The sequence below is a fragment of the Agelaius phoeniceus genome, chromosome W (assembly GCF_051311805.1).
Source record: "Agelaius phoeniceus isolate bAgePho1 chromosome W, bAgePho1.hap1, whole genome shotgun sequence".
Taxonomy (NCBI): Eukaryota; Metazoa; Chordata; class Aves; order Passeriformes; family Icteridae; genus Agelaius; species Agelaius phoeniceus.
In genome coordinates this window covers 2,873,568-3,017,746 of record NC_135301.1, presented here as the reverse complement: position 1 = coordinate 3,017,746, position 144,179 = coordinate 2,873,568, and the positions used below count along the sequence as shown (strand labels likewise).

General features: G+C 41.8%; 1 protein-coding gene across 1 annotated transcript; it reads right to left on the bottom strand.

The window, feature by feature from the left end:
• Positions 1 to 34,330: 34,330 nt before the first annotated feature.
• LOC129133658 (chromodomain-helicase-DNA-binding protein 1-like) lies at positions 34,331 to 89,652 on the bottom strand. The gene is made up of 37 exons (XM_054653285.1): positions 89,613 to 89,652; positions 86,163 to 86,213; positions 81,727 to 81,914; positions 79,024 to 79,125; positions 77,656 to 77,723; positions 75,242 to 75,391; positions 74,688 to 74,941; positions 70,159 to 70,384; positions 69,168 to 69,268; positions 68,762 to 68,940; positions 68,094 to 68,221; positions 67,789 to 68,005; positions 67,079 to 67,168; positions 65,607 to 65,797; positions 64,261 to 64,449; positions 63,925 to 64,087; positions 62,161 to 62,313; positions 61,803 to 61,874; positions 58,141 to 58,290; positions 57,346 to 57,494; positions 56,979 to 57,075; positions 56,802 to 56,897; positions 52,802 to 52,978; positions 52,436 to 52,596; positions 50,792 to 50,833; positions 50,066 to 50,196; positions 49,491 to 49,629; positions 48,630 to 48,780; positions 45,639 to 45,761; positions 45,148 to 45,276; positions 42,528 to 42,776; positions 41,977 to 42,117; positions 39,689 to 39,867; positions 37,474 to 37,570; positions 37,208 to 37,265; positions 36,002 to 36,209; positions 34,331 to 35,827 (listed from the first exon to the last, which is right to left on the bottom strand). Exons 1-37 carry the CDS (start codon positions 89,650 to 89,652, stop codon positions 35,464 to 35,466), a joined length of 5,403 nt encoding a protein of 1,800 aa, XP_054509260.1. The 3' UTR covers positions 34,331 to 35,463.
• Positions 89,653 to 144,179: the final 54,527 nt, after the last annotated feature.

Below are 144,179 nucleotides of genomic sequence, written 5' to 3'. Positions count from 1 at the left end.
CTCTTGGCCTTTACCTTATTTCCTAGTTCTGTAAATATAGTTACTGACTCTGTTTATGTTGCTAATTTAGTGAAGCAGTTGGATCAAGCTGTGTTGTATCATGTAAAGGAGAAACCATTATTTGTTATGTTGTTGAAATTGTGGACCATTATTCGTAATCAAAAGCATTCTTATTTTATTGTGCATATTCGTAGCCATACATCGCTACCTGGATTCTTTGTTGAAGGTAACACCTATGTGGATTCCCTTGTGGCTGCCTCAGCAGTGAAAACAGTGCCTAATGTGTTACAGCAAGCTGTTCTATCTCACCAATTTTTTCATCAGGGTGCTCAAGCACTACGGCAGCAATTTAAATTATCACATAGTGAAGCAAAGTCAATTATTTCTTCTTGCCCTGATTGTCATATGTCTCATGTTTCACAATATTATGGTACTAATCCTAGAGGCTTACTCCCTTTGCAAGAATGGCAAACAGATGCTACAGAAATGCCTGAATTTGGTCATCTAAAGTATGTTCACGTCACAATTGACACCTTTTCTTGTGCCATGGTTGCCTCAGCATTGGCAGGTGAAACAGCTCAGGATGTTATTCGTCATTTTTGGCACGCCTTCTCCATCTTAGGCGTTCCATCACATGTAAAGATAGATAACGGCCCGGCATATGTTTCAAAGAAATTGCAAATGTTTCTTCGTGCCTGGGGTGTTGATCATTCTACTGGTATCCCTCATGCTTCGACAGGCCAAGCAATTATTGAATGTGCTCATGGTGTGTTGAAGCACCAGGTACAAAAACAAAAAGGGGGAATGCAGGGGGAGTCACCTCAAGTGAGATTAGACAAAGCCGTCTATGTCTTAAACTTTTTGTGTCCTTTACCTGACTTACAGTGTCTCCTATATTCTACCATTTTTCATCTTTGAATTCAAAACAGCCAAACTTTAAGAAAGGTATTAAGGTATGGGTAAAAGATTTAATCACAGGAAAGTGGACTGGCTCATTGGAATTAGTAACATGGGGAAGAGGATATGCATGTGTTTTAACAGAAAATGGCCCTTGATGGGTCTCTGCCCATTGTGTTAAACCTTATTTGGGGCACACAGGAAAGGACAAGATGGGTGGTTCTACAGTGGGAGCAAAATGAGTAGGCAATTGCATTGGTTATTAGGTGGATGGAAGCATGGATCCTCAAGGAATGTGTGGTAAAGATGGTAATTCAAGACAGAGTAAAGGGAGTTATAAGCTTACACTGAAAATCCAAAAGTTAAGTTAGTGGATGTTACTTTTGCTTCATTTCTTTGAATTCTCTTATAGAGAGGTTGGTAGTACTGAGAAATGTGTCTTGTACCATTTCCTTTTGCAAGGCACCGATGGTCCCAAAATAAGGGAATTTGATGCACCTAAGGGAGAAGTGTTGCCTTTGCATAGGGGTCGAATTAGTAGCTGAAGTCCACACTTTGAGCAACTAGGTTGATTGCCCATTATGATAGCAGCAACCAGTTCCAAGGTTAAGTGGATGCTACTTAGTTCTGAGTGGTGACTAGGCAGATGACTTGGTCTCTGACTCTGCATGGGAGAAAGTTATTTGATTAGAAGTGAAGGTGTCATTCTGCTACGAACGTGTCATCTGGAAATTGAGAGGTCTGTAACCGTATTTGAAGATCTGTTTTTATGTGCTTTGTTTGTATATGAACCTTAAGACTGTGAGGGTGTGTGTTGCGGAGTTGGTAGAAGTTGGTTATCTGTAAGTGAATGAAGAATGGATCCTCCATCTGCTTGGATTTTTGCAAGGGCCCTGCAGAAGTCCTTAGCAGTTGTATTTGCGGGTAAAATACAAAAAGGGGGAATTATAGGAAAGACATTCTGTGCTGTTCTTGTGAACCAGAAAAGGCTTCCTGATGATAAGGAAAGCCCCATATTCCTCCCAAGGAAGACACCAAGGTTATCACCATGGAGACATGATGAAGGAGAGAAAGTAAAGAGATACGGACTCTAGCTGGCTCACAGAATGATGTGGCTCCTTGGTCACCCACTGAGAACTTTTTTTTCTTTCTTGTAACCACTGGGCAGTGAATGTGTATGTTAAGTGAATGTAAATATCTTGAAAGAGTATAAAAGCAACATGTTGCTATAATAAATCTCTCTTGCACCCTTTTGATGGAGCCATGGTACTTTTTGCTGTGTTGTGCTCTATAACAACAGTTCAGAGGGGTCATAACCAAGACAGCTGACCCAAACTGACCAAAGGGATATTCCATGCTGTATGATATTGAGCTCAGGAACAAAAGCTTTGTGAATTATTTCCTTTTTGTTTTGCTTGCATGAACACCTTTTGCTTTTCCTATTATACTGTAATTATCTTGATCTCTGAGTCATCTTGCCTTCCTTACTTCTGATTTCTCCCCATCTCATGTGTGAGGGAAATAAGCAGCTGACTGGATGGGTGTTTGGCTGTTGTCTGGAGTCAACTCACCACAGTTCTTTTTTGGCACTCAGCATGAAGTTTCAGATAATAGTTTTGATCTGACCGTGACATAACTGTTGTAGTTGTTAATTGTCAAGCTTCTGTGCTGATCATGGACTATGCTTTCTCTCCTGTTTATTAGACTTCAGGACATCTTAGTGACTGCTTTTGGCTCTTGTTTTTTGCTGTGCTACTTATTTCTTTATTTTGCTGTGCCTAGGAACTTTTTAGCTCAGACATAAAAGCTAAGGGAGAGAGGAGGAAGGGGGCCATTCGCTATTCTAAGTTTGCTTTCTGGAGAAACCACAGTGCATGCTGAAGCCCTGCTTCCTGGGAAATATCTGAATATCGCTCACTGATGGGAAGTTGTCCTAGGTTACAATATAAAGATATATTCTATTCCTATCCTCAAGAGCTATTGAAACCAGGAGGGGCATTGTTTTTTTCCTTATCTCCTGTTAATGGGCCCATCAATGCCATGCCACATGACTCAGAAATAACTACCTCCAGGAGCCATTTCTGTTTAATGGACCCACCACATGATTTATAGAATGATAAAAGCCCATTGTGAGATGCTCCGCCCAGGGGGGAGGAGCTAAGCATCCCCACCTGGATATAATCTGGGGTTTTGGGACACAACAAGCAGTCTTTCTGCTGGATTCCCAGAGGAATGGTCATCTTTTCTTTTCCACTGGATTTTTAGAGGGAGACTATATCCTTCTACAGGATCACTGCTCCAACAGAACCACATCTGCCACTCCAGGAGGACTGCAGCCACCAATCCAACTGGACTGCTACCAACACCCAGACCAACAGGGTGTCAGGTTGTATTCTGATTTTGTCAGTGGTTTTTCTTTTGTATTATTGCATGTATTTTGGTTTTCTTTTTCCCTTTTCCTAATAAATAGTATTTCTGACTTGGAGTCTCTCACTGGTTTTACTTTCAAACCAGAACAGAAGTAGAGATTAATTTTTTCTTTTGCATGTGCAAACTTTTGCTTGTCTTTTTTTTTTCTTTGCTTTAGTAAACTGCCTTATCTCAACCTATGAGTTGTTTTCCATCTTTTTCTCTTCCCTGTCCCACTAGGAAGGAGAGTGATAGAGCAGCTTAGTGGACACCTGGCACCCAGCCAAGCTCAAACATCTATAATTTATCTGGTGGTGGGGAAGTCCCAAAGAAGTAGTGGGGGGAAATCCCTGGGAAAGTCCACAGAAAACAAAATCTCTTGGGCTTATATTCACTCAGGTTCAGGTGGGAATGCCCAGGTACCTCCCCTGGGACTGTTGCCAGATGAAAAATCATTTGCATCTGGTGAGTTAATGCAATGCTTATTCTTCAAAAGCCACTGGCCTATGGAACCACAGGATTATTCTGTAGGAAGAACTGGAAAGAAGCCAGCCGAGCTGTGCTTTTACCAGTTCACCAGGCAGTCAGGTATGACTTTCGGGTCACTGACTACCAGGGACCAGCAAAGAGACCTCCAGGACAGAACACATGCATAAAGGGGAGGGAACATATGTTAATGATTTTGGGGAAATGATTATCACATGTATGCCTAGTCCAGGAAAATCAGTGAAAATGTATGTAAAACATAGTATATAATCGGGAACTTTTTGGGTACTCAGCATGCACAGTATTTTGGAGGAGATATCCCCTTGTGCATCTGGCTGAATAAAGAATGCCTGCTTCTTAATGCTACATTAGTGTTAAGGAGTTTTTATTTTTACCAATTTTTAGTAACAATTTTGGCGACCCAGATGGGACTGATAGGAAAGATGGGTGCTAATGTCTTTACAAACAACTGGATGCGTGAGGGTCTTTAGGAGAGATGGGTGTTTATGCCTTTGAAATGGGTCTTAATGTCTCTACCAACCTCAAGATGCAAGTTTGTTACAGAACCTGGACAGTTTGATTGCAGTTTGAACTCCTGAATTTTAGGGTAATAGACAAATGTGTCTGTACAAAGTCTAGTGCAAAACCCAGATAGTTTGAACTTCTGAACTTTGGGGGAATGTCAGTGTTGAGTCAGAGATGACACAGAGTTGTATTAGAAGGCAAATGGTAAAAGCCTCATTTATTTGACCCTCTCCCTTTTTTAATACCTTAGTTGCTACAGGTGGACCTGATTGGTCATTTAATCAATACATTTCACATGATTGGTTAATTAAGAAGACACCCTCTTTATGAGCAAAACAGTTTGTTACAAAACACCACCTGTGGATTGTTTGCATTTGATTATCATTATTTCTCTCCAGCTCCCTAAAGCCTCCCAGACCAACTCTTTGGAATGTTTATCTATCTTTCTCTTTCTCTGACCAGTCTGTTATATCTACAGGGGAAAATTATAGGTTCAAGGGGGGAATGTGAGGTAGGCAGTTTGGGAAAGCTGTACCTTCCTAGTACCTCAGCCAAGAGGGAAAGAAGAGGGCAACATGCAGCCAGGAGTTAAGGATAAAAGGAGGCTATATCCTCTGAAACCTCAAGAGAGAAACCCCACGGGCATATGCCCCAGAGGACTCTCTTCCTTTATTCGAATGAAGTTGCAGGACTCGTGTTTCCTTTATGAACCCTGGCTTTTCATAGTGTGATTTTCCCCACAGGACCCACTCCTGAATTTCAATGGATCTGAGGGATGTGGGACCTCCAGCTGACACTGAGGGATTCTTGGGGAGAACCTGCAAATCCCAGACTGAAGGAAATTGGAGCGAGACCACTGGTAAGATAAAGGCATTCTTTATTTTAAAGGTGTTAACCTGCCCATAAGATGCCGCAAAAGCTTCACTGGGTTGGGTTTAAAGATACTTAAGGTGGGAACGGGGAAAGGTTAGATTCCCTTCTAGGAGCTCCTAAATGGTAATTGGTTTGGAATACCACATGGTTTAAATGGGGAGTGGCTCATCTAGGGAAAGGGGGGATTCTGAATAAATCCCCCCTAGGATGCATATTAAAGCATTGGGGAAAATTGTGGGACAACCCCCTCACTCAGAAACAATTGGTTGAATATTGTAATAATTGGTGGCTGAAGTATACATTGGCAATTTGTAAATAAAGGGGATACTGGAAAAGGAAGTATCCCCAGGCTGGGGAAAAGCAGATGGGAAACCTAAACCCAGCTCTTCAAACTATCAAACTTTAAGTGAAGATGAAGAATTCCCCTGAAGAGGACCAGGAGAATCATCCTCAGCTGAGCCCCTGGTTACATTATTGCTGGGGAATTAAAAGGTAAACTTTTTTATTTGATACAGGAGCAACTTATTCTGTATTGAATATGTGCAGAAGAAAGTTTAGCTTGGAACCTGTAAGCGTTGTGGGTGTGACAGGGAGGAAAAACAGGACTGTTTTTACAACCATTACCATTTAAATTAGGAAAACATTTGGGGACACATCAATTTTTATATATGCCTGAATGCCCAATCCCCTTGTTGGGGAAAATTGGATCCTTAAATAATTTTCCTGGATGGGGAAATACAAATTCAAAGACTTGAATCAAAAGCCATAGAGGCAAAGATTTTTATGTTACAGGAATCAAACGAGGTAGAAGAAATCACAGAGGAGGCAGAGAATGCTGTAACCTTGTTGGTACAGGCAACTGAGATGCCTGGATGATCAAAGATGGTCAAACTGGTGAGGATTACTCTCAAACCTGAAGCCAGACCTGTAAAGCAAATACAGTATTCTATTAAGTGGGAGGCAAGGAAAAAGTTGGAGAAGCTTATAAATATTTTTTTAATGTGGGTTATGGAAAGAGTGTGAGTCAGAATGTAACACACCAATAGTACCAGTTAAAAGAAAAATGGGGAATAGAGATTAGTACAAGATTTAAGGGCCATTAATAAAATAGTACCTGATATTCATCTAGTAGTAGCTAATTGTTACGTGGGGTCACTGTTCAGAGACAGGGATGACACAAACTCTCAGAAATCCACGCAACAACAGCAATGGTTTATTATGGAAGCTTGCTTATATAGGGGGTTTGAAACTCCTGGGTTTAAACCACTGATTGGTCTGGTTTTAACACTGCCCAGCTCTTTGACCAGTGAGATGTCTGCAGCTTAGGACGGAACATGATTGGGTGAAGTCCCTGTTTGGGTTTGAATGTATCCTATCATTGTTCACCCAGAGACCGGTTTATGGAACCGGGCTGGATTTCTTATTTATAGCCGAATTAATTGCCCAGCCACAGACCAGCTGTAACAATTCCCCTTTTCCTTTTTATTAAAAAATGCAAAATGTTCTCTGTTACCTTAACTGCAAGGGCTCTTTGCAGGTAGGATGACACAAATAGCATGAGTCTAATTTGAATGAGGCCTTCTATTTAATTTGACAAACCTAGCTTCCCTAGCTAGCGATGTGTTCCATGTACCACTGGAGTTGCAGCACTCACTTCCAAGAGCTGTTAGGCAAGATCACAATCCTTCAGGCTAACATGCCACAGGTTAACTACTTATAGTTTCAAGTTACAACTTAACTCTAAAAACAAGAAACCATTTAACCCTTAGAACTGTTAGAAAAAACCCAACTACCAGTGTCACGATCCGCTAGTACAAGCGGGAGTCACAATGGTTCGTTTTACCGATCTCAGAGTGCAAAAAGCAACACAGAGGGGATTTCAGTATTAATCAAAACAAATGCACCTTTTATTGAGTGCCCACAGCAAATGCGATAGAAGGATTTAGAAAGGAGATATAGGATAGTGAGAGAGAGAGAGAAAGAGGGGAAAGGGTATAGCTACCAACAGAGAGACAAAATCCTCATGGTCCGGCCGATAGATCCATCTTGTCACGTTGGGGAGAATCTCAAAGTCTTGGTTAACTCAGGGGTCTATTATAGTCCTCCACCGAGGGGGGAACAGGTAAATAACAATGGAGAATAAGTCTGTAGAGAACAAGTACAGACAGTCCAGCTTGGGACCCATTGTTTCAGGACTGGTTTCTATGGGAAACCAGTCTTGGTCCAGCAAACACATCTGCAGGCAACACTTGGCAGACATCCTGCTTCAGTCAGGCCAGCGCCCCTGTGTTAGAATTGTAAGAGTCTCAGTCCTTGGTAGGGGGCTTCAATTCTCCATCCTTGACAGTGGTCGTGAGGCAGATGAGGAATCTTCCGTGGGGGGATCAACAGAGTTACCTCAGAAAGTTCATTTGGCCAAGAGGTGGGGAAATTCATGGGCTATTGTGATGAGTAGGGATCATGAAGCAGATCTAAGCATACAGAGCAAGCCACTAATTGCCAGTCCCTGCCCAAAGCAGTGTACTGTGGTGGCACAGCAAGCACACCTGCAAACAATCACTTGGCGAGCATCCACCCTCAACCAGGCCAGAAGTCCAGTCAGAGTCTTCAGGGTCTTAGTCTCTGTCCTTGCAATGATCGTGAAGGAAATGAGGGAAACTTCAGACTGTCTCTTACAACCAGACAATTTGTAAACAGAAAAAACAGTTTGTAAACAAATAAAGTCCTTATATGAACTTCAAGAGTGTCAGATTTCCATGAGGTAGGTAAACAAGTTGTTTCAATCACTGTTCCACACACGGCTCCACCACGTCTGTTGAGGAGCTATCAGAGGGATGCTGCTTGTGGTTCTGGGCAGGACATAGGGCAGGACAGACACATCTGGCAGGTACCCAATGCCTTCCGGTGTCCGTTGAAACACACGCATATCCCCATCCACCAGTAATGAGATTCCATGGGCCTCTCCACTCCCCACCTATTGGTGATAAGGTCTCGCATCATTACCTTGGGTCTGGGCAACTGATCATCGACAAATGATTGTAGTGATAGAAAGTGATTTAAAATGACTGGGTTCTGGGACTTTTCTAATACTCTCAAATGATTTCATGTATAGATAGCTTTAGCTATCCTGCTCTGTGGGAATTCACCACACATCCCTCCCTTTTGTTTTTCAAGTTTGCATTTTAAAGTGCCATGTGCTCTTTCCACGATGGCTTGTCCTGCTGCTAATTTGGGAATACCAGTGTGGTATGACACACCCCAGAGCTGTAGGAAATGTCTTGTTTTCTGTGAAATGTAAGCAGGACCATTGTCTGTTTTGATGGTACAGGGGATACCTAAAGCAGCAAAGGTGGAGTGCCAATGTGCAATGGCATCCTGACCTTTTTCTCCTGTGTGTACTGTAATCCTTATTGCTGATGAAAAAGTATCAATGGATAAATGTACATATTTTAGACATCTGAATTCAGGGATGTGACATCAGTTTGCCAGACTTGCAAAGCACACAGTCCACGAGGGTTTACCCCCATCTGCAGTGGTGCAGTGTGGCCTTGGCAGTCAGCACAGGTGCTAACAATATTACGAGCCTTTGTGTTTGACAGCTGGAACTGCTGTTGTAAGGCCTGAACACCTTGGTGGAAGAAATCATGTGATGCCCTTTGCTTGTGCCAGCATATCTGGCTGCGGTGCTGTCCAGGCAGGGCCAGCTAGCTTATCTGCTCGAGCATTGCCCTCTGTAATGAAACCTGGTAAATTTGTGTGACTTCTGATGTGTAATATATAATAGGGGCAAGTTCTGGCTTGGATGGTATGGCACAGAGTTTTTAGTAAGTCAAATAGTTTTATATTGTCAATTTCCTTTAGTGATGCATGATCTAATGTCTGTGTGATATCAGCAACATAGGCAGAATCAGTCACATCATTTAGAGGAATGTGGGGAAAACGTTGGAATGCCATAGCTACAGCCCATAGCTCTACTAATTGATCCACTCTGATATCCCTCCAACATTTGCCACTCACCTTCCTCGTTCCATGTTACAATGGCCTTTCCTCTTTTCCCAGAGCTGTCAGTAAACACTGTAATACCTTCTAAGGTTGTTTGGCTATTTAGAGGTTTTAGAGATAGTGCAGTTTCCCCACTTCAGCAATCTATGGTTTGGTAAATGGCAAGCGATTTCTCCAGAAAACTTTTGCAAAGCACTTTGCAAGGTGGTACAATTAGCAAAACACCATTCAAACTACTCTTGTGTCACAGGAATAATAATTTGTGAAGGATCACTAGCATTCAATTGTAAACACCTGTGACGACATTTGATAATTAATTGTGCAATTAGCTCAAACACTGTGGGTGCTGTCTTTCTTGGTTGGTGAGGTAAAAACATGCGCTCTAGAATGGGCAAAGGGTCAGGCCAGTGTGTATTCCACTGTATACTAGTACCAGTAGGATAAAAATTAACAATGAGAATAAATACAGTGATACACACCTCTGGGCATATCTGGTGGACTTGTCTGTTTGTGATAGCTTGCTCTACTATTTCCAGAGCAGCTTTTGCCTCTGGGGTTAATTTTCTGGGGGAAGTTAACTCAGGATCACCTTTTAAGAGGTCAAATAAAGGTGTTAATTGTGAGTTGGTCAATCCTAGGTAAGGTCTGATGTCGGGTTTGGCTGTCTGTCTCTGCCCCGACACGGGTAGGGTGGTTCTTGGGTGGCACGCGTTTCAAAGGACGAGTCTGGACTCTTCAGCTTTTCGATCTTCAGATTGTTTATTGTTTATCTACAAAATTTTCTGTCTGCCCAACAGAGGTCTGATCTGCAAGGCAGCCAAGGGCACTCGTGACCACCCACGAGGCGGTCATGTCTTTTTATACTAAAATCTACGTACATGATATTTACCTTTATTTTCCAATACTTTTCACCCATGTTGGCAAGTGCACCTTCACCATAAACCAATCCCCAAGTGCCAACATCACCACAGGAGATGGAAGACAAGAAGAAGAAAGAAGAAGGACGAGATACGCCCTGATCCCTCCATCTTGTCTCCATAACCCCCCTGTACCAAAAACCTTAAAGTTTACATTTCACTCTCTAAATGTGTCCCTTTTACACCTTTCACTCTAAAGTGATTCTCATGTCCTCAAATTGCTGTCACTTCTGTGGATGGATCAAAATCAAGCCACCAAGCACTCTTGGCAACATTCCAGGATTTCCGAGACCCCCAAGGGTTCTCCTGGCATCTCTGGACATCGGGAACGATGTGCTGAGTTCCCACAGTCTGACCCAGTTGATGGTACCCAAAAGTTTTGTGCATCCTTTAGTGTTTGGATTTTGGTTGAGAGTTGGATTGCTTGTGGCTTTATAGTCTGACCCATAATTTTGAGTCCAAGTGATAGTATAGGGATAAAATGTTTCTAAAATCATGGAATATTCAGGGGAGTTAGTAAAGGAAGGATAGGCCTGGTAGGCCCTGGGAAAATGTTAGGCTGCACCTGTATAATCATTTAATGACTATGATAAATGATATGATTGTTAGGTGTGATGATTGTTTGGTAATTGGATATAATTATTGTTTAATCATAACAAGAATCATGAGAAACGATGTTGGGGGGGTTTGATGGAAATTACAAAAATCCATGCTTGGATTAAATCAATGTATACATTAGAACAATACAAGTTTAATAATTATTATGTAGTTATATAACAATAGGGGTATAAAAACATGTTCATCCTGAACCCATGTCGTAGTCAGATTTGGGTCTGTACCCCTGACACCCAGAGCTCTTCAATAAAAGTGCCTACATATAATCATTCTGTGATTATGTGTTCCTGAACGCTAACACAAGGTACTTCCAAGGTTGCTGCTGTACCTTTTCTGGTGCTACTTGCAGCCTAAATGTTTTTAATGCTTGCAACAGGCTTGGCCGAATCTGTGAGAGTTCCTTTTTTGTTTGGGTTGCTGTCAAAATGTTGTCCATGTAATGATAACAGTACGCCCCTGGAAATTGTTCAGTCACTGATGAGAGTGCCTGTGCAACGTACTATTGACAGATTGTCAGACTGTTTTCCATGCCTTGGGGAAGGACTCTCAATTGATAACACTCAACTGGTGCCACGTTATTAATGGAAGGTACTGTAAAAGCAAATTTTGGGGTATTGTCTGGGTGCAATGGAATAGTGAAAAAACAATCTTTCAGGTCCACAATAAGGATGTCCCAGGAGGGAGGTATCATTGTAGGAGAAGGCATACCAGGCTGCAATGTGCCCATGCTGTCCATCACAGAGTTAATTTTTCTCAGGTCATGGAGTAACCTCCACTTACCAGATTTCTTTTTTATAACAAATACTGGGGTGTTCCAAGGGCTCGTAGATGGCTCTATGTGTCCTTGAACCAGTTCTTCCTGTACCAAAGACTTAAGGACGTGTAACTTCTCTTTCTCGAGGGGCCACTGTGGTACCCACACTGAGCCATTTTAGAGCTAATGTGGGATAGTGTATGCCCTCTAATACAGTGGCCCCTGTTAAAAATCTGTCCCCACCCAGACTTCCCATGCAGACAAAACCTCCCTCCCCCACAGGTTCAGTGGTGCAGCAGTGATGTAAGGCCAGATTGTAACTGTTTGGCCCTCAGGATTTTTGATCAACACAGGATTGCTGCTCAAGCAGCTCTGTGTGGTCCCTCCGAAGCCAGCAACAGCAGATCCCGCAGGTGTAGTACGCCACAATGAAGGCCACATGTTGGTAGAGATGATAGTGGCATCTGCCCCTGCGTGAATCATCCCACTTACCTCTATCTGCAAAGGCTTTGCTTTAGGCATCATAACAATACAAACTATGTTAGGTCTTTGATCTCCTACTACCTCAGTCCAGTTCACCTGGGGCTGTCCTGTTGCTCTGAAGCCTTGATCTCCTCGCTCCCTAGAATCTGTTTTGGGGACAGAAGACTTAAAAGGGATAAGTTGAGTAATTCTGTTTTTTTCAAGGATAGTCATGGGTGGAGTAGGGGTGGAAACCATTGCATGTATTTGTCCAGTAAAATCTGCATCAACAACACCAGGGTGCACAATGATACCTTGAATTGTGGCACTGGACCTTCCAATTAACAGTGCACTCAATCCTTTCCCAATAGGCCCCTGAGCCTTGAGAGGGACCTTATGTACTACTGAGGAGTTTATGGTTCCTGGGATTGAGGTGGAAACATCCATGCCAGCTGAGTCTCTTGTTCTTGCTGTGAGTTGGTCACACAGGTTTGTACTGGGGGGTGGGAAATTACTTGTGTCATCATGCATTTCCCTTTTGTGCTCGGTTTCCTGTTTCCCTGGTTCTTGAGACATTAACCATTAACATGAAATTTGGACCTGCATACCTTGGTTGCATGTCTGATCCTGCCACATCGGTTGCAACTTTCATTTGCTCCCTTCTGTCCTTGAAACATCCCCTGTGGAAAGGACTTTTAGGGACAGTTTACATTCAGGTGGCCTTGTTGTCCACATTTGTAGCAATGAGGTGTTACCTTTATAGCAGCTCCTATAGACTCTGCTAACATGGTCATGTTATGAGAATTAGATCCAACCTTAGCACAGGCATTTATCAATTCATTTAGTGATGGATTTTCATTAGGGAGCAGTTCTATAACCTTTCAGCAGTCCTCATTGGCATTGTCCTTTGCTAACTGTAAAATTAGATGACTTCTGACCTCAACATTAACAATTTGTTTTTCCATAGCATCTTATTATCTCTCTATAAACTCTACATACGGTTCTTCAACTCCTTGTCCAATTTCAGAATATGTTTGGGTTGGTTTTGCCATATTAGTTACTTTAAACAGTACCTGCAGTCCCAATTCCTTCACCTGTGCTAGTATTAATGGATGTAGCCTGGCCTGGAGTCTTCGATCTCCTGCTGGCTGTAGACCTAGAAGTTGAGGGACCCCTGCCTCATAACATGGGTCCTCTCACGGAACCTTTAGATTTTTTAACTCCTGTTTTTTAGCACTGCTTTTCCATGCAGATTTGAACACCATATATTGAACTGTTGTAAACATTAATTTTGCTAGTTGCTTTATATCAAAGGGAGTTACTTCCTCAGTGGTTAGGAATCGTAGCATGTTAGCAACGGCAGTGGAACCTAAACTGTGTTTGGCCACAAGCTGACGCAGTTTGGAGAGAACTGGCCATTGAAAAGGAGTATACTTGTCAGAAGTCGTTCCGTTGCCTCTTATTACTGGACAAACTCCCAGTGTCCAATCCTCAGGCTCCCAGCCCCCCCGACATGGGTACATCAATGAGTTCTGCCCCCTCATAGTCCCCAGTCACAATAGCTGCAAGCCTTACCTTTTGCCAGACACTCACAGAATCAGGCAGGGCTGTTGGCAACAAAGCGACAGCGGTGTTATCGCGGTGTTCTGCAGGGGGACAATGGCTCTGGCTTTCTCTGCTGGTATCCCTTGTGTCCCTTGTCAGTATATAGTCCAAGGAAAATTCCAACTCTGGCAGGGGCGGAGTGCTTGGGACAGGGAAGCCACTTCCGGGTATTACATCTCCAGGAGCTCCTGGTGATGCATTTCCTGGACCCGCGCATGGAGACTGGGTCAGAGGTGCAGCCACGCCCCCTGGGGGCTGGGTCACGTGGCTGAGTTGCGCAATCTAGCATGCTGCCTGCGTGGCCACCAGCAGCCACTGCAGCATGTGGAATGTGTGGGTTCCCTCCGTTTGCTGGATTTTTACCCCTTTCTGGGGCTGTGCCACTGGCCAGGGCACTGCCTGTGCACACCGAGATAACGGCACTGCGTGGGCTCTCACCACCCACCGGGATTTGGCTGTCCCTCCCGGCTCCACCATGCGTCTAGGCTGTTGCATAATTTTGCACGTGGTGCCCATTCAGCACCGCACAGCACAGCGTGTCCGCTTCTCCTGGCACCCAGTCCTCACCACGTATCTCAGTTTTTATGTGCATTATTAAGTTCAGTATAAGCTTCCAAGGTCTTAGGATTTTAACTGCGCTTTTGTCGCCTTTGCAAGCTGCATCCATTATATATTTACCAGTTTGCATCCAAGTATGTATATCTAATGCAGTCTCTTTGGTAGGTTCTAACCCCCAATTTTTAATCCATATTATCAGATCTTGTAAAGTCTCTTCTTCATAATCTATATCTCATTCCCTTAGAAAATTGGTCCATACCTGCATTGCTGAGTGTTCCTCCAAGCAGATGGATCATCCCATGTTTTCAGTGGAGTTTTTCTTCTATTTTAAAGGGGTATATACAAAGGAATCCGGATTTGAACAGCTTTTTTACTGTAGGACAGCTCTGCACATTGTGTGTTCTGGACAGCTCTGCCTGCATGTCTTTTGATTATTTCTTCAGCTTTTTTGCTGTTTTTTTTCCTATGGCTCTGCCAGCTCACTGGCCTGTCTTCCCCTATTCTGCCCACAGGAAATGGCTGAGTGGGGTCACTTTGCGGGTCACCACGTGTTACATGGGGTTGGTGGTCAGAGATAGGGATGACACAAACTCTCAGAAATCCATGCAACAACAACAATGATTTATTATGGAAGCTTGCTTATATAGGGGGTTTGAAACTCCTGGGTTTAAACCACTGATTGGTCTGGTTTTAACACTGCCCAGCTCTTTGACCAGTGAGATGTCTGCAGCTTAGGACGGAACATGATTGGGTGAAGTCCCTGTTTGGGTTTGAATCTATCCTATCATTGTTCACCCAGGGACCGGTTTATGGAACTGGGCTGGATTTCTTATTTATAGCCAAATTAATTTCCCAGACACAGACCAGCTGTGACAGCTAATCCATATACACTCTTAACAGCACTGAAAGGGAAATACAATTGGTTCACAGTGCTCAATCTTAAGGATGCCTTTTCCTTGTCTTGGTTTAAAAGACAAATGTCTGCCAAGGAAGGTAGGAACCTTCTTGGAATGGAAAGATTACCCTCTCCCTCCAAATTATTATAACATCAAAATTATGGGGCTTCCAGGCAAAAATATGGAAAAAGGGATAACAGTTCTTTACTAGCAAATATATATATATATATAAAACAGGACAAACAATAAACAACTAAAAACCCCAATAAGAAGTTTCCCCACCTGTTAAACACCACTTTCCCCTTTGGTGTAGTTATGACCACAACCAGCAGCGGAGTGATGGCTGGGGTGACCTGCTTGAAGCCAGCAGAGGGCGCTAGCAGACACCAGTGAGGCAGGGTAGGTGATGATGTTGGAGAAAGGGTTCTGGTGGGGGATAGTCCTGGTCTTAGGCAGAAGTCCACCCATTGGCTCTGAGCTCCTGAGCAGCAGGGAAGCAGGGAAGAGCAAGCAGGCTTGCAGTGCCGAGACTGTGGCATATTGAAATCCTGGCGCCTAACACACAAAAGCAGCTGTGGACACCACACCACAGGAAGGCGTCTGGTGGGGGATGGTCCTGGTCTCAGGCAGCACCCCACATGTTGGCTCTAGGCTCCCGAGGGGCAGGGAAGCAATCAGGCAGGTTTTGGTTGCAGTGCCAAAAACCACAGGGCAACAGTATCCCAGGCCAGATACACTCACTGTCACCCACGTGGCAGCCCTCCTCGATCACCGAACTGGAAGAGAGGGGCAGTCCTGGCCCCACCCCCTGCAGGATCCCAGGCTGAACTTAAACTTACACCTCCCACCATATCACCATATCCCCCAAGCCGCAGGGATCTGGAACCGGGGGGGGGGGAGTGGAACAGTGACAATTCCTGACACAAATGGCCATGGGATATCCCCAGCACCATGAGCCACCCCTGAAGACTCTCGTCTTGACCCAGATAGAAATTGTTTGCTTTTGAGTGGAAGAATCTGAACACTGGGGCAGAAGGCACGGCTGACATGGACTGTGCTACCCCAGGGCTTCAAAGTAGCCCCACTATATTTGGCAATCAGTTGACAAAAGAAATTGAAAAGTTGGGGAAAAAAAAAAAATCTGGACAGAACTTTGCTATAATGTGTAGATGATATTCTGCCAGCAACCAAGACTGAAAGGAATTGCCTTGATGCTACTGTAAATCTGTTAAATTTCTTGGGATAATCTGGATACAGGGTGTCAAAGAAAATGGCAAAAAATAGGCAAAAAACCAGTAATAGATATTGGGTTTGAGATCTTGCAGGGAAAATGAAACTTGGGAAGCAACAAAAAACAAGCCATTTGCCAGGTTCCAGAGCCAAGGACTACAAGCCTTCTTAGGTATAGCTGGATGGTGGCAGTTCTGGATTACCAGTTATGGGGTACTGGCAGAACACTTGTATGGTCCTCCACCAAAAAATATGTGGTATGGACTCCTGAGAGTCAGAGGCCCTTTAAGCCCTTGAAAGAGTCTTAATGCCAACCCCTGCACTGGGACTTCCACACTTAACAAAAGTATTTGAGTTATTTGTGCATGGAAGAATGCACATGGCGCTAGGGGTATTGGCACAGCATTTGGGGTCATGGAAGCAGCCTGTGAGGTACAAGTAAAGAATGACCCGGATGCTTGAGAGTGGTATGTTATGAATGGAGTGAGAACTTAGAAAAGTTCTGCCTTTGACACAGATTTCTGGCAGTAGCTCTGTTTCAGGCAGCCTGCACCCCAAATGTCTCTCGTTCACAAGTTCTTAATAATGGCTGATTAAGTCTATTATAAAATGAATTATTTATTGACTAGACACAAGATTAACCGACAGAAGACTAAATAGACTTACTTAGTATACAGGATAACACAAAAAGAACTAGTAGATAAAAATACAGTGCACGATAAAAGGTACTGATACCTTGAGAGGCTACCTAGAACAGAGGCTAGAGAGTGTTAAAGGAATAGAGTAGGTATTTATTAAAAAGGCCTTCAAAGGATACACTTTGGGCAGTACAAGAGCCTGGCCGAGGCTACACCCAAGATGGGTGACGGATCACATGTTTTCACACTTCTGTAAGTTTTGGTCCATTTACATATTAGGGTTAATTGTCCGGTTACAGCTTTAGGTTATGAAGTCCCATCCTCCTAGATTGCTCTCCTCAATTTGCTGTTTATACTTTTTGGGCCTGAAGCTGCAATGGTGTCCTTGGTTCTCAGGCTGGAAAAGGATTTTTTTCTCTAACTAAACTGTGAGGAGAACTTGCTAACACTTTATATGAAATTCAGTTACACATTAAGGCAGTACAGAATCTGGATAATATGAAAGCTAAAACTTAAGGCATCACTACCTATATTATAGCTTGTGAAGAAATGGTATAGGTTAGGAGTCAATGTAGCTTACCACCAAATTGATGATGGAGTACACATAGAGTCCTTTCACTCACTTCCCAGGAAAGTAACCACAAGTTTGCACCCAAACTTGGGGGAGAAGCCCTACACTTTTTCAGGGTGTGTGTAGGAGACTTCTGACTTTGTGAAAGTTTGTGTGGCTTTTATAGTTTGTAAAGTGAAGTGTCTGTCAGTCAGAAATTCCAGCAGCTTATATCCCTACATGTTGCTCTAGAGGCAAGATCTTTGTCAGCTGGGAATTCCACCTCTGTGACAGAGATATCTCACTAGCTAGAGATAACTCCCTACTATGGCCCTGGGTTATCTCACCAATTCATGTGAGGGGGAGAATGCCTGGAGCTATTGCACGAGCTGATGAGCTGATAGACAGAATAGATAAGATCTTCTGTGATAGGGGGGAAAGTCCTTCCACATTCCACCCCTTTGACTGCAGTCACTTTACCTCATGGAGTGGTAGCACAGGTATCACTTGCTTCCATGCTATAAAAGCATCCACTTTCATATGTGTATGCCATTGCTGAGTGTTTTGATACACATTGTTCTACACACTGTTGTCCTAAGCATCACTATTTCTTTAAAAGGTGTTAAACATGTTATTGATATTGGTGAGAAGCACCTGCTGTTGTTTCAGTTTATGTATTTTATGTATTAGATCATGTGACACAGATATATTAAAAATTATTAGTGATAAACCAAGTGATTACAAGACAGCATTAAATTATGTGTGTTCATGATAGTTGGGGACAATCCAATGAGTCACTTTACTTGTGTGGTTACAAGTCTGTTTAGGTCAGGATGTTCCCCACCCCCTGAGTCTTAAAATCATAGGAGGATGAGATGCAAATCAGGAACAAAGAAGAGTTCATGGAAGTATCTTCTTGGTTGTAGTAGTTGGATGGGTTCAGTAGATGGTCAGCAACTCCTTTCACGTCCATTCATGGTTCTTAGTTCAGTGTTCTCCTTCAGTGAAATTCAGTATTTTGCATATTCTTGCTTAACATATCAAGTGTTAGACAACTTTACAATAACCCAAACAAATACTCATGTATTATATAATAGTCTGATTGTCACGGGGAATCAAAGATGTAATGAAACTCAATTGTTTCTACCTATTTAGCATATTACTCCAGTGGGGAATTTTATGCCTTACCCTGAAAAGACAGGAAGGAGATAAACAAAACTGATTCTATAATAATATGAAAATTCAAGTTACATTCAGGGACAAGTCTTTTCTACCCACTGTCAGACAGAGTGAAGACACAAGCATTCCAAAGCAATATTTACAGAAAGGTACAAAACATATACAAATATTAACAAAACAATTAAAACTATCAATCATTTTAGTACTTCAATAGTATTAATTAAGATTTTTAATACTATGTAAACAAAGTTAAATCTGTTCTTCTGGGACCTCTTTAAAGCAAATGGTTGTTGTCAGATTTACACATCTTGGTAAATCCAATTTTGCAAATTTGGAATAGAATCCATGTACCAAACATTAATGTCAGAACTATGGTTATTACACCAAGCAGTCTTGCCACATGGCGGTAGCTGCAGAGCTTTTAACCCAGGAAGAACGAAAGGTGATATGGACCCCACATCGTAATAGCTGGATTGGAACAAAAAAGAATACATTCGACATGGCCAGCAGGATGCTGAAATACCAGGTTGCCCTGTTGGAGCAGGACTCTTGAACTTAATCTAACCACTGCTTTGAACCCAGCCATGTTTCTCCAGGCTTCAGAAGAAGTCCAGAGACCTTTTTACCATGAGTGACTGGTAACCACTGAACAAGTGTGTTCTAGCAGACCGGATCTCAAGAGCAATCCCATCTGGGACCCAGAATTAGACCTACACACAGGTAGGAGCAGCATGGTACTAAATGGAAGATGGGCAGCTGTGGTAACCTTGACCCAGGTAATAGAAGTCCAGGCTTTACCTATTAACACATCAGCACAAAAAGCAAAATTAACAACTTTACACTGAGTACTAGAAATCACTAAGGGTAAAAGGGTAAACATATGCACTGATTGAAAATATGTCTTTGGAATAATACATGCACATGGAGCCATATGGAAGGAAAGGGGATTCTTATCAGCACAGAATTGTCCTATTAAGTACAAAGAAGAAACTAGTCAACCTCTACAGTGTGCAAAAGCTGAAAAAAGTGGCTGTGATGCACTTAAAAAGCCCATCAGTTTGAAGACTCCCCAGTTAATACAGGGAATCAGCTAACAAAACAGCTAAAGAGGTTGCTGAAAAAGGTATTCTTGCACTAATAACTAGCAAAAACTTGAATGTCCTGGAACAAAACCCAAATTACAGTAATCAGGACAGGCAATTAGCCCCAGCATTAGAAGCTATGGAAAACCCCAGCAGGTGATTGGTAACTTCATGTGGGCAGGTAATTTTACCTCCTGTCTTGGTTTGAAAGACAGGTGCCTGCTAAGAAAGGCGGGAGCCTCCCTTGGAATGGAAAATGTAACCCTCTTCCTTGTGAATTAGTATAATTTTGAAATTAAAGGGGCACTTTCCCCTTTGGTGTAGTGATGGACACAGCCGACAGGGGCGCTGGTGACTCTCGGTGGGCAGGGCAGGTGCGATGATTCTCCCAAGGCTGCAGGGGACGCTCCGGTGCGAGCTTGGGAAGCATGTGGTAATGGCAGTTTGACCGAGACAGGAAGGGATGGAAGAAAAGCTTGCTTCACAAACCCCCTGGGGCAGTCAATCCAGGTGCCTCAGCAGGACTCTTGTAAGCAGCAAGCTGGAAAGGCAGAAATGAGCAAAAATCCCGGAGTGGTGGACAAGATGTATCAGAAGCTCTGCAGCTGTAGCTGAAACTGAAGGACGTCTCAGCAGGCAGGGGGTGCAGAGCTACAGTGTAGCAAAAGCTCAGAGCAGTGCCGAAGAAGCGGCGGGGGCAGGGCAGCGTCGCCCCGGCTCCGAGCAGAGCAGGGAAAGGCGAGCTCGGGATCCCAGGATTTTCTCCCTGAGGTACCCGAGCAGATGGTGAAAAAGTCCCAGTGCTACGGCTGCTCTTGCGAGCAGAGCTCGCGGCGGAAGAAAGGCAGCAGGAGATGGAACCCCGCAGTGGTGATGAATTCTCCCCACATCAACGGCAGCCTCTCTCCCCTCTGAATGCCGAGAGCACAAGCGGGCTAGCGGCTGCACCCAACCCCTTTTCCCCCATCCATATCTCGCGGTATCTCTACCCTCCACGGGAAAACTCAGGTAAAGAGGGAGTAGCCAGCTGCACCCTTCCCCTGAGCTGACTTCTTCTGTCTCTCTTAAGCATCCAGTCGTTATTGTCTCCTAGTGAGAGGAATAGCGGGTTTGTCTTTACAAACAAGCTGTGGGTCTGCTGGTAGATAAAACTAACACTGGGAGATAAAAGAAACAATAGGAAGGCTTTCACTGATTGATGAATGGAAAAAAGATATTTGCTTTTACAAATAAACTTTAGGTTTGCTGATAAAGGAAATTAGACATTGAAAGATTAAAGAAACAATGGGGAAGAAAAACCCCTAAATTCCGTAAGAATTAAAAATTAAAAGGGAGGCTTATACATTAGAGGGAAATCTTCAGGAAATCTTCGGTATCAGGCGTATTGAGGAGTCTGTACTTCTCAAGTACCTCAGCCAATGGGGAAAGAGAGAAGGGAAATGCGGCCGGGAAATTAGGATAAAAAGGAGGCTGCATCCTCCAAACATTCGAGAGATCCCAGGGGAATGCCCCATGGCCTCTCCCTTTATTCGAATAAAGCCAGAAAGGACTCCTCTGTTTCCTTTTTGGACATAAACCTCTGGTGTTTGTGGATTAATTTTCCTGATGCTAGCAACACTTAGAAAATCCAGTTCCACGGGGAGTTGTCATGGGTAACCCAAAATCTTATTGTATTCTGTATCTGTGCCCAAAATTGTTATTGTCTCTTTAAGACCCTGCAGCCAGGAAACAGACAGGGTGGTACCGTGGATGGTTTTAAAGTCCACTCTAGCAAGCATCTCACACTCTTTAGGCAAGTGATTTTTGCCTTGCTGACATTTTGGTCTTTGCTTAGGCAGAGGCTTTTTATCCCCTTTTTGGGTTTTGGGGTTTTTTTCATCTTGGAGAGACTGCCTTGGGGCGAATTCCACAGATGCCCGTCTGTTGCTGCCACACTGAGTGGAGTGGCCCCTGCTCCAGCAAAGCTCCAATTCGCTAACAGTGTCCAGCTGAGAAGAGAATGACTATGGAGTCACACCAGCCCAGCTTTCTTGCCTTGGCTGTCCTGTAGTCTCCTGCTGCGAGGAAGGCAAAATCCTTCCATGGGTTTCTAGCCCTTGATCTGGAGAATACCATTCAGAGCTCCAGCTGTTGGGGAGATAAGCAGAGCAGAGCGGGACGGTGGGGGAAGGTTGACACCACATCTTTCCTTTGTCCTTTGAACTACACGCTGGGCTGCGGAGCGCCATCTTGGGGGGTCCCCAGCATTTTGTGTCTCTCTTTGTTCTGGATGAAAGGAATGAGAGGGATGTATCTTTACAAACAAACTGTGGGCCTGCTGGTAGATAAAGCCAGATACTGACAGGTGAAAGAAGCATTGAGTGGAACCATAAATTCCATAGGAATTCCACTAATTGACACAGACTATTGCTTAATGAGAAAAAAAAGTTCACTCTTTAGAATTTTTTTAAGTTTATTAAGGGATAAAAGGGATAAAAGGGATAAAATCCAGTGCTAGGATGTTTGGCTATTTGGCAAAAACATACATTAACGTAAAACCATATTCTCTATATACTGTTACATTACAGAGGTGTGAAAAATGCATATTATATGATTGGCTCTTCGCAAATATTAAATTGAATACTATATGTGTTATGTTGGAAAGTTATGCTGTATTAATTATTTTAGTAGTGCTGTATTAATCTTTTTAAGTATAGTGGTAAATATAGTTTTTAGGCTATAGCATAATATTAAAATAGAAACGATGTGATGTAAGATACTTTTTGTAACTAGCTCAAGGAATGGATAAGATAACCAAGAAATTCTTTGCTTAAAGATAACAGCAACAAGACCCCATGATTCTAAAAGAAGAATTATTACCTCCTTATCAGGACAATTCAGACTTCTTCCAGACTTCTAGGAGCCAAGAAATTGATTTACAAGATGAGGGGGGGAGAAGAAATTAAGCAGAAGACACCCTTAATTTGAAAAGAATGTTTGATTCATGTATGAGATATATGAAAATGCAACAGGCTATTGCTTTTAAGGGTTAATCCTTTGTTTGCGAAGCGTGCTTTTGTGGCAGAGTGCAAAAGCATACGGATGTTCGTAATTCTTTGCTTTTATTGTCTTTTATTGTCCTAACTTTGATTGACCAAATTCTTATTGTCCTAATCTTTATTACTATTTTATTACTATTAAACTTCTAAAATTTTAACACAAGTGATTGGCGTTTTTCACAGGGGGTATATGCATACTTATGAGTTCCATGCATTATTCAAACATTCCTGTGATTTTAGATGTTTTAGGGATTTTCCTGTTTGGTTTTAACCTTTGGCTTGTCTACATGCCATCTTGTTGATTAGATCAATGTATTTTATTTCTTTTTGTGGTTCCATCTTGTTGTATTTTTACTCCCTGATAACAAGGGTCAATAAATTTTTCTTTTCTCGGTGCTCTGGTTTCTGTGTCTGTTATCTTGTCTTTCAGATAAGATAGTCCCCGAATGTGGGAAATCACCTAATTATTTTACACCATTTTCTGAGTTAGTTACATGAAAAAGCATTTTAACATCCCACAGTCTCTATTATGCTACAGTCTAAGATATTATATATTGCACTACTATTTATAAAAGCTATATGGTGCATACGTTAACTGACAGACTATGCTATATCAAAAGCAGTTAAAAGTAATTACAAATTGTACTATATCAGGATCTTTGTGATCAATAATAACTTGCAAAACAAAAGTTAATACATAAATGCGAAAGCCAATAACTATATTTGTTGTTTATAACACTCACCCAAGGCTGTGCTAAATTTATGGATTTAGAGAAAAAGACCAGAAACACAAAGAAAAAGGGAGGGGGAGATGCACATTAGAAGAGGTCTTAGGTATTAAGCGTTTCGGGAAGTCTGTACCTCTCAAGTACCTCAGCCAATGGGGAAAGAGAGAAGGGAAATGCGGCTGGGAAATTAGGATAAAAAGGAGGCTGCATCCCCTAAAAATCTGAGAGACCCCAGAAGAAATGCCCCATGGCCTCTCCCTTTATTCGAATAAAGTAAAAGGACTCTTCTGTTTCCTTTTTGGACATGAACCTCTGGTGTTTGTGGATTAATTTTCCTGACAATTTGGGGGCTCTTGTGCAGGATATTTCCACTGTCCGGGGACAGCAGGCAGCAAGCAGAGCTGAAGGCGCGCCTCACCCAGTTTGGGTAATCAGCTCCCCTTGGTGGTGGCCGGCACCAGGCAATACATTGGGGTCCCAAGACTGTCCAGAAGACAGATGTGTGGCGGACCAGGGGGATCCGTGAAGAGTCCACAGGGAATGACCACTGAAAATCTCACCAGTGAGTACAATGGGATCTTCAGGGAGTTAACCTGAGAGGGCACCCATGGAGGGTAGCACAGGTAAAACAGGGCACCCATGGAGGGTTACAAAGGTAAAGCCAGGAAGGGGCCCTGGCAAAAGGGATGATGACCCCAAAATATCTCCAAAGAATCCCTTGGAAGAATGTGGAGTTGGTTTATGCATTCTCCCAGGGGTAATTAAGGACATAGATGCCCAAAGGGGGCAATAAGGGAAAGTTGAGAAGGAGTGTCAACAATCCATGCCCGAGGGGGGCAATAAGGAGAGTTGAGAAGGAGTCTTGACAACAGGAAATAGACAAATAGTGTTGATATGTTGAGAAAAGATTAGCTGAAGGGGAATGTAGAGAGATATGGTTAAGGCAAGGAGTGGCAGGACTGGGCAGAGAAGTGTGGGAGCGGGAGCATGGGCTGGGGGCCTGTGGGGGCTGTGGGGCAGCTGGGGCTCAGTACTGGGCAGTGCCTGACCCCACCACCCCTGGGGCAGGGGCGGCAGTGGCCGCTGGTCCCCATGAGGCTGCAGGACATCCCGGCTACCTGAAATGCTGCCAGCTGTGCCTGTCAGGAGAGCTGGGGGAGGAGGTGTGTTTGGACCCTGTGGCAGGACTGAGACTGGCTCTGGTATATGTTGTGTGATAGAGAGTGAGCACAAGGAGGAGGTGAAGACCTATCTGGGAAATGCAGATTGTACATGGAAGGATTAAGATTTTCTTTTAAGGATTTTGTTTGGTTCACTGGAAAAATGAATGGTTTTGAGCTATGAGAAAATGCGTATCCACAGGCAGCAGCAAGGGATACTAGAGAAATAACAGAATAAGTCCCTGGATGAACTGGTTAGAAAGATACAGCTAGTGTATGTAAGAAGGGATGAGGAAAAGGTGAAAGCAAAGGCAAAGAGTTTTTACAGTCCCAGAGGGATAAACCTCAGGACCCAAGGGGTCCCCCAGGATAGAAGGGACAGGGTCAGCCACAAGGAAGTGCCAAAAGCATTCCCTCCTCACCAGGGGAGAGCCAATCCAAACAGTGGTTGGGGAGGAATCAGTGTGCTATCTTCAGGGCAAAGGGACACTGGAAGCTGGAATGTCCACAGAGACAACTGGACCCTCAGGAGGAGGAAGTTCAGAGGATAATGGAGACAGATTGTTAGGGGTGTCAGGGGCTCCCATTATATCAAGTACCCACCACACTGGAGCCCTTGCTAACTTTTAAGGTGGGTCCAGATTGAGAAGAGGTGTGTTTCCTGATAGACACAGAGGCCTCTTGATCCACTTTGAATTTTATGTCTAAAGGGGGAAAATTGTCAAAAAGATCATTGATTATTCAAGGGGTGAGTGGAAAGGATGAGTGAGTGTGTTTTATTCAACCGCTGTTAGTAGATATGGGGGATAGGGTTAGGGTTTGTAATTTTCTGGGAAGGGATTTGATAGCTAAAGTGGGAATGCAAATTAGTATTGTAAAAAATGATACAGAGGCTAACACTGTGGTAACTCTGTAAAATATCTGAGAAGGCTTATGCTGAAATAAACCCAGAAGTGTGGACAGCTCCAGGGAAGATGGTAGGACAACAATTGACAAGGACAGTGCTCCCACAGGGATATACAGAGTCACCGGTTTTGTTTGGACAAGCCTTGCAGAAAATATTGAGAGTTTACTCCACCCTCAGGAGTTAGGTTGTTGCAGTATGTGGATGACTCGGTTCTATCAGGGGAACAAGAAAAGGTGGTTGAAGAGGCTACTGTGAAGCTGCCTAATTTTCTTGCTAAAAAGGGACTTAGTATGTCTAAAAAGAAGGCGCAGTTGGTAGATGTTATAAATGACTCAGACCCCAAGTGGAAATGAGTTATAAAAGTTTTATTGAGAAATAATAAAAAATTCACAAAGCAAAAGGGACAGCACTGGGAGTGTGGCCAACCACCAGAGGCATGTCCACAAAATGGCGGCTCTGCCTTTTATACCCTTGGTGTTGCATCAGCCAAATACATATTCATAAGCGGTCATACATATTCAAACATCTTCCTTATATATCCCTGGCCTGTCCCAAAGTCTCCCAGTTAACTCTTCTTTGCCGTCCATTGGTGGAGACCTTCTTGCAACTCGATTGGTGTTGCATGCCAAGTCCCCCCAGTGACAAGCTTCCCCCACTCCTGGCAGCCTCATGCAAGGGGCACGTGTATACGCCCTCCCCCCACATGTCTCTGACAACCCCGCCAACCAGGGTTGTCTGGTGGCAACAATACAGAGGGAAGAAGAGAAGATTAAAGGGAGGACAAAAAGGGGTCCAAAAACAACTTACAACAATGGTCACACGTCAAAAGAACTTTATACCTTAACAAAGCTTTTTTTAATAGACATAATATCCATTCCTCATCTGCGAGAGCCAATCACCACACCACCCATCTATAACAGTAGAGAAAAAGGTTAAATATTTGGGACACATTTTGACTGGAGGGTTATGGTGTATCAATCCAGAAGGAATACAAGGGATTTTACAAGTATCATTACCCCAGACAAAAAAGGAGTTATGGCAGTTTTTAGAGTTGGTGGGGTACTGCAGAGCATGGATTGAGGATTTTTCTGTTTTGGCCAGACCTTTATATAACTTTTTAACCCAAGACAGTCCTAATGTTGTGATATGGACACCAGAAAGACAGCAAAAGCTTTAGAAAATTAAAAGACAAATTGGTTAAGGCCCCAGTCTTAGCTCTTCCAGACTCAAAATGAATTTGAGTTATACGTAGATGTTAAACAGAGCCATGATAAAGGAGTTTTAGTACAAGAACACGGGGGAACACAGCGACCTGTTGCTTATTTTTCTAAGCTGTTAGACCCGGTGTCCAGAGGCTGGCCTCATTATCTGCAGAACTGTGCAACCATGGCTTTAATGGTAACTGAGGCCTGAAAACTGACAGCAGGAGGATATCTGATTGTTAAAGTTTCACAACAAGTTAAAGCTTTGTTAACTGTAAGAGTCTCTAAGTAGATGACCAGCACTTGGTTATTACAGTATGAATCTTATTTAATGAAACAGGAAGATTTAGAATTGAAAAGCGGGGAAGGACTTAACCCAGCCTCTGTGAACAGCCCTGAAGAGGGGGGCCAAGAAGAAACCCATGACTGCATTCAGGTGATAGATCTCCAGACCTGGGCTAGGGAAGATTTATGAGACACTTCCTGGCCTGAGGGAGAAAATGTGTTTATTGATGGGTCTTCAAGGGTGATAGAAGGGAAGTGATTTACAGGATACACTATCATTAATGGAAGGGAGTTAAAGGAAGGGGAAACATTTCTGCCCACATGGTCAGCTCAAAAGGCAGAACTGTGTTTGTGAGAGACTGTGAATTATATCAGGACAAGATAGTGAATGCTTTTACTGATTCTAAATATGCATATGGGGTGATACATGTGTTTGGGAAATTATGGGAAGAAAGAGGTTTATCAACCTGCAGGGGAAAAACATTAGCTTATGAGAGTTTAATCTCTCACCTATTGGAGGCGAATTTACCAAAAGGGGTGACAGTAATACACATTAAGGGGACACCAGGCAGGGTGCTCAGAGGAGGCAACAGGTAACCAACTGGCTGATGAAGAAGCTCGGAAAGCTGCATTGTTGCCAAAAATCTCTAAGATCCTCCCTTTGCACCCAGTAACCCTACCACTGCCAGAGAAACTGTCTTTTCCACCAGAGGAGCTTGAGATAATTAAAAAGAGTGGGGCAGAGGAAAGAGGGGATAATTGGTTTACAAGAAAGAGTAAGCAGTGGATACCAAAAGCTCTGGCCTTAAATATATTAAAACAACTTCATGAAAGGAGTCATTGGGGCTCTCAAGGACTGGCATAAGTGTTCCTCAAAATGTATCTTACTGCAGGTCTTTTTACTCTGGCAAAGAGAGCTATTGAGGGTTGCTTGATTTATGCTAAAACCAATAACAGGGTTACAAAGAAAACTGCCAGGGGAGGGAGGCCTTGGGCTGTACGCCCCTTCCAAAGATGCCAGGTGGATTTTACTGAAATGCCCCGAGTGGCAAGGTTCAAATATCTTCTGGTAATAGTATGTCAGTTAACAAGGTGGCCAGAAGCATTTCCAGCCATTTCAGCAACTACAGGATCAGTTATTAAAGTATTTTTGGAATAAATAATTCCAAGGTATGGGATTGTAGAAGCAATAGACTCAGATAGGAGAACAAATTTAGCAGAAAAAATCCTTCAAGGGGTTATGACTGCTTTAGGGATACAATGGAACCTCCATACCCCCTGGCAGCCCCAGAGCTTGGGTCGGGTTGAAAGAATGAATGGAGAAATAAAGAAACACCTTCTGGAACTGGTGATAGAAACTAAGATGCTGTGAATATGGCTTTTGCCAGTGACTTTGGCAAGAATAAGGGCCAGACCCAGAGGAGATATTCAATTATCTCCCTTTGAATTGATGTTTGGAATTCCTTACCCTTGTAATTCTCAACTTAGTGGGGGGGTAGAGATAAGTGATGTATATTTAAAACAATATGTGGCCAGGATGCTGTCTCTTGTGAAATCTCTTCGACAGGAAGCTCAGCTGGCACAGACCCTGCCTTTGGACTTTGCTGTTCATAACATCTAATCAGGAGATTGGGTCCTAGTTAAAGAGTGGAAAGAAGCACCACTGGTGATGAAGTGGCATGAACCTTTCCAAGTGTTACTGACCACAGAAACAGCCATCAAGAGAGCTGAATGCAGGTGAACCCATCACACTTGGGGCAAGGTCTCTGAAGCCTCAAAGGTTTGGACATCTCAGCTGGAGAAGGACGGGAGGCAGCAACTGACACTGCAGGAGTGGACCAGAGCAGCAACCAGGCCACTGGCATTGGGGGAAGCCTCGTGTGCTTACCCACAGACTGCTAAAATAATCTGTATGGGCATCCCTCCTTTAGAATCTCCAGTCACTGGGGCTAATCCTCACTGTCATTGTTTTCTTTATGTTAAGTGGTTTCTGTGCCTTCACTCATCACAGGTGGTGCGGAAGACAGCGTGAAAATTAGTTTAGGAAATTAGATTATACTTTTAGAATGTTTTTCTTAATAATCTTACCTTTATATTGTCAGTTAGATTTGGGCCAAAGGTAGGCAAATAATTTTTTTAGTCCTAGGAGAAGAAGTAGCAAACACTTCTAACCTTAGAAATTTGTTGGGTCTGCGGAGGTCCAGGAAGATCTGACAGCTGGCCATGGGTGGCCAACATGCCTATCTCAAGTTACCTCCAAACTGGTCAGGGATATGTTATGTAGGGTATATTAGACCCTTGTTCTTTCTTCTACCACAACTTCAGGGAAATCAGTTAGGAATCAAGGTATATGATGATCTAATTAGAGATACAGCAGCCCTGGCTGGAGGGAGCACCCAAAATGTGGAAAAGATGAATGGCCACCTGAGCGAATCATACAACACTATGGACCAGCCACTTGGAATCCTGATGAATTAATATCAGGTGCCAGAGAACCCATTTATAATTTAAACTGGATAATTAGGTTACAAGCTGTCTTTGAAGTAATAATCAACCAGACAGCTACAGCTCTTGACCTTCTTGCTGTCCAATCCACTCAGATGAAGAATGCAATATTTCAACATCAGATGGTATTAGATTATCTATTACCAGAAGAAAGGGGGAGTGTGTGGAAAATTAAATTACTCTAACTGCTGTTTGCAAATAGATGACAATGGAAAAGTGGTGAAACAAATAACAAAAAGAATAAGAAATTTAGCTCATGTACTGGTCCAAACATGGAAAGGATGGGAATGGGACATGTTTTCATGGTTACCTCGTGTAATATGGGTTAAACAAATGCTTTTCTTCCTCTTATGTACTGTAGCAACTCTTATCTTTTTACCATATGTGATCCCTTGCTTAGTGCAACTTATTCAACATGTGATCAAGGAGACACAGGTAGCAGCCAGGACTACTAATCCAGAAATTAATACAAAAAGACAGAAAATTATATCACTGCAAATAATTGCAAAACCAAAAAAACCGCAAGAACAGAAAGTTAAGTCAATGATAACTAAGGTTTTTAAATACAATTATTGAGAAAATAAGATGAGGAGGGATTGAAAGGAATGAGAAGGAGGTGTCCTTACAAACTGTGGGCCTGATGGTAGATAAGGCCAGATACGAAGAGGTGAAAGAAGCAATGGGGGGGGGGGGGAACCATTAATTCCATAGGAATTCCACTAATTGACACAGATTGTTGCTCACCCAAGGCTGTGCTAAATCTCTGGACTTAGAGAAAAAGAACAGAGACACAAGGAAAAAGAAAAATGGCGGGGGGGGGATACATTAGAAGGGATCTTAGGTATTAGGCGATTCGGGAAGTCTGTACCTCTCAAGTACCTCGGCCAATGGGGAAAGAGAGAGGGAAATGCGTCCGAAAAATTAGGATAAAAAGGAGGCTGTGTCCCCTAAAAATTCGAGAGACCCCAGGGAAAATACCCCAAGGCCTCTCCCTTTATTTGAATAGTTACAGGACTCCTCTGCCTCCTTTTTGGACATAAACCTCTGGTGTTCGTGGATTAATTTTCCTGACAGAGAGAAAAAATGACGATTTTGTCCGGAAAATTTTATATTTGGTACAGAACTCACTAGTCACCATGCTGCCCAGTTTAATCATGGGGCTCTGGCACCTAGGCTTGTATACGTCTCCGTATAAATGGTACAATTTGTCCAGGATATGGCTCTTTTTTAGATCATGGTCTTTGCTTTTGACAGTCTATTAGATCTGTACAATGTGTGCTTGACACTTTTAAATCAAAATCAGTATAGCTATAGCTTTCTTAAGCTGTTTTTTCAAACATGAAGCAAAATGCTGTACATGAAAACTGAGAGAAGCAAAATAATTTTTCCCATGAAAGTTATTTCACTATAGTTGTAAACAAATCCGAAATCATTATCGAAGCATGTTTCTTCACCTGCTTAACCATTTTCAGGATTGTGGACCAATAATGTAATTATCAGGCACTTTCAAAAAAAAAAAAGGAAAAATAACTTCTAAAGGAACAGTTGTTCTCTTTAGCCTCATTGTGCTCCCTGCTCTGTCTTTCAGCAGTACATTGTAGTCAGCAAAGTGATTGAACTGGACTGTTTGACAGCTGTCAGGAGGTCCAGGAAGAAAAGTGTTTTCAGGTGTTGGAAAATAACCATTTAGCTTTTGCCCTTATTGCTAACTGATCTTTTGTTCCCAGTGAAGGCTGACAAATTCTTTCAAAAGGTGGTAAGAAATTACTCCTGCCTTCCTTGGCAGACACCTGTCTTTTAAACAGGACAGTTGCCCTTCTACAAGATATCAAATGCTTGCTACCATTAGGCTTCTTTCCTTTGTCTGAAGAAGACCTCATCTACTATTACTTCCTAATTGGGCAGTCTGTAGCCAATACTCATCCCAATGTTACACATGTTGGTCTGTCCACTAATCCTGATCCAAAAGCTCTTATCATCTATCCCTAGGCAGAGCTCCAGGCAACCTTGCTCGTTCCTCACAGCTCTTTGCCTTTTCAGCCTGTCCTTCCTGAAGAGCTAGTATCCAGCCATTGCAGCACTACAGTCCTGTGAGCCATCACACCAGCTCGCTGCAATCCCAATGAGATTATACACCCCCAAGTGCATACAGGCCTCAAATTCTTTCTGCTTGTTTCCTATGTTGTGTACATTAGCATACAGACACTTAAGAGAGACCCACCACCATGCTGATTTTTGCAGAAAGGGTGTGAGCTTCCCCCATCATGCTGTCCTCTCAGCATGTCCTTATTTGTCCATGTATACTTAAAGTCAGCCCCCTTCTGCCCTGTTTTATTGGTGTCAAGGTGTGTTTTGTCCACATCACCCTGAACCTTTTGCTTACCAACCTAGGCCACCATGCCCATCCTGGAGCAAGTTTGCTGGCAGTTGTGACCCCATGACAGACCCATGCTGGAGCAGTTTGTGCCTGAAGGACTGCACCCCATGGAAGGGATCCATGCTGGAGCAGTTAATGAAGAACTGTAGCCTGTGGGAAGGACTCACATTGGAGAAGTCCATGGAGGACTGTCTCCCATGGGAGGGACGCCATGCCAGAGCAAAGGAAGAATGTGAGGAGTCTGTCCTCTGTGGAGGAAGAAGCAACAGAGGCAACATGTGATGAACTGACCACAACACCCATTTCCCAGCCCTTAGGGGAAGGAGGTAGAGAATCAGGACTACAGCTAAGCCCAGGAAAAATGGAGGGGTGGGGGGGGACAGTGTTTTAAAGGTTTGGTAATAAATCCAATAATTTCCCCAAGTCAAGTCTGTTTTGCCCATAACAGTACTATCGGTGAGTGATCTCACCCTGTCTTAATCTCAGCCCATGAGCCTTTTGTTATATTTTCTCTCCCCTGTCCACTTGAGGAGGGGAGTGATAGAGCAACTTTGGTGGGCACCTGGTATCCAGCCAAGGTCTGGCCACCACATTTGCATGCATGGAAAATGAATGATAAATGGTTTATTTGCAGAGGATATGGTGCATATATTACTAATTAGGAGGATCCCATAACAGTCAGTTTCATAAGCCATGGAGAACACCTCTGCCATCAAACTTCATTCCCCTCTGCATTCAGATAAGTCTTAAACAGCTATAACATAATCAAAGTTAACACAACCTAAATATCCTAATTTGCAAAGATTCTAACCAAAGACAACAACTATGTTCTGTCTAGCTATACTGATAGTGAAGTAGACTTAGTGGGACTGTTCTATTGATGCGTTAGAATGGATCCAAGATTCCAGCTCACTACCCAAACTGGAAGAACTAGACAGTGGATGTGGATGCTCCAACTTCTAGATTTTCACCACTAGAAGATGCATAGCACACATGCACAACTTTACTAGCCACCACTAGCTTAACCCTGCTTCAGTAATTAAGCTCAAAAGCAGAGTTCAAAACCCTCCAAACCCTTGGAAAATGACAGCTAATAAATGAAGAAGCATTATCTGAGTTGCAGCCTACATTAAATTAGCTTAAATGTACTTGGCTAGATGATATTAACTTAGAATGTGCAGCAGCTGTGCCTATAGTGAGATTATAACAAACAGGTACTCTGAACAGGTTTTGGTTCAATTTTAATACTTTTGTGTAACCCTGGTTAATTGGAAAAAAATGCTCAACTGTCCTGGGTAACCCAAAATGTTATTGTATTCCATATCTATCTGTGCGATGTCATATGCCAATATTGTTACTCTCTCTTCAAGACCTGGTGGCTAGAAACAGAACCATGGAGGTTGGCAGATGCTGGGGTCCTTTTAAGGTCAGGTCAGGGTCACTCAGGCAGAGGCTCTCTTGCCCTTTCTCTTTCGTTCTCACCAGGAAAGCTGAGGCAGGTCTTTGGACCATTTTTTTTCCTTTCTTTTTTGCTGCCACCACCCAGGACAACCAGTTGTGGTGCCATGCCAAGAAAAACAGAACAGCCCCTGCTCCGTATGGTTGCCCCAGACCACCAGCAGTGCCTGGTTGAATCAGGAGGATATGGAGTCCGAGTTATCCTAGCTGGCTGCCTGCTGCTTTTGCTGAGGAGAAGGCATAGTCCCTCCATGAGTTCCAGCTGCAAATCCAGTTCCAGCTGCCAGTTTTTGGCTGCCTTAATCAACAGAGCTGCCACCGTCAGAGAGATAAGAGGAGCATTTGTCTGTTTTTTGGAGTTTAGGGTTTTTTAAAATTTTGCCCTTGTTCCCTGTTAGTTGTTGTTTGGGGGAAGAGGGAGTTTTTGCTATCGCGGAGGTTCAGTTGCTGTGCTGTTTTTCTTTATTTGTTCTCTCTCTTCACACGTGGTTGGGAGAGGTTGTTGTCCACCATTTCTGTCTTTAACTCTCAGACCACGACATTGTCTACAGAAGTCACCATCTTGGGGGAGTGGTTTCTCCACCATTTTGTTTTCTTTGTTCCTAGGGAGTCCACGAGATTCAGCACCTTTGTATCTAGTGATTATTATTGTTATTTTTGCCTTCTGCTGTTTTGTTTTTTAGTAAACTGCCATTTTTTCACTTATATCTTGCATTTGTCTCACCTTATTGGTGAAAGGGGAGTGGTTAAAACTAAAAGGAGAGGTAACTAATTTTGGAGTATCCACCCCTTAAATTGTCTTAAACCAGAACATCAACACATTGCAAGATGAAAAAAAATTGGAACAACATATTAGCACCAACCACATGATGCCAGGGTAGACATTTATCTTCCCTAATTATGTTGTGTATTTAGTACTTAAGAGTTGAATATTTTTATGGTTACACGAGAAAGATGTATGCTGTAGAAAAACACCAGCAGGAAACAAGAGCTCACATTTCATTTCAAATTTAATTTGTCAAACAGACGTTATCTATATACAGTGTGTATTGTAATAATTATTGTAATAGAAAGTAATTCAAATCTAAAATATTAACTGGCTGCATAGCACATTTGACATTATTGCCCATTTCAAGAGGGAAAACAATAAATTTCCAATAAATTTTGTCTGATTTGGATTCAAAAGTGTTCAGATATTGAACATGCCTTCTTTAAAACCTGTGTACACAAAAACTTTTCAGACCACAGTTTAGCTGAATATTTCCCATTTCATTACAACAAATCACAATATTGTCAGTTTAATAGAAAAACAAAACCAAAACATGTATCTGAAGCATCCAATAAAAAAGGGGCACTAAATGGAATAAAAAGGTTCCCATCCCCATTTTTGCATTCTAAACAGTAATTTCATAAAAATATTTTTATTAAAAAGTGTTAGTATATTGACTCTGTGACAAGAAAGACTGAGTAGGTAGGGAAAGGAACAAGCAAAAAAAAATCTCATTTAATTAGTTTGCAATATTTTTCAGCGATTTATTTTGAAAAAAAGCATTATTACAGCTGACTACAAACAAGAGAAATCTTGGCTATTTTACAGTTATGGGTACAGAAATATTCAAGCTTGTGATGCAAAGTGGCAAGGTGACTGCAGTATACAATGTAAATTAATAGCTTTGAAATGTGAACAAATGTCCTTGAGAATTCTTTACTAAGAAAACAAAAAAACTCCTCCTCATTTCTCCCTGAAACATGATCACAGGTCTGTGTTTAAAATCTCATTTGCAAACATAATTTAAACTATGTTCACCCTGAAACCAGTTTTATGAGATTCAGTCTGAATGGGGCAGTGTTGAGGTCCCTGTAAAAGTAAACATTTTTCATTTCTTAAAGAGGGGAAAAAAAACCCAGAAAACACCTGCCACCAACATTTGCAGCACAGTGCAGCCGAAATTTTAAATACAAAAATATTTTTCTATTGTTGGGATAATAGACCTTGCATCCTGGAAAGAAGTAACAATACTGTGACTAACAATATCCAGTCCATATCTTTCAAGTCACATAAGGCAATTACTGTGTTAGTTTACTGTATATGGCTAAAAGATGGTCCAGAAAATGTCAGTCTTTGTTATGTTTTCCGGCTACTCCATGTATGTTCAGGTGTACTTTTGTGATCTGATGAGTGTTCAAATGGAGATCTGTGTCCTATAGGAGATCTTGACCCATAAGGAGACCTCTGATCTAATGGTGACCTTGGGCCACTACCAGAAGCTCTGTGGTCTATTTGCCAGTCTGAGTGGTACCTATAATCTCTGGAAGATTTATGATGGATATACTCTGAAGTGGAACGGTGATCTGAATGTATCCTGTGGTCTGAATGGGAACGGTGATTTGAATGAGGTCGACTGTCTTTTAAACTTCCTTCCTGGTTTGACCTGTGATCTCTGCTCCTGTGGTCATCCAGCTTTCTACGTTTACCATCACTATAGTATCTGAAAAAATTTACTTATTACTGAACACATAGTAAGGACTACAATTATGTCAATTCAACAGAGCTGCATAAGAGAAATGTCTTTGCAATTTTGCATTACTTAGAAAAGATTCACTGCTGTTTACTACAAGCATACTGAAAAACCAGGAAAGGAATTTTTAACAGAACAATTTACCTGCTGTCTTGTTTATAGTGATCCCAGTCTCTGTGGTCTTTTCCATTGCTGAAGGCTGAATAGGACCTTTTCCTTGAGTCATTTTTATTATAAGCATCTTCCTGATGCTTGTCCTTATGATGATCATAGTACTGTGACAAATGTCTATCAGAAGAACTATCCCTGCTACTGTCATCATGGTTTGTATTCTCCTTCAGTCTTTCAACACCTGTTTAATAAAGTAGAGGTTATAAGGAAGCCTCATACAGTAAAAATTATTTTCTTTATCCATTCAAATAGCTCTTCTATCTGTCAGATTTAAAGCAATGTGAAAATGGCATTATAGTTTGACAGAAACAATATCTAAATGATTGAAAGATAAATGCAGTAATGTGAGCAAACTGAGAGAGACCTCAGAAGGAAATAGAAGGCAAGCAAGCTAGAAATATAGATATGTAGGACTAAGAAACTAAATTTTTCAACCTTACAGACTGAATGGAGAAGATCAGTGTGGTCTAATTGAGCAGGGAGTAGAAACCAGGTGCCTTTAGTAGAGCAATTTGAAACAGAATGGTAGGAAGTTCCTCTCTAAGGAGACAGCCCTAGTGAGAACACTAGTTTTAGAGGTACACCTTCTTAATGAAAGGTTTTTAGTGGTATTCCTAAAATACATTATACTCATTATTACCATACTATTATTATTATATATAAATTTTAAACCCATGATAACATACTCTAGGTTTTATATAACATGATATAAAAAAAAAGTATTACAAGAAGGCAACTGTGGGAGCATAGAAAAACAGTATTATTGTCAATAGTAAATGACATCCCATATAACTGATTGCTAACCATAACTTCAGGGAATATCTTTATTATGATATGGTGACATTACAAGTGCTACAAACGGGTATAGAGCCTCCAAGAAGTTTACAAGTGTTGAGTTGGTCTCTCTCCCTTCTCAAAATTAAATACAAAAAAGTGTGGGTTTTTAAAAATTAACTTACTTTAAGAAAATGGCCAAATAACTTGCTACTAAAACCTCTAAGTGCCAAATTCAGTCCATGCTCAGTTGAATTTCATCACCAAACTAGTGAAGTTATGCTGTCAGCCTATCCCTATGATATCCATCAGTATGGGAGTTCTAGGAGACAGTTTTAAGTTTATTTCATTTTATATACCATCATTTAAGATATCCAGCACAATAATATGTTCCACATTTCTTACCTGGATTTCTAATTACATGTGTATTCATGTTGTTGCTAATATTCTGTTCGCTGTGCTGCTAAAAGAGACAAGTACAAAAACTGTCATTGATAAATCCCAAAGTTGCATCTGAATTCTTCAGAAAATATTCTAAGAAAACAAACTAGTTTACTATGAACAGTAAAATACATTTAAAGTGTATTGAGTGAAAGCAATTGATACTTTATAATAACAATTATAAAACTTAGAATATATTTTTGTATATTTAGAGAGTCTGAAAGTATTACCTGAGATTCTTGGCGTTTTTTGATTGCATGTTTATACAGCTTGTGCAGCTTTCTGGCATCAAATTCTGTAAACTTAGAGACAAAAATCCACAAGTTTCTGAGGAAAAAGAAAGAAAGGTTATAATTCTTCCATATATTAATTTTTATTGTGTCATACAACAGAACATGGACTTAAATGAAATTATTTCAACAGTATTTCAGTAAACTGAATTAATTGTAAAGTCTGTTACACAGAATATTGTCTAGCTGCACAGCAAACATTACTTAGCTGTATTTTAAACTTTTCAGAAATTAATTACTTTAATAATTTGCCATTTTGTAATATTTATCACAATGACTGAAGAATGCAAACTGCATGAAAAATAGTATTAATGGCAGTTTTGTCAATAGAATGATTTGGCAATTGCATAAAAATATAGTTTTCAATTTGTTGTGCAATTCTTCTAAAAGATTATTTGAAATATGTCAGAAAACTGGAGTATTTATTACTCAGTAAAGATTCTTCTGAACTTTAAATCTCTTGCAGTATAAAAAATTTGATCTACATGACTAATTTCCTACAGATATCAGGGATGGGATTTTCCCATGAAATTCCAAAGCCTGGTCAAAGCTTTTGAAACCAAATGAGAAATCTGAAAGAGGATGGAAGCAGCATGCCAAAATCTTTGATCCTAATCTATGCTATGGAAGAAGAAAGCAAAACAAAACAACACTTTTGGTTTCAAGAAGCCAAAACCTTAAAGATGAGATTTGCTTCTATGATTGCAGACACCAGATCTAAAGTCTAGAATTCTTTTAGCAAAGTTTACAGGTGGAATGCTTAAAAGACTACAGAATAGTACTGTTCTAACTAGTTTTTAGTTGAGAAACATCTCAAGTGTGTAGGCTCAAGAAGCATCTATCTGCTCTTTTACTGTGATGATTTAAATACTATAGTTTTTGCCTAGAGGTTTGCAAAACTAGACAAAACCAGAAAATGGTGTGCCCAATGACATCTGTATAAGAAATATAGCATGAATACCTTTACTAAATTCTATGTCTTATAAAAGATAGATAAAACACATACTTTAATAATCTATGCATGGTACTGTAGCATTACTATAATATTAATTATATTATAGTAGCTCTACCATACTCATTCTTCACTGAAAGGGTAGTCAGGCATTGAAACAGGCTGCTCAGGAAAGTGGTGGAATCACCATCCCTGGAACCGTTCAAAAAATGTATGGATGTGTCACTTGGAGACATGGTTTAGTGGTGAACACAGTGATAGTGCTGGGTTAACAGTTGGACTCAATGATCTTAGAGGTCTTTTCCAACCTTAACAATTCTATGAGTCTATGATCTTACTATGAATTTCCATTTAAAGAAACATAACATTTACCAAAGTGTCTTTAAGACATGGATATTGCTTTTGTATTTCAGTTCACCCCAATATTTTAAAATAAAGCAAGTACAAACAGCTGAAATATTCTGTTAACAGTCTGCAAGAAAATGAAATGACTGAGCTTTGTATATGGAAGTGCAACTATATTTGCAACCATAAAGGATTAAAGTGCACATTATGATAAAAATAAATCTAACTGCATTAATAACTTAACAACAATATATAGTAAGTTTATAAACCAACATTTTCCTCAATTTTTCCAAAGTTATCACCTCACAGATGCATAAGAACACTTAAAACTCTTATTTCATTTTGAAATACATTTCGGAGTATGTTAGGATAAATGTTTTTTATCAAGTCAGTTAATATGATTTAATTTTAGAGTATATTTTAAAAAAGAATAAAGGATTCTGCAACTCAAAATCATTCAAAGTTGAACACACACATTTATAATGGCCTGTTTTAAGCATGAATAAAAACCAAAACCAAACATCAATGTTGAAAAAAGCAGATTCTTTAATGATAAGAACTCTTTTCCACTAAACATGAAATATACTCTAAATACAGTTATTTTCTCTTTGCATTTGGTTTTAAAAAGTAAGAGGACTCCACCTACTAGACAAAATGCATTGCTATGCAAGTATAAAAAAGTGAAACCAATAAAAGCTGCTACCACTTTTAATCTTCTTTTCATAAGCCCTTATTTAATACAGCAGAAAAATTAAATAAATGGAGAATAATAAATGAGAAATAAGTTAAAATTATTCTACTTAATATAAGCTATTATGGATTTCCCTTTTTCAAGAAAAATCATGCAGAATAACTTACTTTCTCCACTGTTTAATTTGTTCAGGATTTGCGTACTCTTTTAGACATTCGGTAATGTGGTCCCCAATTTTGATTAGGCACTGTCTAGTATGCTCCAGCTGTTCCCTTTCAGAAAGGCCTTTCTCTGGTCTATCCAATTGTTTCAATGCTGCTTTAACAGGCCTCATTCTTTCTTTGCACTGTAAAATTTTTAAAAAAGGAATACATTAATTCAAAAATAAAAATATAAAAATCATAAAACATGACTCACCCTTACACAGGCAAAGACAGTACTGTTGTAAGCCAAATGAAAAACAAGTCTTTGCTTGCAGCTCTTTTAGTTTTACTATAAAATTTCATTTGGAAAAGTAGCTTTTTAAATCCAGTAGAAAATTTACTTATGTATGAAAGTATTAAATTGTATGTAACCCATATTAAAGATTTAAGAAAGCACTAAGTTAATATAAAAGATTTTCTGAGGGAAAGGAATTACTAGGTTTTACAATCATGGGTTTAACTTTCAGCACAAGTATATAGGACAAGAGTTATTTTACTTTTTAGAGCCTTGAAAGCTATACAAACTCAGTGCCAAGATTAGGTATGAGAATGTTTAATATATTTTAAGTAGATACTTTCTGCAACAATTAAACTTGGCATTCAACAGAGGATCAGCATTCCTTCTCTGTGCAGCTTTTAAGCCTGAGTTCTATGCAGATACTAGGATAAAGCTAGTTTAGGTGTGCCTAAATTAGTAACAGTGATGACAACACATGTACTCATAGGTATATTTCATATGTGTATGCTTGAATTTTCACACTGATTTAAACATGTTAATAGTAAATACAGATAAATCAGTTAGCATGTTTTAAATTATAGACCTTTGCTTGGAAATACCATTCAATCACAATGGCAAGGTAGATGAAATGCATATTTTACCTGTCACAAGATAGACAAGAAGTCAAATGAGTTAGCCTCAACAACCCACAGCAGTAATTTCCATTTGAAAAGATAAACATGCTAATTAGATTGCATCTGATCATGGCATAATGATAAATATACCTTCCTGAACAGAGGGCCTGGACAAAAAAAATGTTCTATATGTAAACCCAACCTATAATTACTCCCACTAAGGAAGGAAGACAAGTCTATATATCCAGAATCAAAAATATGAGGGATTTTGGAAAACATCACAATCACTGTGGCAACATCTAGGGACAACTCAAAAATCAGTGAAGCTGTTTCATTACCAGATCATGCCATTAAGTAATTAAGCAGCTACATTACCTATTGCACTAACCACAGCTTAAGCAACTTTTTAAAAGACAGTTTACAAAATACACTGCTTAAGTGTAGAGGTGAACAGAGAAGCGCAATTGTACATGGGAATTGTGTGATTTTCAGTCACCTAGCCACTCACAAGATATCCTGGAAATTATAGATGAATCACTTATAACATCATTTAGAATAAAAAAAAACCCCAAAAAAAAAAAAAACAAAAAAAAACAAAAAAAACCCACGCAAAACAACAACCCCCACATAGGTAAGCTAGTCAGTACCATACTGATGAGAAAACAAGATCATTTGCTTCTTACAGCCAGCACCACAGTAGACCCAGTAAACCTGTCTAGCAGTAACGAACAACTGTTGAAAGCAGAATGATAGAACTTTTACAGCAGCAAAGTAGCTGCTCAAAGTAAATTCTTAGCATCCTTCCAAAGTCCCCAATCAAACTATAAAATGTTACATATCTCCCTTTTGTTCTTCCAATATTGTTTCTGTTGTGGACAAAAGTAGTGATATAACTGAAATTCTTTTGGTATCAGATATTACTCCAGCAAGATATTTCTAAGGACTTTAGGATTTGTTCCTTCCTCTGTCTAATGCAGGAAGTCTGTAATACTTTAAGAGCAACTTTCTCTTGTTAGCTTACAAAGAACAAAGGGGTATTTGATAAGGCCAAGTCAGAGACTACAGCAGCTGCATTAAAATTCATTAATTTCTGTCCTTTAAGAAGCAGTATCCATGAATTATTCTTGAGGATGGATCTTCACAGTCTGTATTTTAAAACTATACAGCACACACAACTAGACAAATACTCTTCACTATACTGCATAAATGCAATAAAATAAAACTGCTAACCTGAAAACAAAACTGAATTTAGTATAGCATCAATAAGCCTTCAGTGATCTAAGATTTTACTGGCAATAGATATGTGCATTATAATACCTAATAGCAGAATCAAAAACATCAGAAATTGTGCTCATTTAGTATATCAAGTGTAAACACTAAGTTATTAACAAGGGACTTACCACACCAAATGTCCTCTGATCCAGTTCTTCAGATTCTTCTGATATTGGAACTGTTTCACTAGTTGCAGTAATATGAACTGGAATATCCAACAATGAAACTTTTTTATTTTTTTCTTTATTTTCAGATTTGAGTTCATTTGCCTAAGAACAAAACATGAAAATATATCTGATAAGCAAACCTTACTTTTGGGCTGAAATTATATTGTAATTAGGCAATCACTGCATTCTCTTCAATAATAACAAAAAGAAAGAAAAAAAAATCTGTCATGCAGTGATAGTACCTTTTATTTTCTCTTGGAGGGATGGAGAAGGAGAATGGACAAGTTTCTTCCACTTGCACTCTCAGTCCCACTAAGCTATAGATCTTTAAAAAGGTAATTTCCCATTTCATTTGCCTGTCCTTGTACTTACAAGTGGCAAAAATAAAACTTCACATTATGCAAAAAATTTCAATGAAATGACTGATCCAAAATATCTTTTCAACTCAAAATCATTCACAAAAACCTGGTGGCCTTTTCTAGTGCTATATAAGAAAAAATAAACCTAGTTACCTTTTCTTCCTTTACTTCTTTTTCTTTCTGTGTGGATTCTTTTAGTTTGCTTTCTCTCTTTTCTTTAATATTTTTAAACTCTTTCTTATCCTCTTTTTTCTCTCTTTTTAAATGCCTCTTATTTTCTTTTTCTCTTGTCTCTCTTTTTTCCACAGCTTCCATCTTTATACCAATATCTGGCTCAGGCTTTTCTTCATTTTCTTCTGCTTTTATTTTTTTATGTGGACATTTCACTGAAACAATCTCATCCTGAAATACACAAGCATATATGTCACATCAAATAGAGTTTCTAACTATACAAGTTTTGCAACTATCAGATTAAAATATACTTTTTTCTGTGTGTGATTTCTTTAGACTTAGGTTTAACACCTATCAAATGGAGCTGGATGCAGTTTCAAAACAAGATGAGGACTACTCACTCATTTCCTTAATGTGACACAAAACAAGTATTGATTGGGCAGGGATAATGGGCGTGTGAGAGATTAAATCCATTTAATTTTGTATTACCAAAGAAATCTGCTCCTGTAAAAAGTAGTTAAGCTGCAAAGAGCTAAAAGGAATAAGGAAGTAGACCTCACAAGACTGAGCTGATTTTTCAGGGCATGGTGATGATAAAAGACTTCTGTTCTAGTAATTTTGTTCCAGTAACTTTTGTGTGACCCTGAATTAAACAGTCACAGTGATAGGAGAAGGGAACAGAGTTCCAACTTTTGCTTTTTCAGACATGTTTTGAAGAATCTAGTGTTTTTTTCAGCTACCTTCAAAGTCACAAAATTAGGTGCAACGTGGCCCCTAAACCTAATCTGTTGGGGTTTTTTTTCTTCTCTGTAGTGGTTTCTGCTGTGTGATAAATAAATGAACCAACAAAAAGAGAGTCCTAAAGGAACACATCAGAAGTAATAAAAACATAACAAAGTTGAGTAGCTCATTAGAACAATATCTATTGAATAGTAGTCAAACTTAACATCAACAATCCATGGGCCCTGATGGGATGCATCCACACGTGCTAAAGGAACTGGCAAACATCACTGCTAGGTCACTCACAATAACCTTTGAAGGAGGACCCAGGGAACTACAGGTCACTCAGCTTCACCTGAATCCCTGGAAAAGTGATGGAGCACCTCACTCTGGAGACCGTGTCTATCCCCATGGATGACAAGAAGGTGATCAGGAGTAATCAGCATGGATTCACTAAAGGGAAATTATGCTTAACCAACCTGATTGCCTTCTACAATGGGACAACTGGCTGGATAGATGAGAGGAGTGGATATTGCCCATCTGGACTACAGCAATGCTTTCAACAGTCTCCTGTGACATCCTCATATCATAGTGGACAGTGAGGCAGATTGAGAACATGGCTGAAAGGCAGGTCTCAGAGTGTTGTGATCAGTTGCAGTCTAGTTGGAGGCCTGTCACTATTGGTGTCCCCTAAGATTCAATGCTGGGCTCAGTATTGTTTAACTTGTTCATCAATAACTTAGATGAAGGGGTAGATGCCTCCTCAGCAAGTTCACTGATGATACAAAGTTCGGAGGAGTGGCTGATACCTCAGAGGGCTGTGCAGCCCTTCAGAAGGATCTCGACAGGTTGGAGAGATGGGCAGGGGGGAACCTTCTGAAATTCAACAAGGCAAATGCAGGGTCCTGCATCTGGGTAAGAATAACTTCAGGCACTGGTACAGGCTGAGGGTGACCTGCTGGAAAGCAGCTCTACAGAGAAGGACCTCAGGGACCTGGTGGACAACAAGCTGTCCATGAGCCAGCAGTGCCCTTGTGGCCAAGAAGGCAAATGGTATCCTGGGGTGCATTAGGAAGAGTATTGCCAGCAGGTCAAGGGAGGTGATCCTGCCCCTCTATTGAGCCCTAGTGAGGTGCATCTGGAGTGCTGTGTCCAGTTTTGGGCTCCTCAGTATGAGAGAAACATGGAACTCCTGAAGGGAATCCAGCAGAAGGCTACAAAGATTATTAGGGGACTGGAGCATCGCACTTATGAAAAAAAACTGAAGGAGCTGGGTCTCTTCAGCCTAGAGGGGAGAGATCTGAGAGGGGACCTTATCAGTATCCCCTTATCTGAAGGGACGGTGTCAGAGGATGGAGCCAGGCTCTTCTCAGTGGTGCCAAGCAATAGGACAAGAGGCAATGGGCAGAAACTGGAACACAGGAAGTTCCACCTGAACATGAGGAAGAACTTTACTGTGCAGGTGACTGAGCAATGGAACAGATTATCCAGAGAGGGAGTGGAGTCTCCTTCTCTGGAGATATTCAAGAACTTTCTGGACACAATCCCAAGTAACATACTCTAGGGGAACTGGCTTGATCATGGAGGTTGGACTAGATGACCTCCAGTGGTCCCTTCCAACCTAACCCATTCTGTGATAATGAAAGCCCTGACATACACAGAAGCATTCACTTGCATGTCTCAAAACACCGTTTATTTATGCTGTACTTTCTAAACAATCTTGATTTTTTTTCCTGAGCCTGAACAAAAGTTGCTACCCGAAGAATCATAATCAGTAGTAAAAATGGATTAGTCAGAAACATTAGTTTTATATTTTGATTTTTAAATAAAATTGAATTTTGAGAAGATAAAATGCTCAAGTCTTTGTATGAATGATATTTACCTCATTATACTCATCATCATCAGATTTTTCTGAGGGTGGTGATGAGTCACTTTTTATTTCTTCTTTAATTTTTGCAGTCTTTGTTGCTCTATTCTTCTTACTTCTTGCTTTCTTCCTCTTTGAATTGCCCTGAATGTAAATTAGCACCTTTATTATGTCAACTGACAAGTTTCTGCATCACAGTTGCAGAAAAAGATTTTGGTTTTCATGTTAAAGAAAGCATTCAACTTATTTATTGCCGCTAATGACCACCACTTTTCTCAGGATTGGAGACCAAGCCTAATGCAACAGTAAAGAATATTTACAAATAAGGGAGGAAAAAACAATATTAAATTTGCAATACATTCCTTGAGTTAGTTTCATCTAATACAATTACCAATACAGAGAAAAATGACACAAAGAAGAGTGGAACTAAGAATAAGACAAGTATCTGCTGACATTCCCATAGGTATATTATGTTATCTTGCTACTGAATATTAAGCTTAACTTACTGCACCAGTAAGTCTTTGCACTTCTTTTCTTGCAAGGTCTTTATTCAGTAATTTAATGAGGTAATCTGCACGGGTCTGCAACTGCTTTGCCTGTGGTTTCTTATCTGGGTCATCAGGTAAAATCTGAGGAGAACAATGGTAGCATCAACTACAAGTACACATTATCAGATTAGGAAGCTGCTAGTGTGAAGCACTGGGAACAGAAAAAGCTGAATTAAAAAATAAGCAAAAAACCAATCAACTCCAACTATACCTGACCAATATGCAGGCAGCCTCAAGGAATGGACAACTTAAACATATTATTGTTGCTCAAACACACAACCAATGTAGTCTTGAAAATATTCTCACAAAATTTACAGTCAGCTCAAGAAACTAGCTTCAGATTTCTGTTTCCACTCTCATAGTTCATCTAAAAAATTCAGAGCTCCTGTACCACTGTCATCCACAGATCTCCTAGTTCTGCCATGTGCTTCTAAATGCATTAACTCATTACCACAGGATATGCAGAAGCCAAAAAAAAAAAGAAAGAGTGGTTTCATAAAACAAGCAATTAATGGAAGGCAGGGGCAGAATATCATTAAACAGATTTCTATACAACCCTGGCTCCTCAAATACCAAAGCTACAGGTTGGCAGTACCACTGTGTTTGCTTCACTCCAGTATTTCCCTGTGTTTCTCACTACTTCTCAGCAGCCATTGCACTACTTCTAATCTGACAAATACAGCAATTCTCATGTTGCAAATGAAAGTCACTTTCAAGCAAAGAAAACAGTGATAGGGAAACCAAACCAAAATCCCCAAACCAACTTCCCTCCAAAAAATCAAGAATAAAATTACAGAATTCATAAATTACTTAGGTTGGAAAAGACCTCTGAGATCATAGAGTCTAACCTTTGACCAATCATCACCTCGTCAACTAGACCATGGCAATAAGTGTCACATCCAGTCGTTTCTTGAACACCTCCGGGTATGGTGATTCCAACACCTCCCTGGGCAGTCCATTCAAATGTTTAACAACCCTTTCCATGAAGAAATTTCTCCTGATGTCCAACTATAATCTCCCCTGGCACAGCTTGAGGCCACATCCTCTTGTCCTGTCACAAGTTGCCTGGGAAAAGAGGCCAACCCTCACCGAGTTACAACCTCCTTTCAGGTAGTTGTAGAGAGTGATAAGGTCTGCCCTGAGCCTCCTTTTCTCCAGGTTAAACAACCCCAGTTCCCTCAGCCAATCCTCATATGACTTACTCTCTAGACCCTTCAGCAGCTCCATTGCCCTTCTCTGGACTCACTCCAGCACTTCAATGTCTGTCTTGAAGGGAGTGGCTTAAACTGAACACAGGATTTGAGGTATGGCCTCAACAGTGTAGAGTACAGGGGGACAATTACTGCCCTGGTCCTGCTTCCCACACTATTTCTGATACAAGCCAGGATGCCATTGGCCTTCTTGGCCACCTGGGCACACACTGGCTCACGTTCAGCTGGCTGTCAACCAGCAGCCCCAGGGCCTTTTCTGCCAAACAGCTTTCCAGCCACTCTTCCCCAAGCCTGTAGCGCTGCAGGGGGTTGTTGTGATCAAAGTGCAGGACCCAGCACTTGGCCTTGTTGAACTGAATACCATTGGTCTTGGCCCATCAATCCAGCCTGTTCAAATTCTTCTGCAGAGCCTTCCTACCCTCCAGCAGATTAACACTTCCACCCAACTTAGTGTCATCTGCAAACTTACTGAGGGTGCACTCAATCCAGATCATCAATAAAGATATTAAACAGGACTGGGCCCAATACTGATCCTTGGGCCTGGCCATCCAGCAAGTTCTTAACCCATCAAGGACTGAACCTGTCCAAGCTGTGGGTTGACAGCTTTTCCAGGAGAATGCTGTGGGAGACAGTATCAAAGGCTTTGCTGAAGTCTAAGCAGACACATCCACAGCCTTTTCCTCACCCACTAGGCAGTTCGCCTTGTCATAAAAGTAGATCAGGCAGGTTAGGCAGGACCTACATTCCCTAAACCCATGGTGGCTGGGCCTGATTCCTTGGTTGTCTAGTATGTGCCATGTGATCACACTCAAGATGATCTGCTCCATAACTTTGCTGGATACTGAGGTCAGGCTGACAGGCCTGTACTTCCTCGGATACTCCTTCCAGCCTTTCTTGTAGATGGGCATCACATTGGTTAACCTCCAGTCGTCTGGAACCTCCCTAGTCAGCCAGAACTGATGACAAATAATGAAGAGCATCTTACTGAGCTCTTCTGCCAGCTCCCTCAGTACCCTTGGATAAATCACATCTGGCCCCATAGACTTGTAAGTGTCTAAGTGGCTCAGCAGCTCACTAACTACCTCCTCCTGGATTACAGGGGGGCTATTCTGCTCCTCATCCTTGTCTATCAGCTCAGGGGGTCAATTGTTCTGAGGATAACTGGTCTTACTGTAAGACTGAGGCAAAGAAGGCACCTTTGCCTTTTCCTCATCCTTGGTGACAATGTTTTCCCCTGCATCCAATAAGGAATGGAGATTCTCCCTGGCCCTCCTTTTGTTGTTAATGTATTTGTAAAAGCATTTTTTATTATCTTTCACGGCAGTGGCCAGGTTGAATTCTAGTTGAGCTTTTGCCTTTCTAATTTTGTCTCTACATGATCAAACAACATCCTTGTACTCTTCCTGATTTGCCTGCTCCTTCTTCCAAAAGTCTGGAATTAATTCAAATTAACACAACTAGAGTATTTAAACTAGGGAAGCAAAAGATGGAAGAGAGAATTCAAGTGATAGAGACACAAAGAAATACAGAAACATAGCAGACTCTAAGAAAGTATACTTCAACTGAATACACAAAATCTTAAAATCTAATAATTTACCAAAAGGATACAAAGAAGTACAACTGACCTAACTTCTGGGCAATTTCAGTTATCATAAAATAAACTCTTTCAGTAACTGTTCTTATTAACATTATTACCTAAACAAAAAAACTCCTTGATGAAATTTTGCAGATGACATACCTTTTGTGTCAAACTGAGATCAGGATCCATTTTTATCATTTCCCAGCTGCCATAGCCATATTCGTAGATACCTATTAACAGATTGGAATCATCTTCCTTACCCCAATCTATATCAAAATGAGCGGCCTTGGTGTGGCATGGGATGACATATCTAGTAGAAATAAATTAGAAATATACATAAGCAAACATTTCAAACTTAGTAAGGGATAGAAGAACATGCCACATATCACTGAGATCCTGATATATTTAGTAAGTAATCCACATAACTATCAGGCTTTCTTACAATTTCTATAAACTATTTATTCAAATCAGTACCAAAATATGTTTTAAAGGAGGTCAAGATTAAGATATGAAAACAGTCATCTATCTGTGGCCATGGACTGAGTTAGAACTGGCTAGCCATGAAGATAAGCTTAGAATATTACTCAAGTGAAACTGCTAACTGAATAAGCAGATAGTCTAGGGACTATGATACACAAGGTAGTAAGCTAAAAAGTTCATAGGTCTAAACAACTACTAACAATTACCATCTGCTCCATTTTGACAAATATTGCATTCTCTCAGGCAGAGGTGACACAAAGCAGTTCCTCAACAAGTCTGATTTCAAGCCTGGAATAATTAAGAATAACTGAACCCAGTCCCCAATGAATACAGTTCGGAAGTCAAAGCAAATACTGGCTTCTAAGGAGAGGGAAGAAAGAATAAAGAAAGAATGTGGAGCAGATTTCTGCTGCCAGTTCTTAGAGGTAATGGAGTGGCATGAGTGTCCCAGTGTACTCAGTCTGGAATGCTTAAATATATTCATAAAAGCCTTGAATAACTTTCTACATTATGGGTTCCTTTAGGAAGAAAAAAGAATACCTTTTCCTTTCTTCTGGATCTGCAGGAATGGATTTGTGCAATGGTGCCAACTCTTCTTCATGAGAAATAACTAACTTTGCATTCACCTGCACTCCTGATATTCGGAATGTTGGGCCTTTAACTTTCCCAAATCTACCTCCTTAAAATAAAGGAACAAATTATTAAAATATTTAGCTTTTATGTATATCTTATAGACAAACATAGAGAAAAAAAAAGTTTGATGCTATAGCAGCAGACATTCAATTATAGGAAATGATTTTTTCTTAACCAAATGCTTTAATTAAACTCCAGAACCTCAAGGTCTTCCAGTTAATACTAGCAGATTAATTTTAAATTTCATGGTAAAGCAAAACCATATTGCATTCTACTATGACAACTCACTCAGGGAAAGGGGGAAGAAAAACAAAACCAAAAAGTCTTCTTACTAAAATCCTTTTTTCTAAATCACCTAGCATGCTAACATTTTGTTAATGTTTTCCCCTAACACAATTGTTTTGTTATGATCAGAGTGCAACAATCGTTCATATCTCTTTGACACTTTTTATTCCTCTCCCCCACCCCCAAACACACTTTACCTGCTCTTTCTTGGCCAAAGGAATTGTCCTTTAAAGCCTTAATGCATCCATTATGTACAAGTTCTCCCAGACGTCTAAGGTCTATCTCAGATTTATCAACTAGCTCAGCATCTCTAGCTATAGCATCTAACCTGGAAGAAAACAAATATGTTTTTACAGCTCTAAAACTTTAGTATTATGAATGACTCCTTCAGATTTTGAAACTAGAAAAGTGATCCTGTAAGTTATCATTCATCCACACTTGCTGTGTAAAATTTTAATGCATGCAGTTAAAAGCAGCTAAAGAAAATACAGAAACTATAAAAAAGGGTATTTCACATAAAGGACTATACAACAGGAAATATAAAGGATCCTATCAATGCAGTTTTGAGTTACATTTCAACATATTCTTTTAAATAGAAAAGGAACTATTATTAAGTCTATGGTTTTATTCACTTATCAAACAAAAAAACCTGAATGACTGTCACTAATGCAGAATTAACAGAATAGTAGGTTAAGTATAAAGAAAAAGCAAGCAGTCTTGCAAAATGTATAGATTTGTCAAACTGGCTGTCTACATACATATCATATATGATGAAAGGAAAAAAAAATTAAATTCATGTCATAGTACAGGCAAAAGATTAGGCACACTATTTCCTCTTTAACCTAAGGTTTCTTGGTGTAGTGTTTAATTTTAATGGAAACAAGGTACCAAGTTGCTATACAAATATAAGCAAATTAGTTTACCTTTCAAGTGGGCCACCAAATTTCTTGTAACTCTTTATAAACCTAATAACAGAAAATAATTTTGCAGTTAAAAAAATGTATGCTTAACTACATTGGTTTTAAAAATGTACGTGCAAAGTCTTAGTACAAGGCTATGTGGACAATACAAAGAAAATAAGAACTAGAGAGACTAGGATGGCTTACTATATGAAGACAACCCACATTTAAAACCAGAGTTCTATTTGTTTTAATAAATTATATAAATAAAACAACAGAAGATACAATTTCTTTCAAAAGTTACTTTACTAATTAGTTTCACATGACAAAGAATTCAGCAATGTGATGTGTCTAATCATAAAAATCAAATGTGGACTTATAGTAAATTGAGAATTCAGATATTATGTTAGGTCTCTCATAATAAAGAGAAGCTAGCGGCAATTTTAAGACTTAGGAAAACATAACATGAAAGATAAAGAAATGCAAGCATAAGAATATCCCTGACAAAAGCAGCAAACCATTATATATTAGATAAAATTAAAAGGAAACAAGGCTCTTCAAGGTTATTTATATAATCAAAAATACTTTATAAGCTGTACAGTATTTTAGAGAAAAATGAATACTTAAATTACAGAAGCAAAGTAGCATTTCACAAACCAAAGTAAAGCAAAACAATTTCTACTCCTTCTCCCAAAGAAGTATTTTTAGCATCAAATATTGTGGGACCAGCTGCACAGATTCACTTATGTACTGGGTTTTGCTGAGATAAAGTTAATTTTGTTCAGAGCACCATATCTACTAGTATGTTTTAGATTTGTGACCAAAGCATTGTTGATAACATACTAATGTTTCAGCTCTTGCTTAACAGTGTTTTCACAGCATCAAGGCCTTTGCTGTTTCTCATACCACCCCACCAGTGAGTAGGCTGGGGGTGCACAAGAAGTTGAGAGGGGACACAGCTGGGACAGCTGACCCCAACTGACAAAAGGGTTATTCCAGACCATATGGTGTCATGCTTGGCAATAAAAACTGTGTAGAAGGAGGGAGAGGAAATGTTTGGTGTTATGGTATCTGTCTTCCCAAGTAACTGTTACACATGGTGAAGCCCTGTTTTCCAGGAATTGGGTAAATGCTTGCTACTGGGAAGTGGTAAATGAATTCCTTGTTTTGCTTTTCTTGTGCATGTGGCTTTTGCTTTCCCCATTAAACTGTCTTTATCTCAACCTACAAGTTTTCTCATTTTTACCTTTCTGATTCTCTCCCCAGTCCCTCTGGAGGAGACTGAGCAAGCAGCTGTGTGGTGCTTAGCTGCCTACCAAGGTTAAACCACAACAACGTATCAAAATATTTTTTTTTTAGTTTTAAAATGCATCATATAACATTAACACAAATACAATGACAAGGAATTTAAAAAAACAAAACTCGCTGAACCTTTTTGTAGAACATTTTTTAACTCAAGTTATTCCTCACCAAAATAGGTTCAAATTCTGCACATAACAGTTTCTTACATCAGCACCCCAAACTACTCAAGAGTAAAGACTTTAATGCCTAAAATAAAAAATTTAAACTAAATAAATGCAAAATAGACTCATTTCCACATTTTCAAACTCTAAAATGACAAAAAAAAAGTTTTGTTCCTTTAAACATGCATGTCCCCCCACATCTTACCGCCTAATCTCTGCATCACTAAATCCTTTAATATTTTCTCGAGGAATAGTTCGTGGTCTTCCACGTTTTTTTGGTCGTTTTCTTTCTGAGACTGAGTCACTATCAGATCCAGAATATCTTCTCCTCCTACTGCGTTTCCCTTCACTTCCATTAAAGCTGATCTGGAATTTCAGATTAAGTAGTTCAAAGCTACATGACTTAACATTTTATTAATATGTTATCTAGCCTGTCAAAAATGAGGGGGATGTGTGTGTGGGTGCCACAAATGAAAACCACCCAACCCAAAAGTACAAGCCAAAAAAACTGCAATAGAAAACCCAAATAATAACAACAACAAAATCAGTTAGTCAGTAGAAACCCAGATACCTGTTTTGCACAGTTTCTCATCCTTGGCAGCATATATATTTCTTCAAGTTCTTTTTGTCTTTCTTCCTCTTCTATTCGTCGCCGCTGGACTTCTGGAATGATTTCTTCCCAGTTTCTTAAATTTTGTTCTGGTTTCAACTCAATGTCATCTTCATCCATATTAGAAAAGTTAGCCACCTTAGATATTGGAAGATAAGTATTTTCACCAAATCAATACATCCTTTACTTATACAAAGAGCCAGTAATTAATATATTAGAAAAACTTAGTTCAGAATGACACATTTTATTTATTTGTATATACACAAAATGTATAAATATAAAATGCTTCATGAAGGACTGTCTCTAATGAAAATATTTTCAGAAATGAAACACACACACTGCATACAACATGGCTGAATATAAAGATAAGAATATTTTTCTTCTTTTACAAATTGAGAACTATAAAACCACTATAAAATGCATACACGATAGCTGTGATTGTTGTTTAAATTCCTTCAAAACAGAGAGCAAGTCTAACTATATGTCAGAGTTAATATGAACGTTTAATAATGTAGAACTAACTAAACATTAATAAACTGTAGAAATCACAGTATATTGCAAATGAACAATGAGCATAAAATTTATTTACTACTCAACTGATCTAAAGAAGTCCAGCCTTGATTTAAAAAAAAAAAACAAACAAAACCACACCAAAATTAAACAACAAAAAGACCCACAAAAACATAGGAAAAATGCCCCAACCAACAAAAATACATCACCATCCACAATTGGACTCACTCAATATTATAAGTATCATCCAGTTAGGCATATCTGGCATTTATGTTTACATGGGGGCTGAAAGAAGTTTCTAAAAGTCATTAGCTAAGAAATCCAAATTTCATTCTTTGTTTTCAGAAGTACTACAGGTGCTTAACAGCATAAAGCATTAAATTAAAAACAGCTCTCCCCAGTATGCTAACAATTAAATCAAGGACTAATGTATTTGTAAATATCTTTCTTATTTTGTGTCCTAGGGTGACGTTATGATGCTTGTATCCCCATTCATGTGTTCTGTTAATGTTGGATATTATGTTCTGTACCTTTAAGACCGGCTCTGAAGAGGGAAAGTTTTGTTTTGGTTTTCTTATCAGCCTGGCGGGACACAGAGACTACAGCTTTTGCTTTTGCTGCTTTTGCTTTGCTCTCTCGCTCTTGCTTGCTTTGCTTCTGCTTGCTTTTGCTCATTAGCTAGTTTAGCTAAACTGTCCAATTTCTTCCTGGACTGTTTCTCCTTTCCTTTTTCTGATCATTTCGAACCTGCTCCGGACTGGGACCTGGGAAACACCAAGATCCTGCACCTTGTGGCCTGCAGCAGCTGCCCCAGTGCTGGAGGGACTGAGAACAGAGTGACCACCCCCCAAGAGAGACTTTCTGAATTTGTCATCTTTTTTCAGAGTGGTGTCATCCAGTATTGTTCATTTTGTGTGCTGGGGGGTGCTGTGCTTGTTAAATAAACAGGTTCTTTCCACTCCTCTCCGAGGAATCCTTCCCGAACCGGTTGGGGGGAGGGGCTGTGTGGGTTTGCTTACTGAAGGAGCCCTAATTTTGAAATTCTCCTCCAAATTTGCCCTAAACCATGACATTTGTTAGCAAAATATGTATTTTACATGCTTGCACTGGAAGTAATTACCCTGTTGTATTGGTTTTGCACAGCCTGGAGTTTTTTTTGGGGGGGAGGAGGGGGCCTCAGAGGTGGCTTCTGTGAGAAGCTGCTGGAAGCTTCCACCATGTCTGGCAGAGTCAATCCCTGATGGCTCTGAAGATGGACATGCTGCTGGCCAAAGCTGGGCCAATTAGAAAGGTTGGTAACACCTCTGTGATAACATATTTAAGACGAAAATCAAAACAAAGGGCACACGGTTTTTCCATCTAGTCAGAGAAGAGGAGGAGGTGAGAACATGTGAGGAAAAACAACATGGTGACACCAAAGTCAGTGGAGAAGGAGGGGGAGGAGGTGCTCCAGGTGCCAAAGCAGAGATCCCTCTGCAGGCTGCGGTGATGACCATGGTGAAGCAGGCTGTCCCCCCGCAGCCCATGGGGATCCACGGGGGATGCAGAGATCCACCCGCAGCCTGTGGGGGAGGTGCTCACGCTGGAATGGGTAGATGTCTGGAGGAGACTGTGATCCAGTGGAAGACCCAGTGGAGAGAGAGGGCCCCTGCTTCCAGGCTGGAGCAGCCTGTCCTTGGAGGACTGCACGCTGTGGAAGATTGACTCACATTGTGGCAGTTTTGGGAGGACTGTGTGCCCGTGGGGGGAATTCACATTGCAGCAAGTGTGGTGGGACTGCTGCTCGTGAGAGTGGACCCATGCCAGAGAAGTTCACAGAGAACTGTCTCCCGTGGGAGGGACCCCATAGTCTCACAGGGAAGGACTCCTCTCCCAGAGTAGTGGAAGAAAATTTCAGGTGATGAATTGACCAAACCCCCCATGCCCTGTCTCTCTGCACTGTCAGTGGGAAGGAGGAAGGGGCTGAGGGGAAAAAGGTGTTTTAAGGGCTTATTTTACTTCTCATTATCTTCCTCTGATTCCGTTAGTAATAAATTCACTTTGCAACCTTAAGTTGAGCCTGTTTTGCCCTTGAAGTGTTTTCTCCTGGTCCTTATCTCAACTCATGAACCCTTCATTTTTTTTTTTCTCTCCTCTACCCAGCTGTGGCAGGGAAGGGTGAGTGAGCAACCCTTGTGGGTGCCTGGCATTGAGCCAGTGTCAAACCACGACACCTGTATAGGTGAATAGACATTGCATGCCAAAGAGCTAACTTAGTGTTTCACATATTTCACAGAATCACAGAATATGCTGAGTTAAAAGGGACCCACAGGGACCAAAGTCCAACTCCTGGCTCTGCACAGGACACCCCCAAGAGTCACACCATGTGCCTGAGAGCATTGTCCAAACATTTGAACTCAGACAGGCATGGTGCTGTGACCACTTCCCTGGGGAGCCTGTTCCAAAGCCCAACCACCCTTTGGGCGAAGAACCTTTTTCTTATACCCAACCTAAACCTCCTCTGACTTAGCTCCATGCTGTTTCCTCAAGTCCTGTCACTGGTCACTGGTCACCAGGGAGAAGAGATCAGTGCCTGCCCCTCCATGTCCCTTCGTGAGGATGTTGAACACTTCAATGGGGTCTCCCCTCAGTGTCCTCTTTTCCAGGCTGAACAAGCCAAGTGACATCAGTTGCTCCTCATAAGGTTTCCCCTCAAGGCCCTTCACCATCCTTGTGGCCCTCCTTTGGATGCTCTCTAATAGCTTAATGTCTTTTTTATATTGTGGCACCCAAAATTGCACACAATACTCAAGGTGAGGCCGCAGCAGTGCAGAGCAGAGCGGGACAATCACCTCCCTTGCCAGGCTGGCAATGCTGGGCCTGATTCCCCCCAGGACACAGTTGGCCCTCCTGGCTGCCAGGGCACTGCTGACTCATATTCACCTTCCTGTCAACCAGGACACCTAAGTCCCTTTCCATGGCACTGCTTTCCAGCCTCTCATTCCTCAGTCTGTCCATACATCCAGGGTTGCTCCATCCCAAGTGCAGAATCTGGCACTTGCCCTTGTTAAACTTCATATGGTTGGTGATTGCCCATTTCTCTAATTTCTTGAGGTCTCTCTGCAGAGCCTCTCTGCCTTTGAGGGGGTCAACATCTCCTCCCAATTTTGTATCATCTGAAAATTTACTTTGTATCCCTTCAAGTCCTGTATTCAAGTCATTTATGAAGATGTTGAAGAGCACAGGGCCTAAGATGGAGCCCTGTAGAACCCCACTAGTGACAGGTTGCCAGTCTGATGTCACCCCATTCACTATAACCCTTTTTGCCCAACCCATGAGCCAGTTGCTCACCCATCACATGATGTGTGAATGATGTAAGAATGAAGGAACAATAAATACGTAAAGAAGAACAAAAAATAGCATTAATAAAGGAAAGTATAATTAAGGAAAGAGGGAGGGAACAGAGCAATACCTTGAACTGTGAAAGCAACTCATCTCCTACAGTCAGTGGACCTGGTTCATTTTCTCGAGTTTCAGCCCTCTTCAGGATTTCATCTATGTCCATTTCCTGAAACAGAAGTTTCTCTTTACAACAAAACAATTCATAGGTTTCTCTGTCCACCAAGTGTACATGCACTGTTCCATTTACCTGAGGCTCCTCTTCTTCCCCTTCAGGTTCTTTAAAAAGTTCCTCAGCACCGAACTTCAAAATTGCTGATAACTCTTCCTTATTAAAAGGTGTTGAGCTGAAATACAGAAAGTTTCACATAAACACTTTATCTTAGTGAACAGTTTCAATTTACTATAACCATGAGTCAAATTTCTTTTTGTCTTAAATAAAAACTAGTTTTATTATGTAAAAAAAAATGACATGGACAATATACTTTGCAGTCTTTACTTACATAACTCCTTACCACATAATTTTTGCCTTTTATTAACCAAGTGAAATGACTTGAATTTTTACTCAGTCAAGTATACTTAAGCATAAGGTAATATGAAAGAATAAACAAATATACCTGGAGGGAGTAGAGCCTGTATGTAGTACAGTTTTCCCTGTAGTGTCCATTCTCTGAATTACTAAGTGATCTAACACCATCTTTTTCTTGGCTCTTTCAAGAATGTCTTCTTCTACTGATGCTTTTGTGACTAGCCGATAAATATTAACCTATGTATATTACAAAAAAGGTTTTATTTGCCCGCTCACAAATTACCCATGAAAAAATACACAGATGAAGTTAACAAAAAACCCTTGAGCAACAACAGGGAGAAATATTAGGCACTATTACAAATCTAAATCTTATTGAACTAGTATTGCATATATGAAACCAGTCAATCATGTTATCACAGTCTCTATAGAAATTATATTTGAAAAAATTTCTTAGACCTCTCCTCTAAGTTTCTATGATTAAGCACAAGCATGGCCACAAGGAAATGTGTTATGTTTGATTACTACTTGAAGTATTCTGCGAGAAACCCAAAGAGAAGTACAAAGTATTAAACAAAGCAAAATGGATGTGCTTTAAGTACAGCAGTTACTTTCTAGAATGATACAATGCCAATGAACATGGGACAAGTCCGCAACTTCTCCTACCCATCCATATACTACAGCTGCTGTGCTATCTCTCTGTATAGGGAGATTTAAAAAAAATGTTTAAAAGGCAAATCATTAATATTAACATTTTTAGATATTTTTAGCAAGTCTTAGTTATTCTCAAAATACATGAGGACTGTGATGGGCCAGACAGACAGCTTATGGCTAACATAATTCATTCTTCCTTCAGGTTTGGTACCTAAAAGAGAAGCGCATGTACCTGTTTCTTCTGTCCAATCCTATGAGCTCTAGCCTGTGCCTGCAGATCATTCTGTGGATTCCAATCAGAATCAAATATAACTACAGTGTCAGCAGATGCTAAGTTTATACCTAATCCTCCAGCTCTGGTAGACAGCAAAAAGCAGAAGTCCTGAAATTATAAAAGAAGAAATAGCTTTATATATATTAGCTATAATATTCCTTTAAAGAACCAATATGACACTTCTTTATATGTTCTGTGGAGCAGACTATGAACTCATATATTTCTTTAAGTATATCATAAACATTTGTTAGACTTCTAATACAAGAAGTTGTTTGTCATGTCTAGAGCCAGTGGATTGCTATTTGAATAGAATAGACTAGACTATTTTGGTTGGAAGAGACTGACAACCACAATCTAGTCCAACTGCCTGACCACTTCAGGGCTGACCAAAAGTTAAAGCATGTTATTAAGGGCATTGTCCAAACGCCTCTTGAACACTGAAAGGCTTGGGGCATCGACCACCTCTCTAGGAAGCCTGTTCCAGTGTCTGACCACCCTCTCAGTAAAGAAATGCTTCCTACTGTCAACTCTGAACCTCCTCTGCCCCAGCTTTGAACCACTCCCATGCGTCCTGTCACTGGATCTTAGGGAGAAGAGCTCAGCACCTCCCTCTCCACTTTCCCTCCCCAGGAAGCTGTAGAGAGCCATGAGGTCACCCCTTAGCTTCTTTTTCTCCAAACTAGACAAACTCAGTGTCCTCAGCTGCTCCACACAGGATATTCCTTCTAGCCCTTTCACCAGCTTGGTTGCCCTTCTCAGAATACATTCAAGGACTTTCACATCCTTCTTAAGTTGTGGGGCCCACAACTGCACACAGTACTCAAGGTGAGGCCACATCAGCAGTGAATACAGCAGGATCATTGCCTCTTTTGACCAACTGGTTCTACTGTGTTTGATGCCCCCCAGGATGGAGTTTGCTCTCTTGGCTGCCAGGGTTCACTGCTGACTTATACTGAGCCTGCTGCTGACCAGCACCCCCAGATCCCTTCCTGCAGGGCTGCTTTTCACACATTCCTCTCCCAATCTATACTTGTGCCCAGCATGACTCTATCCCAGGTACAGGATCTGGCACTTGGACTTGTTAAATTTCATGCCACTGATGGTCGCCCGATGCTCCAACCTATCTAGATCCCTCTGCAAGGCCTATTGTCCCTCAAGAGAGCCAACAGCCCCTCTCAGTTTGGTATCATCAGCAAACTTGCTAATGGTGCATTCAACTCCTGCATCCAGATCATTGATAAAAATATTGAACAGGACTGACTGGCTTTAAAATTGAACCGTGAGGGATACCACTAGTGAATAGTGACCAGGCAGATGTAGCTCCATTCACTACAAACCTTTGAGCACGGCCTTTCCATCGGTTCTTCACCCAGCACACCATGAACCTGCTCATCCCACAGTTGGACAACTTGTCCAGAAGGACACTGTGAGGGACAGTATCAATGGCCTTCAAAAAGTATCAGTTCACTGTTTTCTTTAGACCAGCTAATATTTTTTATAGGCAGTTAAGCACCACGCAGCCACACAATCACTTCTTGCCCACACCCCCAGTGGGACGGGGAAGAAGAAAGGAAGACTGAAAGCAGGGAAACTTGGGTGTCAAGATAAAAATTGTTTAATAAGCAAAGGAGAAGTGGAAAAAGAGAGAAAGAAAACAAAACAGAACAAGTGATGCAAATGTAATCTCTTGCCACCTTCCCATAGGCAGGACTGATGCCCAGCCAATTCCCAAGCAAAAGATGGCTAATCTCCTTAAACCCCTTCCTCTAACTTTTTTTATTGCTGAGCATGATGTTATAAGGCATGGAATCTCTCTAGTTAGTTCAGGCCATATGCCTGGTTATGTCCCCTCCCAACCTCTTGTGCACCACCCAATCGATTCACTGGAAGAGCAGAGTGAGAAACAGAGAAGGCCTTGATACTATGTAAGCAATGCTCAGCAACAGCTAACACACTGGTGTGTTACTAGCATTGTTTACATCACAAATCTAAAACACAGCACCATGTGAGCTGCTATGAAGACAATTAACTCTAGTCCAGCCAGAACTTGTATAAGTATAAAGCAAACTGATATCAACTTCTCTTGCAAACAGGTATTGGCTTCTCCATGGTTTAAAGGAAGCAGCACTCTAGAAGATGAACAAAAGCCACTTGGGGAGAAAAAAACCAAGCAAAACACTGCCAAAAAATACACCACCACCCCTTATTGTTAAAGCCTCATGTGTGCCCAAGTACATCTGGTTTTTTGTAAAGAAAACTAAAGTGTTCTGCTGGGGTCAACGCTCTTCAACATATTCATAAAGAATATGAAAATAAAATGAGTAATGAGGTGACAAAGTTTGCAGATGATATGGAGTTATTCAAGGTCAACTACAAGGGACTACAGAAGGATCTTATGAGAAAGGCAATAAAAACCATATGAAACTAAAGATAAATAGGAAATAAATTTAAGTGCAGTCAAAGCTAATAGAAGCCATTACTGCTAAGGAATGAGTCCTTGGAGTTGTAAATATTTCCATGAATACTTTAACTCAGTATTAGCAAAAAAAAAAAAAAGAAAAAAAGAAAAAAAGAAAAAAAAGCATGAAATTTATTATTAGGAAAAAAATAAAGAATAAAACAGGTAACAATTTTATTGCTGCACAACTCCATAGTTTGTCTTCATTCTTGAATACCATGTGAAATTTGGATCCCCTTTCATCTTAAAAACTGTACAGTACAACTACAAGGATTCCAGAAAAAGGCAAGTATGTCTGTACTAGAAATTTAAAACAGAACTAACTTCTGTATTAAAAAAATATCTGAAGTTTATGTTATGAAGTCCTTCCTCCTCAACCATAACAGAAACAGAAGTTCAGCAGCAACTGACAAATGCTATGCTTCTATTACTGAAAAACCCTGTCAGTATAGGACAAAAGACCTAAGATTATCAAAGGTATGGAATGGCTTCCATAATAGGAAACCTAAAACTAAACCAGGAATTTCAAGTGGTACACAAACAATGGTTAGAAATCAGTTCTTCAGTTTCTTCCACGGCAAGAATATAAGAGGCAACAAATTAAGATAACAGAAGCCATATTTAAAGCTATCCAAGATATATTTTCTTTATGCAAGGATATACACAACTTAATTCTGCCCATTGCTTAAGTAGGTATTTGATGTCAAAAACTTGTGGTAAAGTTCAGTGCTCCGATACAAATTGAAGGATTAAGTCCTACATAACAAATTTAATTCTTCAGTTTCTAAACAGCACTTAAAATTACTTTGCTAAAGAGCACTGACAAAAATCTAAAAGTAAAACTATGTAGTTATATTAGTTATAAACACCATTTTCATAAATTCTGTGTTTCCTATTGAACCTCCTCTTAACTTTTTAAAGTTTTTTTTGGGTTTTTTGGTCGGTTGAATTTGGGGATTTTATTTTTTTTTTGTTGCATGGGTTGTAAACCTTATAGTCTCTGCAACAGCAATGGAATTTCAACCTAATACATCCCTCACTTTATACTATCTTCAGTTTTTGTGCGACATGTGTTATACTTCCGAGAAGAAAAAAAAAATAAAGCTGGGTAGATTAAAAAAACAACAACCACCCAAAAAACAACCACCCACTTATACCATACCTCTGAGCCTTCTGCATTAAAATGATCCAAGGCTTGTTTCCTCAATTCCCCTTTTATTGATCCATCAAGTCTCTAAAAAGATTGAATGATACAGTTAAAAAGGAACTCCTACTATAGTCTATCCGGAGCAACTTGAATTCTCAATTGCCAAACCAATTGGGTGGGGGGATATAAGAATAATGTAACACTTCCAATTAATCAGTTTAATTTCAAAATACTATTAGGCATATAGGAATTACTAGTCTTTTACTGTACAGAAAAATTAAACTTTCATAAATCTTTCTACAGAAAGGACACTTTAAAAAAGATAAAATGGTAAAAATCAAGGCTTCTTGACTACTACCAGCAAAATTCTTACCTGAAAGGGAAACTGACGATACTTCAAATACTCTGCTAGGATGTCGAGCATCCTCACCATCTGAGAGAAAATCAGTACTCTGTTGCCACGTTCTCGTAGGCGAATCAGTAGCTTGTCAAGAAGGATTAGTTTGCCACTGCTACGTATTAAATGCTACAAGACAAGAAAGCATGTATCCCAAAGTAAGTTCACCTCAACACTAACATTCACTGCAGATGGTTAGACATTCATTAACTGAACATGAAAGTTGTATAAGCATTTAGTCAGTCCTGATCTTGTAAAAACTCATTATAAAAGCTTTAAGTGCTCTAACTGAAATCAACAGGGGTACCCACTAGCATGTTTTTCAAATAAAAGCATTTCTCAGCTCTGGCTCATAAAACAGCATCTTAACATTTCATTAAAACGTTAGGCAAATATACTGTGCTATGAGTTAGAGCAGTTACAGTGCAGACTCAAATTCTCTTCCCCCAAATAAACAATGAGATTACCTGACTACCTTAGCACTACTTGCTCCTCACCTTCTGTCTTTTGAACAGACCTAAGCATTGCTACTTGATCCTCTAAGTATTTTTAAACAATGCCTAATGAGTCAAGCTTTTCTGACAAGATAAAAGTGAGAGGAATCCTGTTAATAGAAGTCAACATGCTTTAGCTGGGTTATGATGTTCAACCTTCTCAGCTCCAGTTGAAACAATTAGAACAGAAACTCAGGTGGCATGCTGAATTTAATGATGAAATCATTAGGCCTCTAGCTGAAGAGGCTCAGGATAGAATTTTGGGAAATAAAAAATTGGGAGTTAGGTGCTTTTATTCTTTATGCCAGAAATGAGAAGGATGTATCATTCATAATTAGAGCTAACAAAGTTTAATCAGATGAGCCAAGGAAATCATTGTTACAAGCAGGCAATTACTAGCAATAATGGCTGAACATTTCTGATGAGATTAATTATAAATTTGAGTAGTTAGAGTATGCCAAGTTGCAAACATCCTTTAGCTTTGAAAAGCATTTTATAATATAAAATAGCTTGTGCAGTGACAACTTGTGATTTCAATCAAGTAGTTTTGGGAAAGATTTTACATTATAAACTTCAAAGTTTACAGAAAAAAAACCCTGATCTTTCAAAACATTTATGGTGTTATAAACTGCATCAATTATAACAGTCCTTTTATTTGTTGCTGTGGTTCTCAACAGTTTTAGTACAAAGATTAGTTAACCTTTACAAAAAACCCAAACTATAAACCCACAACATAATCACAGACCATCTTTGGTAGTGATGCTATAACTGCTTTCATTTATAACAACAAAACAAGTAGACTAAGCTTAAAGAGATTCAGCAGATTATTTTCTGCTATCACATGGATTGTTGGTGTACCACTGCCAGTCACATACATTTGCATTTATCTTCAATTTATCTGTTTATTTAACTGTTTTATTTTATTCTGGGTTTAAAATAGGTCTTCAGTTTATTTAGTCTGAAAATGCAGACTATTTCAAACCATTTCTTTTTTATTTTGATCATAATTCAAGCCAAGGATATTCTATTTAGTATTGATCTCTCAATTATTCAGTTCCAGTTAAGAAACAAACAGAAAGGTAATCAATTCACTTACCTGTAAAACTCAGGATGCACATTTGATAGAGAACTCGGTCTTTCTTAACATAATTTAATAAGAACAAATAAATTGACAGAACACTATACAATCATTGCATGCATATTAGAGATATAAAATCACTTAACTTTTTTTTTTTAAAGGTATTACCTGTAAGGCTTCCTGTTTATTATAGAATTCATTATCATCTGGTGGTTTAATGAGGTAGCAATGGTTACAGCACTTCTTGAGTTCCATCATAATGTTCAAAAAGCCCGAGGTACTGCCTTTTGAACCTTTACTCAGGGCTTTGTAATTCCTGGTTAAAATCCACCTATGATACAGAACGTGCACAATGGAAGTAATTTCTAAAAATTTGTGCAAATATGAAAGATGTAAGCTCTCAAAATATCTGTTAAAACTGCATTATGAAAACTATTACACTTCAGTAATTTTTATATAGAGACGTCATTAAAATGGCAGGAATTAAAAAGTGTCATTACTTACTTGTAATATTGCTTCTGCAATGCACTCATTTCCATCCTCAAAATTTGTTCAACCTTAGCAGGCAAAGACTTTTCTACATCTTTTTTAACTCTTCTGAGTAAAAATGGTTCAAGTTCTTTGTGAAGACTTGCATAACCGAACTCTCTCCCTTTGCCATGCTCCTCTTCAAAATCTTCCCAGGAAGAAAACCTTCAACATAGAAAGAATAAAGGTAAAATAATGACATACCATGAACACAGACACACAAAGACCATTAATATACCATGTGCAAAAACACAAATAGACTTCTTCACTACTCCCCTCTGTTTTATTAAATAAGTTTCTGAATTTGCATCTCACAAGAAATTCCAAATATTTTGTCAGCAAATAGGAGAATGGAAATTAACAAACTTTTGCAGAATGAAAATTCAAAACAAAGTCCTGAATTTTAATTTCTTCAGTGAAAACACAAGATTTTACTTTTCTGCATGGAAACACAGGTAGAAGGATATAGAAATTCAATTATATTTCTCAAGAGTAGCATGAAAATTAGTTGTATAGCTGGAGGAAGTGCAAGAGAGTAGACCACATACCTTTTGCAGCTTGTATGGACTAGCTGAAATGTGATTATCCTCTGGTATGTGCTAACAGACTAAGAGAATGCACTTTGTGATCAAATGAAGAATAGGTGCCAGACAACAAACTTAGTGGCTTTGTTTGTAAGGTTTTGAAGAAGTCAATGCAATGCATAGCACCGAAATTAATTGAAGCGACAATGCTTTGTATTTACAAGATATTTGAATGGAAGATGTGCTCTTATTTATTCCAAATATAAACAGAGGTTAGTATAGAATAATGTCAACCTATTCTATGCAAATCCTAAGGGGAAATTGGCTGCCTGAATCATAGAATCATGGAATGTCCTGAGTTGGAAGAGACCCACAAAGATAATCAAAGTCTAACTCCTGGCCTTGCACAGGACTACCCCAAGAATCACACCATGTGCCTGAATAAATTACTGGATATTGGGCATTGAGGTTTTCAGTCATGGTGCTAACACAGAAAAGATGACATCCTCAGCTCCATTCTATTTCCCTACAGCAAATCCATATGATTTTCGTTTTAAATAAGGATGAAGCATGTTTTCAAGGTTTTCAGCCATACATCAATCCATCCTTTTCCTGAACTGCCAAAACAGAAAAAGTGACAGCTGCTACCAAAACAATTTACCCAGAGCAGCACGAAAAATATGTGCATCTATTTTATAAAAAACATTAAAGCTATTTCACAATGCAATTCTTTATTGATTCTCCAATCACTACAATACCCCCCCAACACCAACAAAACCCCCCCATCAAATTCCTTACTTTTCTGGCATGATGAAGTGCAGCAAAGACCAAAGCTCTTTAAGGGAGTTTTGCAGAGGGGTTCCAGTAATAAGAAGACGATGATTAGACTTAAAGTCTATTAAAGTCTTGTACAGAAGGGAATCATCATTTTTTAAACGATGAGCTTCATCAACTCCTATAAATACCCAATTCAGACCACCAAGGAATGACTTCAAGAAATTGGGGAGAGGGAAAGACATCATACAAGTTAATATATTATGCAATGTCTGACATTTTACATGAGGTTATATATACACCATCACTCCTTTTATTTTAATAGAAAAGGACACCTATATGTTTTTGATATTAAGTAGAGGTTTTATGTTTGCTAGATTCAAAAGGCTATGCAGGCATCCCAACATTAAAAAGAAAGTATAAACCAAGTTTATACTTAGGGTGAGGAAGAAGACAAAAAGCTGATCTTTACATTTTCAACTGACAAAAAATCCCAACATAAATCCACTATTGACTCTCTTCTTTTCAGCATGTACAAACAAATTAAATAGAAAGTCAGCAAGCAGAATTTTTTATTATAATTATCATATGCTATTAGGATTAACAATAATTTTATATGCTACCATCAGGAAGAGAGTAGTAATATAAATATATGTAATACTGCACACACAAATACAAAAAAAACCCCATGAAATTTCAGAGTTGTGAATCACAGGTGCTTGGAGCTATGGACTGGTTTGTTTTTTCAGTTCCTGGATGACTAACAGGAAAGTAAAGATTTTGAGATGCAAAGAAATTACTACAGCAATATTTTTGCCAGATGAAGAATTGCTTGCAGCTGGTGGGTTAATACAATCCTTATTCTTCAAAAAACTTGGCCTATGGAACCACACAATGCTTATTCTGTAGGAAGAAGAGCTGGAAAGCAACCAGCCCAGTTGTGCCAACTTTTACTAGTTCACCAGGCGGTCAGGTATGACAGAGAGCCCCAGAACAGAACACATGCATAAAGGAGAGGGAACATATGTTAATGACTTCAGGGAAATTATTATCATATGTATGTTTTTTCTGGGAAAACCTATGCATACGTATGTAAAATATAGCATATAAACAGGAAGCTTCCTGTACTAAGCATGTATTTCATAGGAGATATCCCCTCATGCATTCAGCCAAATAAAGAATGTCTGCTTCTTCATGCTACATTGGTGTTATGGAGTTTTTTCTTTACAGATTTTGGTAACAATGTGAAGCACAAGCAAACTGAAAAAAAAGTTTTACCCACTTGATATGTGGGTTAACGGAGGGGGCAGAAAGTCTAACCACGCATACATAAAATCTAAAAGCGCTTAAAGAAAACAACGTTCATACTTCCAAGAGTAAAGCCGTCATACTCCCCCATCCATTTAACAGCCCAGAACCTAAATATGTGCCAACTCTAAAGGAATTTTACATTGTACAAATTATTTGTATCCCCCTGAAGAAGTAAGGGTCATTACCTTATCCTTCAGCAAAATTTCATAAGTTGTTAGAAGTATATTAAATTTTAATCGCTTGGTCTGTGGATGCATCCATTCATGAGTTCTTATCTAGAAGAAGAATCAAGCAAACTATAAGCTAGAGAAAAATAGTCCTATTGATCAGGATGACTTCAGGTACTATAGCAATATAGATGTTAAGTGACATACAAGAATCTGATCGTGATCAAGGAACATAACAAGTGAAGCTTTTTTTCTTAAAGTTATTAAACAGTGGTGGTGGAGTGTTAGCTTTTGTTTGGTTGGAGTTTTTTGTGGATTTCTTTGTGTGTTTTGGGTTTTTTGGTTTTGGGTTTTTTGGGGTTTTTTTTGCAAGCTTTAATGGATAAGGTTCCTTATAGTCTTCCTTTCAGGAAACAAATTAAGATTATGTCTGTTTGGCTTAAATATTTATTTTATGCACCCAAATAATTGCATGACAAAAGACAATTTATTTTCAAATGCAAGGTTGCATTTTTAGTCCTTTTTATTATTAAACAAGAATGAAATTTTTAATGGTCATTCAGATCAGAACAAAATTTATACTTTTAATTTGCATTTTAACCATATGCAATGTTTCAAATAATTATTTGCTCATTCCAAATCAAAATACTGGAGATTAGCATAAGACAGGAACATGAAGGGAGTCTTATTTACCACTAATATTTCCAATGATACAAAGAAATACTCACCATATTTCTGCTAGTTATATCTCCTAAGTAAACCACAGCATTCATCTGAGGAGCCCAAGTTTGAATCTCTCTTTGCCAAGATGTCAAGGTAGAAAGTGGCACGACTAGCAAGAAAGGCCCATACAGTTGATGTTCGTGAAACAGGTAGTTCAGAAAAGAAATTGTTTGTATTGTTTTACCCAGACCCATTTCATCTGCAAGAATACAACTATTCCCTCTAAAAACAAACAAACAAACAAACAAACAAGCAAAATTTATAAATGCCTTCAAGTTAAAACCAGCAAGACTAATTTAAGAATACTTACTTGCACCATGAGTGGGCAAGCCAGTTCAGTCCATTTAACTGATAATCTCTTAACTCTAAACTGTCATGTCCTCCAATATAAGATGGTTGCTTCTTTAGTGCAACAAACCTCGGCCTCTGTTTTAGAATCTGTCAAAAGCAAATTGAGCATCAGTCCTACTACTAAGTGAAGTTACCAATATATCTTCTTATAGAAACAAAGAGGCTGTACGATTCTGTTTGGTCACCAAGTCTAGTCTTTATTCATGACAAACATCTAAGCCATATAACAATATCCACCAATTTGCAAGCTAAAATTAGTTTGCTGATCTGAATTCCACAACAGAAATGACAAGAACTCATTCACAAAGGTTACTTTAAAAACAAATTAAAGTAATAAACAATTTCATCTTTGAATGACAATAAAATACGTAGGAGCAAATATAGAAACATAGAATGGGTTGGGTTGGAAGGGACCTTAAAGAACATCTAGTTCCAACCCCCCTGCCATGGGCATGGACACCAAAGGCTATTCTTAATAGTAATACTTCCTACATATATAAATATAGCTATCACTGTTATGGACAGCATTCAAAAATATTTTATAATATGCATTATTGAATGCATAAAATAAATCAGGTTTTAAAAAATTATTGCAACTGTATAAATCCATTGAAATTACACACTCACCTTGCAGTCCTTAAATGGAGTAGTCTTGGATTGGTTTCTGCTAAAATACTCATCAATACATGTCTGAAATTTTTTGGCAATGAGAGCACCGTCTTCCCAGCTACATTCTGAGTAAGGCAGACCTTGCCATTTGCAATAGTAGTCTGGATAACCAGCTGCTGATTTCTGATTTGAATGAGCTGTGGAAACGCATTAGAGATACTAGATCAGTATTTTCTTTCTGTATTTTAAGAAAGCACTCATTTTAGGTGATAAAACAAAACTTTTCTCTTCATCAAAGATTTGGTTTTGCCTTAAGCTGCTAGGGATACTAATAACCTAAATTTCTTAACTATAAATTCAACATGCAAGCAATAAACTTGTAATATTCGCAAGACTGTTTTCCATCTGGAAGTTTGTCACGTACCAATTATCCTCTCCACTATTTGATACTGTTTATGTAGATCATCTGTAAGTTCCTGCTGGCAGTTATAATATTCCACATCTTCTGGAGAAGCATTTTTCAGCCTGAAATGGGAATTCATTTGCAGCACTTACTATTTTGTGCAGTTCTAAAGTTAAGAAAATCTGGCAATTTTAAAGCTCTGAATGTAAGCACCACAGGAATGCTGCTTAGAGAACTTCTTTGGAAAAGCTACAACTCTGGAATTCCTGCTATAAAAGTGTTGCATCTGGCCTAGGTACGTTATCACTGATGACTGAGGAAGCTTATAAAAAGAAATTACTATCAGCTACATCTTATACTAGTCATGAAGATTATTTACAATATCTGTTTTCAATACAGTTAATGCACTTCACATGGCATTTTCACAGAAGAGCACAGATGGCTCACTATAAGAATCTATCTTATGAGTCACTAAAAATTCCACCACTGTTCATAGATTATATTAAACATACTAATAAACTGTAATACCATACCATAGCACTAAAATGTAAGGAATTTTTTAATTTCTTGGTTCTGAGGCTTTGACAGAAGTCTGAGCCAAGAAAACGAAATGCTGTAATGTTTTGAGTGCTTTAGCCGTTTCTGATTTTTTTTAATCTCTGCAGCAATTCCCAAAGAACTCTGATCAAAATACAATCAATTACAAAATTAGTAAAAGTTAAAATTTAAAACAAAACCAGAAAACCCACCACTCATCTTGTTAAAACATCATTTATAACACACATATTAAAATCTAGGTGCAGAAGCTGCTTCCTTAAAGCCCTGATTTTACAAGATGTGTGAGTATTGTCATGTGCTCAAGTAAAGTTGGTGTGCACAGAATCTTACAGGATCATAAGGTGTTAGGAAAGCTTCAAATTTAGAGCTTTTGTCTTCCTCTTGTACAGGCACTTAAAAACATCTATATTGTTACAAAAATATGCAACATGGAAATAGTTATAAAAATACTCACCAGCGTTTTGTTTCCTGTTCCTTTTTTTTGTAGTTGTCCAGTTTCTTCATTCCTTTAACATTTTGTTGCTTCAGTGTTTCCTCAGTTTCCCATGTATTATGGATGTGTGACCAGCCTTTCCATTTAATAAGATACTGTATTTCTCCTGGCTCCTTTGATTTTTCAAACCCAGTATTTGGGTCACCATCTGCCTCAACTGCATAGATGGTGGTTGCAGCACCAGTGGCTAATAAAGAAACCACACCATAAGGCTTGATGCACTGCCATAAATTAACCAGTAAAAAAACACACTGCAGAAAGCAATTTGTGATGCTCTTATATGAAGATGCAACTTGATTAATTATATCTACAATGTTTATGTCAGTCTTCTTATTTGAAGAATTATGATGTAGCTATATTAACACATGCACAAGTATACCAACAAGATTCAAAATAAGCTACCAAAAAATACTGCACCTAACCTATAGTCTCATCAGAATTTTCTTAGCATTCCTAGTCTTTCTAATGATCCAGAGAGAATGCTCCACTAACAATGCTTGCTGTCATCTTTGCTATGTCCTTCTCATCTCTAAGAATATAACAGATACTGAGAATTGTGCTTAATCAGCCTTGAGACTTCAATAGCCTACTATTCAATTATTACTATGGATGCCATAAATAAAATTTACAGAATCAAAGAGTGGTTGAGATTGGATTGGACTTCTGGAGGTCATTGGTCCAACCTCTATGCTCAGACAAGGTCACCTAGAACCAGTTGCCCAAGACCATGTCCAGATAGCTTCTGAATATCTCCAAGGAGGGAAACTCCACCACCTCTCTGGACAACTCCAACATGCAAACTGGTAACAACAGATGAGTAGAAGGATAAGGTACTCAACAACTTTTTTTCCTCAGTCAATGCAGGAACTGAAGAGGCAAAGTCTGTCCTACTGCAAGTGAAGATCAGGTTCGAGACCACCTGAGGAATCTGAACATAAATAAGTTTTTGGGACCTGATGAGATGTACCCCAGAGTCCTGAGGGAATTGGCTGATGTAGTTGCCAAGCCACTCTCCATGATATTCAAAAAATCATAGCAGCCAGGTGAAGTCCCAGGTAACTGGAAAAAAGGAAACATTGCACCCATCTTTAAAAAGGGTAGAAAGGAGGACCCTGGAAACTAACAACCTGTCAGCCTCACCTCTGTGCCCTGGAAGATCATGGAACAGATCCTCCTAGAAGCTATGCTAAGGCACATAGAGGACAGGGATGTGATTTGGGACAACCAGCACGCTTCACAAAGGGCAAGTCCTGCATGACCAACCCAGTGGCCTTCTATGATGAAGTGACTCCACCAGTGGACAAGGGAAGGGCTACAGATGTCATTTATCTGGACTTCTGTAAAGCCTTAGACACGGTCCCCCACAACATCCTTCTCTAAATTGGTGGACTATTTCATGGATAAGGAATTGACTCCATGTCCGGATGGAGATCCATGATGAGTGGTGTCCCTCAGGGGCCCATATTGGGACCAATGTTATTTAATATCTTCATTAATGACATAGATGAAGTGATTGAGTGCACCCTCAGCAAGTTTGCAGGCAACACCAAGCTGAGTGGTGCTGTTGACACACCTGAAGGATGGGATGCCATCCAGAGGGACCTGGACAAGCTCAAGAAGTGGGCCCATGTGAACCTCATGAGGTTCAACAAAGCCAAGTACAAGGTCTGGCACCTGGGTTGAGGCAATCCCTGGTATCAATACAGGCTGGGGGATGAAGGGATTGAGAGCAGCCCTGTGGAGGACTTGAGCGTACTGGTAGATAAAAGGCTGGACATGAGCCAGAGATGTGCTATCAGAACCCAAAAACCCAACCATATCCTAGGCTGCATCAAAAGAAGCGCGGCCAACAGGTTGAGGGAGGTGATTATGCCCCTCTACTCCCCACTGGTGATACCCCACCTGGAGTACTGCGTCCAGTTCTGGAGTCCTCAGAACAAGAAATACACGGACCTGTTGGAGCATGTCCAGAAGAGAGTCATGAAAATGATCAGAGGGCTGGAACACCTCTCCTATGACGACAGGCTGAGAGAGTTGGGGTTGTTCAGCATGGATAAGACTCCACCTTATTGTTGTCTTTCAATTCTTAAAGGGGACTTATAAAAAAGAAGATAGGGACAACCTTTTTAGTAGGGCATTCTGCTTTTGGCTGGGATAGAATTAATTTTCTTTATAGTAGCCAGTATGGGGCTATGTTTTGAATTTGTGATAGAAACAGTGTTGATATATCAGGGACGTTTTAGTTATTGCTGAGCAGGGCTTACACAGAGTCAAGGCCTTTGCTGCTTCTCATACCACCTCACCAGGGAGTAGGCTGTGGGTGCATAAGAAGTTGGGAGAGATGGTTTGTTTTCCCAAGTAATCATTACGCATGATGGGCCCCTGCTTTCCTGGCTATGGCTGAACACCTGCCTGCCAATGGAAAGTAGTGAATGAATTGCTTGTTTTGCTTTGCTTATGTGTGCAGTTTTTGCTTTCCCTATTAAACTGCCTTTATCTCAACCCATGAATTTTCTCACCTTTTTATTTTTTCTGATACTCTCCCCCATCCCACAGGAGAAAATGAGTGAGCAGCTGTGTGGGGCTTAGTTGCATAGGGCCTGTTGCCATAGGACAAGGCGTAATGGTTTTAAACTAAAAGAAGGGAGATTTAGACTAGATATAAGGAAAAAAAAATTATGACAAGGGTGGTGAAACACTGGCACGGGTTGCCCAAAGAGGTGGTAGATGCCCCATCCCTGGAAACATTTAAGGTCAGGTTGAACAGAGCTCTGAGCAATCTGATCTAGTTGAAGATGTTCCTGCTCATTGCAGGGGGAAGGGAGTAGATGAACTTTGAAGGTCTTTTCCAACCCAAACCATTCTATGATTCTATGACATTTGCTTTCCTCCAGTCCTCAGGCACTTCTCCCAGTTGCCATGATCAAAAATTATTGAGAATGTCCTTGCAGTGACATCTGCCAGCTCCCTCAGTACTCATGGGTACATTCCATCAGGGCCCATTGACTTATGTATGTCCAGTTTGCCTAAGTATTCCCTGGCCTGATCATCTTCCACCAAGGGTACATATTCTTTGCTCCAGCTTTCCCTCCCCGATATCGGGGACCAGGGATTCCTGAAGACTGGTCTTGATAGTAAAGACTGAGATGAATAAAGTATTCAGTACCTCAGCCTTTTCTGTGTCCTGTGTTATCTTGTCATTCAGTAGTATGCCTATATTTTCCTTAGTCTTCCTTTTGTCACCTATAGAGAGGCCTTTGTTGCTGTCCTTGACAATCCTTGCTACATTCAATTCCAAGTGGACTTTGGCTTTCCTAATTGTGTCTCTGCATGCCACCTTCCCTATACCTCCTCTTTGTTTTTGAGTTTTGCCAAGAGCTTCTTGTTTATCTCTACAAGCCTACTGGCAATTTTGCCTGACTTCATGCTCTTTGGGATGGGCTGCTCTTGAACTATTTCTCCCTAAACTCGTTTTACTACTTCCCTCCCCCCAACCTTAAGAATCTTATGTGGGGTAATTTTTAATTAAATACAGTCGGTATTACAGCTGAAGCACACTAGCAGAAAGAAACAGGCCCATTTCTGCGAGGAGAGCCAAATAAGGAAGTGGACCCAACCAGATGCAGGGGACAGATATAGAAACAGAGCATTGCAATAGTAAAAGGCATGTAAAATAGAAGAAGTTTAGTCCAAAAGGCTTTTAACACAGCGATGACACTGTGCATTAGAGTAAAGGGCTAGAGTAAGAATACACTGGGAAAAAAAAGAAGCAACACACAAGCAGGACACTGCATCTCATCAGATGCTGGAAATATTAAACCCTTACCATCATCCATAAAATTAGTTCTAGAAATGCACATGCAAGCATACCACTGAAATTTTATATTCCACCATCCATTGCACTGTATTGGGACTATTTGAAAATAAATAACTGAAATCACAATCTCAATAGTTCAGCCTTCCTAACATCATCCTTCATCATTCAGGCTACTGGCTAGCTCTCGTATTCATTCCATTTTCTCTTCATCCTCCTGTATAGAGTTTATACCTATCAAATATCAATAAACTGTACAAATAGTGATGTAACAGTATGCTATGCATTTAAGCAATATTCCACTTCATTTTTTCTCTTTCACAGAACCACAGAATATGATGAGTTGGAAGGGACCCACAAGGATCATCAAGTCCAACTCCTGGCCCATCCCAAAGAGTCACACCATGTGCCTGAGAGTATTGTCCAAACACTTCTTGAGCTCTGTCAGGCTTAGTTCTGTGACCACTTCTCTAGTTACTTAAGTTCTGCTATGTTTTATTTTATAAGGCTTACAAAAGAAACATCCTTATGAGTATGAAAAACAAAATAGGATTACTTTCTGGTACTTTAAAACGTCTTTACAAACATCACAGGTTACCTACAGCTGAGAATAATTGCTGTTAACATTGCACCACAATGCAGAGCAGCATCTTAAGAACACTGATAATAAAATTACCTCCTTTTCGGCCAATTCGACTATCCATAAACTTCTCTATAGTTTCAAATTCATCTTCTTCAGGCTGTGGGACATCTTCTCCACAAACTTCCAACAAGTCATCAGAATCTGTCTTGGTTTCTTCAGCTTCTTTGTAGCTAACATTGACTGTTGCCTGGCGACGAGATCCTCTCTTGTCATAGTCATCATTGTCTGACGAATCAAGCTGCCTCTTTTTCTGTCCTGCAATCTTTTTGCCATTTTTTGGCTCAATTCTTGAAGGCAATAAGATACAACACAACAGTGGAGTTTCAACATGGACAACTATAAGCCTTCTATATTTGTTTCTGAATACATGTTTTTCATGACTATTCAGTTACACCAATTTCAGTTGGAGCAGACAGGAAAGAGGTATTCAACATAAACCACTGGTATGATAACATCTTTTGTAGATTAAAAAAGGTCTTCAAGTTCTGTAATAAATATTAATGTTTTCATTTGCCTGTATAGTAGTACAGTACTTGATTACAAATTAGAAATAGTACCAGAGTAGCTAAAATGCAAGACCTTCTTACCTGCTTGGAGGTTTCCGGCTTTTGACTTTGTTTTCTGGCTCATAGTCAGATTCACTGTCTTCACAACTGCTTTTCTCTTTATCTTCCTCTGATTCAGAATCAGAACTAGTTCCTGATACTGACTCTGACCCAGACATTTGCCAGTCTTCACTGTACATATTGAGAAACAAAATAGTAACTCGCATTAGTTTTCGGGGGGGTTTGTTTTGTTTTTAAAATCAAGCATTCACCACAGGCTCGCTGCTTTAATTTCAACACTCTTTACAGAAATAAAAATGTTATAATAGTCATTTCAACTGGAATGACAGAAAATTATAATGGATGGATATCAGGTAAAAATACCAAGTGGCTTCAAAAGGAATTGAATTCTGTTATCAAGAGACAGATGTAAAGAACAAAATAAACCAAAAATATGGATTTCTGTATAAAATACAGCTTTAATAAATGAGTTATTTTGACATGAATAAACCCGACATCCTTAATAACTTTAGTTGGAAAGATACATATTTACTGGAACTTACCTATGATTGTCATAAAAACCATAACATTATATTTTGCAGAATTCAAAAGTCTCTAATAGCTATATCCCCTGTGCCTCGTGAATAAATAGCAACTTCAGCAAAGGGACAAAAAATAATAGAGAATCAGACTGAGAAACACACAGAAAGACTTCAGCCATGGCAATCAGAGGCACTGGCTCCCAAAAGCCCCAACTGAGCTTCCAATTCAGTGTTTAACACTCATGCAAGATATTATGAGCAAGCCACTTGTGACTCCCAGTGGCCGTATCTCTGTTCTCCTGCTTAGCTGAGATATTCTACTTTGCAAGAGGAAAGATGTACCCACTGATCAACAGTATCTTAACTCAGACTCTGTTTGTACAGAGAAATTTAATCTTAATTGCTTGGGTGTGGGTGGAAGAAAAATCTGGTATGAATTTTTGAAAGGTTGCTAAATCTTTATACTACTATCTATTACCAGTCTTAGGGGGTCTTTGACCAAGATGATCAAATAGTACTAATGTCCTTCAAAAGTGAAATATTACTCAAAGACCTTTACATTCCATTTCAGATGAGGAAACCTAAGAATCAGGGCTTTGACACTTCTTTCAATTAAATATGAAGTGGTCCTCAAATTACATTTTCATTGTGATCAATACATCTGTGTGTCTTGGAAATGCTACAGAATCATCTGTCTCCTTAAAAGATTTTTTTCTGTAAGCTGTAAATTAAAAAACACCCAAACAACAACCTCTCCCTCCAATAAAAACAGAAAAAACCCCACCCCAAACCAATCAACTCCCCCACCCCTATGCAAATACACAACTTGTATTTATTTGGAGATATAGACAACATATAGAACACCACACTCTGTACGGCTTGGAGCCTGTACTAAGTTTATATATAGAAATCAGCTCTGCATGTCAGATAACAGCTGCAAACATACTTGTTTCAAAATAGGTATAAATCAAAATTGAAGCACTGGATAGATGGGGTTATTTGGTTACTAGTTTCTAAACTATCTTTCCTGTAACAGATTATGTTATTAGGTTTAATCACATTCTTAAGTAACAAAAGACAGAATGACAATTCACTCAAAAAGCACTATTTGGCATAACAGCCTCTTTTTGCCCCCTCCCTTCTTGAAGATATTATATTAACAACCCTGAATACTGAGATGATTCATTTAACTGGAGAAGAGGAATGAGAAAACAATTCAATTTCTATTCAATGTTCATTTAAAAAATACAAAACAACACAACAACAACCAAACAAAATTCACAAAATTACAAATAAAACAAAACCAAAACCACCCCTCCCACACACAAGAGGTCACTACCAATGAGAAGGTATAATCTTTTTCACAAACTATTTCATTTACAGCTTAAAACCAGCTCAATTTCAACTTAGATTTATTGACTAGCCAAGATGGTTTATTACTGTCAAACCTGTAATAATTGGGAGGGAAGGTTGCCTCTAAAGCATTGAAAAATTAGGCATTAACTATGGGATTCCAATTCAAATTTTATCTGAGACAAGCTAATTAAGTAATTTTCTATTTCTTCAATAATTTTCAGAGAGGACCTTCAGCTCAAAAACATGCCACAAACAAGACTATTCTAAAAATATAAAGTGGTGATGAATGTTTTCCAATAACACTGTAGGTAATACAGTCTCTTGCTTAGAAATGAATAGTGATATCATTGAATTATAGAATAATTTATGTTGGAAAAGACCTTTAAGATCTATATATATATATTGCTTTCAGAGTATTTATTTTAAAATGTTTCAAAATGTTAATCAAAATTGAGAAGCACAAGACGGTATTTTAAGTGCAGAGAAATTAAGACTGGCTAATTATAAGCATTATGTTGCCATAACAAAAAATTATATTATTTATGAAAAACCTCTTACTCTCCATGTTTTTTCTTCCTGGCTTCACTGGAAGAGTCATCTACAGAATCTTCACTGTTCGATGAATCCTGCAGATGAAGAAAAGAATATACGCGATTTATTACCGCAAAAAGAATGAAGTATTTTTAGTATTAAAAAGATAATTCAGCTCCCACTTTCAAACAGAAATCCTATTCTTCATGTCTTATCCTCTTCACGCCTCTCAATGTACCCATTGATATTGAATAAGATCAGGATTGCTACTGATTTCATATTTCTCCATCTAAAATGTACCATGTCAGCAGAACTCTAGAAACCACTACAAAAAACTGTTTTAAAATATAATCATTGTGCCTACATACAGTCAGTTTAGACTGCTGCAAGTTAATAAATCAAGATGAAGGTTCTCTCAAAAGCCTAATAAAACCTCTTGCCCTTTGAGAGCTGTCTCACCTTTCATATAGTCTCACATTTAAATACCACTAAGAAAATTGTTAGAATAGCATGTATGTTTCTTCTCTCTCCACTCCTAAACAAAAAAAAAAATCTATGAACCCTCTTAAAATTATTTTCCTAAAACCAATCTCAAGGAGATTAAATTTAAATCATTTTTACCCTGAAAAAGAGTCTTCAGGAAAAGAGTATTTAGCAAGAGTAATAAACTAATATTTTAAGTATATGTAATTAACTCCTGTGTTCAGTTTTAATGATGAGCAGCTAGATCTGACTAAACAAGAGACACACAGAGTAATGATGACTTGCAATTACAGTTTGTTTTTTTTTTAATAATGAAGGAAATATGAAAGTCTGCTTTCAAATAAATTCTAATTCACAGTTATTAGTGCCCTTAAAAGATATTCATATTGCACAAAGTCAACTTTTGTTGAGCTTATGGTTTAGGTTTTAAAAATCTCTAAAATTGAAGTATAGTTCTTAAAAGACAAGAATACTTTTATAACTGCTACAAAAGTTGCAAAAATCTAGCTTTCTACTCCAAAGTGTTTATGAAAACTTCAGCAGCTACCTTTATATGGAAACAATAGTGGGAAATTTTATAGTATTTTTAACTGTCTTTATGGAACTCAGAAGGAAGAAATACAATGAAATTTAATATAACGTGACTTGAAAAATCTGTCCATACATCACAGAATATCTAGCTAAAGATATCAATCTAAATTGCTATCATTTTGACACAACTCACCTGAAAACATGCAACTAAATATTACACCCATGAGTGTGTCGGTTATTTGAACATTACTTTTATAGACTAAAACCAGACTTGCTAAACACAAAGAGAACAGAACTTGGCTCTAAATAATTTTATTCTAACATATGGGGTAATGAGAAATGCATTTCTACATTTTATTTACTAACTTATATATTATTCACCTCTTCTGAACCACTGTCTGATGAGGCTGCCTTCTGTTGTTGTTGCTTCTTGAGCACTGCTGATCTCTGCACAGCAAGTATACTTGGACTGGACTTCCAAAACTGAATTGGAATTCAGATACAAGAGTAATTTAAACCTATTGAAACTTTAAACTTTACCACATACTTACTTTTCTTAAGCTGAGCATCATCACTACTAAGATGAATCTCAATTTCATTATTAATAAAAAACTCACTACAAAATACTGCATGCATTAATAATACTGGATAGCATTTTAAAGAAGTGAGACTTCTGTAGAAAGGAATGTTATACAAGAATTGTTGGCACAATTTGTACATCAAGTATAACAACAGTTGTACAAGCCTCTATTATTAAGATAACTCCTTTTTTTTTTTTTAAGTAAATTTTTAACTGATCTAGATAACTCCTTCCAGGCCACTTTGCTCATCTACTCTTGCTTCCTATGGCAATACTGAAGTACACACAATCAGAATATCTTGAGTTGGAAGGGACTCATATGTGGCCGCAGCTCTCTTCACAGAGAGCAGCAGACACAACCTTCCCAGGATTTCTCCTGGGGAAGGCAGTAAGAAAATTCAGAGAAAGAAGAGAAAAGAATTCTTATCTCTATTTGCTGCGCCTGTTGCTTGGCACATGGTGAATGTGTTATGGAGATTGTTTACCAAAAGTGATTTCTTAATTGGCCACTGGTGATGGTTGCTTTGATTGATTGACCAATTAGGTCAAAGCTGTGTCGTGACTGTTGGAAAGGGTCACAGGTTTTTCTTTAGTATAGTTTAGTATAGAGTATAGTATAATATAGTATCGCTTAATAAAGCATTTGTTCAGCCTTCTGAATCATGGAGTCATTGCACATCATTACCCAGCTGGGGGTCGTCCTGCATTGATACCCATAAGGATTGAGTCCAACTCCCTGCTCCTCGCAGGACTACCTAAAACTAAATCATATGAATAAGAGTGTCATCCAGATACTCCTTGAACTCTGACAGGTTTGGTGCCAAGACCACTTCCCTGGAGAGCCTGTTCCCATGACCAATCACCCTCTCAGTGAAGAACTTTTACCTAATGTCCAATCTGAACTTCCCCTGATGCAGCTTCATTCTATTGTCTTGACCTGGTCACCAGAGAGAGGACATCAGCACTTCCCCTTCCACTACCCCTTGTGAGGATGTTGCAGACTGCCATAAGGTCACCCCTCAACCTTCACTTCTCCAAGCTGAACAAGCCAAGTGACCTCAGCCACTCCTTGTAAGTCTTGCCCTTGAGACCTCTCACCATCTTGTTCATCATCCTTTGGACACTCAGTTGGTTAGAGCATGGTGCTAATAACCCCAAGGTTCAACCCCTGTACAGGCCATTCTCTTAAGAGTTGGACTCAATGATCCTTGTGGGTCCCTTCCAACTCAGAATATTTTGTGATTCTAATAGTTAGATGTCCTTCATACATTGAGGTGCCCAAAACTGCACACAGTACAGGTGGTGGGGCTGCACCAGTGCGGTGCATAGCAGGACAACCACCTCTCTTGACTGGCTAGCAATGCACCCCAGGGCACAGTTGGCTCCTAGGGCATACTGTTGACTCATATTCAACTTGCCATCAACCTAAATTCCCAGATCTCTTTCTACAGCATTGCTCTCCAGCTGCGTTTGCCAATTTGCACATATACCAAGGATTACTCTGTCCCGGATGCAGAATCTGGCATTTGGTCTTATTAAATTTCACACAGTTGGTGATTGCCCAGTTTTCTAGTCAATCCAGATCTCTCTATAAAGCCTCTCTACCCCTGAGGGAGTCAACAGCTCCTCCTGGTTTAGTATTGTTGGCAAATTTACTTAATGTACATTCAATTCCTGTGCCCAGATCATTTATAAAAACACTGAAGAGAAAGGGCCCTAATATTGAGCCCTGAAGAACCCTACTAATCACTAGTCACCAGCCTGATGTAATTCCATTTACTACAACTGTGAGTCCAACCCATCAGCCAATTATTCACCCATCATTTTATGGACTTGTCTAGCTGTATGCTGAACACTGTATCCAGAAGGATACTGTGAGAAACAGTATCAAAACCATGAATATGAACAACAACAAAAAAACCCAAAACCAAAAACACAAAAAAGTATCCTTAACAGCCTCTGAATCTTACAGTAGGAAATATTTTACTACCCTTCATGTATATCATATCATCCAAATTAAGGCCATATTACATAGAGAAACAGATGAGAGCTCATCCATTGCATTGAAGAGATTTCTAGACACCACTCTTTTTTTCTAAATTAGGCAGACTTTTTCCCCATACAGAAAACAAGATGTACCTAACCCTGAAATTGTTGCACATTTATTGATATGAAGAAACTCAGCATTAGAGAGACAAGTTTTAAAAAAAATTAGAAATAGGAACATTATCTGTGGCTTTGTCCTCAAAAATATACAATATGTGAATAGGTCTTCTGCATTATAAAATTTAAGTAATTATCTAACTGTAGGTATTTGCAGAAATGAGAACTTAGCAGCCTTGTTTGTTACGAGAGCTAAGTATGTAAATTCATTAACCCAATCAACTTAACATTCTACGTAAAAATTATGGAGGTTTTGTTTGTTAAAATAAAAACTACTTTTGCAGCTATTCTGCATAAAGTATTTTTTTTTCCACACAAAGGTTTAATTTGTTTTGTTTTACCTCGGATCCATCAAGTTTTGGTGGGAGTTTAGCTTGAACTTGTTTCTTCTCTCTAGATGTGTCAGACTCTGAACCAGACTCAGAGTCACTGCTACCAGATTGACTGCTACTTCCATCACTACTGCTTCCAGAGCTTGAACCAGATTCAGAAGCTGATGCTGACCCAGAATCATCATCTGACTGGCTGCAATTAGAAGTTTAAAAGATATTACACAATGGATAATTAAATAGGATTTTTTAAAAGTCACATAAAAAACCGTTAGCTTTACCTATAAATTGTTAGCTTAGCCCAGACACATGGATAGCATACAAATGAATGCACTGGATTAAATAAATCAGGAATGAAAATTCAGTTTAATCAGAAACCTTTCACTAAACCTTAAAAGAAGCATTGGGTACCGGAGCAGAAAGAGGAAGTGGCAAAGGAGGGAGAGAGGAGAAAAAAGAATATCTATCATTAATTTGGAGGAGTAAAACAAGACTATTTCTCACCCACCCAAATCCTTATTTAACTTTAAGAAACACAACATATTTTTGCATATACACATACACCCAATTGTTTTAAGTCTTTTTAGATCAGCAGTGTGTCGCCCCTCAATTTTTTGAGTACGCATTTCTTCAAAGCAAATATAAACTCTGTTTTGTTTCCCTGCTTTTATTTTTTTTCATTAAAAGAATAGGTGGGAAAAGTATCTGTAAGGAATTGTTTGCAAGCTACATTTAATGCTGTGATTTGGACTATCTATATACAAAATACAACCAAACAATTGATTAAAAAAATGTTTTTAAAAGTAACTGGAAAACCAAAGGTGTGTTGCCACACAATTTAAATCCATGCAGACCATCTTATACTGTTAAAATAACAGCAGTAAAATTCCCACAGAAAAACTCTGAATTTGTCACTAATTGTATGACTTGTACAAAGTCGTACATAATCAGTGACCTGAGCATACTCTTGAGCCACTGGATTATTCCACCTGTACATCAATTTCACACTACACTTAACATATTCAAATAAAATAATATTTAAAGTTAAACATTTATTTCATGACTATTCAAAAGCATAGAAACATTTGGATTTCTAAAATAATTTTACAAAGGAACCAAGCTGACACTTTAATCAAATTCCTCATTAAGTTAAACACTAGCATACTTTAGAGATATCACGGGAGAAAACATTGGAATTACAACACCACACACACAAAATGCTTTTAAATTATGTACACTTGCGTTGCAAGCATTTAAAAAGAAACAACCTTAAAGATGATAGCAAAATCCAAGACAATAAAAACCCAAAAGCTAATATTAAAGTCCAAGCCTATCACTGCCAGCACAATTCACCTGGCTGTCAACCGGTAAGAATGTGTGTCTGTGGGTGGTAGCTTGATCATCTTCTGCACTAGAACACACTTAATTGACAACATTTAAAGCCACAAAACAGAACCACTACTCTCCCTGCTGCTAACACCAATTAAATCATACTAGTGAGGAGGGGAAAAAAATTAAGCTATTCAAACTGATTCCTGTAGACAGCACTTCAACCAACCATTTGCATCTATTGACTTTTAAAGAAAGAAACAAACCATGATAAAACTTCCTCATTTTGAAGTGGAGGGATATGAAAAAATATGACTGCTAGCTTTACTTATACTAGCTGGAGAGCAACAAAGTTGCTTCCCATGCCTGTCATCAAGGGCCTACTTCAGGCATGATGCTATAATGCTAATGTGAGAAACAACTGCTCACTTTTAAAATTTCAAAGGTTTATTAAACTTTAACAAAAAATTACAACAAAGGACTGAATAAGGAAAAAGTTTTCAGTGCTGAGAGCTCCCATGACTACTAGCAACGTGCTTGTCTACAAAATGAATGCTCTGCCTTTTATATCCTTAGCACCTCCTAAAGTTTTGTCAGTCAACTCTTTCTCTGCCGTCTATTGGTGGAGATTACTTTCTTACATCTTAATTGGAGGTCAGGTGTTGTTACTGCTGCACCTCCTGGTAACAAGCCAGCCTTCTCTAAATGCCCTGACTACTAAGGCTATTACAAGGGGGAGGGAAAAGGGGTCTATGGGGGGGTGGGGTGGGGACATATTACAATAACATTACTATACATGTACATAATATTTATCTTTTAATGGTGAGAGCCAACTATTACATTACTCATCTATACCAAACCCTCCCTTTTCCTTTTCTATGTCATTTGGCTCGAACAATTAACTCTTATTTTTGATTCTGATCATCTACCCTTACTTCTCAAAAAAGAAATAAAAATAATTTTTACTAGCATCTGTTGATGTGGGTGAGGACAGTGGGAACAAGAAAAAAATCTTATTTGGAAATGGACAAATTGGGATACAGAGGCCAATTTAGTCTTGCTTTTTTAGTCTCCGTTGGATTAAGAGACAACTGAGGAATGATAGAGGTCTGGTATGGCTTTCTTGCCCCTACCTTACCATGCCTACAGGGTTGCCACCCACAGCAGGGCTAAAATATTCTTGGTGTCGAACACAAAGGCCAACCCAGTCTTGCCCTCTATTCCTTGTTTTACCTTACTTGTTGGTTCTTAAGGAAACTGTCTCAATACTTCTTACAAATCTCTGTGTACCTCCCTTTAACAGATGCTTGTAATTCTTACCTATTAAAATAGGATAATTACATCAATTAATTATACAGTTCAAACTCCCCACCCAAAGTGTTAGTAAACAATCTTCAACATAGCTGGTGAAAGCTCTACTATACTTTTTGGAGATCTTCAAGCTTCTTCGGTTCTCTCTCACTCGGTCTGGATGTTACAGTCTATTCTTTGGGTTCTTTCACTGGGCTTTGAATTCTGTCAACATGAGTCCACTCCCACTCTGCAGTTCACACAGCCGATTTAGTGGTTAGTAGTACTTGAAAGGGACCTCTCTACTGAGGGGTTAAATTGAAGATACAGTACATAGCACTGCCTTATATGTTTGACACAAGGGAAATGCATGGCCTATGAAGAGAGATTTAACACTTAGCCTAGCATCCTGATTTGACAGATGTAGTTTCTAGGGAACATGGGCTAGAACAGCAGTGGGTCAGTCATTGTAGATACCCCTGTTTATAGAGATTTAATGGAAACTTAAACACTATTAAATTTGGTGGAAATTGCTGTATGCAACTTTACATAAACCTTTTTGGCAAAATTATACATAGAGGCAAATTATTCTCCTTACAAGAACAGAGTGTACACAGAGAGCTGTAGCAATGTATCTGAACAACTTAGGCAACATTGTGCCCTAGCCAAACTATCTCCAGTTATTCTTATCAGAGCCCTCTGGAATTCATCAAGGGTACTAAGACATAAATTGTGCTAAATTAAGAAAGAAGAGGCTGAGAAACAGAATACCAAGACCACAAGAGCTAGATAACAGAGGGCTGTGAACCACCTGGACTGTAACCAATCACATACCCTGAAGAGTGCGTGCAGAACGTGTGGACAAGATAGAAGTACCAATCAAGAAATGCATGACTAGCGTGTGCAGTAGTTTTAGAATGTATAAATAAGTGCATAATGTAAACAATAAATGGCTTCTGCTTAATCATATTGGTTACTTGTACAGGAGTCCTGTTTCCTGCATTATTGGTGAACCACGACGTGATACACGAACATACTAATTAAGTAGACAGAACCCTTTGGACCTTTTGAACTCTGAAGAAGCTTCTACTGAGTGAAAAAGCGGGAAGCCGGTCGGAGACACCCGTGGCGTAACCGGGGTGGGGGAGGGGTCGGAGGACGGCTCCACTGAGTCAGATCAGAAGTCAGAAGACGGCTCCGGGAAAAATATACTTACACTGCAGCAGAACACCGGAAAAGGTGAGCGGTCAGGGGCTGGAGGATAGGGAAGGGATTATCAAAAGAAGAGCAGGCCACTCTAAGAGTCCTCCAGCATATTCTCTTTAATAGAGAAATTAAATATGACCCAGAGGTCCTGAAACAGTTATTAAGGTGGGGTGAGGAGAGATAATTTTTTGCCAGCCCCAAAAGCGTATTCGATACCCCTGAGCGGGAAAAAATAGGAAATGCACTCTGGGATGCCGTCAGTGACAGGTTAAAAGAAACCAAGGGGCTTAGCACAACTTGGAAACTTATGATAACAGTGTTGAAACAGTTAAAAGCAGAAAGAACAGCCGTGGCAGGGGCAGCAGCAGCCCTAGAGCCAGACGACCCCGCAGCGGCCTTCACGATGTTTCCGCGAGAGTTTTTCATGGGGGTGGACGCAGTTATACCCCTACCTTCTGCACCCGCGGAGCTGGAGCTGTAGGCTCAACAGGCAGTCTCAGACAGTATCAACGCGGTCCTACAGCCGGCACTGGCTCCGCAGCCTGCACCGGAACCGAAGAGAATGGAGGTGGATGTGATGTTCTCCCCTCCGGCACCGGGACTACCCGCGGGGTGCCCCGTGGTATCCCCGGAAGAGTTAACAATAGCATCAGGGGGGTGCGTATTTCCCCGTTACCACCGTCGCCACCTGACTCGCAGCTGCCTAGTCAGCACGGGTATTCAAATGCAGAGCGCGGCTATTCAGATGCAAAAAAAGCTTGTGCCACTATGAGGAGAGTGCGGCTGGAGCGAGAGGCTAAGATGAGTCAGAACAAAGGGATGTTTATACTAAACTAAAGACTCTGACAAGATTAAATTCTCAATTCGAAGATTTACTACTCTGGGTAATTAAGAACTTTTCTGAACTCTGGGACTCTGTTGGTGTTCGGCTTTTTGATATTGCAGCTAGTAGAGATGGGGTTGCAGCCGTTTTCCATCGGACCTGTCGTGTAATTAAGGAGACTATGTTGAAATGCATAGCTAGCAGTTTTATCTCTGGAATTTCTCCGGCGCAATAGTGGCTGCCATCTTTGACCCCCACTGCCAAGCTCACACCACCTTGTAATATTACACCGGAGGAGGCGGGGGAAGGCTAGTTACAGTGTACTCGTAGCCAGTGATATGGAGCCCACGGGTAACTCCCTCGACCTTATGTGCGAATATAATTGCGTCGGGAATAGCAGTCCTGAATCGGGCAGCAGCCTCCCTGAACTTTTAACCAAAAATCAGAGCCAAAACCCGGGTGTCCCGGTTTCAAAACCGGACGGATGCGCCAAGATCTGTTACATCACTATTGAGCATGCTCCCTTGGAACAAAATGGCAGAGCCTTACAGGGAGTTTCCATACAAAAAAAAAATGGCGGCGCCCTATAGGAAGATGGTGGCCCCCTGTACCGAGCATGCGCAGTGCCGCAGATGCCATTTTGTGACCACCGAGACTGATGACCTCCCGCTACAGAGCCACCTTTGGCCGCTTCTATTATTGCAAGCAAAAAGGGAAGATAAGAATTATAGTTATACACGGAAATCGAGGCAGAAGAAACAAATCTACAGGATGCAGCTCAACTATATCCAAAGAAAGAACCAAATTTATTTCCTCCAGATACCAGAGACTTACCAGATACTTTCTGAATTTTCAATCAAGTGCTCATTGAGAAAAAGCAATCCTGCAAACCCAACCAGCAGGAAGCCCAGAGGGCACAGATAGAGAAATAAGACAAGGGATGGCTGAGCCATTCATTTCATCCATAGACCACCTCACACAAGCCATTGCCACAATGCGAGCAGAAGCCATCAAAACATGCTTCAGATGTGGGAAGCCTGGACACATAAACAAATATTGCTCAGAGCCCAGAAAAAAAAATGAAGTAACCTAATAGATGTCCTAGATGTAAAAAGGGAAGAGACTATATAAATCAGTGCCATTCTAAATATGACATAGATGGAAATCTTTTACCGGGAAAAGTGTTTCCCAGTGAGTAAAACCACCGTGTGAAGATATAAGTAATGGCAGCAGTGATTTAACCATCCAAAATTTCTCCAAAGACAGAACACTTGGGGAACTTTAACCAGATCCCACTAGCAAAATCATTAGCTGTTTCCTCAATGATTCAAAGTTCTAGGGGTTACTAATAGAGAGCTTATAACTGCTGTTATTTCTGTTTTCTATAGGTAACACCGATGAATAATGACTGTTATTAATATTGAGTGTTTAAAAAATGTTGTCCTAACTTCCTCAGATGCTGCTGATGTATTGATTGTGTAGTGTGAATTCACTGATTTTTGCAATAAGCATTATTTATAAGGTATTGTTATAGTGTTTACAGCTGGCTTTCATATGCTTTACCATCTCTTTGTGTGATCACCTATAAGACACATGTCATTTCAGGATCCTACTTTTTTTCTTGTTCTCTAGCTGCTTATGTATCTCTTAGACCAGGTTAGCTCTTTGGCTAGTTTCTGCACTAACTCTATGGTTTGACCCAATGCTGTCTCATAATTTTAAGTATTTTTTGGAGTTCTAAGAAAAGATATTTGAGATTAGTTGAAAGCCTTCTCCAGACTGCTAGTCTTGTAGCTTTCCTCAGTTATTAATACAGAAGCACTCCAGCAGGGAGTCTAGCTGCAACATTAACTTCTATTTCTGGGTTTTGTACTGGGTAATCAGTCTCTCATTTGGCTGTATTTCCTCCTCCTTCACACTTTCAGTGTCCAGATACAGATTCGCAGTCCTGTCTGTGACCACTTTCAGATCTTTGAAGAAGAGGTTTACTGTGTTTGAAGCATCTTTATCCTGAAGGAAACTGCAGAGGGATGCAATTACTAGATGGTTTGATTAGTCTTTAACCCTAAGGTTTTTACTCATAACTGCTATTCTTCAGAGCTTTGTTTTAAAATGTATTAAGCGACATCCACCAATTAGAGTTTGGGCTGTGGCCAGGCCCTAGCTCTACCTGGATGGGAAATTTGCCAACAAACACAGATGTTTTCTGCATCAAAACTAGATTCAAGTTGTTTTGGCTTGGCAATTTGACTTTACTAATATGACAGTTGAACCTACTTTTAAAGTGAGCTTGGAGAATCATTATCTGGACATGATTTTCCAATTCTCTATTGATCTGAGGTTTATCAGCTGTTGCAGAATCTAGGATGACAGTTGAGTGTTAAAGTGCTTAGTAATTCTATAATTTCACATGTGTTATTGGTTGTGTGTATTATCTGATTAATTCTTAATTGCTGTCAGTTTCTTCTTCACTACATGTATTGTTTTACTCTGATGTTTCCTCATACTCATAACAAAAAAATTTAAGTAATGAAAACTTATGTTGTTATCTTACATATCTCTATACAATTTTGCAAAACAAAACTAATCAGTATTTTGTTTCTCATATCAGGACCCATTTTTCAATTCCAGGTCTCATTAGCACTCATTTTCCCCCTCATAAGCTTTTTCCTTTGCATTAACAGGTGGAAGAACTACCTTGGCTATTGAGGCAACCTGTAGAAGGCCTCATGGGTTTTACTGATGCCAGTCAAAAAACTTCTAAAGCAGGCCTTACTTGGCAACACAAATGGCTCAGTGAAATCCTTGAGGGGCCAGGAGGTTCTTTACAAGTTCTTGAGCTACGTGCTATTATCAGTGTTTGAAAAATGGCCCAATGATCCCGTTAACATTGTTTCTCAGTCTCTCTACATGGTAGGTATAGTCGAGCGCATGGAGCGAGAAATACTGAAAGAAATTCAAAATTGGCGATTGTGGCAACTCTTGTTGCAACTATGGCAGTTACTTAATTCTCGCAAACAGGATTATTTTATTACCCATGTAATATATGTTAGAAATAATTCATGCTATCAAAGAATGTGTTTTATAAAGATTGTGAAATCCAAACAAGTCTCTGACCACAAGCAGCCCGAGAGGCAGATGTCTATTCAAACTCCGAAATTCCTGGAGTCTCCGAAATTCCTGGAGTCAGCCAGATAACTTTAGCCCAAGAATAGACGCACCCAACATGATGATCACCAGTATCCCTCACCGGTATCCCGAGTCATTGGAAAACGCCTAAGAGCGATCATCGCCCTGCGGATAACATCAATCAAGATAGCCAAAGTTGCCAGAAAGATGCATGTGAATATGTGACTTCCCTGGGATTCGATCAACGCTGGCTATCAACCAGTTAGACGGCCTTTGTCCAGCTCTGCACAGTGAAAGAACCAACTATGAATGTGAAGAGTTACAAAAGAAATTGGGACTCCTTCGCCTCGGGCACAATAAACTGTATAAAACCTCGTCGCTAGAAGCGACTCTCGTGAATGGGGGGGGATTCGATGCGATAGATGTTGGATCCAGGTTCACCCAGCACCGATCCCGAGCTCAACGCTGTCTCTTTGGCTGTGGTGGTTATGAGGACCGTATTTTGGTCACGAAAAAAGATAAATAAATATTTTCACATTTTTATAATTTGGCTTTCCATTGATCATTTATAACAATTCTGGTGACCCTGATGTGATTTGAATTTGGGGTTCGGGAACCCCTTTTCCAGTCAGGAGGCGCCCCGCTGATTTCAACGGTCTGACAGGATTGGGAGTTCGCGAAACCAATCAAACACCGAACCGAAGCCAGAACCACAGCCAAAGAGGGATAAAAACGGGCCCAGCTCTTGGAAACTCGGAACAATCCGAAGAGGGATCTCTGAGGCTGCAGTGCTTTTTTCTTTTTCACTCGGAAAATTGGCATGCACAAAGAATCCACATGGGAAAGGAACCGTGAGTACCGCGTGGTTGAGTGGGGTGTGATCAAGTGTGTGTGTGAGACATTATTCTATCATGAAGCGAATGTGGACCCCATGATCGCAGTTCCACTCTCCTGTGAGGGACGTGGTTGGTCAAGGGGGAAGCGAGCGCTTTTTCTTATCACACGTGGGACCTGAGATCATAGGGAGTTCAGGGGATCAATCACGGTTGGGTTGGGAAGGGAAAAAGACATTCCCAAAATATTTCGGGAGCCGGTCTGCCTTCTGATCCGGAGAATCAGGTAAGAGAGCTCGAAACCAGTAGAAAGACCCAGGGAACAGTTCTCCGCATTGCTGAATAGACTGGAAGTGTTTCGCAAACTTAGGAAATCAACATCGGACAGAGACTTGGGACTCGCGTCGAGAATCCCAGCCGAAGGAGACAAGGTGACAAAATTAGCGAACGGGCTTTTTGGGAAAATGGGGTTGAGAAAGAGTAAGTTCCAGAAAAAGCCCCAAGAAAAACCTCCCCGAAATCCCGGGAAGGTTCTGCCTGAAAGTCCGAGGGAAAGCCCGTTGGGATGGATGTTAGAACATTGGGATGACAGCCCCAGGAGGGTGGGAAAGTCCAAGGAAAAGATGATACAGTTTTGCATGGAAAAGTGGGCGGGAAAGGAGATCGCGAAATACGTGGTTTGGCCCGGTGTTCAGCACTTTCGAGATGTGGATGTGCGAATCCCTGTACGACCACGTAGTCGATCACCACCCGCAGGACTTTGAGGAAATTGAGTATGCCAAGATGTGGAAGTATGCTTGTTCAGGGTTATACACGATCAGAGCTCTCAGACGCTTGGCAAATCGGGGCAAGGACTGGGAACCACTGGACAACCTTCCACCTCCCTACCTTGTCCCTCCACCCCAGCCCACACCAGCCCAGGTACCTCCAGTGCCCATGTTGCCTCCCGAGGCATCGATCCCGCAGGGACAGGCTTCGGCACCGCCGCTCCCACCGCAGTGGGCCGCGGCGCCTTCTCTCCCACGTGGACAGGCAATGGCGCCTCTGTTCCCATGCAAGCAGCCCCAGCCACCAACCCTCCCCAAGACCAAGGAAAACCAGGTATTTTCCCAAAGAAAGCCAGCTCTACTCTGGCCCATCAAACGAGGCGGAGAACGAGGAGGGCAACCACTGGAGACAGTGATGATGAGGAGGAAAAGCCCGGTCTCTTCCCTTTACGGGAAGTACCGAGGGCTCCGGGAATTATCGGCTTCGTACATGCGCCGATTGACACCGGGGACGTGAGGGCTTTCAAGAAAGAAATGGGGAAATTGATGGACGATCCTTTGGGGGTGGCAGAAAGACTAGATGAATTTCTAGGAACCAGCACCTACACATACGAGGATCTCAATGCGATCCTGAGGTCGCTATTCAACAATGAGGAGAGAGAAATGATCAGACAAGCGGCGATCAGGGACTGGGAAAACAGGAATCCCCAGGGGGAGAGGGGAGACCAGAGGTGGCCGGACCAAAAGCTGTCTTGGAGCGCCCAGATGGAGGAAGGGAGGCAGAAAATTATAAATTTGAGAAATATGATAATACAAGGTATCAGGGAGGCGGTGCCGAAGGGACAAAATATGAGTAAAGTACTCAGGGAATGTCAGGGAAAGGATGAAACCCCCCCGGAATGGCTGGAAAGGCTCCGAAAGAGCCTGAGAATGTATTCCGGGACGGACCCCGACTTTCCGATTGGGCGGTTTTGCTGAAAACTCAGTTCGTGGCAAAATCATGGGAAGACATAAGGAAGAAATTAGAAAAGATAGATGGATGGCAAGACAGGGAACTGCAGGAGTTGCTCCGGGAAGCCCAGAAGGTCTACATGAGAAGAGACAAAGAAAAGCAGAAGATACAAGCGAAAGTGCTGGTGGCTGCAGTGAGGGAAGCACAGAAACAGGAACAGGTCAGAGACTCGGCGAAAACAGCGTCGGTAAAGAAGCAGAATCCTTCCCAAGGAAAGGGTTCGAACAACCAGAAAAAGGACATCGAGTGCTACTACTGCAAGCAAAAAGGACACATTTTAAAGAATTGTCCCAACAAGGTCAAGGATCAAATGATGTTTCAGTAAGATTAGAGGTGTCAGGGGGTTTTCAGTTTGGGGTCTGGAACACCGAGGGAGCCCTTGATAAAATTGAGTGGGACCCCACAGGCAGGAAATTTGGTTTTTAGTAGATTCTCGGGCTGAATGGACCACAGTGCAGCAGTTACCACGAGGGTGCTCTCTGAGCGATGATGCAATGATGGTAACTGGAGCAAAGGGGGAACCTTTTAAGGTTCCAATCATAAAGAATGTCGAAATAGAGACAGAAACTAAAAAGTGTATAGGAAATATGTTATTAATAAAAGATGCAGACTTTAATTTGCTGGGACGGGATTTGATGGTGGCATTGGAAATTGGTTTAGCAGTAGAAGATTGCCAGCTCAAGGTGAGATTGTATAAACTCACCACCCAGGATGAGGAGAAAACTGATCCAAAGGTTTGATATGTCCAAGGGGAGGCCGGGAGGCTGGACATAGAGCCAATTCATATTGAAATTGAAAGGCCAGAAGACCCCATTCAGGTCAAAGAGTACCCCATCCCCATGGAAGGGAGGAAGGGACTGAAACCAGTGATTGACGAATTGATAAAGAAAGGAACGCTGGAGCTGTGCATGTCCCGGCACAACACCCCAATTTTGGCAGTGAGAAAGACGGACGGTAGCTACAGGCTAGTGCAGGATTTAAGGGCTGTGAATCAAAGGACTAAGACACTGTTCCCCACGGTCTTGAATCCTTACATCCTGCTGAATAACATCTCTCCCGAGGACACATGGTACAGTGTGATCGATTTGAAAGATGCTTTGTGAACCTGTCCTTTAGCAGAGGACAGCAGAGATTACTTTGCGTTTCAGTGGGAAGACCCAGACACAAACAGGAAGCAGCAGCTCAGATGGACATCGTTGCCTCAGGGCTTTGATGATTCCCCAAACCTTTTCGGGCAAGCACTCGAACAAGTGCTGAGTCACTTTGTACCAACGGAGGAAACAAAATTGCTACAATATGTAGATGATTTTCTGATTGCAGGTCCAAGGAGGGAGGTTGTGAGGACGAGTACCATTGAACTTTTGAACTTTTTAGGGGAAAAAGGATTGAAGGTGTCAAAGTCAAAGATGCAATTCAGAGAGCCCGAGGTCACATATTTGGGACATTGGTTAACCAGAGGGAAAAAGAAGTTGGATCCTGAAAGGGTGGCAGGGATTATTGCCTTACCACCCCCGCAGACAAAAAGAGACGTTAGGCAACTGCTGGGGTTGTTGGGATATTGCCGGCAGTGGATCGAGGGATACAGCAAGAAGGTGAAGATTTTGTATGAAAAACTCACCACGGACAGAATCAAATGGACAGAAAAGGACGAGGACGAATTCAGGGGAGTCAAGGAAGCGCTCACAGCAGCACCAGTGCTGAGCCTCCCCGATGTGAGATGGCCATTCCAGTTGTTTGTGGATGTGAGCAATCACACAGCACACAGTGTGCTGACAAAGGACTGGGCAGGAGTCAGGAAACCGGTGGGTTACTTGTCTAGGCTTTTGGACCCTGTTAGCAGGGGCTGGCCCATGTGCTTGCAAGCGATCGTAGCTGTGGCATTGTTGGTGGAGGAAGCCAAGAAAGTAACTTTAAGAGCACCTTTGGTAGTATTTGCACCGCACAATGTGCGGGGCATACTACAACAGAAAGCAGATAAATGGCTCACGGATGCTAGATTGCTGAAGTATGAAGCCATTTTGATTCATTCACAGGATTTGGAATTGCGGACAACAACTGCGCAAAACCCAGCTCAGTTCTTTTTTGGGGAAGCTTCAGAGGAACTCGTTCGCGATTGCATGGATGCGGTCTAATTGCAGACAAAGATTAGGGAGGATTTGGAAGAAGAGGAATTAGACGAAGGGGAAAAATGGTTTGTAGATGGTTCAAGCAGGGTGATTGAAGGGAAAAGGAAGTCAGGATATGCAGTCATGGACGGGCGAACAGGGATGGTCAGCACAGGCTTGCGAATTGTATGCAGTTCTGAGAGCCTTGAAAGGACTGAAGGGAAAGAAGGGAACAATTTTTACAGACTCTAGGTATGCCTTTGGGGTGGTTCACACCTTTGGGAAAATTTGGGAAGAAAGGGGGCTGATCAACACATGGGGACGGGGACTGATGCATGGGGAATTGATCTGGCAAATTCTGGAAGCAATAAGGGAGCTGGAAGAAATTTCGGTTGTCCATGTGAAGGGACATCAGGCAGGGATGCGGTTCCGGACCCGGGGAAACAACTTGGCAGACCAGGAGGCCAAGACCATGGCACTGATGACGGTAAGTACCCCAGAGATCGAAGGGATCGAGGTCCCAGATGACCCTCCTCAACCCTCCCCAAAGGAGATTGAAAGTTATGAGAAGATTGGGGGAAAATTGGAGGAAGGTAAGTGGAAACTACCAGATGGGAGAGAACTAGTCTCTAAAGGTTTTACCAGGATAATTTTGAGGAGACTGCACCAGTGAACACACTGGGGGGCTCAGGCTGAACAGTTTTTGAAATTTTTCGGGTGCAGAGGAATTTATGAACTGGCCAAACAAGAGGTACAAGGATGCCTGATCTGTCAGAAAGTTAACAAAACTAAGGCAAGGCAGGCAATCCTGGGGAGTCATCCCATTGCATACGGACCTTTTGAGAGAATTCAAGTCAATTTTACCGAATTGCCCAAGGTGGGAAGGTTCAAATTTGTGCTTGTAACAGTAGACAAATCGAGCCATTGGGTGGAAGCTTTCCCCAGTCCAAGGACAACGGCTCAGTGTCCAGGAAATTACTAGAAGAAATTGTGCCCCGATATGGGATGGTGAATTACATTGACTCGGATCAAGGGACTCATTTTACGTCAAAAATTATTAAGCAGATGGCAGAGGCACTAGGCATTCGATGGGAATACCACACCCCGTGGCATCCCCAGAGCTCAGGCCAGGTTGAAAGGATGAATCAGACCTTGAAAGCGCAGTTGTCTAAATTAATTTTAGAAACCCGGAAGTCCTGGCTGTAATGCCTCCCTCTGGCCTTCCTTAATATCAGGATGATGCCTCATTCAGAGACTGGGCTCTCACCCTTCGAGATGCTATATGGGATGCCATACAAGCACAGGATGCCGGTGGGACACCCCAGATTGGAGGACAGACAGATTCAACCATATTTGGTAGTGATAAACAGAAATTTACAGGAACTGAGAAAACGGGATAGTATCTCAGAGCACCCCTCTGGGATTTTCTATCCACAAAATTCAACCGGGTGACAGAGTGCTTGTGAAAGTATAGAAAGATGTACCCCTCTCCCCTCACTGGGAAGGCCCCTTTCTTGTCCTTCTGACAACAGACACAGCCATTCGGATGGCGGAGAAACGTTGGACACGTGTCCAGAGTGAAGAAGGTCGAACATCAGGAGGAAGCACCCGAGTGGAGGGTCACTTCTTCTCCAGGCGACCTGAAAATCAAACTCCAACGTCTTCATAAATGATTGACGGTGAACTGATAGGTTGTATACTGTCAGATTGTGTATGCTATCCGTTTGTACACTTTAAGTGTGAATATTGTCAGGGGATTTTTGTTATACATTGCAGAAGGGGACAGAAGCCAAAGGGATTGTGCACTCAGTGTCTGGAAGAGGAGCTTGAACTTGACTGACTGTATTCTAGCCCTAGCCACAAATTTAGGAATCATTGAATTAGACTCACAGGAGTGGTTCCACATTTTTCAGAATGGGGTGCGTGGAAAACTTAAATCTAAAGCAGAGATTTTGGATGTGGAGTGTCGGAAATCAATCAAAGTACCATGCAGCTCAGATGCTGTCAAGGTTTCACGGTGGGGCGCCTTTAAGAGGAGGTATGCAGCAAGGTCAGAGAATGTATTCCCTGAAGAATACTCCTGCTGCCACAAAGATGGTCTTCCTCGCCACTGGTGGCACCCCAGGGGGCGGAGGCAAAGGCAGAGGAGTACGCCTGGTGGGAATCCTGATTGGCCTGAGCCTAGCCATGTGCAGGACGCGGAGTCTGCACATTGAGACCCTGATCCATGTTGGAAATGAGAGCTCCGTGGACAAGTGCAGTAAATGCACTCAGATAGTCCCAATCGAGCAAAGGGACAGGGGAATGTCAGCATACCAAGCCCCGGAGGAGTGCATCAGGGAGTCTGGCAGGTACTGTTTGATAAATGGCACTCGGGTCAAATTATGCAGATCAGGCAAAGAGATCCTGTGTTTAGATCTGAAGGCAGGGATGCAGAACAGGCAGTCAGACAAGCACCAACATCAAATACAGATGTCTGCAATCAATGTAATCGGACAATGTGGGTTGGGGGAAAGACAGAATCAATTTTTGTAGCATATCACCAGGTGAATCCATTGTGTTATGACAATTCAAAACTGGGGATGTGTGTGATGAATGGGAAAATGTACTGGATGGGAAGAAATACGAAATTTGATAACAAATTCACCCTGAGCAGAGAGCCGATCATATTGGATTTAGCACAGGCAAACGATGATAAGAGTCTTCCTGCAATACAATAGGGTTGTCTGTTTTGCGAGAAACAAAGATGGAATGGATCCTGAGGGAAATATGAGAGAAATTACTCAGGAACTGAAAAGGAGGGAGTCAGAACTTAGGAAGAAAAGCGTGGAACAGGAAAGATTGAAAACTCTGGGCGAGGAGTACAAACTGCTCGAGAAACAATACGCTGATAGGGAACTACCTTCCCCAGACCAGAACTTATTCATTTATTTAATGCAGGAAATTGCCACGGAATTGGGATTGTCAAATTGCTGGATTTGCGGGGGGCTGAAATCGGCAGAGAAGTGGCCTTGGAAGGGTGAAGGTTTGGCTCCGGAACAGCTTTTGAAATGGGACAACCCAAGGGTCTCAAAATTGGTACAGAGAACTGAGGGATGGGTGTTGGATCAACGAGTGATTGGAACGACCTGCATCAGTCGAGAGGGGAAAGAATACACCAAAATGGTGGGATACACACCGTGTATAACTACTCTGACGGTAAATTCGAACAGCAAGAGCAAAGTCTGGCAACCAGAACCTCCTACGGGGTACTGGAGTCAGAAAAACGAAACAAATTCTGAATGGAATAGACAAATAGGACTTTGCTGGGTCAAGAGTCCTGGAGCCAACCCTTTCCAATCCTTGGCAGGCCTGAGAGAATATTGGGGAGACCCAGGGAAAACTAATATCAGATGGAAAGCCACAGATGGAATTTATTGGATCTGTGGAAAGCAAGCATACAGTGAGTTACCTCCAAGGTGGAAAGGATCATGCACTTTGGGCATGATTCGGCCAGTCTTCTTCACCCTCCCCTGAACAAAAAGTAATTTACTAGGGGCTCCTCTGTATGAGACCCTAAGGAAGGAGCGAAGAAGCTTGAAGAAAATGATACCTGTCATAAGTGGCAGGCAAACTTGGGGGGAGGAGGACTGGCCAGCAGGAAGAATAATTGATTATTATGGGCCAGCCACATGGGCTCAGGACGGAAGCTATGGATATAGGACTCCAATTTATATACTGAACCAGCTGATCAGGTTGCAGGCAGTGGTGGAAATTGTGTCAAATCACACTTCAGAGGCCCTGGATTTATTAAGTCGGCAGCACACCCAGGTACGAGCCTTTGTGTACCAGAATCGAATAGCTTTAGACTATTTGCTGGCCGAAGAAGGGGGACTGTGTGGAAAATTCAATGAATCAGAATGTTGTATCGAAATTGATGATTATGGGGAAACCATAAGAGGATTGGCAGCCGAAATTAAGAAAGTGGCCCATGTCCCAGTTCAAAAATGGAAATCGATCTTACAATCATCCTGGTGGGACAGATTATTTGATGGGGCCTGGTGGAACAAAATAATATTCTTTGTGCTGTGTTCAGTAGCAGGAATCCTATTTCTCCCATGTCTAATTCCTTGTTTTATTAGACTGATACAGTCTGTGGTACAGGGTATGCAGATAGCTGTAGTGCCCGTAGACCCGGAGTTGGCGTCCGGAAACAACACGTCCAAGATCATGAGCCTGGGAGAAAGGAAGTGTGTGAGCAATGCTGCCGAAGTTTTGGCAAAATTTGAAAAACGGGTCAAAATGAATGAGAACAATTATAATGGTTATCAGGGAATCCCGCAAGGAGAACATGGAAGAAGAATTTAATAAAGCTTTCTCTTTGTAGGAGACCCTTAAGGGTGGAGGGCAGAAGTAGGAAATAGATATTAGTAATTTGGGATATAGAAGGAGCATGAATTAATGTGGTGATATTAAAGAGGAGGGATTGTAATATATGTTAGAAATAATTCATGCTATCAAAGAATGTGTTTTATAAAGATTGTGAAATCCAAACAAGTCTCTGACCACAAGCAGCCCCGAGAGGCGAGAGGCGGATGTCTATTCAAACTCCGAAATTCCTGGAGTCTCCGAACTTCCTGGAGTCAGCCAGATAACTTTAGCCCAAGAATAGACGCACCCATCACCGGTATCCCTCACCAGTATCCCGAGTCATCGGAAAACGCCTAAGAGCGATCATCGCCCTGCAGATAACATCATTCAAGATAGCCAAAGTTGCCAGGAAGATACATGTGAATACATGACTTCCCAGGATTCAATCAACACTGGCTATCAACCAGGAAACGGCCTTTGTCCAGCTCTTCACAGTGAAAGAACCAACTATGAATGTGAAGAGTTACAAAAGAAATTGGGACTCCTTCGCCTCGGGCACAATAAACTGTATAAAACCTCGTCGCTAGAAGCGACTCTCGTGAATGGGGGGGGATTCGATGCGATAGATGTTGGATCCAGGTTCATCCAGCACCGATCCTGGGCTCAACGCTGTCTCTTTGGTTGTGGTGCTTTTGAGGACCGTATTTTGGTCGCAGAAAAAGATAAATAAATCCTTTTGCATTTTATAATTTCACTTTTGATTGATCATTTATAACACCCATATGCAGAGTCACTCTGGATTGACAGGAGGCCTGGCCTTAGGAAACTAGAAGGCTGACCAATTGGTGGCACCACTTTTGGTGTCTGCCTCTCCTAATATCAATAAGTTTAGCCAAGCCAGAAGAGCTCACGAGTTTTTTCACCAAAGTGCAAAAGTTTTACACAAACAATTCGGCATATCACTGCAGGATGCTCAAGGAATTGTCACAACCTATCTGCAATGCCAGGGTATAATTGGTGGATTGGGTCCTGGGGTCAACCCTTGCGGCCTGGGGCCATTGCAGTTATGGCAAACTGATGTAACTATCTACACTTCTTTTGGTCGCTTTAGACACATTCATGTAACCATAGATTCCTTTTCTGCCATGGTTTGGGCCACTCCTATGACAAAGCGAAGTGTCTCGTTTTTTCATTCGACACTTGTGAGGCTGCTTTGCCATAATGGGCTTGACTCAGGAAATCAACACAGACAATGGGCCAGGATATGCATCCTGATGGACCCAAGATTTCTTGGCTTGTTGGGGAGTGACTCCACAGGACAAGCTATTATTGAAAGGACACATCAGGTACTGCAAGGACTGCTTGATTTAAAAAAATATGGCAGAGGATGGGCTGAGCCTGAAGGACAGAGTGCTGAAAGCAGTTTATGTTATGAATCATCTACAGTTAGTAGGTAATTGCAGTAAACCACCAGCAACCAGCGATACCTGAAAACATCAATTGCTCTCAGACCTGTGAACGCTTTTGCTATACTTGGGTGAGATTAGAATGTGTGGGGTGTGGATTAGATAGGTAGTGTCAGTACAAAGGAGGAAGCTTCCAGAGGTGTTTATAGTGCAGACATTGGCACACCCAAGAATTCAATACCTGGGTGGTGTTATCCCAAGCGACAGGAATAACAGTTAATTCCCCTGAAACCTGTCAAGAAGCACTGAACTTGTTTGAGTCTCGGGAGCAATTGGGGCAAGCTATTCGGTGGTTTCATAAGGATTGTGGAAAGCTCAAGCAAAAAGAGAGAGAAAATAAGATCAAGGCTTTTGAATGTGGGAAGGGAATGTTTATTCCTGGGACCTGGGGAGTTAGACCTAATCAGTGGGAACAAACGAAGCGGAGGTGGGAAGAGAAGAACCACAGAGGACAGAATAGGAGAAGGGCTCAAAGAGGAAGAGGCACAGTCAGTTTGGATTTTATCCCTGATCTCATAGGGGAAGGGTTTTTTACCGATGATAAGGATGAAGAACACTCTTAAATTAGATGTGCGGGTTTTTGGGGGTCTCCCTCTGTTACTTGTGATATGTGGCAACATCTGTAGTACAGAAGAAATTAACCTGCCAGGATGGCATCGACAGAATATGTGGCTTACTTGGGCCAATGCTACTGGGGTGGATTCCTTTTGTTTATCCTTAGCTATGCCAGGAGATCCTTTCCACACATGTTTAACTGGTATCTCAAAAAGTAACTTTACTGGTTTTGCAAAATGGATAGGAGCTGGAGGAAAACCATAAGTCGAAGAAAGTAAACCAAGCGTGGAGAATTGCTTGTGTAACATAGCCAGAGGTAGTACACATTGGACATATGCAAAAGGCTGGGGATTAGGCCGAACGACAAGGGCTTCCAAGCAGGTATGATAACACAATCAACTGAATGAAAGCAGACTAGAGCCTCAAGAATTAGATTTCTTAGGATCGGTACCTGGAAATTATTGCTTGTTTTTCAACTACTTTTTAAACCCAAAATCAACTGATATGAGCAATGTTCTAGTCCCACGACCCAAAAATAATAGTCATCCTTAATCCCAATTCTCCATGGTGTAAGAACGTGACTAAATATTGCTACAATTGGACTTATCCTGGCAGTGCTGGTGCAAATGCGACTGTAAGAACACTTCCACTAGGTGTCTTTTTAATCTGTGGGGATAGGGCATGGCCCGCAATTCTGAGTAATTTGTTTGGTGATCCCTGTTACTTAGGAAAGCTAACCATGTTTGTTGCTAGCATGCACAAAATACTGAATCTGACTATTAGGAGAGTGGGACACAGCAAGAGAACCAAAAGAGCAATCACAAGCTTAAGACCTGATTGTGACAATCGCATAGAGTTCTGGGGTGCTCCAGAACGAATAATAGCATCATTCCTTATTCCAGGTGTTGCTGCTGCTCAGGCTTTGGCAACGCTGAACAAGCTGGGATGCTGGACAGTCAAACAACTAAACATAACTTTAGCTGTGTCGTGGTTTGGAATGGGAGGAAATCTAGGGAAGTGATACAATACTTCCAGGCAGTGGAAATTGCACACGCCTCTGTGAAACACACATGTAAAAAAACGAAAGAAACCCGGGAACTTCCTCTTTCCCTTCTGGCCAGGAGCAAGGTAATACGGCTGGGCGGCCCCTGCCATGGGCCGGGCCAGCTGGCCCTGCCGTGGGGTTGGGCCCCCTTCCCCGGGTCACCTGCTGGCCCCAAACATCGGCTGCTGGGCAGGGGGAGGGGGGTGCTGCGGGGCCGGATGGAGTTGGCCTTACTAACACCTGATTGCTTGCTACACCCTCCCCCCCCCAGCCTGGGAGCAGCCCCGGGTCTGTGCCGGGATTTTACCCCTGTGGAAATTACCTGCAGCCATCGGGCAGGGGGAAGGAGGAAGCCACCACCCACCACCACCCCCGGCGTGCTGCTGAGTTCTGGCCTGGCTGATTTGATCCAAGCTGCCACCCCAGCCGGTGACCCCCCCGGCGGGCGTCTGTAGCACCCAGCCCAACTGGGGTCAAGTTGACCATTTACAGGCTCCAGGTGGGATGTTAACCATTTCAATGCTTCAATCCTTTCTTGAGTGAGAGAAAGGAACAAGATGCAAGCATGTAAAGGAACAACATGAAGACATCATGGTCAGTGAGGAAGTTAAATTCCCAGATGGGAGGGATGAGGAGATGCCTTGATTTTAGAGCTGAAATCCTCTTGTAAACTATGGAGAAAATACTCTTTTCCCTAAAATGCATGAAACTACAGGGAGATGAAGGGTTCAAATTGATATTGCACAAAGGCCTCCATGTTAAAGTAAGCAGATGTTAAAGTATCTGTGATCCCATGAGAAGTTTAAACAGAGAAAAAGAGTAGTCCTGTGCCCCCAGGAGAAGATCGCTGTTCCCAGGGAAAAAGATGATTTTAGAAACAGATAATGAGAACTTTTACCTTTTACCAACTCATCTTTAAAACAATACCCCAGAAGTCAACATGACCCATAAACAAGCTGTGGAAAGGCTTGTGGAAAATGGGAGTGGCTCCACAATAGCAGATTTCCCCGGGTGGCTGCTATTCCGAGAGAAAGGGAACCACAAGAGAACTGTTTTCTTCCTCTTGTGGAGAAGTCTCCATAACATTAACAAGAGAGACTCCTTTCCCTAAGTAAACTGAAAAAAACCCTATTTTAAAGGTGGTAAACTGACTTGAAACTTTAGATTTTGTTTCATTGCATTGTCAGTGGAAGAAAAAAGGTTGTAGGGGAAGGAGAAGTGTTCTGAAGGGTTTAATTCTTACTACTTTTTTCTTTTAATTACTCTTCATAAAATTTTCTTTATACCCTTTTAAAGTTTTGAGCCTGCTTTACCTTTTCCCTAATCCTATCTCACATCAGGAAGTGAGTACATTGGTGATTAACCAGCACTGAAACCCACCACACTCATCAGTGCATTAGTTAGGAAATCTCAAAATTGGAGAAATCTGAAATTGGCGAACCAAAACCACTACACGAAATTGGTGTTTCTGCCCAGTTTAAAACTGAAACCACCACAAGCTATTTTAAATCAGATGCTCACTGATGTAGATAGTATTAGACATGGCACACTGCAAAATACAGCTGCTATAGATTTTTTGTTGTTAGCACATGGGCACGGGTGTGAGGATTTTGAAGGAGTGTGTTGTATGAACCTCTCTGACCATCCTGCATCCATTGACCGGAAACTCAAAGAATTACAAGATAACATGAAGAAATTGACAGTGAATGACTGGGGTTTGGATGAATGGTTTGAGGGATGGGGAATAACTGGATGGTTGAAAGATATCGTAAAGGGAGCTTTGTTATTACTAGTAGTCATTATTATACTGCTTTGTGCTATTTCATGCATAATAAAATTGGTGATGCACTTGGTAGAAAATACAGTAAAAAGGGTTTGGCTAGTACAAGAAGGGGGAATTGTGGCACTGTATCTGAACAACTTAGGCAACATTGTGCCCTAGCCAAACTATCTCCAGTTATTCTTATCAGATCCCTCTGGAATGCATCAAGGTTACTAAGACATAAATTGTGCTAAATTAAGAAAGAAGAAGCTGAGAAACAGAATACCAAGATCGCAAGAGCTAGATAACAGAGGGCTGTGAACCACCTGGACTGTAACCAATCACATACCCTGAAGAGTGTGTGCAGAACGTGTGGACAAGATAGAAGTACCAATCAAGAAATGCATGACTAGTGTGTGCAGTAGTTTTAGAATGTATAAATAAGTGCATAATGTAAACAATAAATGGCTTCTGCTTAATCATATTGGTTACTTGTACAGGAGTCCTGTTTCCTGCAGAGAGCCAGGGCCTACTCTAGCTAGCAGAGCTAGGTAGTGATATACACACAAATACACATATACACACATGTCTGTTTTTCTAGGTGGGACAGCAGCCGGATGCACAGAGCTGTGTATCTAGAGCTATGTCCCTGGGCGTGCCCAGCCTGTGTGTGCACACAGGAACATGTGCAGAGCTAGTGTACATACACATAGGTACTTGCTCACTTGCAGAGAGCTCTTGTGCACTACGGTACTTGCTAGCAGCACACACTTGTGTACACTCAACTTGCTACATCAGCACACGTGTTATACAGACACTTATGTACAGTCTCTACTGATGCACACGTGCCTACAAGCATGACTTGTTTACACGTAGAGTTTTGAGCACACCAATGTGTGCAGTGTTATACATATTAATATATATACGTCTCACACAGAGCTATACTCACGCTAGCAGAACCTCTGTATACTCACAAGCACAGAGCTGTGCACAGACCCACTCACACTTGAGAGTGTGTGATTTAACACACATGTAAACAGCAGTGTACACATCACGTGCCCTTCAGTCCATCTATGTGAATAGTGCTGTGCACACCAGTACACATGTACACTGTGCAAAGCAGGATGTGTGCACTCACATCTGGGCACACTAGAAAAACACACGTGCACACAGAGCTGTACACACTGACACACACATGTATAGGACTGTCAGAGCTCTCCTGGCTCCGACACCTCTGTGGGTCTCCTGTGTCATGGCAAGGATGGGGATAGGAGAGGGGAGTGTGGGTGGGACATTGTGGTTCAGTTTAAAGAGCACCTCTTGTGCCTTTGGGGTGGGAGCAGACAGGCTTGGTCATCTCGGACTGAAGGAGAGAAAGGTATCTGTGTCTAAGCTTTTGACACCTAAGCTCTTCTCTTTGGCAACTACAAGATGAAAAGTCTGAAGACTAAGGAAAAATAAAAGCCTAGAGGTTTAGTAGCCCAGAGGAAGGCAAGAGAAGAGGAGAGAGGATCTTCCTTTTTTCCTTGGGGACTCTCTAATTAGCAAACTATGGGTCCTTTCAGTAAGGCTCACCTTCCCAATTAGCTAGAAGGAGAAAGAACAAAAACAAGTGAAGAAAGGAAGTACTCAGGGGTTGGCTGTACTCAGCTGTGCTCCTCTACTCACCCCGCAGCAAGGTGAGGGCATTGCTCAGAGACACTCAGGCATGTCCATACTCTCTGGTTATGCTGAAAAGTGAAGAAGCTAAGGTGGAGCAGCAGGGCAAAGCTTGGGGATTCCAGCCAGCTCCCTGACTGCCCAGGAGGGACTGTTACTTGTTAATCTCAGGTATTAAAGAGGAATTAACAGCTAAATATTGTAGTGGTAATGTTGGGAATAAAATCAGGGCTAGGATTTATCAGCTTTAGTCAGTGTTTAGAACTAGAGTCAATATTTCTATGAGCTGCAAATATTCTGGTAGCTAAGCCTGTGTGCTCCTGTATGGCCTTTAGCTGTCGGCCCACAACAGGACCAGTGCTCCTAGTACAGATGGGGTCCGGTCAGAGCTCAGGAGCTTGTGTGCTGCACTGAGGCAGATCATTGCGGCAGCTCTCAAGGGAGAGTCTCCCCTGGCAAACGAAGAGACTTCTATGTCGTGAACGGCGGAAGAATTGCCTCACACAATATGCGTGAACAGCAAATCCCAAAGTTTATTGATAACTCACACATATTTATATTGGTGTTAATGAAGCTTATACATATTGCAAAAGCTGAGCTCATTATTGGTTAAAGCACACTTAGATCAACCACACCTACTTCTATGCTCTAATGATTATTTTGTTTCCATGTTTACATTCTTATAGCTACTCTACCTAGGCTATCTTCATTTTCTGGCAAGCGATTTTCTCCCCCATCTTCCTGTTTCAGCGAAGGTCACCATGACCTCTGTCAGTGATTGGACACTGGTTACTTAATCCCCAGCTTGTTTCCCCTATCCTTATCCAACGGTATCACATTGAAGTGGCCTTTCTCAGCTAGCCAATTATCCACAAAGCTCTCCACACTTCTAGAAAAACACTGAGCAGATGTTGCCCAGGGAGGTTGTGGCTGCCTCATCCCTGGAATTGCTAAAGGTCAGGTAGGTCAGGGCTTGGAGCACCCTGGGATAGAGGAAGGCATCCCTGCCCATGGCAGAGTGCCTATGGCAGGGGGTGAAACAAGATAAGCTTCAAGGCCCCTTCTAACCCAAACTATTCTGTGGTTCTGTGTGAAGGCATTAGCACAGAGGGGAGAGACTTCCCAGCACTATCACAGACAGACATGTTTCGGCGGGGATCCCTGTGCCTTGGGGAGTAAGAACTGGATGCAGCACAATCCTGTGATTGGGAAAGGAGCTATTCACCAGTTCTGCATTAGTTCAACTCTGGTGCGTCTCGGTTTGGAGCAACCGCTGAAGGCCACCCACGCGGGCCCCCGAGATCCCCGCATAACAGACACAGCTCCCAACCCCCGGCCCGCTACCGCCTATGCGGGCCCGCGCGGCACTCGGCTTGGATATTCTGTGTTACTTGGTTTGTTTTGTCGGGTGCCCCCGCACTCGGCGAAAGACGTCCCAGTCGCTGCTGGCGGCCCTCTGCTGCCTCTGGGCCAGCGACTTCTGCGGTTTACAAGACCTTCGCACATCTAAGCCCGCTCCTGTGACTTTCGGCAGTGCTGTGCGAATCGCGCCCGGCGCCACCGCTGCCTCTGCTGGGGCAGCGAGCGCCGGGAATCCTTACGCTGAGTCTCCGCTGGCCGCTCCTTGCACAGACCAGCCCCCGCCCGTGGCTCTCGTCCAGGAAACCCCGCGCACACAGCTTCTCTCAAGCGGCTTTTTATGCAGACCGCGCCTCGCGCCGCCGCTGGGCTGGTGACCTCTGCGGTCTCCGCGACCCCCAACACAGCCAAGCCAGTCCCTGACTCGGCAGAGGCTCGTACGAAACGCACCTGGCGCTGCTGCCGCCCCCACTGGGGCAGCAAGCGCCGGGAGCTACTATATTGTGCTTCTGTCTGGAAAACCCTGCGCACGCGGTTCGCCCTGCCAGGCGTCCCTACTTGCCATCGGCAGCTCCCCCCGCCGGCTCTGGGATTGGTTGCGTCACCGCTCTGGGCTTCTGCCGCCTCCCCCCCTTTTGCTGGGTCAGCGTGCACTGGAGACTTGCAGCGCCCAGTGCGGCTGTGAGCGCTACTTTGTGCAGACTTGCCTCCCTGGCTTCCCCTGCGCCGACGGGTTGGGGAAACCACTGTGGCGGGTCGGGGGAACCTCGCCCGCCTCCTCCCCCGCGGTCTCCGCTCGGAAAATCCCGCTCACTCAGTTTTTCCCCAAGCGGCGGTCCCGCCAGTGCCGCCCCCGGCCTCCCCCGCTCCCGGGCACTCCGCTACTGGTTCAGCCTCGCTGAGCTCCGCCACTGGGCGTCCCCGAGCCACCACAGGCAGGCGCGCGCGCGCACAGTCCCCCGTAGTCCCTCCGCCCGGAAAGCACCGCACCACTGGGCTAGTTCGGACGCCCCCGCACCCGGCACTCCCCAGTCGCTGCCACTAGTAGTAGCACTTCTCCCCAAGCCTCGGCCGGTAAGCTCTGGAAACCATCATGTCGAGCGCGCATCGGAAGCCCGCCGCCCTGAGCGCGCCGCTGCTCCACGTGGAGCAGCCACACGACCTCCACTGAATAGCAAGCCCTGCCATCACTCCAACACTGTGACTCTCAACCTGCCAACCCCCAAGTGCTCTCGAGCCCCCACAAATCCCTCAATCTCACGCATCCCGCCAGCCACGGGGTCCCCACTCTCCTCCCCTCACACGTCCCGCCGTCATTTTTCTTCCAACCGTCCATATCATAAAGCTTTAAGAGACCAGGACGGGTCCCATGTATTGTCTGAAGTTGACTTTTATACATTGGGAGGACGGAAATTACAATGTGGCCAGAAATAGTTATGAGGATTTTCTAAGTCTCAGACCGACCCCCAAGCACACTACTCACTTCAAGCATACTCTCAGCTCTTACTCTCACTAGTACTCACAATCCTCTAGATCTGCAGTTTTCAGGGGCTTTTCCTCTTCTTCCCCCTCTTCTTTTTCGTTATCCAGTCTTTGTAGTCTCTGGGGTGCCGACCTGCAATCACCAATGGTCACAGGAGAGGTCGTTCGATCTGCCAAAATCGGCAGGGGCGTGCTATTCGTCCGAAATCTCCTGGGCCACAGAGAAGAGGTTTTATCTCCCGGCACGAACCCCCATTAGTGGGAAACGACTGCTCACTTTAAAATTTTCAAAGGTTTATTAAACCTTAACAAATTAGAACAAAGGACTGAATAAGAAAAAAGTTTTCAGCGCTGGGAGCCCCCATGACTACTAGCAACGTGCTTGTCTACAAAATGAATGCTCTGCCTTTTATATCCTTACCGCCTCCTAAAGTTTTGTCAGTCAACTCTTTCTCTGCCGTCTATTGTAGGAATGTGCCCCCTGTTGACGGAGTGACAAAACTATCCTTTGTCTCCTTAAAAAGGAAAAAAGCCCAGAAGTTTCTTTCCTCAATTAGCGAAAAAGACACCTCATAGGACCTGGGGGACTTCACCTCGAACTTAAGGATAGCCAACTGGACAGGAGCCAAAAAGTCCCGTCTGAGCAATTTACTAGAAAAAGAAGAGAACAAAGAAACTAATCGCTTATGTGAGGTGTTTTACCAGGAGCAAGAACCTCTTGCACCTGGCTCGGTTTTTCTCTGTAAAGAGTTTTGTTATTTTGCCTTTTATTAAAACTTTTTTGTTTCCAACACTACCACAGAAGCCATCCTGCTGATTTTATGCCTTCTAGGGTAGCTGAACTATCTTGGGTGTGATATAGATCTCCAAGAGCTTATAAGACCTGTCTCGAGGAGACCCCTATTACAGTCTATTGGTGGAGATTACTTTCTTACATCTTGATTGAAGGTCAGGTGTTGTTACGCTGCACCTCCCGGTAACAAGCCAGCCTTCTCTAAATGTCCTGACTACTAAGGCTATTACAAGGGGGAGGGAAAAGGGGTCTGGGGGGGGGGACATATTACAATAACATTACTATACATTTACATAATATGTATCTTTTAATCGTGAGAGCAAACTATTACATTACTCATCTATTACACTAACAAAATTAACCTGACTTGAAAAATAAAAGCAAGGCACCCACTGTAGAATATGACTGGAGTTTAAACTATTTACTAAAAATTATCTTGTTGGTATTTCTCCCTTGCCTCTAACTCAGAGTACATAAAAAAACCTGAAAGCCTATTGAATACAAGGTGACCCCCGAGGCAGGGATTTATTGGCATCTGACTCCAAGGCTTCGGAATGCTGAACACTCACTTTATTAAAACTATACTATATTACATTACAACTATATTAAAGAGAGATACTATAATATACTATACTATATCATACTACTAACTGAAAAACTCGTGACTGTCTGCAGACCGACAGTCCACACAGCTTGGACCTGATTGTTTATTTTAATTAGCCTATCTCCACCAGAATCCAATTACCAAATTCCTTCAGGTAAACAACTTTCCCAATACATTCCACATATGCAAAACACCAGGAGCAGCAAGTAGAGATAAAAATTGTTTTCCCTCTATGCTTCTCCAGGAAAAAACCTGAGAAAGAGAATCATGTCTCTCTCTGTTCAGAGAATGTGAATGCCACAAAAGCCCTTTTAAGAGTCTCATCGAGTGAGTTTTTGGGGCCTTGCATTTTAATTGGTGCAGTGAAGCAGGGTACTCTTGAGGTGATGAAGAGGTATTTTATATGGAGATAACCGCCGGTCACGGAATAAAGGAGAAATTAATTTTCAGTCGAAACAAATATTCTCCATTAGAAAAGTAATGGAAACATCGGCAAAAATTGTCCTTAACTGCTCTGCACTGGTAGAGTTACTAAAAGCTTATAAAGCTTGTCCAGCCCCAAACAGGAGATGTGGGGTGAGGAAATCGAGCACTATCTGCAGTAAGTTGCTGAGAAAATCCGAATTTTGGCAAAAGAAAAGACAAAAAAGCCGTAGTAAGGAAAAAGGTCAGGTATCCATATGGGCGGAGGCTGGACTCAGAGCTGCAAAAAGAGAGAAATAGGTTGCCCAGTAGCAACAGAAGGAGCTAATTGAGTTACAAATTACCTAGGAGGCTGAAACAATTGCCTGCCTCAGGCGGACTGAGAATTGAATGCACAGAAGTTAGCCCCAAACCTGAAAAACCTCGTCTGAAGGAGCTCATCCAGAGATAAAGAGCTTTAGATTTGCATATTAACACTACTAGGGAAAGCGTGGAGAATGAACCAGGGTTTTTCTGCTTGGAGGAGGAGGTAGGCCTCCCCGAATATGATGTCACCTTTCTCCACTCCCTGGAGGAGGGGTTTGACTCAGCAAAGCCAACCCCCTCCTCCCCCTAAGTTCTGCCCTCTTGAAAATATGGAATTTGTATACCCTAACGTGGAGCCTGCGGTAATGTGTCTCACTCTGCACCAGATTTAGTTATGTGGGAAGAGAAAAGAAAACGAAACAGAGAATGCTTTGAGAATTTCACTAATGGGGATGAATGAAATAAAGCTTGCCGACGAGGAAGAACATGGTGAAGAGCCCTGGTCTCTTGCCCAGCGAGCAATCTGTTGTGTGAAAATTTGGACTTGTTGGAGGGGGGAGAACCCATGCCTCTCCCCACTCCAAAATGTGCTAAAATTACCAGGAAAGTGTGGGAGGCGGCTGGTTTTCAAGCAATGCACAAGAAACAGCTGGTGCCCCATCAGCCTTCTCCCATGTTATTGTTATTTATTGCAAACTTTAAGGATCGAGACCGAGAAAAAAAACTCTCAGTGTTGCCCTCAATAAGTGAACTAGAGGAGGGTGGCAAATCCAAATATCCTAAAAGGGTCCCTGAAAATAAATGGAAATTCAGTTGCCCTGTATTCTCAACGAATCTTTCCAAAATGCTCCTACATTGCCACCTTCCGGTACAAGTGAGTATAGAGCCTTGTCTGCCACTAGAGGCAAAGAACAGAATTGACGAAGTCATTGCAGATTAAAGGCCACAGGTGCCTATGGTAGAAAACACAAAATACCAACAAATGGATGGTCCTTTCTTTTTAAGACCGGTCCAAGTGGGATCGAGTTTTCTTTTTCCCTCCTCTTACAGTATTCCAAGTGAAGAGGTGTTCCATGTGAGGATGAAGTGACAACAGGACTGAAGAGTTGCTGTTCTTCGCTGCATTGATTGTTTACATGTTTTTATCCTAATAGTTTAAAGATATTTATGTTTGTACATGTTTTATAAAAGTTGGTTGCAAGCAATTTTGAATGATGTGTTTTCTCTCTGGTTGCCACAGTGGATAGAGAAGATTCCTCCCTAAATTTACCTTAGGTTTTCAGATGATTATGAAATCAAATTTGTATACCTCTTCCTATCTCTTCAGAGCAAAGCATAAAATTACTATACTGAGGGAAGTGCATGTAGTAACGGTAAACAATGTGTAAAGCATGATTGGGCAGAAGAAGGGGATGTCGAACTGTCGGCAACCCCTGGAACGAGGGAGAAAAGGGGCTAACGGAGGAGCTGAAGTGATAGCTGGAAAATTCTCTACAGCTGTAGATGAAGAAGGCATAAGTGGTTAAGCTGACAAAAGAGAAGCAGCAAGATTCTGGGTTTGAAAACCAATGAAGGGTTTGGCAAAGTTGGAAAGGTATTTGGTCCAAACCCAGGACCCTGACTGAAATTAGATGCTGAGGAGGTTGGAATGACTCAAATTTTGTTATATCTTTGACCTCACCCCTGTACCAATCCAGACTACTATGTAGTAGAATTTTTACTAAATGTAATTTTCCCATGGTGCACACTTTTTCCTCTTTCCCTGGGTATGGGTCCTGGGGATGGCGTTGAAACTTGGTTTGTGAGGACAAGGGTGGTTATCGGGAACAGGTACATTTGTTTGGGTTAGAGCACTACCTGGACTGTAGCAGGCTCCATGGAGTTGGCTAGGGCCTCGTGGCAGGCTGAAACTTAACAGTAGGAGTTGCTGAGTCATGATGAGACAGCAAAATAAGCTCCTGTCTTCTGCCTCTCGAACCCTAGCTTATCTCTGTAACCCCATAGGTCACTTTTCCCCTAACCCTTACTATTGGACAAGTTTGGATCCCTCTGTACCGTATAAAAAGGGGCTGTTTTAGCCCATTCGGCAGGAGAAGAGTCATCGCTGGAACCCTTCACAGACCCCTCAATAAACCATCACTGTGGAATGCCAGGACTTCTCCTTCTCCTCTCTCTTGTCTGCTTCGACCCCTGGCCCTACAGCACCCGAAGCAAGCAAGCAAAGAGCTGAAATCCAAAGACAGCTGATAATCACTAAAGAGCCAAAATCCACTGAGCTTGCTTAGGGTAGCCAACGGCTACGAGCTGACTGAGTATTTGAGCACTCTGTCTCCAAGAGAGACTGAGTTATCCGGATAGGACTGCCTTTCTCAGAGCTAAGCCTGATCTGAGGGCTGGGGGCCATTCACTGGACCTGTAAAATTACAGACTACAAAAGGCAAGGCAGCCTAACTATTGAATATGATTGGCTTAGGTCCCTGTTTGAGTTCAGATTTATCCTATGATTGCTCACTCAGGGAGTTGTGTACTTCTGAACTAGGCGAGCCAAATTGGATTTATGTTATGGCCAGATTTATCTTGTCCAGCTACAGACCATCTGTACTGTTACAGGAAAAGAGGTAAGTTTAACCATATTTGGATATGGAAACTACTGGTGTTGAAGTCTTGACCAAAAAAAAAAAAAGAAGATAATTTTTAACTAACTACCCAGTACTAAGAGATTATAGCAAAAATTATGCCTCTGTGTGTGGGAGAGGGCAGGTCAGGCCTTGCTCTGGCAAGACAGTGTCCTGCCCCACACCCCCCAGCCCTAGAGCATCCCAGCCCCACAGTGTCTGTCAATCATTTGCCACACCAGAGGCAGTGCTCCACTCTGCCTAACCCAGCTCCTGAGTGGCCGGATGACCAGAAGTCCCACACTTGGGAAGGGGGGGGGGGGGGGGGCGGCGAACAAAGGCCCAGAGGTATTTAAGGCTGTGCATGAGGCAAGCACATGTCTTGACCCTACCCTGCTCTTGGAGTTTCTATCTGGACACCACCTTAACCCAGGAGTTGATTACTATATGTGTGTTTTTCTATCTCTTTTCTGTCTTTCTTTCTTTCTTCTTCTAATTCCCTCTTCTTGGAACTTTTTGGGTAACTTAACATTGAATGGGTTTAAGTTCAGAGTTTGCTTAGTTGAATGGGCCAAAATATAGCTATGAGAAGTGTTTTATGTTGATTGGATGTTGTACTAAAACTTTGTCAAAAGTTCCTTGATTTTCTATATTTTGCCAGTAAATTTAAATTGACCTCTTGAGAATATCTAGTTGGTATTTCTCCCATGCATCTAACTGAGAGTACAGGAACCTCTGTAAGCCCCTTTCAGCGAGTTGTTTGGGGCCTTACACCATGCTGTTTTTGGAGCTCAGCTTACAAGTCCAGCAAGTACCAAAAATGGCTTTATTAAATTGTCTAACGCTTGATATGTTATTAATGAGAAAGGAATATGTAAAATACTAGACCTCACTGAAGAAGAATACAATATCAAGAAACATGAAGGAAACTACCAACCAGTCTGCTGGACTCTTTGGTCATTGCAGCCAAAAGATTGGTTTAATGAACTCTCCTCCTGGATCCTGGTTGGCACCACACAAAATTGCCTGCAATTTTAGAGACTCACAGGATGAGGAGTGATGACTTGCATAGGAGGAAATTTTTATATTGACTAGACTTATGCTTTTGATTATTGAAATAGCAATTGTCCATTATATGATTTCCTGTATACTTTCCTCTCCTTTCTCCTCTGTCTGCTAGATTAGGACCCCACTGCTGCCACGAGAGGAAAGGTACCATTACTGTGGTCCCAGTCAATGTCTTGAGCCATGGGGTGGTATGAGAGACTGGAAGGATTGCTGGTTTGAAACATTTTGGGTGCATGTGTGGGGGGAAGGGGCAGGTCTGGCCTTACTCTGGTGAGGCGATGCCCTGCTCTGCACATACACACACCCCCCCCCCCCACGCCCCCCGGACCTGTATCCCAGCCCCAGAGTGGCTGCCAGTCACTGGCACACTGGAGGCAATGCTCTACACCCCACCTCTGGAGCTCCTAACCCAGCTCCTAAGTGGCCAGATAACCAGAATTCCCACCTGGGGGAAGGGCCCAGGAAAGCCAAAGGGTACTTAAATCAAAGCATGAGGCAAGCACATGTCTTAACCCTACCTTTCCTTGTATTTTATATCACTGCTGGAACCAGGAGTGGTAGCTGTATTTTTTCTTTTCTATACATTTTCTTTCTTCCTTTCTTTCCTTTCTTCCTTCCTTTCTTCCTTTCTTTCTTTTCTTTCTTTCTTCTCCCTCTTCTAATTTCCTCTTCTCGGAGTTTTGAGTAACATAAAATTGGATGGGCTTGGAGTTTGCTAAGTTGAATGGGCAAAGTTAATGCTTTGTGAAATGTTTTACATTGATTGAATGCTGCTCTAAACTTTTGCAAAAGTTCTCTGATTTTCTGAAGTTGCCAGTAAAGTTTTTTTGTTGTTTTGACCTCTTGAGAATATATTGTCAGTATTTCTCCCGTGCATCTAACTCAGGGTACATAAAAAAAAAAAAAAAAAAAAAAAAGCCCTTTTAAGAGGCTCATTGAGCAAGTTTTTGAGGCCTTACACTTGGCTGCAGTGATTACAATATTGTGGCGTTTGGGACCTGGCTGTGCACACTGAAGATTAGTACTAAGAAAAAGGTTTTAGATTTTAGAAGAACAAATTTCAGCTTGTTTAGAGCTCAGTTGTGAGGGATTCCATGGGAAGCTTCTGTGGAGGACAAAGGACCTAGCGAGTGCTGGAAGCTTTTCAAGAAAACTTTCATGGAAGCACAAAAACAGTTCGTCCCCTTTAAAGGTAAGGGAAGTAGGTGAAGCAAAAGACCCCCTTGGCTTAATTGAAAGCTTTTGAGTCTGCTCAAAACCAAAAGAGAAACATACCAGAGATGGAAAAGCCGATGAATACACCTTGAGAGCTACAAGGGCATTGCCAGGGTGTGCAGAGATTCAGTTAGAAAAGCAAAAGCTCAGCTTGAATTGAAATTGACCAGACACATCAAAAGCTACAAGGAAGGGCTCTTCAGGTCTGTAAACAACAAGCAGAAACAGAAGGAAAATATTGGCCCATTGTTAAACAGGAGAGATTAATTAGCCACCAACAACACTGAAAAGGCAAAGGTTCTCAACACTTTCTTCACCTCTGTCTTTACCAGCACTGATGGGCCCCAGGATCTGGGAACAAGAATCCAGGTGGATGCAAACACAGACTCACTGGCAGTGAAGGAAGAGTTGGTATGTGAACTATTACAGGAGCTTGACCCTGACAATTTATGGGCCCTGAAAATATCCACCTGAGGGTGTTAAGAGCTGGCTGATATTGTTGTGAGGCCACTCTCCATGATCTTTGAGAAGTTGTGAAGACTGGGGAATCTGAAGAAGGCTAATGTCATCCCTATCTACAAGAAGTGCTTAAAGGAGAATCCAGGAAGTTATAGGCCCATCAATCTTACTTCAGTTCCTGGGAAAGTTATGGAACAAATCTTCCTGGGGCCTATCACAAGTCAGATGAAACATGTGATTGGGAAAAGCCAGCACAAGGACAAGTTGTTCTTGACAAACCTGATAGCCTTCTATGACAAAGTAACCTGCTCAGTTGATGTGAGGCAAGCAATGAACACTGTCTACCTGGATTTCCCCAAGGTTTTCAATATGTTTTCCTAGTCTCCTCCTAGAGAAACTGATGTGTTATGGTCTAGACAAGTGGTCTGTGAGGTGGGTGGGGAACTGGCTGACAGGCCACACCCAGAGGGTGGTGGTAAATAGTTCCTTTTCAAACTGGCAATCTGTCACAAGTGGGGTCCCCCAGGGATCGATATTGGGCCCATTGCTGTTTAATATCTTCATAAGTGATCTGGAGGATGGGATGAAGTGTACCCTGATGAAGTGTGCCAATGATACCAAACTGAGTGGGGAAGTGGACACTTGGGAAGGGAGAACCACCCAGCAGGAAGACCTGGATAGGCCAGAAGAGTGGACTAACAAGAACCTTATGAAGTTCAACAAGGACAAATGTAAGGTCTTGCACCTGTGAAAACATAATCCAGGAGTGCAGCACAGGCTGGGAAAGGGACCTGGGGGTCCTGGTGGACAATGAGCTCAATATGAGTGAACAGTGAGCTGCTGTGGCAGAGTCAACAGGATGCTGAGTTGCATAAACAAGGGCATCACCAGCAGAGATAAAGAAGTCATTATCCCACTCTACTCAGTGCCTTGTCAGGCCTCACCTGGAATACTGTGTTCAGTTTTGGTCCTTGCTATATGAAAAAGATGTGGACAGGCTCAAGAGGGTCTACAGAAGGGCCACAAAGATCATCAAAGAACTGTGAAACCTGCCATATGAGGAAAGGCTGAGAGAACTGGGTTCTGAGGAAAGGCTTAGGGGGAGACCTTATCACCATGCTCTAGTATTTAAAGGGTGGTGACAAAGAAAACAGAGACTCCCTTTTTACATAGAAAAGAGGAGGGGGGGGGTAATGGGTACAAGTTACTCCTGGGGACATTCTGATTGGATACAAGAGGAAAATTTTTTACAATGAGAACAATCAGCTACACCATGTCAATTCACCACCAGAGCATCTCTTTCTAGCAGTTTGCTTATGCAGCTATAACTTCACTGGGATATATATGTACTTGGCTTTTTGTTTCACTTGTCTAGTGCTGACCTAGTAAAAATTTAACAGTCATTACCTCTTAGTATCACCTAAGCAGGGCCCAGATTCCCCTGTCTCAGGACATGACTGTAGCCTTTTTTTTTTTTTTTTTTTTCTGCTACAGTATTTTAGCTAATGAATTCATGAACGAAAAACAGCGTTCTCCTCCCCCAGCCTCCCCACATTTTACAACAAACACAAAATTACTGGCACACTAAGGGGTTAAAAAGCAGTAATGAAGAGCAGCCTTCTTTTCTCCCTAACACAGATACATTAAGCAACCCTTAGTTATTAAAAATGAATATATATCTCTAATCCCTGTCAGGGGATTACTTAAGGACCTCTACCACATGAGCAGTAATTCCGGTGCTAACCCTAGGAGGAAGGAGGGAATTATTTAAGAAAAGGTACACAGTTACACACATGCATGTGTTTATAAAAAGCCCATACATCTATCATCTCCTTACAAATAGAGGAGGAACTAAAGAAGCAGCAATTTCAAAACTTCACTTTAAATGCTACTACATTCATTTTGAAATTCTTTGATTTTTGCACAATTCAAAAAATGGTACAAAGCAGCAGTATGAGCTATCACGGCTGAAGCCAAGCACTTTGAAAACAGTGTCTTGGTCCTCAAACAATATATTTGCCTGCTGGTGAGTGATGCTCCACAAGAACAGCTTATTTTGACATTGCTACTAATGCCCTCTCCAACCTTCCCCCAACACAGCACCCCCTTAGTGCTGTCAGTGCAGTTTAAAAGGTAAATTCATGGAAACAATAGCTGTGAGGTAGTCATATTTTAACATCCTTGTCACATTTTCTTTTCCTCCTTTGCCTATGGGCTTCTTTGATTTCCCCGACATTATTTGTGGTGTAGCATACAAGCAATTCCTCCTCTAACTGAAGAGCTTTAAATATTATCTGATGATATCCAGCTAGGGATCTGTGTTGGTTTTGGCTGGGGAAGAGTTAATTTTCTTCATAGTAGCTAGTATGAAGCCATGTTTTGGATTTGTGATCAAAACGGTGTTGATAATTCAGGGATATATTTGTTATTGAAGAGTAGTGCTTACACAGAGTCAAGGCCTTTACTGCTTCTAGTACCACCCTGCTGGTGGGAGTGCACAAGAAGTTGGGAGGGGACACAGCCAGAATAGCTGACCCCAGCTGACCAAAGGGATATTCCATACCGTATGACATCATGCTCAGCAGATAAAGCTGGGGGAAGAAGGAGGAAGGGGGAACATTCAGAAGGATGGTGTTCTGTATTCCCAAGTCACCATTGCACATGATGGAGTCCTGCTTTCCTGGGGATAGCTGAACACCTGCCTGCCCATGGGAAATGGTGAATGAATTCCTTGTTTTGCTTTGCTTGTGTACATGGCTTTTCTTTCCCTATTATTAATCTGTCTTTATCTCAACTGATGTGTTTTCTCACTTTTACCCTTCTGATTGAAGCCCCCATTCCAGGGAAAAGTGAGCCAACAGCTGTGTGGTGCTTGGTTGTCAACTGGGGTTAAACCACAACAGTCCTTTCTGATACCACACGTGGGGCTTGAAGGGTTTGTGATAACGACAGATTGACTAGGATATGCTAGAGCGAATTTATAGCTGTTATTGCTGTTTAGCTATTAATAGACAGGCTCCTGTGCTTGCCATGGTACTTGTTTGCCTCACTGTATATTAGTCTACTGCTCGTTAGTGGATGCTTTTTCATAGAATTATATAAACATTTAAGTTGGAAAAGACTTCAAAGATCATCGAGTCCAACTATTAACCTAACACTGATCAGTCCACCACTAAACCATGTCCTTAAGTGCCACATCCACACGGCTTTTAAATACCTCCAGGGATGGGGACTCAACCACTTCCCTGGGCAGCCTCTTTCAATGCTTGGCCACCCTTTCAGTGAAGAAATTTTTTCTAATATCCAATCTAAACCTCTCCTGGCACAACTTGAGGCCATTTCCTCTTGTCCTATCCCTTGTTACTTGAGAGAAGAGATCAACTCCCACCTCGCTACAGCCTCCTTTCAGGTAGTCGCAGAGAGCAATAAGGTCTCCCCATAGCCTCCTTTTCTCCAGGCCAAACACCCCCAGCCCCCTCAGCCGCTCCTCATAAGACTTGTGCTCCAGCCACTTTTCCAGCTACATTACCCTTCTGTGGACACACTCCAGCACCTCAATGTCTTTCTTGTAGTGAGGTGCCCAAAACTGAACACAGGCTTCGAGGTATGGCCTCACCAGTGCCGAGTACAGGGGGACGATTGCTTCCCTGGTCCTGCTTCCTGCACTATTTCTGATACAAGCCAGGATGCCATTGGCCTTCTTGGCCACCTGGGCACACACTGGCTCACGTTCAGCTGGCTGCCAACCAGCAGCCCCAGGGCCTTTTCTGCCAAACAGCTTTCCAGCCACTCTTCCCCAAGCCTGTAGCGCTGCGGGGGGTCGTTGTGACCCAAGTGCGGGACCCAGCACTTGGCCTTGTTGAACTGAATACCATTGGTCTTGGCCCATCAATCCAGCCTGTTCAAATCCCTCTGCAGAGCCTTCTCACCCAACTTGGCGTCATCTGCAAACTTACTGAGGGTGCACTCAATCCCCTCATCCAGATCATCCATAAAGATATTAAACAGGACTGGACTCAATACTGAGCCCTGGAGAACACAACTAATGACTGGCCACCAGCTGGATGTTAACTCCATTCACCACCACTCTCTGGGCTTAACCATCCATCCAGTTTTTTACCCAGCAAAGAGTGCATCCATCTGAGCCATTGAGCAGCCAGTTTCTCCAGGAGAATGCTGTGGGAAACAGTGTTAGAGGCTTTACTAAAGTTTAGATAGACAACATCCACAGCCTTTCCCTCATCAACTAAGCAGGTCACCCTGTCAAAGAAGGAGACCAGGTTACTCAAGCCTTTCATAAACCAATGCTGACTGGACTTGATCACCTGGTTGCCTCTGACATGATGGCACTCAAGATGATCTGCTCTATGACCTTCCCCAGCAGCAAGGTAAGACTGACAGGCCTGTAGTTCCCCGGATCCTCCTTCTGGCCCTTCTTGCAGATGGGCATCATATTTGCTAACCCCCAGTCAATTGGGACCTCTCCGGATAGCCAGGACTGCTGGTAAATGGTTGAAAGTGGCTTGGCAAGCTCTTCTGCCAGCTCCCTCAGTACCCTTGGGTGGATCCCATCTGGCCCCATAGACAAGTAGTGTAGCAGGTTACTGACCATTTCCCCTTGGACTATGGTGGCTTCATTCTGCTACTCATCCCTGTCAGGGAGCTGAGTACCTGGAGAACAACTGGTCTTACTATTAAAGACTGAGGCAAAGAAGGCATTAAGTACCTCAGCCTTTTCCTCATCCTTTGTCACTATGTTTCTCCCTGCATCCAATAAAAGATGGAGATTCTCCTTAGCCCTCCTTTTGTTGCTGATGTATTTGTAAAAACATTTTTATTGTCTTTTACGGCAGTATCCAGATTAAGTTCTAGTCAGGATTTGGCCATTCTAATTTTCTCTGTGCATTACCTCACAACATCCTTGTAGTCCTCTTGAGTTGCCTGCCCCTTCTTCCAAAGTTCCTAAACTCTGTTTTTGTTCTGAGTTCCAGTCAAAGCTCTCTGTTCAGCCAGGCTGGCCTTCTTCCCCACTGGCTCAGATTTCAGAACATAGGAATGGCCTGCTCCTGAGCCTTTAAGATTTCCTTCTTAAAGCGCATGGATGTGTTCTTCCTGGACTCCTTTGTCCTTCAGGACTGCCTCCCAACAGACTCTGTCAATCAGGCCCCTAAACAGGCCAAAGCCTGCCCTCCACAAGTCCAAGGTGGTAGTTCTACTGACCCCCGTCCTTACTTCTCCAAGAATCAAAAACTCTTATAGTTTTGTGACCGCTGTGCCCAAGATGGCCTCCAACCATCACATCGCCCACCAGTCCTTCTCTGTTCACATACAAGAGGTCCAGCCTCCCCTAATTGGCTCACTCACCAACTGTGTCAGGAGGTTCTCTTCCACACACTCCAGGAACCTCCTAGACTGTTTCCTCTTTGCTGTATTGTATTTCCAGCAGACATCTGGTAAGTTGAAATCCCACATGAGAACAAGGGCTAGTGATTCTCAGACTTCTCCCAGCTGTTTATAGTATATTTCATCTGCCTCTTCATTCCATAACAGACTCCCATCAGATCTGCCTTGTTGGCCTTTCCCCTTAATACTGACACTTAAATGCTCAACCCTATCAGTGCCATCGTTAAGCTCTAGACAATCAAAACACTCCCTAATATACAGGGCTACCCCACCTTCCTTGCCTGTTCCTTCTGAAGTGTTTATAGCCATTCATTGCAGCACTCCAGCTGTGCGAGTCATCCCATCATGTGTCCGTGATGGCAACTATGTCATAGTTTTCCTGCTGCACAATGGCTTCCAGTTCCTCCCATTTGTTGCTCATGCTGTGTGCATTGGTGTAGATGCACCTCAGTTGGACTATTCTCAGGCGCATCTGTAGTTTATAACACATCAATAACCCTTGTGTCTTTGCTGCCACATGGATCTCCATCCCCTACCTCCACTAAGACTGCAGACCAAAGGACCTCACTAGTTTCTTAAACACTGGCATGTTGCCTCCAGGCTTATCTCTAGTGAGCCTGGGTTTATCTCTTTCTCCCTTGCAATCTAGTTTAAAGCTCTTTCAATGAGCCTTGCTAACTCCTAGGCAAAGATCTTTTTTCCCCTTTGACACAGGTGTACCCCATCTGTTGCCCACAGGCCTGGTGTCACAGACCGACCCATGATCAAAGAACCCAAAATTCTGCCAGTGACACCAGGCTTGGAACCAGATACTGATCTTCTGGCTCTTTCTGTTTCTTCCCTCATCATTCCCTGCGACTGGAAGGATAGAGAAAAATATTACTTCTGCTCCTGATCCCTTAACCAGTCGTCCCAAGGCCCTGAAGTCTCTCTTGATTGCCCTCAGACTTCCTGTTGCAACTTCATTGCTGCCTACCTGAAAACTTAATAATGGGTGATAATTTGAGGGCCGTACCAGGGTAGGAAGCTTTCTCTTCTCATCTTTAACCTGGGTCCCAGGGAGGCAGCAGACTTCCCTAAGAAGTGGGTCTGGTCTGCATATGGGGCCTTCTGTTCCCTTCATAAGGGAGTCTCCTATGACAACAACCTGTTTACTTTTCTTTATGGAAGCGGTTTTGATGCAGGGCATAGGCTGACTTAACCTCAGCAACACATCCATGCTAAATGAACTATTGTCCTCATTATCGTTCGGCTCCACTTGCAGAGCCTTGTATCCATTATGCAATGGCACTTGGGAAGGTGGGGCAGTCACAGAGGAGATGCACTTGCTGCGCTGGGCAGGCACTTGCCTCCATTGGCCCCTATTCCTTATGTCACCATGTTCAGCTGGGAGGAGAGAGGATAGGGAATCCTCCATATCATGCACCCTGTCTACCTGTCAGGCCTGTCCCAGGGTAGGTAGGGTGCGATTCCAGTAATCTCTCACACTCCCTGATACTCCTCAACCTATTCACTTCCTGCCAGAGCTCTGCCACTAAGTAGAGGAGTTCCTTTACCTGGGCTCACCTCCCACAGGTGTGCTCACTACTGATGCCCAGTACTGGCATAAGAGCAGGGCACACCCTGCAGCCTGATACATGTTCCCACCGGACCTCTGGGCAGCTGTGTCAGTCACAGTGGGTACAGAGTTTAGAGAGGCCATAGCTCTCTACCAGGTAGTACGATTGCTCTCTGGAGCACCTCAAAGCATGTAGCCATGGATGAGCTCACAAAAGAGCAGGTACACCCCTGGAGGACCTGAAGCCATGGGTAAGGCTTTGTTGGAACAAGTACACCCTTAAGGGACTGCAGTCTGTGGATAAGTCCAAGCCAGAACAGGGGCAAGGAGAGGAGTTCATTGCAATATTAAACCCTAGAACCTGGTCCAAAGGGACCAGTGGTGGAGACTGTAGCGGAAATACCTTTAAAATGTTGCAACCTAATATTTGAGTTGCCTGTTATAGGAATTACTATAGCAGGAATCACCTGAACCAATGGAAGAGAAGTCTTACAAGAAGCAGTTGTAGTGCAGCAGTGACCTGACCTGAACTGACCTTGGTGCCCAGTAGCTGCATCCAACACAGCATTTCTGTCCTGAGTGACCACTATAGCAGATGGAGCCCAAAGTCATGGACTAAATGAACTCGGTAGACATTTGTGGACATTTTGCAGGGGTGGTCCATAGACTAAGGGAATGATAGGTGTATTGTATCAAATGATGGAAAGGGAGGTGGTGGTTAATGAGGATATATTGGCTAGTGTGGGACCTGACCATGATATAAATGGTATGGAATAAGGGGTGGAGAATGTGCTGGTTTTGGCTGGGATAGAGTTAACTTTCTTCATAGTAGCTAGTATGGAGCTATGATTTGGATTTGTGCTGTAAACAGTGTTGATAACAGAGGGATGTTGTTGTTATTGCTGAGCAGTGCTTACACACAGCCAAGGCCTTTTCTGCTTCTCACACCATCCCACCAGAGAGGATGCTAGGAGTGCACAAGAAGTTGGGAGGGGACACAGTCGGGACAGCTGACCCCAACTACACCAACTACCTGGAGATGGATGAACATCTGCCCGCTGATGGGAAGTGGTGAATGAATTCCTTGTTTTGCTTTGCTTGTGCACATGGCTTTTGCTTTCCCTATTAAACTGCATTTATTGCAACCCATGAGTTTTTTTCATTTTTACTCTTCGGATTCTCTCCCCCATCCCACCAGGGGAGGGTGAGTGAGCAGCCGTGTGGTGCTTAGTTGCCGGCTGGAGTTAAACCACAACAGGTCCATAATTTGTCTAACTTTTCTCACAATGAATAATGCCTATTAACACAAAATAATACCACTGACCTCTTACAAGATTAATCCCTTGAACTGGCACTACTAATTACTGAGATTCTGGCATTGTATCTCTAGCTTTAGGATGCAAGGAACATTAGAACTACAATATTTCTTCAACCAAAGACTCAGAATGCTGTCATAATTACCTGCTACCCAGTGCTGTTACATAAATATAATCTCATATAATCAGCAATTATGATCCTCTGCTCTCCAGAGTTCCTCTTACATAAAAAGACAAGCCAAGTACTTCATCTACTGCCCCCTTCTCTTCCTGTACAGTCCAGGGTCAGTGCCTTTTCTTTAGATGCTTTTATTTGAAACAGTTCAGCAAAGGGTCAAAGAGGACACCACACTCATCCTGTTGGACATCTGAAGTAGCCTAAAAGAGAGAGTTTGAGTACAATACAACCAGCCTTTTTCCCCCCCCCTCTTTCAAAAAAACCTACTTGAAACTGGAAGGTAGGAGGCAATCTTCAGACACTTAAGCTTAAATTAGAACCTTCCTGGTTTTCCCTCACCCTTTCTGAATATATTCAAGAGACTGGTAGAAAAACCATACATACCTTACATATAATGAGAGAAAGAGACAATGTACAAGACTTAATTTTCATTTACTATTCACCTGTGTTGGTCAATTTACCCTATCCCAATTTTCATATTATGTCTTCCCTTTACACTGCTCTTGCATTGCTGCCCTCTTACAACCAACTCTATTCTGTGGTGTAATTTGCTTCCCCCCCTTCTTCATTGATCAATGTGCTTCCAAGAGACCAAACACCAACAGAAACTATAAACACTATCAAGATGAGAAATGGAAGAACTCTAGCTCTAAAACAATAGGACAAGGCAAATTAAGCTACAGAATAAAGATGCTGTTAATATCATGTATACAGAAAGGGAATATTCAGTATTTGCTGTTGAAGAGCGTTTCTGCTCTTTTAAATACTTAATTCTGTTAGCCAAAACAGAACTCCTGCATTTGTAAGTCCCTCTTTCGAACATGTCATATAAGCCTTCCTTCTCCGTGCTTCAAGCTTTTTTTTACATTATAGATATAAAACCCAGTAAAATTGAAACAGCATTATTTGATAAAATATATTCTTGAAATAAGAAACCGTACATTACATACACTGTACTTTGTTCAATTAGAAAAAAGCCACAAACAATACAACAACCAAACCCAAAACCAACAACACTAAACAAAGACAGGAATGCATGAGATTGTACAAAACAGTTACAGGACCATCATCACGGGACCATGAAAAAAAAAAGAAGCAAAAGTGATGGATAAAGCAAGAATGACCGCTTCAATGCTATTGAAGTGAGACTGCTTCTCTACTATGCAAACAAATTAATGCAATGATGCTGAAGTTAACTGACAGTGCTAATCTACTGTAGTAGGCATGCAGGAATATATACTAAGAGTGAATAGCATGCTCTCAGGATGGGATTTCTACATGAAAAATTATAATTTTATGTATGTTGGCAAACCAATGTAAAGTCTACAGAGAGCATCTTCCAGGATATGTAGTAAATAAACTTCTCACACCCCTAGCCTTTGAGTCAAATAGTTGCATTTGTACAGCAGCATATGGGAAATCTGACTTGGTATGAAAGTTTGATACTGTCTCTGGATATTCTCATTATATTTAAGAGCAATTTAAGAGAGATCCACAAAAGCAATATTTATTTTCAAACTATTTTACAAGAAAAGCAAAATAGCTTATTGAGACTACCAAGAAATAATTGCTTTCACCTGCTAATTTTTCAAATCCCAATTGTGGTGGTGCTTCCCCCCCCAGCCACACTATGATCTGAGAAATGCTCGTTAGGCCTTGGCCTTGATGAACAGCACCTGGACTAAGCTCCTCTTGAGCTTATCAGAAACACTGTCTGCTCCCAGGAACTTGTGCCGTCTAACAAGCTCCTGTTTTTTAACAGCCTTGGAAACTTATTTTTCTTGCCTGAATTACAACCCAAATGGAATAACACTTTTGTTATCAAACTTTCAAAGAAAGTTACTGACCCGAATTGCAGCCAGGATGGAAAATTACTGTGACTAAAGCCCACTCTCTTGCGGCCCTATAAACACCAGTCCAAATGAGACCCTTTGAGCTCTCTTGGACTGCAGCGGGCTGTGACCAGCAACCTCCCTCTGAGTGCCAGTGAACTCTCAAGTTTGCCATACTCGGAGGACTGCCAAATGATGATGGATCCTGGGCTGATACCCCCCCCCCCCCACTCCTCAAGGCTCAACCCTTTGCCCATTGAGAAGATGCAAGTGCATCCAAAGTGAGTACTTCACTGAATTCAAGGGGAATTTTTTCACAGGTAGCTTGTACAGACTCTTTATGTCTGTGCACATGCAAGTGTCAATATGCTACAGCAAGTGTACCAGGAATGCGGCTCTCCTAGATTCTTAAGCACGTTAGATTTGTAAGTTAGGCTTATAAGTGAGTTACTGTTGTGCTTATACTAAGTTCTATAGAATCTCTTGTTAATTTGTTTATATTAGGCTATCAATTAGGTGCTGTTAAGTTTAGGTGCTGTTAAACCTTTAGGCCTAAACTGTTGGTCAAGTCCAGGGCTAAGTTCAGCAAGGGGGTCCACTCTGAACCTTGTGACTCAATGGGAGGCTCTCCCTCATTCCTTTTTATCCTTACCCAACCTCCACATACATAATTTTTTGTTGATTTTAGTTTTAGATTGATTTATTTTAGATTTTAGTCCAATTTTTCTCAGTGTGCTTTAACCATCTAATAAGTAGTAGAGTCAACCTTGACAATGAACTTTGTTGTGCTTTTGCTTTTATATTAAACCTGATATCGTTGCCAGTGATTCTTTGAGTGACCTAACACACTCATTTGTGACAAATGTCTATGGAATAAAATCAGAGTATGCTTTGGGGAGATGACAGGAGAGACAGACTTCAAGAAAAACATCACTGGCAAACATTAAAAACAAATGTTCTGTCACAGGGTCACTAGTTCTTTTCAGTAGTCTTAGGTTTAGCTTCACTAGCTTACCTCTTAAAAAAAGGTCCCCCGATCAGAACACACAACTAGGAAAAGTCAGCTAATTTATACAAGGCACTAGGAAGAGAAACTTCATGACAGACAGTTATACAAGCCATGCTGCAAAAGCACTGTTAGAGCATTTAGACCCCTGTATAAGGTCTATGTTGATAAAGGACCAAAGAGAGGATAATTTATCACTGCTGATTTAGAGGGCATTCATTACATTAAACTGCCTTAACAATCCCCCAATTAAAACCCAACCAGAAACAGTATTATTTTGAGCAAAATAAAAGTTTAACCCATTAAAACCAGAAAAGATTAATTCCTGCAAGGTCTTTGAAAAGCATCTGAGATGACAGTCCACCCCATCTTAATAAACAAGAAGTCCAAGGAAGGTCATGCATTTGAAGAGCCCCTTCCAGAATGAAGTAACAGACACTAAATGCCAAGCTCTTAAAACTGAAAGTTTGTAAGCAAGTTTATTTAGGCAAATACAATTCAAGTGGGCTTTTGTTTTATTAAAAAAAAAAAAAAACAGAACTACTCAATCTGATTTATATGTGTGAAAGACATTCATCTTATTCATCACCACTAATATAAAGCAAAGGGAACAAAGAGTATTAAGTTTAGGCTACCAAGAAGTGTTATTTCCTGTCCTCATCTATTCTGAAACACAAAGTCTTTTCCTTTTCCCTGACTTAGACTGACAACTCAAATTCATTTCTTGCCAATTAAAAATAAAGTAGGATGCTGAGACACAAAGACAAAACTAAAACACCTTCCTCCCCCAACCCCCTTCTTCCCAGGCTCACTTTCACTCCTTCACTTCCAACTTTCTACCTCTTCCCCCCCACTTCAGGGGTGGGGAGAGAATCATAGAATGATTTTGGTTGGGAGGGACCTTAGAGATCTTCTAGTTCCAACCCCCTTGTGGAATGGGAGGTAGCAGTCAGTTCTTAAGAGCTTATCTGCCACTCCTTCCTCTTCACACTTTTTCCCCTGCTCCAACATAAGATATCTCCCACAGGATAGTCCTTCACTAACTGCTCCAGCATGTGTCCTCTCCATGGGGTACAGTCCTTTGGGAATGGACTGCTCCAGTGTGCGTCCCCCAGGGGCTGCAGTTCATGACAGAAAACTTCCTCCTCTCCAAAGGTGTGCTCTCTAGAGGCTGCAGCTTCCTCCAGGGCACATCCACCTGCTCTGTCACGAGGCCCTCCATAAGCTGCAGGATGGTTATCTGCTCTGGAGTGGTCTTCTCCACAGCCTGTAAGGAAATCTCTGCTCTGACACCTGGAATACCTCCCACCCCTCCTTCACTGACCTAATTGTCTACAGAGCTGTTTCTCTTGCATTTTTCTTCCTCATACCTACCTCCCTTCTCACATACACACACCGCTGCACAGCCTTTCTTAGATGTTATCACAGAGGTGCCCCAGCTTCACTTATTGGCTCATGTTTGGCCAGTGGTAAATCTATTTTGGTGCCAGTTGGAACTGGCTTTGTCCAGCACAGCAGAAGCCCCATGTCTCTTCTGATGAAAGCTGCCTCTGCAGTCTCCCCACTACTAAAACCTCAACACATAAACCCAATACACTCTCTCTATACATATGCACTTTTTCCTTTTTTTTTTCTAATTTGTATTACATACTTGTGCCAAAAATAAACCAATAGATGAAAATACTTCCCTAATTATGCTTGTAGAATCTTTGTTTTTAACTCCCACTTTGGTTTCTTGAAAGCAGGAACTTAGAATAGTGGCTTTCAACTTATTTTTTAATCTTCTGTGGAAGGTATGAGTTTATACAGCAAATTCCAACTTGCTGACAAAGAGCTGGCTTTACTTAACCATCTTTTATGGTCCACAGACTATTGAATCGACAAAGCAAATTCAATCCACAGAAATTATTGTCTTGCATTAACATCAGCTTTCAAGAACATAAAAAGAAGCCACTTTCTGCTTACTGGAAAAAGGAAGTACAATTGCACCCCAGCCAGCTACTTTCCATATAACCTCTACTGAGCACACTCTTTTTTTACCTACAGAGAAGTAAGGTCCGTTCAAGAATTTCTTGATAGCAAATGGCAAGCACACAAATAGGTTTTCCAAGATCTGTCTGTGAATTAGGGTACAGGGTTACTGAATGATACAAGCATAAGGGGAAGAACATTTAACATTTTCAAACTTTTTTAAAGCTTTAAATTGTGTTCAGCAGCAAATTTAAGATGCATAACCAAGTCTTACTTCAGCAGCAACTATCATGTTTTAAGTAATTTGTATCTTCCTGATATTTACTTATAATAGTTGTCTGAATACTTTTTTTATATTCAGTTGGTTTAGTCTTATGATAATTGCTACAGCTTTTGAGTAACTTTGTTATACTGGTATTTACAAGTGGTCATAGTTTGGTATGCAGTATTGTTCAAACATTGCATTTAAGAAGTTTTTTACTACTTTAAATGAGCTACCTAGCTAAAGTCATCAGGGTTGTCCCCAGTAAGTTAATGCTTATTGAATGTCTTTAGTTATAACTCTCTAAAATTTAAAAAGTCTAGCTTTGGTCACACTTTTATTTTGTTCATGTTCTTCTACTCAACTGACAAGTTATTGTTGGCTTTGGTTGGGGGGGGAGGGTGTTTGTTTGGTTTTGGTTTTTTGGTTTCTTTTTAAATGTAAGTAATTGGGAATATTTTGCCACTTACTAGAAGCCTAAAATTTGTTTACTAATGTTGTGGTTTGAGGAAGTATTTGAATATTGGCACCTGGTGTGGCCACTGAGGACATGGATATGCCTCTGAGAACACAGGGGGGTTAAAAGCAGAGAACTCCCAGGAAAACTTTCTCTTGGTTCCTGGTCAGGGAAAGGTTCAGACCTCCCCTGCCCAGCCGACAGCTGGGCAGGGGAGGGGAAGCCATATGGCTGGGTGATGTAGGCCTGGGTCCTGAGGATGGAAGGGTGGAGGAGCACCAAGACACATTGGGCAGCCCCCCCCGGCCCCGGAGAGAGGGAGAGAGAGAGAGAGAGAGAGAGAGCCAGCCTGTGCCACCTTGAAATTTGATAGTATGCCAGCTGAGAAGGAGGAGGGGGGGGGGGGCGTGCAGCGAGAAGGTGCCCGGCAAGGCAGCTGTGGGAGTTCTGGACAGGCAGAGCCTGAGGTTTTCAACCCTTTTCTTGGATGATGGAAACCTTACAAATACTGATCCTCCTGGAGCTGAATGAGAAGAGAGATAGAGACAAGATAAGAGGAAATGGGCCACCAGAGAAGTGAAGAAGAATCTTAGGTGGGAGGAGGTGATGGAGTGGCCTTTGGCTGGACTTTTCTTGTATAGCCATGGACAGAACCATTTTTTCCTGTGACACAGAGACTGCATTTTGGGGAGGCAATGGCTTGGAGCCAAGGGAGTGCAGTGATGTTATGTGAAGGAGTGCGTGAACAGAGACAACGGGTGAGGAGGGTGGTTGGTGCCCTCGATCTTCAGTGGAGGAGAAGATCTCTGTTCTTGAGACCCCTCAGCCCCAGGGGGTGAAATTTGGGGGAGGACAGGTGTCCCAAAAGTGAGAGACTGTGCTCTTTTTTGGAACTGGGCAAAGCATCCTTAAAAGGGGAACCCTAGAAACAGCTCTGGTCCATGCGCAGTGGTGAGAGCACTGGACATGAAAGGAAGATGTCACGATGGCAAATGATCTCCGGGCGGTGCCACGTGTGACATGGAAACACACAAGATCTCAACTGTGTTTCCAGGGGAAGCCTATGGCACAAGGGGGACTCCTCTCTCCTTGATGAACTGAGAATTGATTATCTAAAGGGTGGTGATGGACTGAGAGTTGATCTGAGGGATGGATGTATTGGAAATTTGGTGGGGGGAGGAGGAGTGTTTTTGGAAGGTTTTAATTCTTTCTGTGTGTTTCTTTTTACATATAGTTGTAGGTTAATAAAGTTTTTCTTCTTTATTCCTAAGTTGGAGTCTGCTTTGCTCTATTCCTGGTCACATCTCACAGCAGACACCAGGGAGAATGTATTTTCATGGGGGCACTAGCATTGCGCCAGCGTCAAACCGTGACAACTAAACAAGTACCATCTTTACTAGAAGTAGAAATCACAACAAAGAAAGTTTACAAATTATTCACAAGATTCAAAGTTTACTGACTTTCTAGAATATTTCTTGGTATAACATCAAAGCTTGACATTAACAACTTCTGTGCATTTTTTAAAGTTTCTTTAGTTTTACCGTTCATAGGTTTCCTACCAACTTACACCTAATATCACCTAAACACTTCTCTCTTCCCCCTTCTTCCCACCCCATTACTCACACTATGTTACATGCAAGCTTAATGGCCAGCATGTGCTTAATGATCAGCTGGCCATTATGTTCTTGGATTTTTTTCACTTGGGGCAATAATTTAGATCTACCCCCTTTACCCAACTGGCTGTTTCCATAAAGCCCACAGAACTCAGTTTTCTTTATGACCTCTGATTCATGAAATCAACTAACAGGTTCAACAGGCTGTGATCAGAAAGAGGAGGCAGTCAAGACAGATGGGTAGACTGACAGCATGATCACAACAGCTTCTATTTGTAAGTTTACCTTGCCTTATTAAATCTGAAGCATTCATCATATTCCCAGTTTTAGAAATGTTAACTTCCTAGTGCAGTAGATACTTATTCTAGAACACTTTTAAGTTGAACAAGAATTCAATTCCACCCCTACAAGTTCACTGTTATCCTTATCTTGCAGCAGGAAAGTTCTAACCAGACTTTTCCAACCAAGTGAACCCTTTACACATCCTAGAACACCAGCACTGACATTAGAGGAGTGGATTTTTTTTTAAATTAAGATAACAGCTGGGAAAAGTGTACTTTCACTTTGGAAAACAAACATGAAGTTAACACTTTCCATTATAATGCTTTGCAACTCAATTAAAAAAAAAAAGGAAGCTTTACTGGAATTAACAGTCCACTGTTCCAGCTTTAGAGATAGCATAGTTTAGGGTTTATACAGCACGTATTATGCATGCATGCCATGCGCTCTATAGATGGACATGAGTTTTACATTATCATTTCAATCTAATCTGTTTCAGCTTTTGACACTTCAGACAACTTTTGAGGAAAAAGTGTGTAATGCCGATAGAGCTTAAATAGAATTAAAACTGTATTATGTAAGGTATATACACGATTACTACAGTCATTAAATTAAACTATCTGATTTTAACAAGCAGATTAAGCATCTGTAAAAATGCATGGTCAGTCCACTTGCTCAACAGGAAGCTTTAGCACAAAGTTAAAATGGAAACCAGTTCTAAAAAACAAAACACAGGAGAATATGTAACCAAGAACTGAAAGTGCTTACCTTGACTCTCCACTACTGTTTCTTACATCTTCGTCACTGTGCCCATTCATTGTAAATATTAACAAGTTTAAAAGATAAATAGAAGTCCACTCAGGTTAGAAGGCAGATGCCAAGAAATTACTTCTTGATACTCTCTTTTCCAGATGACTCAAATGTTCTCTGCAAGATTTTTCCAAAATTGCCTAAAGTAGTAAAGAAAAATGTTGACATAACTTGAAATATTTGATAGTTGCAACTGAAAGATACTGAAAATAACTTATCCTGTAATAACACAACCAAAAGGGAGTATCTATCACATCTGGCATCTTCTTTTTAACTGAAAAATAGCTTTTGGTATGCCATAGTCCTGTGTTAAGAACAACCTGATCTTACTTTTAAAGGAAAACAGCCTCCCCAAACACATAAATAAAAATTATAACTATTAATGCTCTAAGATATGATTAGCAAAATCATTTTGTGCACAAAACACATATCATAAGCAGTTCTAGACACAAAGTTTACATTCTGTTGGGGGTAGAGTCAAGAAAATAGACTGTCCCGTTTTTTAAAAATGGCTCAACTACATCATGCTAACAAGATGCCACAGATAGAGTGATCACTATTTCAAACATCTTCAAATCAGATCTCTACCGTGTCAGATGCACCTAGAAAAAGTTAGATTCACATTAAATTGAGTGCAAGTATAAACTCACTGGTAATAAGCCAAAGAGCAGCACCTCTCACAGATGTAGTGGCGTGAAAGCAATTAGGGGCCCGCCTGCAGGTTGCCTGCCTTGAAGTGCTCTCTAATACAGCCCAAGCTTCAACTTATGATGGAGGTGGAGGCCGCCTCGTACCGGGATGGTAAAAGCCCTGCACTCAAGGACTATCTGACAGAGGACCACTCCAGACAGCAAACAAAAGCAGTGACGGAAAAAAAGTGATAGGAATGAGCCCTGTAACCCCAGAGAGGCCGCGAAGCTAGGCTGGGGCCTCCGCGGCGGCGAGCTAGGCAGCTTGGTGGTTCCTCGCAGATAGGCCGTTGGCTGCCCAATGAGGCCAAGATCCACGCTGGCTGCCCTCCCACGCCCAGAGTACGAACACTCCGCCTCCTTTGGGACCGGTACTCCCTGGGCCCTAGGAAAGATCTTTAGTGGCCATGAAACTCTCCTTGTCGGCCACTCCCTGCTCTGCGACAATCCTCCCCAACCACCCGTACCCCGCTGTCGCGGCCTCCCGTGACTGACAGCTCCCGAGGAGAGCCCAGGCCCGGGCTTCTTCCCTACCTCTCGCGAGTTCACCTCCCGCCCCAGAAAATGGCCCTCTGCTGGTAGCGCGACCTGCACAGGCGCTGCTCCTGGTCAAGGCTCTCGGGAAGTGTTGGCAAAGCGGCCGCTGTCCTCTGAGCTCGCTTCTCCCAGCGCCCCCCCATGGCCAGAGAAGAGCGAAGGCCTCCCAGCCAGTTCGTCACAGACCCCGCTGGACCCAGCGAAAGAGGCTCAACCCCGACTGCCCACCTCAATTCTCACAGCTCGCTCCCTCCCTCCCTCCCTCCCTCTTCGGAAAACAGAGACCGGCTCCAGGAACCCAGCGACACGCTAGGCATCCAACTCCTTCTCAGCGCCAGTCGCCTCTCCATCCATCTTTGAAAGTGGCAACCACCGGACAACTACGGACCAGGGAAAGAGAAAGGAGCCATGGCGGGCCTCTGCCTACCTGCGTGTGTGCACTCGGCCAGACTTTCCTAGGTCTGCCCTGGTCCGAGACGGCGCTACACTCCACAAAGAGGTCTGTGCTGCAACCTAGGGTCGAAGACTGCTCCTGCGGCCAGTAGAAGGCCTGGGCCGCCGGCTCTTTACAGCCCCACGCAGTGGGCTCGCCTGCAGCCCCCACCGGCTTGAACAATAGGGCCCCAAACCGGGTAGGGAGAACCCTGGTAAGTGCTCTGTTGCTCCGCCGCTATTTCCTACGTCCTCTCGACCACCGCCATCACGCTACCACTCCGCTCAACCTCCTCCTCCCTTAATTGGATGGAAACCCTGGGCGTGATGTCAGTCCTGCGCCCTGGGACAGAGCGAGGAGGAGGAGCAACAGTCGGGAGGGGACAGCGCCGCCGGGACATAGCGGCATGGCGGAACCCAAGCGGTTTCCTAGCTGCGCTGGATACTGCAGGGGCCGGAGGCAGTAGGAGCTCGCCTACCTGCCGCAGCAGCGAACGGACGCTGAGGCCAGTGCCGCTCTTAGTGCCCGCTTGCGGCTCTTATGTGAGGGGGTAGGGCGCGGCCCGGCCTGAGGGGCGCCCATGACCAACCCAGTATAGCAGGGAACCTGGCCTAAGCCGCACGTTACTGTTTAGAGCGGTGCGGGTTTTTTTGTTTGTTTGTTTGTTTCAGGTTTTTCCTGTCTAAAATGAGAACCCCCTAACAAGCACATATGCATTTCTTAGTCTTCCTATACAATTACAGTTGGCATTAGGGCATATTTAGGAAGGCTTGGCATGCAGCTGCACAACGAACACTTGCCTAAATGAGGAAAGCATCCCCTAGCTGGAGGCAGAACACTCTTTTTCTTGATATCTAACTGGAGTTGTTTTGAAGTGATTAATGAGAAAACTGTTTAAGGCGGCTCATGTTCAGAAAAAAAAAATATTTAGAGTCCTACTGCTAGAGTCTACCAGTTCCCAGAGTAGCAAAAGAAAAGTAGTGGCTGCTGAGTAAAAGACAGCTCTGAGCAACACAATTACAGAATGCTGGAAACAGGAAGTAATTTACCTCCTTTGTCCTCTTTAAAATCCTGCATATTGTGCTGGTTTTGGCTGGGGTAATTTTCTTCATAGTAGCTAGTATGAAGCTATGTTTTGCATTTGTTCTGAAAACAGTGTTCAGAATTCAGGGATTTTTTTTTTTTATTTTATTACTGAGCAGTGCTTACACAAAGCCAAGACCTTTTCTGCTTCTCACACCACCCCACCAGGGAGTAGGCTAGGGGTACACAAGAAGTTGGGTGGAGACATAGCTGGGACAGCTGACCCCAACTGACCAAAGGGATATTCCAGACCATATGACATCATAAAGCTGAGGGAAGAAGGAAGGGGAGGGTGTTCAAAGTTATGGCATCTATCTTCCCCAAGTAACCATTACATGTAATGGGGCCCTGCTTTCCTGGAGATGGATGAACACCTGCTTGTCACTGAATGAAAATCCTTGTTTTGCTTTGCTTATGTGCACAGCTTTTGTTTTACATATTAAACTGTCTTTAGCTCAACCTATGAGTTTTCTCACCTTTCCAATTCTCTCCCCCACCCTATCACTGAAAATATCAGGAAAAAAAAACTCTAAAACTGTAATTTCAGTATCAGAGAGCAGGCATTACTTTATTTTGGTGCCGGGTGTGTGGGTTAATCACTCCTCCTAACACATGCACACCAACTATCAAAAATTTTAATTAATTATTTATAAATGGTAGCAAACAAAAGAATTGGTGTTCATATCCTATAAGTTGCATAGTTCTCTTATTAATTAGCAGTCTATCTTGTACTGGTTAATGATTCTCTAGCTTCTCATGCTAATTAATCCACATGCTCAGTTTCTCTCTTCTTTTGGATAGGTGGTCTGTGGGTTGCTGGTTGTGATCTCCCCCTGCCAGAATTACCTTTTACCCAGTTTGAGCTGATTTGGGCACAGTTGCTGAGTTGGCTTTATTAGTTTCTTCTTTATCTTGGGAGTTCTGACAAATGTCCTTGTAGCCCATAAATTCTACATTTCTTCCCAATCTTGTTAGCCTTGCCCCTAGGTCTGAGATCACTGAAGCATGTCTATCCCTAAAATTTATATTGTTTTTCTACCACCTGGACATCACTTAGAGCTTATAAGGTGCCCTGTTCAGAGAATAAATCTCCCACCTTGTTGATTAGGCTTAAAAGTTTAGGAAGATCAAACATGTTTTCTTAAGAAATTGTTACATATTCAACAGGGTGTATATGTGAGAAGGGAGGTAGGTATGAGGAAGAAAAATGCAAGAGAAACAGCTCTGTAGACAATTAGGTCAGTGAAGGAGGGGTGGGAGGTATTCCAGGTGTCAGAGCAGAGATTTCCTTACAGGCTGTGGAGAAGACCACTCCAGAGCAGATAACCATCCTGCAGCTTATGGAGGGCCTCGTGACAGAGCAGGTGGATGTGCCCTGGAGGAAGCTGCAGCCTCTAGAGAGCACACCTTTGGAGAGGAGGAAGTTTTCTGTCATGAACTGCAGCCCCTGGGGGACGCACACTGGAGCAGTCCATTCCCAAAGGACTGTACCCCATGGAGAGGACACATGCTGGAGCAGTTAGTGAAGGACTATCCTGTGGGAGATATCTTATGTTGGAGCAGGGGAAAAAGTGTGAAGAGGAAGGAGTGGCAGATAAGCTCTTAAGAACTGACTGCTACCTCCCATTCCACAAGGGGGTTGGAACTAGAAGATCTCTAAGGTCCCTCCCAACCAAAATCATTCTATGATTCTCTCCCCACCCCTGAAGTGGGGGGGAAGAGGTAGAAAGTTGGAAGTGAAGGAGTGAAAGTGAGCCTGGGAAGAAGGGGGTTGGGGGAGGAAGGTGTTTTAGTTTTGTCTTTGTGTCTCAGCATCCTACTTTATTTTTAATTGGCAAGAAATGAATTTGAGTTGTCAGTCTAAGTCAGGGAAAAGGAAAAGACTTTGTGTTTCAGAATAGATGAGGACAGGAAATAACACTTCTTGGTAGCCTAAACTTAATACTCTTTGTTCCCTTTGCTTTATATTAGTGGTGATGAATAAGATGAATGTCTTTCACACATATAAATCAGATTGAGTAGTTCTGTTTTTTTTTTTTTTTAATAAAACAAAAGCCCACTTGAATTGTATTTGCCTAAATAAACTTGCTTACAAACTTTCAGTTTTAAGAGCTTGGCATTTAGTGTCTGTTACTTCATTCTGGAAGGGGCTCTTCAAATGCATGACCTTCCTTGGACTTCTTGTTTATTAAGATGGGGTGGACTGTCATCTCAGATGCTTTTCAAAGACCTTGCAGGAATTAATCTTTTCTGGTTTTAATGGGTTAAACTTTTATTTTGCTCAAAATAATACTGTTTCTGGTTGGGTTTTAATTGGGGGATTGTTAAGGCAGTTTAATGTAATGAATGCCCTCTAAATCAGCAGTGATAAATTATCCTCTCTTTGGTCCTTTATCAACATAGACCTTATACAGGGGTCTAAATGCTCTAACAGTGCTTTTGCAGCATGGCTTGTATAACTGTCTGTCATGAAGTTTCTCTTCCTAGTGCCTTGTATAAATTAGCTGACTTTTCCTAGTTGTGTGTTCTGATCGGGGGACCTTTTTTTAAGAGGTAAGCTAGTGAAGCTAAACCTAAGACTACTGAAAAGAACTAGTGACCCTGTGACAGAACATTTGTTTTTAATGTTTGCCAGTGATGTTTTTCTTGAAGTCTGTCTCTCCTGTCATCTCCCCAAAGCATACTCTGATTTTATTCCATAGACATTTGTCACAAATGAGTGTGTTAGGTCACTCAAAGAATCACTGGCAACGATATCAGGTTTAATATAAAAGCAAAAGCACAACAAAGTTCATTGTCAAGGTTGACTCTACTACTTATTAGATGGTTAAAGCACACTGAGAAAAATTGGACTAAAATCTAAAATAAATCAATCTAAAACTAAAATCAACAAAAAATTATGTATGTGGAGGTTGGGTAAGGATAAAAAGGAATGAGGGAGAGCCTCCCATTGAGTCACAAGGTTCAGAGTGGACCCCCTTGCTGAACTTAGCCCTGGACTTGACCAACAGTTTAGGCCTAAAGGTTTAACAGCACCTAAACTTAACAGCACCTAATTGATAGCCTAATATAAACAAATTAACAAGAGATTCTATAGAACTTAGTATAAGCACAACAGTAACTCACTTATAAGCCTAACTTACAAATCTAACGTGCTTAAGAATCTAGGAGAGCCGCATTCCTGGTACACTTGCTGTAGCATATTGACACTTGCATGTGCACAGACATAAAGAGTCTGTACAAGCTACCTGTGAAAAAATTCCCCTTGAATTCAGTGAAGTACTCACTTTGGATGCACTTGCATCTTCTCAATGGGCAAAGGGTTGAGCCTTGAGGAGTGGGGGGGGGGGGGTATCAGCCCAGGATCCATCATCATTTGGCAGTCCTCCGAGTATGGCAAACTTGAGAGTTCACTGGCACTCAGAGGGAGGTTGCTGGTCACAGCCCGCTGCAGTCCAAGAGAGCTCAAAGGGTCTCATTTGGACTGGTGTTTATAGGGCCGCAAGAGAGTGGGCTTTAGTCACAGTAATTTTCCATCCTGGCTGCAATTCGGGTCAGTAACTTTCTTTGAAAGTTTGATAACAAAAGTGTTATTCCATTTGGGTTGTAATTCAGGCAAGAAAAATAAGTTTCCAAGGCTGTTAAAAAACAGGAGCTTGTTAGACGGCACAAGTTCCTGGGAGCAGACAGTGTTTCTGATAAGCTCAAGAGGAGCTTAGTCCAGGTGCTGTTCATCAAGGCCAAGGCCTAACGAGCATTTCTCAGATCATAGTGTGGCTGGGGGGGGAAGCACCACCACAATTGGGATTTGAAAAATTAGCAGGTGAAAGCAATTATTTCTTGGTAGTCTCAATAAGCTATTTTGCTTTTCTTGTAAAATAGTTTGAAAATAAATATTGCTTTTGTGGATCTCTCTTAAATTGCTCTTAAATATAATGAGAATATCCAGAGACAGTATCAAACTTTCATACCAAGTCAGATTTCCCATATGCTGCTGTACAAATGCAACTATTTGACTCAAAGGCTAGGGGTGTGAGAAGTTTATTTACTACATATCCTGGAAGATGCTCTCTGTAGACTTTACATTGGTTTGCCAACATACATAAAATTATAATTTTTCATGTAGAAATCCCATCCTGAGAGCATGCTATTCACTCTTAGTATATATTCCTGCATGCCTACTACAGTAGATTAGCACTGTCAGTTAACTTCAGCATCATTGCATTAATTTGTTTGCATAGTAGAGAAGCAGTCTCACTTCAATAGCATTGAAGCGGTCATTCTTGCTTTATCCATCACTTTTGCTTCTTTTTTTTTTCATGGTCCCGTGATGATGGTCCTGTAACTGTTTTGTACAATCTCATGCATTCCTGTCTTTGTTTAGTGTTGTTGGTTTTGGGTTTGGTTGTTGTATTGTTTGTGGCTTTTTTCTAATTGAACAAAGTACAGTGTATGTAATGTACGGTTTCTTATTTCAAGAATATATTTTATCAAATAATGCTGTTTCAATTTTACTGGGTTTTATATCTATAATGTAAAAAAAAGCTTGAAGCACGGAGAAGGAAGGCTTATATGACATGTTCGAAAGAGGGACTTACAAATGCAGGAGTTCTGTTTTGGCTAACAGAATTAAGTATTTAAAAGAGCAGAAACGCTCTTCAACAGCAAATACTGAATATTCCCTTTCTGTATACATGATATTAACAGCATCTTTATTCTGTAGCTTAATTTGCCTTGTCCTATTGTTTTAGAGCTAGAGTTCTTCCATTTCTCATCTTGATAGTGTTTATAGTTTCTGTTGGTGTTTGGTCTCTTGGAAGCACATTGATCAATGAAGAAGGGGGGGAAGCAAATTACACCACAGAATAGAGTTGGTTGTAAGAGGGCAGCAATGCAAGAGCAGTGTAAAGGGAAGACATAATATGAAAATTGGGATAGGGTAAATTGACCAACACAGGTGAATAGTAAATGAAAATTAAGTCTTGTACATTGTCTCTTTCTCTCATTATATGTAAGGTATGTATGGTTTTTCTACCAGTCTCTTGAATATATTCAGAAAGGGTGAGGGAAAACCAGGAAGGTTCTAATTTAAGCTTAAGTGTCTGAAGATTGCCTCCTACCTTCCAGTTTCAAGTAGGTTTTTTTGAAAGAGGGGGGGGGAAAAAGGCTGGTTGTATTGTACTCAAACTCTCTCTTTTAGGCTACTTCAGATGTCCAACAGGATGAGTGTGGTGTCCTCTTTGACCCTTTGCTGAACTGTTTCAAATAAAAGCATCTAAAGAAAAGGCACTGACCCTGGACTGTACAGGAAGAGAAGGGGGCAGTAGATGAAGTACTTGGCTTGTCTTTTTATGTAAGAGGAACTCTGGAGAGCAGAGGATCATAATTGCTGATTATATGAGATTATATTTATGTAACAGCACTGGGTAGCAGGTAATTATGACAGCATTCTGAGTCTTTGGTTGAAGAAATATTGTAGTTCTAATGTTCCTTGCATCCTAAAGCTAGAGATACAATGCCAGAATCTCAGTAATTAGTAGTGCCAGTTCAAGGGATTAATCTTGTAAGAGGTCAGTGGTATTATTTTGTGTTAATAGGCATTATTCATTGTGAGAAAAGTTAGACAAATTATGGACCTGTTGTGGTTTAACTCCAGCCGGCAACTAAGCACCACACGGCTGCTCACTCACCCTCCCCTGGTGGGATGGGGGAGAGAATCCGAAGAGTAAAAATGAAAAAAACTCATGGGTTGCAATAAATGCAGTTTAATAGGGAAAGCAAAAGCCATGTGCACAAGCAAAGCAAAACAAGGAATTCATTCACCACTTCCCATCAGCGGGCAGATGTTCATCCATCTCCAGGTAGTTGGTGTAGTTGGGGTCAGCTGTCCCGACTGTGTCCCCTCCCAACTTCTTGTGCACTCCTAGCATCCTCTCTGGTGGGATGGTGTGAGAAGCAGAAAAGGCCTTGGCTGTGTGTAAGCACTGCTCAGCAATAACAACAACATCCCTCTGTTATCAACACTGTTTACAGCACAAATCCAAATCATAGCTCCATACTAGCTACTATGAAGAAAGTTAACTCTATCCCAGCCAAAACCAGCACATTCTCCACCCCTTATTCCATACCATTTATATCATGGTCAGGTCCCACACTAGCCAATATATCCTCATTAACCACCACCTCCCTTTCCATCATTTGATACAATACACCTATCATTCCCTTAGTCTATGGACCACCCCTGCAAAATGTCCACAAATGTCTACCGAGTTCATTTAGTCCATGACTTTGGGCTCCATCTGCTATAGTGGTCACTCAGGACAGAAATGCTGTGTTGGATGCAGCTACTGGGCACCAAGGTCAGTTCAGGTCAGGTCACTGCTGCACTACAACTGCTTCTTGTAAGACTTCTCTTCCATTGGTTCAGGTGATTCCTGCTATAGTAATTCCTATAACAGGCAACTCAAATATTAGGTTGCAACATTTTAAAGGTATTTCCGCTACAGTCTCCACCACTGGTCCCTTTGGACCAGGTTCTAGGGTTTAATATTGCAATGAACTCCTCTCCTTGCCCCTGTTCTGGCTTGGACTTATCCACAGACTGCAGTCCCTTAAGGGTGTACTTGTTCCAACAAAGCCTTACCCATGGCTTCAGGTCCTCCAGGGGTGTACCTGCTCTTTTGTGAGCTCATCCATGGCTACATGCTTTGAGGTGCTCCAGAGAGCAATCGTACTACCTGGTAGAGAGCTATGGCCTCTCTAAACTCTGTACCCACTGTGACTGACACAGCTGCCCAGAGGTCCGGTGGGAACATGTATCAGGCTGCAGGGTGTGCCCTGCTCTTATGCCAGTACTGGGCATCAGTAGTGAGCACACCTGTGGGAGGTGAGCCCAGGTAAAGGAACTCCTCTACTTAGTGGCAGAGCTCTGGCAGGAAGTGAATAGGTTGAGGAGTATCAGGGAGTGTGAGAGATTACTGGAATCGCACCCTACCTACCCTGGGACAGGCCTGACAGGTAGACAGGGTGCATGATATGGAGGATTCCCTATCCTCTCTCCTCCCAGCTGAACATGGTGACATAAGGAATAGGGGCCAATGGAGGCAAGTGCCTGCCCAGCGCAGCAAGTGCATCTCCTCTGTGACTGCCCCACCTTCCCAAGTGCCATTGCATAATGGATACAAGGCTCTGCAAGTGGAGCCGAACGATAATGAGGACAATAGTTCATTTAGCATGGATGTGTTGCTGAGGTTAAGTCAGCCTATGCCCTGCATCAAAACCGCTTCCATAAAGAAAAGTAAACAGGTTGTTGTCATAGGAGACTCCCTTATGAAGGGAACAGAAGGCCCCATATGCAGACCAGACCCACTTCTTAGGGAAGTCTGCTGCCTCCCTGGGACCCAGGTTAAAGATGAGAAGAGAAAGCTTCCTACCCTGGTACGGCCCTCAAATTATCACCCATTATTAAGTTTTCAGGTAGGCAGCAATGAAGTTGCAACAGGAAGTCTGAGGGCAATCAAGAGAGACTTCAGGGCCTTGGGACGACTGGTTAAGGGATCAGGAGCAGAAGTAATATTTTTCTCTATCCTTCCAGTCGCAGGGAATGATGAGGGAAGAAACAGAAAGAGCCAGAAGATCAGTATCTGGTTCCAAGCCTGGTGTCACTGGCAGAATTTTGGGTTCTTTGATCATGGGTCGGTCTGTGACACCAGGCCTGTGGGCAACAGATGGGGTACACCTGTGTCAAAGGGGAAAAAAGATCTTTGCCTAGGAGTTAGCAAGGCTCATTGAAAGAGCTTTAAACTAGATTGCAAGGGAGAAAGAGATAAACCCAGGCTCACTAGAGATAAGCCTGGAGGCAACATGCCAGTGTTTAAGAAACTAGTGAGGTCCTTTGGTCTGCAGTCTTAGTGGAGGTAGGGGATGGAGATCCATGTGGCAGCAAAGACACAAGGGTTATTGATGTGTTATAAACTACAGATGCGCCTGAGAATAGTCCAACTGAGGTGCATCTACACCAATGCACACAGCATGAGCAACAAATGGGAGGAACTGGAAGCCATTGTGCAGCAGGAAAACTATGACATAGTTGCCATCACGGACACATGATGGGATGACTCGCACAGCTGGAGTGCTGCAATGAATGGCTATAAACACTTCAGAAGGAACAGGCAAGGAAGGTGGGGTAGCCCTGTATATTAGGGAGTGTTTTGATTGTCTAGAGCTTAACGATGGCACTGATAGGGTTGAGCATTTAAGTGTCAGTATTAAGGGGAAAGGCCAACAAGGCAGATCTGATGGGAGTCTGTTATGGAATGAAGAGGCAGATGAAATATACTATAAACAGCTGGGAGAAGTCTGAGAATCACTAGCCCTTGTTCTCATGTGGGATTTCAACTTACCAGATGTCTGCTGGAAATACAATACAGCAAAGAGGAAACAGTCTAGGAGGTTCCTGGAGTGTGTGGAAGAGAACCTCCTGACACAGTTGGTGAGTGAGCCAATTAGGGGAGGCTGGACCTCTTGTATGTGAACAGAGAAGGACTGGTGGGCGATGTGATGGTTGGAGGCCATCTTGGGCACAGCGGTCACAAAACTATAAGAGTTTTTGATTCTTGGAGAAGTAAGGACGGGGGTCAGTAGAACTACCACCTTGGACTTGTGGAGGGCAGGCTTTGGCCTGTTTAGGGGCCTGATTGACAGAGTCTGTTGGGAGGCAGTCCTGAAGGACAAAGGAGTCCAGGAAGAACACATCCATGCGCTTTAAGAAGGAAATCTTAAAGGCTCAGGAGCAGGCCATTCCTATGTTCTGAAATCTGAGCCAGTGGGGAAGAAGGCCAGCCTGGCTGAACAGAGAGCTTTGACTGGAACTCAGAACAAAAACAGAGTTTAGGAACTTTGGAAGAAGGGGCAGGCAACTCAAGAGGACTACAAGGATGTTGTGAGGTAATGCACAGAGAAAATTAGAATGGCCAAATCCTGACTAGAACTTAATCTGGATACTGCCGTAAAAGACAATAAAAATGTTTTTACAAATACATCAGCAACAAAAGGAGGGCTAAGGAGAATCTCCATCTTTTATTGGATGCAGGGAGAAACATAGTGACAAAGGATGAGGAAAAGGCTGAGGTACTTAATGCCTTCTTTGCCTCAGTCTTTAATAGTAAGACCAGTTGTTCTCCAGGTACTCAGCTCCCTGACAGGGATGAGTAGCAGAATGAAGCCACCATAGTCCAAGGGGAAATGGTCAGTAACCTGCTACACTACTTGTCTATGGGGCCAGATGGGATCCACCCAAGGGTACTGAGGGAGCTGGCAGAAGAGCTTGCCAAGCCACTTTCAACCATTTACCAGCAGTCCTGGCTATCCGGAGAGGTCCCAAT

What these genes read in the sequence shown, in the direction of transcription:
- LOC129133658 (XM_054653285.1), bottom strand. Translation starts at nt 89,652, where the DNA reads ATGATCGCTCTTAGGCGTTTTCCAATGACTCGGGATACCG. An exon ending in GAACAGGAAACAAAACGCTG is followed by an intron (nt 69,269 to 70,158) that starts GTGAGTATTTTT and finishes TTCCCATTTCAG; the next exon opens with GCTGAAAAATGCTTCTCCAG. An exon ending in AATAGTGGAGAGGATAATTG is followed by an intron (nt 68,941 to 69,167) that starts GTACGTGACAAA and finishes GCGTTTCCACAG; the next exon opens with CTCATTCAAATCAGAAATCA.